The sequence below is a fragment of the Haliotis rufescens genome, unplaced genomic scaffold (genome assembly GCF_023055435.1).
Source record: "Haliotis rufescens isolate VD_foot unplaced genomic scaffold, xgHalRufe1.0.p SCAF_175, whole genome shotgun sequence".
Classification (NCBI taxonomy): domain Eukaryota; kingdom Metazoa; phylum Mollusca; class Gastropoda; order Lepetellida; family Haliotidae; genus Haliotis; species Haliotis rufescens.
Genome location: NW_025963863.1, coordinates 16,736 through 160,914, shown reverse-complemented (window position 1 = coordinate 160,914; position 144,179 = coordinate 16,736). Strand labels below are relative to the sequence as shown.

Here is a 144,179-nt window from a genome sequence, read left to right as displayed (position 1 = left end):
CTTGGATATTTCCTCCACGTAGAACAGGGCACGGGTTTTACTCTCGATATCACGTTTGTTTCAAGAAAAGTATGTTTCTGTCAAACATGTAGAGCATTGTTTATCTCTTCAAAGATGTGAAATCGTTTAATCGACACTTTTTGTCATGTATAACTCACCATATATAAATTCAGGCCCAAAAGGCAACAGGTCTCGTGCCCGGAAACTAAATATGTTATATTTTTGGAACGATCAGATAAAACTTCCAATTATATACCAGTATGATATCTTTCTCGTAAGAAATGTCAACTTTTAAATTTATCAGTCTCATTCACTAGCATGTTACGAAGAGAACGTTGAGTTGTACCATAATCTGACACCGACGATGTCTCCCATGATTCCTACATGTATGTGTGTTGGCACTGCACCACTCTCGACGGCTCCACACCATTACCGTCAACGACCTGCGTCATATTTGGGTTGCTCCCACTGACTGCTGTTATAATTATTCGGCTGAAATAAGTTCGGTTTTGAACATCAATTACCTTTTTCACAACAAACATGATTTTGCAAAACCAGTTGCTAAGGTAAAGGTATTTTGAAGCAGCATGAATTATATACAGCCACCAACACATTCACGTTAAGTGTATAAAAAGGTTTAATAAATATAAGACAGACGCGAACAAAAACAAACAGGAATATTGGATTTAACTTTGTATGATCGGTAGGCAAAACCAAAAGTGCAGACTGCGGGAGAAGAAACATCGTGAACATGTTGACTGTTGTGAAGAAGTTTAGTTAGTTTTCAGTTTACAAGGCATAACGGTTTTGTTTCGTTTACGAGAGCTGTTGAGGTCTGGTGAAAACGACACACGTGGAAACACTGACATAACTTTGAAAACAGATGGGAACCATCTCGCACTCCTTCATTCAATGACCATATGGTAAGAGTTAATATCAGAGACAAAAATCACAATAAAAAGGGCCAGCATTACGAGTCAGTGGCTCGAATCAACGGGGCAAAACGATAATCATACTTCATCTTAAAAGGTCTGAGATATTTTTTAAACTGCTTATTTCTCACAGTGTGCACATGGATATAAAACAGCTTATTGGGAAACAACACTCCAACTTTGAAAGTATTAAAATATGTATGGACTTTTTCTTTTGCGGATTCAAAATTTGGTTACTGTTGATTATAGTTTCGGCCTGTTTTGACTACGGCGCTATTGTCACTGCGCTGCGCGAAGAACACATTCCAAATCTGACGCATTAGTGAAGAAAAATGATGCCCGATGCAAGTTTCCTATTTTGACTTTACCATGTGTTCATGTGTGTTTTTAGTACATCTGTTTTAGCGGATCTGTTCGTGAACACCCGGTATCATCACTTTTGATAGTGATTCATAAATTCATGCTCATGATAAAGTCGGAATCGATAATCGACTCCGTTTTGGCAGAGATTTCTGATGAATATGGAAAGGTTTTGTGACTTTTATTTTTAACGTGTTATCGGCTGACCCTTTGAAAAAAGTATGTTGTTTTCACATAGACATTTAGCGCCCAGATACGTGTGTATTCCGCCTGCTTTTGTAAAATCTACATACATAAACATTTTCGTTTGACAAATCCGTTGTGCAAGATAACAGTTATAATTAATCAACGTATCATCTGTCAATCCTGTGATCAATGGTAGTTTAAACTCAACTGAATATTCCCTTCTCCGCAGCCCCGTGCACATGACATAATATGTTATACATTCTCCACATCGGACCTGGATTTTTTTACCCAATTTTAGATTAATATTTTCCCCAGACACGAGCAATGCCAAATGCGAACCATTGATTGCTATATATCCTTTTCACCCTTAGAGGTAGGGATTAACGTTATTCAGTTATTTTGCATAGTCTTCGTTTGGTAATGTTAGCATCAAGTGATACACGGCTATACACAGATGTAGGGTTATACAATGTGTTACATTGCGTTATATGTAAGTTGCCTGAAAAACAGTTGCTGCTGTTTCGATCTAAATACGTACACGGAATGGGTTCAGTTAAGTACATAAGTTTACATACACATTTGCTTAATGGTTTGTTTGTCCCGCCCCAACGAAAGGAGGATGTAGAAAGGTGGCCCGTTCTTCACATTTCGCTTTCTGAGATTGAAATCATGAACCATTCAATATTTCACATCAGGCATACACTGAACTGGCGTCATTTGATATTCAGACAAAAATAATTACACCTTCATGTCTACAAGTTGGATTTTAAATGAGGGTAGAGATCGTCTCTAGAGCATAACTCCTAAAACGATTCTCATTTCTTTGTATCTGGCAAGAACTGAAATGGTTGGTTTTGCTGTTGGTTTATATTCTAGATTTTGAATCAACAATTTGAACTCGGGTGCAAAAAAGGGTTTCAAGTTTTTTTATAATTAAATCGTCGTCGTGTTCATTGTAATTCCTGCATTCTGATTAGCTGAATTGGTCAGATGTTATTGCATTCATTTTCCAATGAATGTAAAAAGATTAGGCCACGCCCACCGAAGCGGACTACTTTTATTACTACGGAAAAATCGGGGAATCCCATTATTACAGCCGAAACAATATCCTTACTGCTCACGTGTATCGCGTCATACACAGGGTATTTAACGAAATTCACGCATATTCATTGTCCAAACTACTCTTTGAGACCGAAGGACGATCGAGAAGGAATGAAACAACAAACGTGCGGGCTCGTTCCCCTGGGTGCCACAACCTTCATGTGGAAATTTCTCAGGGAACTAATGTTTGAATCTGGTGGTAACTGACCATGTCAATTGAAACAAGTGCCTCATACCGGACATATTTGTTCAGAATCGTTAGATTCTGACTGTTGCAGGTCTTCTCGCCTCTTCCCTTAATGAACGGGTCCTATGAACTTTGTTTTTTTCCTACTCTCCGTTTATTGGCTACTTACTTGACTCCGTTGATTCGCGTGTCAAGTTATGTGCATAAGCTAAACAATCACCTGATTCATGTTACGCCACGGTATGTATTCGTGCACCTGGAATATGTTGATCAATCTCGTCATTCATGTCTGCTTTACTATATACAACTGTTTGGAGTTAAACCGTAGTAGATAACACATGTTTTTGTTGTCGAATTTCATTATAAGGATAGACTGCGAATTCCCCCAAATCCACAATCAGGTCTTAAATAATCATCTGTCTTAATGTCAGTTTTACCCACAAACTTTTTTCAGTATAATGATGTATATGACATATGCAATGTTTGATTCATATTTAAAAGGGAGGGGGATATTGATGGCGTTAGTTTACATCCGATAGTCGGAAGTATAGTATAACCATGCAATTGTAAAATGAGGTTTATTCATGGCCTGAAATAAATCAAAAGCACAAATTCAATATTATAGGTCTGTTGATGTGACATTATTACATGACATGATTCATTATCAAGCCATGAAACACGGAATGGAATTCAAATCAATCTTAACATCCACTCATTCAGAAATCCGAACAAGCTTTCACTGCGGGCATACTTTTTTCATCAAAGTATAATCATCAGGGGTATTTCCAAATACCGGCATCCGACGAGCTGCTACGGTTCTATTTGTCTGTTTGTTTAGGTCGAAGAAATTAATTTACATGCCCCTTTGTAATGTAAAAAACTTCATAGATCACGGGAAGCAAATCACTAGTGTCCAACCAATCACACTGTTTATTGAGCCGAAAAAACAAAACGTCTTTCAAACAGAACCCTTTCTGTTTCTTAATGTGTCCTACATTAAATTTTCAAACACTTTTATCAAACTACACAACGCATTAATTGACATCTTTAACAAATCATCCATGCACTAAGCCGACTTGAATAACATGCTTTTTTGAGAAAGTGTAAAATTGTGTCAGTCAAGAAGGTCCATTTCATGACAATGTCTCCAGTTGAGGAACACACAACGTTCATTCCTAACAAATGTTCTTATTCGAACATTCAATTTTTGTATTAAAAAGAGTTGAGGTGTTCACGATGCAGGCAGTATTGGTACTGTACATCACGTCTGTTACTGATCTAGCTTATCAAACACGTATGCTGTGTCCTAAACAGCGATGCACGCCGTCGGGTGGAAGATGTCATGTCTTGTAATGCAGGACATTTGGTACGAATCGAAAATGTGCCGAATCCACTTACGAATCGCGTGTACCAATCACATATACACAAAATATACCAATCAGACCGGCATTTCAATCGATGTTGTGAAACCAAACTAATAACATAATTCTGAGACCTCTGATCACAGAGCCCGGATGCACTGGATGCATCCGATAAGACTTTTTCTGATGCGACTTTGTGATAATGCACCACCCCACCGGGGAACCTTGTGGTCGTCGGCATCTTCAGCATCTCTTTCCCCATGAGACATCATATCAAAACATGTGTTACATAGTTATCTCTTATCTCGTTTATCATTAAACTCTTGCACAGGTTACACAAGAACGTTCCTCACCGTCTGTGGCTTACACCATGTAACGCAAAACTATTATCACTGCTTTTAAATGTTTAAAATTAATGTGTATTTATCCCATTTAATAGATACACATTGATTCAGGAAATGGCACTGTGTCACGCCAGCTTTTTTATGAAGACACAATCACTGCAGGTAGTGATGAGTTCATTGTCAATGTGATCTGGCATTTGTAGTGATACCAAATTCCAAGTACACGTCGCAGAATATAGATCTCTGGTAAAAATAAAGCAATCCCCCCTTCCCCCCCCCCCCCCCCCCCCCCCCCCCCCCCTGTTAATAGCACTGTGAATTCCTTTACCCAATGCCTGGTTGCGGCTATACAAATTGAATAGAGTGCTACCGAAGAGCTTATGGCATAAACGAAAGTCGTCGACCTCATGACTGCACCTGGTATCCTCACTAATTGATGACGACTCATTAGCATATGCTTTAATATGGTATAGTTTGAGTCGCACAATGGACCTTGCTTTCAGACGAGATTGCTTATAAGTGTGAAAAGAGTTCTAACGTATTTATTGAAAGGCTAATATCCCTTCAAACTCTCATGCCTTACATTGCTTTCGTTAAGTTATTCACAGTGAGACATACGTGTATCTTCAAATAGGCATCTCTTCATCTTCTTGATTAACATTGTGTAACTTTCAATGCATTTGTTTGTCACATAATTTATTACATATTTATAGTTTCATCGGGTAAATAAATAGAAGTTACCATGGCACGTACACATGAACACATGTGCGTTGAACCAGGTTCATATTACTGATGCAAGTCTACGAGGTAACGTATTAATAACTTCATGAACATAGTCCTTATCTAACCAGCATTAAAGTATATGGTGTCGACACATATTTTGCGACAGATACAACAAAACACACACTCATGAAACAGTATACCTTTGTTATAGCGTTATTGCAGTACTCTGGTCATCAAGGCCTGGCAGGGTATGAATTACATTCAGGTACATACGGAGTAAACGGTTGTAAACAAAGCATGGTTTGTCCGGAGAAAGTTATCGAATTCGACTGTTGTGTACAGCAATGCCATATGGATGTAAAGACAAAAGAAATGACGTTGTCAGTCTCTCTAACCAACGAACTACGTATGTCAATGTATTGAGTTGTTTCCCGCATGCCAAAGACGTTGACACAGCCACTGTCAGAAGAAAGGCGAAGACCAAATGATGCCATTCATTTTGAAGATTTGTTGCCCCTCCTGCAGGATCCACTGGGGCTGCACGAAGTAAGAACAAGTCTATAGTCTGTGTCATTGAAAGAAATTAAACGACTCCAGCAACTTTTGCTGATGGATTGGTCTACAAACAGTAATAGCCCACAGTATCGACTAGAGAGTATATAGTTCTTGATATCGCTTTGAAAGTTTAATGTTTGACCAAACAGACTCCACTAAACCGAACAAAGACCGGAATTTCTTGATTTTGAAGTTTGCAAAACAAGGAAATTGATGCCTTAAATTTAAGTAACATTCTCAGACAAAGATCAGGAATCACCAACAATGTTATTTCCCTTTACGACACAATTTCATCCAGGTTGTTCAATTATAGGAACGCATTGCAGAACGTGGACTTAGCAGCTCATGATGTAAAGTCCACTACTTATAGCTGCCGAGACTCATCATACTGCTACCAACCTGCAGGTCTTATAATCACAGGGGACTTTGTCTATTGTTTAACAATAAGACCCTTCGTCAGTTATTCAAATATGGGCCCAAAAACCGTGAGCAACCTCCTACCAATTGGGATCAGACCATTATAATCATTATGGATGCTGTCGAAGAATATGCCAATAAATGGGCTAAAAGAGGAAAGGAACATGTTGAATGTCTTTCAGCGTGGGTTAAGTCAGTTCATGATATTGTCTGTGGTAGAATGCACAAACTTAAACAGAGGAAATTGAATTGGAATAAACCCATTCCGTCCCATCCAGCTGTGATCCAATGTCTGACTGCCCTTCATGAAAGGTTTGTGGTTGTTCCCACTGACAAGGCCTCAATTACATAGCCCTTATATGTAAGCATCACTACATTAACTGTTTGATCAAAGAACTTGGTATAAATGCCATATCAAATATTGCCACATATAAGGCCAGTATGTTAACTGAGCAAGAAATCTGCACAAACCATAAATCAGCACTGTCAACTTTTGACTTGACTCTAAAATCGGAAGACATGTCCATTCCTTTTTTACCGGATTCCAAAGCTCCATAAAGATCCATACAAAGAGAGATATATTGATGGGTCCAGCAAATGTACTACCAAACCCTGTCTCAAAGACCAACCATAAACCTTAATACAATCCAGGAAGGACTTCCTTTATGTTCACAGAAAGTATTTGAGACACGTGGCATGAATACCATGTGGATTCACAAAAATTCATAGGATTTGCTTGCATTTTTGCAATCTCAGAAAAGAACCAAGTTCCATTCTGTGAAAACATTTGATTTTTCAACTTTGTACACCACTATCATACATGACAAACTAAAGGAAAAACTTCATTCCTTGATCCATGGGGCTTTTGTTACAAAACGTGGTGACCACAGATACCGTTACGTATCCATATTCAGAGGTTTAGGACAATTTGTGAAAAATGAAAGCAATTGCCATCGGATGTTTAAATCGGATGAGAAAACAATATGTGAAATGTGGGACTTCCTCATTGATAACATCTATGTAAAATTTGGGGTCAGACATTTAGGCAAGAAGTAGGCATCCCAAAGGGCACCAATTGTGCTCCCCTTCTTGTGGATCTGTTTCTTTATGCATATATGAATCGGAATTTCTGTTCAGATTGTCAAAGTCAAAATAGGGTCCTTTGGGCTAGATGTTTAACTTAAGCTTCAGGTGTATCGATGATTTGATATCGTTCAATAAAATCAAATAACCAGATTCCTTCCAGTGATTTACCCACCTGAACTTTAAATAAAGGAGATCGGTGAGATTTCCTCGCGTGTTTCATATTCAGATCTGTGAAAAAAGATTCAGAGCGACCCTCAAGACTCCTCACCCCACCTTCATCCCAAAGAAATTACCAAATATGTACAACAAATGCTGACGTATGGCATCACAACCGGTGATCACCTTTTATGAAATGGTATGTCCATTGACATCAGTATGCGGGATTGTACGTGGGGATTGATGGGGCCATACATAAATGTGCCATATAAGTAGTCAGGAACACTATGGTAATCTGCGTATTGTTACTTTTCTTTATGTTGTCCATTGCAATCAAGAGAAAGCGTTGTCGTTGTGCGAGATTTTGCGTTATCCATGCCGTCACATAGGACGGAAACTTTGACAATTTCTGCTGAATTTACCACATCATGGTAATGTATCTTTTTCTAATTACCTAATTCTTCCTACGATACTCTTCCCGTGCATTATCTAAATACAGAGCCATTGTATAACTTAAAGTAGGAGAAAATGCTACACAATGAAATACCCGAATTTTGCTTTGTTTACCTTTCAAACAAGAAACGTTTTCCGAACACAGCAGTGCGTTTTCACACCTAATTCATTTCGTTTGAGTTCACCTGGACAGTATGATTCTAAAATGAGGAATTCAGGGATTTATGTAGCGTTGCTGAGTTTGAAAAATACAAGATGTAATAGCCGTCTCGTAACCGGCATGCGTGAACGTGATATCGTAATCACTGTCCAATATGGCCGAAAGTTACACCGGCGTTAGTGTTTGCGTAGTTTCTTAAACATTCTAAACGATTGTTGGTTATCGGCGCCGTTTCACATTGATCAGTGGTGAATTGATAAAAAAACACATATATCCGAGATCAACAATATGTTATTTTTTAAATTCATCTCTCTGAGTAAATTTCCAAGTTTTTCATTTGAAAACAAACTGAATAACGCTGAGGATACTCATTTAGCAATGTTTCAAGGATGGTGAGATTTCAGATGTTCCTATTTTTCAGAGGTCACTTTGAGTAATTTCCCTTTGCCTAAAATGTGATTGCATGAAATCACAGAAAAGGGAATTTCCCACGGAATTGAAAATCTTGAAGAGTATTTGTGTGCGGTATGTATTTTGCATTTATTTGACTTCGACGTAAGGGTTGAAGATGAGTACATACATGTAGGTCTGTATGTCACTCTTGCATCCATGGGTTAATGCGAATATGTAAATAAGTGTTTTAATGAAATATTGTGTAAAAAGGAATGTTAATATATTGTCCAATATTGCCTATCTTCCAAATGGTGGTAAGCAGGGGAAGAGACAGCAGCGAAATGTTCAACTGGTGGATCCCCCAGTTCCGGTCAAAAAAGGAGATAAAGTTTATGCTTTATAAAAGTCACTTTTTTAAAGTTTTGATAACGGGTCATGTGATGAGCAGGTAAACCAATAAAACCATCGGAAATCCGAAAATCCGGAAAAAAATTAAAATACAAACTTGTAATATGTAATTTAATAGGCCTGACCTCGTCGAAATGATGCATATTACAGTATACAGTATTATGCTGAATGAATTTGCTTTTTAGACATTATTGCTGAGACTAACGGTGTCAATGGATGAAGTCCATTCGTGTGACACATGTCTGATAGCCGCTCAGAGTCGCGTCATATAAAACGAATTTAATACTTGAAATTCTTTACTGTGAAAGAAGTCGAATGTTCCTGCCTCATGGCATCGTTTGGGGAAGAATAGATCTTCAGCAATCCCTGCTTGCCGTAAAAGGCGACTATGCTTGGCGTAAGAGGCGACTAACAGGATCGGGTGGTCGGACTCGGTTAATGCTTGTCATCGATCCCAATTGCGTGGATCGATGCTCATGATATTAATCACTGGATTGTCTGGTCTAGATTCGATTATTTACAGACCGCCGTCATATAGCTGGAATATTGCTGATAGCAGCGTTAAACAACAAACAAACATGGCATCGTTTAAAACGTCGGGTTCAAAAACGTGTTGATAGAAAGCATTCATATTATGGAAAAAGTTGTACTTGCGTCTGTATATTTTTCTTCGAAACACTATTGCACGAAGAACCAAATTGCAGTTGAATCGTTGCCCATTCGTCAAAAAGTCCTGATTCACCCACGTATGTCACGCTCATATCGTTCAGTGAAACCTGTAAGAGGCAACAACACGTGTGAGAATATTATTACAAAACTTATTTTAGGGAAAATATCAACTTTGCTATCCGTGCCATCAGTTGTACACATGTATGATTTTAGACATAACGGTAATGCATTTGGCATAAATGAAAACAAGGTAGTACAATTGTAAGCTACATATGTGTCTTGGCATAAGGTGAGAAGATTATTCCACACCAACGAAACTACGTCATTCATATTGTTTTTGCTCTCCGGAAGATTTCTTTTTTATACGCAATCTGGCGATTACGGATAATGTATGTGTCTGTATTTATTACCTACTGCCTGTCACGTGTAATGTGATAACGTTTCCTTTGGGGAATATGACAGAAGCAAACTGCTAAAATGTGATGTATCAAATGATCTATGTATTTAAACCCGCGTTTGTGTAAACAATACCCAAAGAATTCACTCGTGTTTAGGAGATATCCTATGTAATGAAATGTTAGGGTGCAATGACGTAATCATCCTGCTCATTTCACACGTACCGGAAATAATGCGATAATGCAGTAATAAAAACATATTAAAACATTCGAAATATCAATTACAATAAAACAAACAAGTATGTAAGATTCATATGATCGCGACTCTAAAAGAAGGCATTCTGAAGTAAACTGTGCATGTGTTCTGTGAAACCTCTGTAGATCACACACACCCAACAATTTTTATGAAAGACACGTTTCCCAGCAAGGTCACGTTTTATGATTTTGATCAAATGCACACATTGAAAATGAAATGAACCGTATCATATTCAGACGCCTACCAATTTTTCCTTCTTTGCGACTTAAGGAACTTCGTTTACAACTTGACATTACGACATCATTGAAACAAAACATTGTGTACTTTTGCCTGAAAGGACTCTCTGATTTACCAACACACAGGTCCCGTGATCGTGAGTTCGAATCTCAGATTCGCCCTGAAAATGATTCTTGATTTGTCCAAGCTCGTCGGTAGTAGTAGACTTCTGGGATTCGCATCATTTTTGAATAACCGCCGTGATATAGCTGGAATATTGGTGAGTGCGGCGTTAAACAACAAAAAAATAATTAGGAATTCATTCCACATTTACCTGACACTTCTGGATATAACCGAAATACTGTTTAAAGCGGCGTTAACCCCAATTGTTCCATGCAAAGTAGCTGTTGATTTGATGGTTGCCCTGATTACATGCAGTCGTCAAGTCCAAGGATTCACGTTAGGTTCACTTTGGAGAGTAATTCTACGCAGCTCGTATGCTCTCGTTGACGAAATTATAATGGATTTCGTATTTCATCTGTTTCCGTTTTTACAATAATCACAAAAATATGAGGTTCATAACAGTCACAGGAATGATTTGTTTCATCATATCTTTTCAGCTCCGATATACAGACTGTGATGACTACCATTTGATACAAGGACTAATAAATGTAGATATGAATAAAATTTTATTGTGACAAATGAGTGAGTGAGTGAGTGAGTTGGGTTTAACGCCGCTTTTAACAGTATACCAGTTATATCACGGCTGTCAGCTTAACGTGGGAGGAAAGCCCGAAGTGATGCAGGTCTCAGACGTTTACCACATAGGTGAAAACCACGAGCACGGGTATGGTGCTGACAAACCTACGCGTGCCCAAGGGACGCAACTCTGCACAGCGAATCGCTTGTGACAAACGAACACTTGTAAAGCGTTATAAAGACATCCAATATAATATCGACGCTGAAGGTAATATACTTACACACTTGGATTTGCAACTTACCCAATGATGCTGTGAGTGATCTTACATACGATCCAAGCTAGGCATTAAACCAATAACAGAATGGTTGGTAGGTTGGTTTGTTGTTTAACGCCGCACTCAGCAATATTACAGCTATATGACGGCGGTCTGTAAATAATCGAATCTAGACCAGACAATCCAGTGATTAATATCATGAGCATCGATCCACGCAATTGGGATTGATGACATGCATCAACCAAATCAGCGAGCCTGACCACCCGATCCTGTTAGTCGCTTTTTACGACAAGCATAGTCACCTTTTACGGCAAGTATGGGTTGCTGAAGACCCTATGGCTTCTGTTCAAGTCTAGAAACCTTGCTTATATGTGGTTTTGGGGTGCAAGGACGACGTCGCATTAAAAGTAATAATGTCTCATCCAAACGTCAACTTCGTAAAAGATCAAAAGGGGCCCACGTGTACCCGCTGACGAGTTTAAACAATGAATGAATAAAAAGAGCTCTGAAATTAGCATCGTGTATCAAGAGTAAGCGGTGGAAAGTGCTGATGATTACAGATTTTATCTCTCGCGATCAAAGGAAGTAGCAGTGTCGATCAAGAGTCATCAATGAAGCTTTCTGATAATGAGAGAAACTGGCAGCGTGGATCTGGAGTCAGCGATGGAGCGCTCTGAAGACTGAAGACGATAGCAGCGTGGATCTTGAGTACATGATTATTTGCTCAGATGATGAGGGAATTTAGCAGCTTGGTGCTGATGTAATCGATTTGAGAGCTCTGGCGGTTAAAGGCATTAGCACGGAGATTAGGGTGATGAGAATAGGTAACAGTGTGGACTTGGAGGTAAGAGATGAAAAGGGATGATTAAGTACATGAGCAGGGGTGGATCTAGAATAAGCAAATATGAATTCGGACGATGAGGGAAATTAGCAACATGGAGCTGGTGAAAGCGATATGAGAGCTCTGATGATTAAAGACATTAGCAGAGTGGATCGAGAATATGGAAAGACGAGTTCAGATGATGAACGTAGCTTACACTGTAGACAGGGCGATTAGAGGTGAATAAGCAAATACGAATTAGATGGAAGATAGTGGTTAGCAGCATGGAGCTAGAGTAAGCGATTTAAGAGCTCTGATGATTAACTATGCTAGCAACATTGATGCACAATGCTAGCAAACACAGTGCACAAGGAAACGTTCATGTGACGTGATACACTAACACAGTACACAAGGAAACGTTCATGTGACGTGAGACATTAACACAGTGCACAAGGAAGCGTTTATGTGACGCTGAGACACTAACACAGTGAACAGGGAAACGTTCATGTGACGCTGAGACACTAACACAGTGCACAAGGAAACGTTTATGTGACGTTGAGACACTAACACAGTGAAAAGGGAAACGTTCATGTGACGTGAGACACTAACACAGTGCACAAGGAAGAGTTATAATGGTTGGAAATCTATTGGCGAGAGACACGATCACAGTGGACAAGGAAATGTTTATGTGACGCTGGGACACCAACACAGTGAACAGGGAAACGTTTATGTGACGCTGAGACACTAACACAGTGAACAAGTAAACGTTCATGTGACGTGAGACACTAACACAGTGAACAGGGAAACGTTTATTTGACGTGAGACTCTAACACAGTGAACAGGGAAACGTTCATGTGACGTGAGACACTAACACAGTGAACAAGGAAACGTTCATGTGACATGAAACACTAACACAGTGCACAAGGAAACGTTCATGTGACGTTGACGTAACACAGTGGACAAGGAAGAGCTCATATAATTTGGGACACTACCACAGTGAAAAAAAAGAGCTCTTACGATGTGAGACACTAACAAGAACTTATCATAATGAACTTAATTATGAAAGACACTAACACTCGTAAGACTTAGTGATATGAATATCAATCGGTGAATATCAATCGAGGAATAAATATTTGTTTCTTTGATATTACCCAATGTAACTGGGTGCACACGCCTTTGCACCACATTCGCCTTGCATGACTATTTACTTCCTATTTTGAATAAACTCATAGCGTGAAAGAGAGCGTATTGGGTATTTCCTGTTTAACGCCGTATTGTAAAAAATGCATTTCAACCCTACAATTACAACAGCAGTCAGTGCAAGAAAAAGACTTACAGGACGCAGGGCGTTGACGGAAACCAGTTTATGTGAAACCGACGAGCGTAGTGTGAGTGAGTGAGTTGGGTTTCACGCCGCTTTTAACAGTATTCCAGTTATATCACGGCGTGTCAGCTTAATGTGGGAGGAAAGCCCGAAATGATGCAGGTCCCAGACGTTTACCACTTCGGTGAAACCCACGAGCACGGGTATGGTGCTGACAAACCTAGAAACATAATCGGGGCGAACCTGGATTCGAACCCACAATCATAAGATTCTGGCGTACCCAAGTGACGCAACTCTGCACAGCGAATCACGGCGCCTTAGACTACTGGGCCACCCGTGCCCCCGACGAGCGTAGTGTGGCGCTGACATGCATATGTGGAATGGGAGACAGATCGGTGTTAGATTTGTGTTCTTAAATGATATGATAAAACTCAATGTTCAGTTCGTAACATGCTGTCTGATGAGAGTCGTGAATGATAACTTAAAGGTTGACATTTTTCACAAGAAAGAAACATACCGGTATACGAGTATACGTTATATCTGATCGTTCAAAAATATATATTATGTTTAGTTTACGAGCTCAGGTCTGGTAAGAGTGATCGATTCAGCCTGCATCTAGATAAGATGCATGAAAAACAGTGATGATTAAACGATTTTACATCTTGAGGAGACACACCTGCCATGCATCTTTAATGGACATATACGTTGTTGAAGATAAATATAAAACATATAATAAATATTCTTATCAGGTTTTTCAGGTACAAAAATGGTATTCGACTGGAGTCATACTTTTGAAACATATCAAAGGGTCCCCACAATAATTACAACTAGGCACACACCAAATACATTAGGGCGATAGCGTAGTAATTATGTAAGAGAGAATATATTAACATTCGGCAATACAACAATTTTATGACGGCTATCTGTAAAATGTTACAATTGGTATTGACAAACCAGCCGATAACATAAGCAACTGCCAACGCCTGGTCACCCAATGTACATAGCCATCCGATCCCCCGTGTATTTGCTCCTTACCACAGCAGAGGGAGCCTACATCACGACTTGAAGTAAATAACATACACTGAGTAACCAACGACTATAAAACCAGTGCTCTGCTCTACACGTATGTTGGTGTAATTGTTAATCTCACCCCGTAATGCTGATGTTACAACTTACGCCTCGTTAAATCAGAATAACAAACACGATTTTGCAAAACAAATTGCTCAGGTAAAGATATTATGAAGCAGCAAGTACCAAAAACGCTGCCACATGTACATTCACGTTAATTTTAACTAAAGTTTCCAAACAGCCAAAACATATGTGAGAACAAAACGTGTTCACTGTTGCTAAAAAGTCGTCGTCAGTTTAACATCCACAATGCTGATGAAGCTTCTCACACGGCGAAACACTGACATGAGCTTGAAAAAAGATGAGAACCATCTCGCACCCCAGTGGTGAATGCAAGTAAATATTACAACACCATTTAACGACCCCATGTTAATGGTTAATATCAGAGAAAAGGTTCACTAGGAAAAGCAACATCTTGAAGAATCAGTAGTTCTAATGGGGCAAGAAGAGGACTATGCTTGATCTTAACATATTTTATTTATATTCACTCACTTCTCACAGTTTGCACACGGGTATAAAACAACTTAAAACATTAAATTTGGCCAATTAACTGTTTCATAGTGGGTTACCTCCATATTTTCATTGATTCTGCGAACTCCCACGTCAACGTTACCAGAATGAACAAAACATAAAACACGACTTGGATCCAACCAATCACACTGTTTATAGAGCCGAAATTACAAAACAGTATTGAAATAGAACATTTTTTATTTCGTTATGTATTTATCAAACTACAAATACATTAACTGACATCTTTAACAAAACATCCATGCATTAAACCAACTTGAATAACATGATTTTTACCGAAGCGTAAAATTGTGTCAGCGTTCCTTCCTTACATACAATCTTATTGAAGCACCCAACATTGTGTCTTTGTAAGACTTAGGGTGTTTACGATGCAGGCAGCAATGCTTCCGTTTATCACGTCTGTTTGTTCCTAATGTAGATGAAATGCGTCCATCCTTAAAATATATATCTACTTGTGTCGCCATGGCTCGGGACGTACAAAATGAATTCACTCGGTTTACATACTCTGTAACTACTCATAACTCGTACTATCTTCTCTCAGTAGATATTTGATCTTGGTAATACAGGTTGGAAAACGCTGTCAGGTAATTTAGGACATAGGTATGAATCGAAAATATATTAAGTGGCAGCACTTTCAAATCCACTAACGAATCGCGTGTACTAACCATAAATTGTACAACAAAGGCCGGTATTTCAGCCAATATTGCACTGTGAAACCAACCGACAAAAAACATATTCTGTGCCCGGATGTAGGTTAGATAGTTGAATAAGTCTTTTTGTGATGTGACGTAGTGATAATCCACCGCCGTCGCCGGGGAACCTTGTGTTTATCTAAATCGGCAGAATCTCTTGCCCCATAAGGCATCCTATCAACGCATGTGGTACATTGTTATCTCTTTTATAATGTGATGCATGAAAATTCCTCATCATCTGGGGCTAACAAATTATAACACACCACACACCAGGAACATTCAACCCTAAGACTATGTCTGTCTCCATCACCTTCTCCGACCGCCTCCGTGGTCTAATGGTAGAGCGTCCGCCCGGAGAGCGGAAGGTCCGGGGTTCGATCCCCAGCCGCGTCATACCAAAAGACGTTAAAAGAGTGCACTTGTTGTTACCCTGTCTGGCGCTCGGCATTAAGGGGCCAAACAAGGACTGGTCGGCTCGGAGTCAGTATACTGTGTCTGAGTGGGATATTCATGTTAAACTGCTGCATGGTATCTCCGTGTGCTGGCACTATAAATCGGCATCAGTCCGGACTAGTACAAGCAGCAACACACACATACACGTGCATGCACGCTATATAAGTGCAATAATTTTGGACGCGACGTTAAACCCCATTTCACCTCACCTATCCGATGAAGATGGAAAGTGGGCAGTATGATTTCCCTGGCAAACAGTTATAAACGTTAACATTTCGGTTTCTCTCTTGTCTCACTCAGAAGGTACACATTGTTTTAGGAAATGCCACAGTGTCACCTCAACTGTTTCATGAAGACACTTTCCCTCCAGGTCGTACTCACCGTCAATGTAATATATTCATTTGAAGTGATACAAGGTTCAACAAGTCGCACAGACTACATGGATAATTACCTCTCTTAATAGCACTGTGAATTACTTTACCCAATGCCTCGACTCGGAAGTATAAGACATGCGATGTAAACGCCATCTTGAACGACTTATAATATGAAGCAAGTACAGTTTATAGCATTGCTACTTTGATGTCCGGAAGTATGGTAGACAGCCATCGTGTTAGATGTTTACCACCGTGCTAGACTGTGTCTGAACCCGATCACTGATTTCCGTTATGAATCACTACCATATAGTCGTCACGTACTGAAGTAACCTCAAACACAGATTAAGTTTTGAAAGATTATATTCCTTCCCTTGAGATATATTTAAACCCCAGTAACAATAGTTAGTTCCAATTAATTTCGAATTAACTAACTAAACTAACTAAACTAACTTAACCTACACTCCTTGCCTACTTCTTCAATTACTAATGTCCTACTACTAACAATACTACTACTACTACTACTACTACTACTACTACCATCTGACACTTCCACTATCACGATACTGTTACACGAATACTGATAGTTACTTCGGACAACATCATGCCTATTCAAAAGGGGAAGGGACCCGTGAAGATCCGGGGTAGAATAGGTCTTCAGCAACCCGTGTTTGCCGTAAAAGGTGACTATGCTTGTTGTAAGAGGCGACTAATGGTTTTGGGAGGTCAGGCTCGCTGACTTGGTTGATGCATGCCATCGATCCCAATTGCGTGGATCGATGCTCATGATATTAATCACTGGATTTTCTTGTCCAGACTCGATTATTTACAGACCGGCGTCATATAGCTGTAAAATTGCTGAGTGCGGCGTAAAACAACAAACAAACCAACAAACCAATCACCAACATATTTAGTCATCTTTACGACTCGAACACGACATGTTTCGTATGCCAAAAGTGAACATGAACAAGGATGTCATATGTGTCCAGTCATGTGTTTTAGCGAATATCAATCCAAGCCAATTTAAAAAGTCGTGGAGCTTTCCGTCTGCACGTATTCCCTTTCCCCGAATGTAGAGCAGTTGTGTAATAGCCCCACACCATAAAGTTGGACATGAGAAGACGCAAGAATGTAAATTAACTGTCGGGATGTTTTGCTTTTGATGTTAGATAGCAAGGAAAAACTATGTGTTGTATGCTTGGTTGTAATACAAACTCCCGTGGGGCAAGGAAAAACTATGTGTTGTATGCTTGGTTGTAATACAAACTCCCGTGGGGCAAGGAAAAACTATGTGTTGTATGCTTGGTTGTAATACAAACTCCCGTGGGGCAAGGAAAAACTGTGTGTTGTATGCTTGGTTGTAATACAAACTCCCGTGGGGCAAGGAAAAACTATGTGTTGTATGCTTGGTTGTAATACAAACTCCCGTGGGGCAAGGAAAAACTATGTGTTGTATGCTTGGTTGTAATACAAACTCCCGTGGGGCAAGGAAAAACTATGTGTTGTATGCTTGGTTGTAATACAAACTCCCGTGGGGCAAGGAAAAACTATGTGTTGTATGCTTGGTTGTAATACAAACTCCCGTGGGGCAAGGAAAAACTATGTGTTGTATGCTTGGTTTTAATACAAACTCCCGTGGGGCAAGGAAAAACTGTGTGCTGTATGCTTGGTTGTAATACAAACTCCCGTGGGGCAAGGAAAAACTATGTGCTGTATGCTTGGTTGTAATACAAACTCCCGTGGGGCAATGAGTCATACTCCGATGTCCAAGACACGTGATTTGGTCACGACTCTTTACTCGTGTAACTAAACTGAAGTCTTCATGTGCTTGTATTAGAGTTTTATACCGTAGGCGTGCGGGTGATTCATCTGCACATTCACACACATATCATCGTTGATGATGGCGCTGAAAACCCAGCATTATAGTTCAAGTAAATATATCAGGGGCACATGAATGACAAATCTCCTGTTGGTTCTTCACGAAGATACTGAGTAAGGCGGCAAAGCTGACTACTACGTTTTAAGTGGGATGTCCATCTGAATTACGGACACATCCACCATATTCGTTAAATAAAGTATACAATGTACATGTTTTCTCTTTTTACGAACACCTGGTGTCATCACTGATTTTTAGTGATCCAGTCATATGATTTTCAACTTTACGCCTAATGGGGTCTGGTTTGTCGGATAATCGAGACTTTGACGTTAACGTTTTATATTTTAAACTTAGATCTACATCGCCAGTCTCCATCATGGCTTGAGACCCCTTAAATGTGTGGCATCACCGTCGGCTATAGAACGTTTTAGTGCCAAATTTTCAGTCGTGTTTTCTGCCGCAAATTTATATATCAATGGTATTTTCTATTTTAGGGTAGAATTAGCTGTAGTCATGCTATTTCATGGGTCAAACAAGAATAGAGAGGACCATTACATTATTCAAACAAGAATTGACTTTTACTTTGTTTGAGTTCAATGGAGTAAGAACCTTCACAGAGCGCGGGCTTGCGACGGCGTTCATACAATGTTTGGCCCTACTCTATCAACACGCTGGAGGTTCATACTCATTGAACTCACACAAAATGAAAGACACGTCCCATTTTAATTCTGGAAACCCAAAAGTCCAGAAACTCTACGGTCTTTCCCCAGTCTCGGTCATGCTGTTTTCATGGGAACATACCAAGGAAGAAAAAATGAGAAAAAAAAATGTTCAAAAACTTAATATTTACACTATGTCGCCCATGGGTCTGCCCATGGATGAGAATATGTTCCTTTACTTAAAACTCATGTTTTTGTTTCGCAAATACATAAGTGTGTTTCTTTCAAGTATGATGACACAGAATTTAACTCATTTTAACTTCAATCAACGATTTTATAGCGATATTGAAATATTTCTCCCATGGGCGAGAAAAAGGTTTGGCCCATTGGCAGGCCCATGGGCGAGAATATGTTCCTTTACTTAAAACTCATGTTTTTGTTTCGCAAATACATAAATTTATTTATTTCAAGTATCATGACACAAAACTTAACTCATTTTAACTTAATTCAACTATTTTAAAGCGATATTGAAATATTTCGCCCATTGGCCAAAAAAAGCCTACATGTATACTGAAATCGGTGTCCACTGTTAAAAGGGTATTAGTGCAGTCAGCCATGGTAAATGGAGAGACAATAATAAGGTGATTAATTATTGTCTGTTGCAGAATATGCGGTAAAAGTGTAGTCATTTATACATATACACATTACACATATACAGATGAAATACACGATATGATACAGTGCAAGAACAAACTAAGGTACGGTTTCTATTAAAAATAATTATACGATTATGGATTTAATTAGCGTGTTTAATTTTTCAGGCCAACGCGGTAGAGAAACAGCATCGGCATACTCAACTGGAGTTGTTTTCTGCCGATCGTAAGTTCATTGTTTGACTGAGCACACTTGTGTCGAGGTTGCGATATTTTCTTCTCGTTGTTGGCAGCCTGCCACCGGCCTGAATTTTGAGAAAGGTCTCAGCATTGGACTGTTAATTTCTTCTTAATGATGTCAACAAGCTTACAAACTTGTAGATGTTGGGGCGGTAAGGACCAAACTTTTCCAGTGCAACTCTTCCCAGTGTTAGTGGTCCTGGAACCAATAGTGTCAAACAGGTTCTGCACAATACGTCCATCAGATTCAACTGTTCAGCAACATTGTCACTGAATTTCAGAACTCTGTCATGATCAAGGATTTCGAAGGTGAACGAGGGGAAAGGCAGACGCACGTGGATTTACTCTTAGGTTATTATCGTCTGGAGTTCACATTTTGGGGCATTTCACATACTAATTGAACAGAGTTCACCTGCACATGTCCACTTTAGTGAGACAGACTGTAACCAACAATGCAATGAGCTGTAGCTCTCAATCCCTTATAACAACGACAACAACAACCAGGGTGAGGGAACAGTAAGGTTAAACCGTGTCCACCAGACAATCTTGCACATATCAATTTACGGACTTACAGACAAGCACTATCAAGATTTAGATGCGGATGCCACAATTTAATGATTGGACTTGGACGAAGAATGGGATTGGATGAAAAATCAGATTATGTTCAGACTGTACCCGTTATCGAATAGATGTAATTGAAAATGAATATCATTTTTTACTTGTCTGCAAAGCCTTCTCTCAACTCAGGGAATCTTATATTCAACCAATTTAATATAAACATCCTTCTGTTACAACATTTGTAAAGCTAATTAATTCCAAATGACCTCAAACACTATTAAATTTAAGTAAATACATATGTTTCGCTTTTAAACTGTATCCTACACTTCATCAATAATTGCTTGTTGTTATGTATATATATTGTTTCAATCCTCTCGTGTATATTGTAACTATCTATTTCGTTTTAATATTGACAATGTATGTCCTGTGGGCCAGTGGCCTTTTTAACTTGAACAAACACACATAGCAAGGCAACTGCTGTGATGACACAATCTCAGGTGGCTAACGCCATATCTCCCATCAAGTCAGCTCTATTTTTCAGCGCATAATCATTTTTTGACATTTTGAATAAAAGGAATTTAAAAAATCAAATTCAACAAACCTACACATTACCAAATACAAAACTTTATAACCCTTTCTAGACTTCGTTCCAATTAACCTGGATCATTGAACTCGATCGCGAAGGTCGTATACGACTTTAAAGTGAATACATCTACAGTGTACAAGTAACTTTTAACTGTATCATATAATACTCATGATAAGCAATTATTTTCGTTCCCAAAAGGACATACAAAATATTTCTTTGTACAATGCAAACGATACAAACGTAGCGGCTGATAATAATCTGCAATATATCATTTGTTCTCGTTCAATCTATTGTACATATTGAAGTGATTGTAAAGTTTCAAGGAGTACTAAAATGTTGTGGTATTATGAATGAATTTAGAATATGAATAGCGAAAAACAGTCACCATATGGGATGTACATGTATAACTTGTCTTCCAGCACCACGCTTGTGCCGAGGCCCGTGATCATAAAGTAATTGGTCCCATACAAGGGGCAACAATCCAGCTTTACTTGCTATGGTTCACTCCCAATTGTCAGACGACCTAAACATCGGACAGACCAGTCAAGTGTGACCAGTGTACCTGCCTGGTCTTACCTCCTAATTACTGAGCTGCCCAATACTGTCATACTGTGGACAGAGTAAGCTACTCCAACTCGTTGAGTGATACAGATTAACCAGATTATGATTGTGTTTGTAAGTGGCGTTGGATCTGTGTCGGGTTGCAGTTGTTTTATTAGGCAAGACCAGTGGTAGTTTTTTCAATGAAATCTTTTAACCGTTGAGTTTGTTTTGCATTCATTTCATTAAATACATTGTTAGGTAGAATAATAACACGTTATATAGATTAAACATCTCCCTAACCTGAGTATAATCTCACATGTACTCTAAGCACCGTACTATATTACTTTGAGGAGACATTGAGTAGGCATTGTATGCTGTCGGAATGACTTTACACAAATCCCTGCGTCAATGGACCCGTGAAGATCCGGGATAGAACAGATCTTCAACAACCCATTCTTGGCATAAAAGGGCGACAGCGCTTGTCGTAAGAGGCGACTACCGGGATCGGGTGGTCAGGCTCGTTGACTTGGTTGAAGTATGTCACCGTATCTTAATTGCGTGGATCGATGCACATGATGTCAATCATAGCATTGTCTGGTCCAGACTCGATTATTTACAGACCGCCGTCATATAGCGGAAATATTGCTTAGTGCGGCGTTAAACAACTAACAAACAAACAAAACTTTGAGGAATTCACAACAATCACTATGACGAGGTATGCATATCTTGCAATCAACCTGAATCCAGTTACTGGAATGTCAAACCCGGGCTTGGTTAAAACAAGAAATGCAGTTAGATCCATGTTGTAGATCTCCTGTAGTCAAGAGATGCAACAGCGAGGCAGCAATGTCAATTTATGAGGGACAGACAACCACTCGAACATATATAAACAGAGCAGCCAAAGATAAAAAATGAAATCATATCATGTACGGAAAGTGAAATCATATCAACACAAAAAGAGAAAGTGTATGAGTACTAAAACTTGCAACAGATATGTGTACCCTACGTACACACATGAGTCCCATTCGACAGTCTACAACACACGAATACCTGTCAAACAATTTTGGGTACTCCTTGTGTTTAGGCAAGTTATATTCCATGCATGTTCATGTTGCTACATCTTATTGCTCATGTTCCCAAGTATTATGCAACACTTTAATGCTTCTCCTTCCTAATCTAACGTTAAAACATTTCAGGTCATTACCATCACCTAATACACAAGAGATGATACCAAGACATATTTAATTCGGTTTTATGGTCTATGCGGTCTTACAATTGATTTTATTAGTCTTTCAATCTTATGTCTAGTACATATTTTCACAAACAGGGATGTTTGCTGATATAAGGAAGGTAACATCCAGTTGAATTCCCAGTTGACGTATTTACTTCTTTTTTTATCAAATATGAGGACTGTATACGACATACGTTAGTCTCTTAACGACGTTTCTACATTTAATATTTTGAATAAGCCGTTAATATGCCAGTTGTGACAGGCCTAGGGATGGTATGGTAGCTGTAGCAGACAGATTGACAGTCGTTGTTACGTGCGTCACTAGGTAATTAGTACGGCATTGACCTTGTTGATTGTTACTATACTTTGAGGATTTCTGTGGCCAGTGGCGGACGTAATTCAAACTCCTTCCACACTGACACCGCATCAAATATATTTGTGTACCGATTACATAACTCTTACGGACAGGGTGGGGTGGTAGTTCACCGGACGACACTGTGGCTCCTTTGATATCTTCTCCAAACATACTTTTATTGAATGATCCATTAAACGATGATACACATCTCGTTGAATATATCAAGGCATTAAATTCATCTTTCATAAACTTTTTTTTGTTTTTGTGCTTAATATATCCACATATCAACGAAAATTTGTAATACATGTATCCACAACAAAATATACATATACAGGCTAGGTATATGCCCACAGCAACACCTGCATAACTGTTTATTCACGCGTGGTGTGGTAGATCGTAATTGACCGAGAGAAGGTACATGTATTGTGGAATCACCTGTAAATAATACCGACACTGTAATTAGATACAACGTACTAATGAGAATATGAGAATTATCATAAGAAGGCTGTTGTTTTTCTGAACTGTCACAATTTTCATATCAAAAGTGAAAATCCATTTAAAAGTTGCTTTAGTGTCATAATATTCACTCAAGTTTTCCTCAATCGCCTGTAAACATCGCACCGCATATAATGAAATAATTATTTCGAGATTTCGCAAGAATGTGAGATATTCAGCTAGACGTTATGCAATGAAAGACGAATCGGGTTTTGTCCCCATTGAAATACGCGCACGTGTACCTGTATATTGCATATCTAGTGTCACATAATTTCCCAGTGTGATGTATCAACGAGACATAAAATGGGAAATGAAAAAGAAACAAACTAAACTTTGGAAAATAACGCCAATGAATTGGTGTGTACGCGCATGAATTCGTATGATAAACTGTCAAAACGTTTTGAGAGATAAGGCCGGGTTCATTAAAGATCGTTCATTAAAGATACTGTTGAGCAAAGGAAAATATTCTTTTTCTCGCCCATGCGCGAAATATTTCAATATCTGAATTAAGTTAAAATGAGTTACGTTTCGTATCATGATACTTGAAAGATATACATATCTGTATTTGCGAAACAAAAACATGAGTTTTGAGTAAAGGAAAATTTGTCGCCCATGGGCCAAACTTTTTTCTCGCCCATGGGCGAAATATTTGAATATCGCTATAAAATCGTTGAATTAAGTTAAAATGAGTTAAATTTTGTGTCATGACACTTGAAAGATATACACTTAAGTATTTGCGAAACAAAAACATGAGTTTTAAGTAAAGGAACATATTCTCGCCCATGGGCCTGCCAATTGGCCAAACCTTTTTCTCGCCCATGGGCGAAATATTTCAATATCGCTATAAAATCGTTGAATTAAGTTAAAACGAGTTAAATTTTGTCTCATGATACGTGAAAGAAAGATATTTATGTATTTGCGAAACAAAAACATGAGTTTTTAAGTAAAGGAACATATTCTCCAGGCCCATGGGCCAAACCTTTTTCTCGCCCATGGGCGAAATATTTCAATTTCGCTATAAAATCGTTGAATTAAGTTAAAATGAGTTAAATTTTGTGTCATGATACTTGAAAGAAATACACTTATGTATTTGCGAAACAAAAACATGAGTTTAAAGTAAAGGAACATATTCTCGCCCATGGGCCTACCCATGGGCCAATCTTCGCTCATGGGCCACACAATTTTTTGTTCATTTTTTCTTCATTGGTATGTTCCCATGAAAACAGCATGTTTAATTTATAAATACCTTTGACCGAGACTGGGCAAAGACCGTCGAGTTTCTGGACTTTTGGGTTTCCAGAATTAAAATGTGACGTGTCAATTCTTATATCTTTATATCACTTTTATATACTTCGAGGGATGGATTACACAATTTCATTTAGTACATGTGACCTCATGTTCACAATGATGGCCATACAGCAACCAACTGTAACGTGGAATAATCAAGGTTACTGAACAGGAGAGGTGGCATGAGCGTGTGTATGCTCAACTTGCTCTACAGTGTAATTTTATGCTGTTTGGATACAAGAAATAGATCCAAATAATATCCTAATAAGATGAAATTAAGAACAACCTCAGTAAGCCAGTCACAGTGGCCGTGCCTCGTAATATATTTACATCACATACGATGCAAAATTAAATGTAACGCAATGACTATATGACGTAATGACTTTACTTAACGCAATGACATATATTGTAATGACTTTATGAAACGTGATGACTACCTAACGCAATGACTGTGTAACGTGATGACTATATGTAACGTCTTGACGTAGTGTAACGCAATGACATATATGTAATTTATGTAACGTAATGACATAAGTTATTATTTTAAAAACGTATTTCACTTTGTGTGAGTTCATTGGAGTATGGACCTTCATAGGGTGAGGGTCAAACTGTATGACCGTCGGAGCTTGCGACGTTATTGAGGAAAACACTTTTGATTCTGATTTGTAAATCAGAGGTTTCAAATCAAGGTTTTGACGAAAACAGGTGATTTAACTTGTTGCATCACCACCAAAGCTAATATTTAAATAAAAAAGAAAAAATCCTTTTCAATCATCGTCGGTAGCTATGTTGACTAAGGGATGTGAAAATATTATGGTCACATGCTTCGCATTCGGTTCCAAATCCAGTAAAGCGCTATTAATTCTACAGGTTACCTAGCACCACATTGAAAACACAGTACGTTTATGATTTGGTTTGTTGTTCAACGCCGCACACAGAGATATTCCAGCTATATTACGTCGATATGTAGTTCATCGAATCTGAACAGACAGTCGAGTGATTGACGCCTTGGGTATCACTCCCCACAACTTGAACACGAAGTCCTGGAATGGATCAAGTCACCGAGCCTGACCACCAATGTAGCCGCCCCTTACGACAAGCATAGGTTGCTGGGGACCTATAATCTTACCAGGAATCCAAACGAATCGGTGCTAGAAAAACGATTAAAACTCCTAAGACCGTCAATAACGTCAGCCATTTCGCCAATATGTACTATTACATATTCCTTGTAAGAGAATCTCTTAGCGTAGAAAATAGCTTCAAATCACAGGTTCACACAGAACAAAAGACTAATTAAATAAAAGCGGGAAAACCATTTCCATTACCATGATGTATATAAATTGTCAGTGCAAGAGAATATCCAGTCTAGATTATCCCCCGAAATCGATATCACTGTCTGCTCTACGTCGTGTGTGTGTGTGTGTGTGTGTGTGTGTGTGTGTGTGTGTGTGTGCGCAATATGGGTAGCTTCAGTCTACAACATATTTCAGTCACAGTTTCGCCAATCCACCCCCATATATTAAGACCCACAGAAAAGGGTTTTACACAGCACCCTCATTTGTAAGTGACAATTAGCAATTCAGCATAAGAGACACCTGATATGCATTCCGTTTATCAAACTGGCCACAGCGCCTGATTAAGTATCCATTGTTACACGATCTCCCTTGTCTGCATGACCAGGTTCAAAACCTGACCATTGTTCCAACTTGTTTCCTGTTTTGTGTACTTTGTGTCAGACGGCATCTACATTACATTGAATTAGCCATTCCTCGGAATGTATGTCTGTCATGAACAGTTAATAACAAATGCGTAACCCCCCGTAATTAATGACTGATATCTCATGAACTTAACTCTAGAAACTGTAATATCTAGATGTAGTTTGATCAAGGTTACAACATTCAAGGCCTCAGTATAGCTTTCAAAAAGCTTTATGGTAGACATGTGGAGGACATTTCCAAATTTGACGCAACAGTGACAAAAAGCATGTCCGATGCAATAACCTATTCTGACTTGTACCATATGTTCCCATGTTTATTTTCAGGTGAACAATTGACTTGCCTTTGCATGTGTTTATGACGGTGCCATCGGTGGGGCAGGATACCCTCACCTTTTAGCGAACACCTGGTATCATGACAATAGGATAGTGATTGATTAACACATGCTCATGGTGTTGTCGGAAATGTAAAATCGACTCTGCTTTAGGCGGGGATTTCTGTTGGATATGGAAAGGGTTTTGTCGCTGTATTTACACACTGAAGAAACTTTTAAAACAGTTTAGATTCTATAGTTTCATGTATGTGAATCAACGAGCTGTGAACTGACGTAAAGGTTGAGAACTACATCTTCCAAAAACTCGAATCCACAACAATACTCTTCCTCATCATGTTGGCTTGATGTGCTGATGTGAGTGGATGCATACCGGCAAACACAAGAACAGAACCAGTTGTTTCAAATCTCAGCACATCCTTCTTTGATTTGTTCTCACAAAGAGGTGAGGTGAAATGGGGTTTAACGTCGCGTCCAAGATTATTGCACTTATATAGCGACGTGCATGCACGTGTATGTGTGTGTGTGGCTGCTTGTACTAGTCCGGACTCATGCCGATTTATAGTGCTTGCACACTGAGATACCATGCCGCAGTTTAACATGAATACCCCACTCAGACACAGTATACTGACTCCGAGCCGACCAGTCCTTGTTTTAGCCCCTTAATGCCGGGCGCCAGACAGGGTAACAACAAGTACCATCTTTTGGTATGACGCGGCCGGGGATCGAACCCCGGACCTTCCGCTCTCCGGGCGGACGCGCTACCGTTAGACCACGGAGGCGGTCGTTCTCCCACAGAAGATGGGACAAGACTTCCAACTCCCCGCAGTGTCCCACGTTTTTCATTAATATATAAACGTCGAGACAGTTTACAATACATCAACTTACGGTGCTTCATTGAAACGTTGACTATTGTTCTAACAACATATGGGTCTCCATAGTAACCATATGCTATTTTAAGCATTAATAATCAACTAACAGACGCTTTAATTAAACCTATGCCTTGATCGTTATATTCTATGAGCTCCGACGATGCACGGCACTGGCACGCCTTTAATTGAGACCATAATTGGCAAGTATTTTGATCGTAGTTGTTACAAGACAGAATCCTGGTAACGAATGATCCCCAACGGCGAAATCGGTCACCATAACCACAAAGATATTGGTGTGTAGTGTGGACGTGACAACTGAAGATAATTACTGTCATATCACGGCTGTCAGGGCACAATATTCAAGCAATGATCTATGATTCGAAACCTACACCTGATGGATTCTGATAACTAGGCGACGCAGCCCTACACAGAGGTTTGCAGAATCGCCACCTAGAAATAGAAGACATATCATGAAGTTGATGAGTACCCATTACAAAAGCGCGGTAGGGGTATCCATACTACGAATAAAACGCTGAAATGTATATAAACTGTCGGGCAAAAGAACTATACACCCTTGTTTTAAGGTGGCTTCGAAGGAAACAAACAAGAAAGGATTTTTCGATGGTGATGTATGTGTTACGGGTGTCATAGCAACTGTTTTCAGCCAAGTGACGTTTTTTATAATGTTTGTATTTTTTTGGTCAAATACAATCTTCAAGTGTATAGTTTTTTGTTCAAGTCTTGCTTGACAACAGTATAATGATCTATACCGAAACCTCGCTTTTTACAGTATTAAAGAAGTTGTTATCCATAAAATTGTGTCTACCTTGCGACATGCTTGTCGTAAGAGGCGATGAACGGGATCGGGTGGTCAGGCTCGTTGACTTATTTGATGTATGTAATCGTATCCTAATTGCGTAGATTGATGCTCATGATGTCAATCACTGTCTTGTCTTTACAGACCGCCGCCATATAGCTAGCATGTTGCTGAGTGCGGCGTTAAACAACAAACATTTCGGTAAACAGATGGAATAAATGTCATGGTCATATGTAAGACTATTATTGGGTAAACGTGTTCCTGAGAAAAATAAAAAATAGAAGAGGTGTAGCGCGGCGAGGGGATGCTAGTCAGCGTTTATACCAGTTAAGGGGTAGATCGGTATGAGTTTGGAATTCATTTCAGAAACGAGTGTTCTAGCCTCCACACTGACCACCATAAATCAACGCACCATTAGTCCACGAATACGACGTATGATAGATACTGTTTCAACTTAGCCATTTATCATCAACAACATTGGTATAATAATTGACCAATTAAGTTTCTCTGGGCTGTTTCAAAACATAATCCTTCTCCTACCATGACACCTCTCCGAACCATACCCTGGTGATGGAATAATGGCAATAACACGATATAACTCACGGTGAATACTATGAAAATAAGACATCAGCAACCAACTTTGGCCACCTTTTCTACCAGGAGAAGTCAGCCACAACTCGCAGCTGATATATTAGTGAGTGAGTTATGTTTAACTTGGAACAGTATTCAAGTTGGATCACGGCGTATCAGCTTAATGTGGGAGAAAAGCCCGTAGTGATGCGGGTTTCAGACTTTTACCACACTGGTGACATCCACCAGCACAGGTATACCTAGAAAGATAATAGGTGCGAATCGGGATTCGAACAAATACATCAACTCATATGCACCCCAAAACGTCAAACGCGTATGTATGTTCACGCGCGTACAACTGCGACTTGCTATGTCAAGACAAATCGAAAGTAAACTTGAAAGAAACCTACACTCACGATTGATAGCAAATGTGAAATGATGACGCCGAGTATTTGGAAAGCAGGTCAGCCTGTCCGTAGAGACTATCAGCACCGGGCTTGAAGGTCGAGATGAAAAGGGTTTTAACAACGTTTTACGACTGTCTGGAAAGTAATGTGCGCCTTAGTTCTTGTTACACATACCAGACCGGAAGGCTGCAACGAACAAGGAACAATAGCCCCCGAAGGAACAATAAGGTCATCTGCGTCTGAAGACCTACAGAACATATCTGTCAGCCACAGACTTTCATTTTGTTCCTGATGGTATACCACTTAACACAGCACATAATGACACACGCCCACCATATAAACGTCATCTAGGACGTCTGTCCTACTTTGTTGGTGCTATAAGCAGGGACAGAAATAAATTGTGTATGGAATGATTAGGAGCTTAAGGAACTGAAGCACGGCTTTCACTTCAAACAGAAGCTTACCTTCTTACAACATCTCCAGGATCCTGTCTCTGTAGTTGTGACTTATCCTTGTAACTTACTTATATACTTGGAAATCGATATAACAGCTATATGCATAACTGGAAAATTCAGTCGGCGTTGATCAAAAGTTGAGATCAACACTGCATAAACAGATTGTTTTCAAATTCAAATTCAAATGGATTGCATTCAATGTATGGTTTAATGGAGGACATGTGGAGGACATGTTCAAATGTGAAGCATTAGTGACCAAAATGATGCCCGAAGCCATTCCCCTACTCTGACTTGTACCATATGTCCTCGCGTGTTTTTCACTTGGACAATCAACTTGCCTTTGCATGTGTTTGTGACGGTTGTCGCCGGTGTGGCAGGGTAGGCTCACCTTTTGACACTTGACTCGCCTTTGAAGAAGTTACTATTAACTTTACAAGGGAAAGGATGCAGTGGTAGCACTTGGATTAGTGGCGAGCCTGGGTCAAAAGGAAACGATGCATTAATGTTCATGTACGTCACGCCTCGGATGTAGAAAAGTGGACAATAGTTGTCGCGTACCGCGATATTTAGAATTGTGTGTGGTGTCTTGTTTGAAAGATCTGATTGTTTCAAATGTTACAACAAATAATATTTGAATGTTGACAATATATTTAATTTGTGTACTAATTGGTGGTCGTGGTTTATTGCATTGCGTTACAGGAATTGTATTTTCATGAAAGAATGCTGTGGAACTCATTGTTACCAGGTGATTTCAAATTGAAACGCAAATGTTATCCCAGAAAAGAACTAATCTGTGAAATCAGTAAATGACCACAAAGGATCAATGATAAATTTATCAACCAAAAAACCACGTTTCACTCTGAAATGACGGAAAAATAATTTGACGTGACTATTCAAAGCTTGATAAGCTGCTTCTGTCTCACTGGTGAATCAAGCTGACGTCATCGTTGTGTTGATTGGGCGCGCCAGTTTGAAATATAACAAGGCGCAAAGAGACATCTTGGTATTATTGAGTGAGTGAACTGGGTTTAACGCCGCTTTAAACAGTATTCCTGTTATATCACGGCGTGTCAGCTTAATGTGGGAGGAATGCCCGAAGTCATGCAGGTCTCAGACGTTTACCACTTCGGTGAAACCCACGAGCACGATTATAGTGCTGATAACCCGAGAAACATAATCGGGGCGAACCGGGATTCGAACCCATAATCACAGGTTTCTGGTGTGCAAAAGGGACGCAGCTCTGCACCGCGAATCGTGGCGCCTTAGAAGACTGGGCCACACGTGCCCCCTCTTAGCATTACGGCTTTCAAAGGCACTGAGAAGTGAAACACGTAACGACAGGTAAAGGAGTAAGCGTATACTCCGTAACATTGTGTTTCTCATAATAAAGAAGTTGACATCCATATATTCTCTTCCTCATCTTAGTAGTGTTACGATTTTAAAAAATCGGTAAATGACCACACAATATGAATGAATATGTACATTGAAACACACAGTTGTGGGGTTACGATCATCATAAAAGGCACAATAAGTAACAGGCAGCATAACATAAGTCACTGCCCTCACAAATGTCTATAATGTCTTGATCTGTTTGAATCCGGAATGGTGTCAGAAGCTGGCATAATCCCGTGTTTCCAGATAGGCATCCAGTCCGCACCGAGCAGTAGATCAGACGCAAGTCAGGTCGTAAATAGCCTCGTCACCCTCGTGTCACTTATATATTGTTGGTACAGATATCATTCTATAAGCTGACCAATCCCGAAACATCTCACGCTGTCGAGCCTACCCTGTTTGTTTACAACCAGGGGCGATAACTCTGATCATACTTTCTGTTAATATTGGCCACAACAGCACCCGACATTTTACCAGCATTTCAGTCATTAGGTGCCTCTGACAATTACCAAAAATAATTCCTCGACAATCTCCTCTGTCATATAACAGTAACCAACAAAGAATAAAAACAAATTAATACTGATTAAAGAAACAAAATCATCTTAAACAAACACCAATCACGGAACAAGCTTAAGTTTACTTATTTCGAGAAAATTCAATGAGAACGTGACAACGGGGAAACCGGAGCGAACACAGACTTTTTAAAGCGTACTAAACTTGTAAACGTATAAAAGCCATCAATGTCACTGTGGCAACACGTTTTAGCAATGACCACCACGTCATGTGTTGCATGAACTAGAGATTAATCATTTCATTTCTCAGTTATGTTTCTCCAGCATAAACAGGTGCTCAATTATTTACAATTAAAATATAACGAATGTATTCTTTAAACACTTTCTTGTTTTGGGCACATTGATTGTTTTCCTACAAGTGCGAGGCATATGAATTAATTTTCTTTTTCAGTAAAACAGGGGCTTTTCTTTCTTCTTTCTAAACACGAGCTCCCAGCCCACCCCACCCGAAAACCAAACGGCTGCTTCCTTCTTTCAGGATGTTCTCACTTTGCCGGCAGGTATACTACAATACAATACAATATAGTTTATTAAAGTCTCACCATTTGTACAGCAGGGGTTTAAATAAAGCATTTTAAATAACAAAAACTTAAAAGTACAAATGCCAACCAGGGGGGTTACGAGAGACTATATCTTACACAAATATAAGTGCTTTATAAAATAATGTAAAATGAGATAAAGTTATACATAATATTATAATCATAGTCATAATTTAGGAATATAAATATTAAGAATGTAAATGATAAGGTAAACAGTTAAATATATTGTTAAATTATACATAAAATAATTTTCTACGCATAAACATTTTGAAGCACATACTTCCTAAAAGTGGTAAGTTACAATGGTTATTTAAAATGGTGATTTCTACAGGTGTAGGATAGAACATATTCTTAAGATAAGATGTACGAATATCGTCATAAAAGGGACGGTGTACATGTAAAAGAAAGTGGGTTTCGTCTTCAACTTGGTCTGTACAATATTTACACAAACGTTGTGTAGCCGGGATAGGAGGGGAGCAGTATCGGCCCGTTTCAATCTCCAGTTTTAGGGAACCACATCTCAGGGAAGCAAGTATCCATCGCTGGTATCTTGGGAGTCGAGTGTAACTCTCAGTGAACAACTCAGTCTTAAAAAGTTTAAAAGTTCTTAACTTTGGTGTTGACTGGACGCTGTCTTTCCATCGCTGTTTGTCAATGGAGACAAGTTGGATAAAATGTTATTTAAAACCCATGGAGATGACTTATCAGGGGTATTTAGCAAATCTGTCAACTCCAGATCATTGTAGATACGTTGTAGCTTTTTCTCCCAGGACTTTCCTCTTGTAAGTGACCACTGGTGGATCCTGTAGGTCAGTCTTGTCGTGGGCATTCGTTGTAACCTACACCACAGTCGGGCAGCCTCCATATACAGTTTAGACTAACAGTCCAACCACCCCATATCTCCTCGAACGGCGGTGTTACATGTATCTCTTGAAACTCCGAGGAAGACACGGCATGCTCTGTTCTGTATAGTGTGCACTTCTTTATACTTGTTAACTCCCCACAGACCAGACCAATAGGTTAAAACAGGTTGAACGATGCTTTCATAAAGTCGGGAAAAATATCAAAGTGCATATCACAGCAGGTGTAAAACTTGTGACAAAGATATCCAAGAGCACGTGAAGCAGATTTGACCAGTTCTTTAACAGCATAGCGCAAGTCACAATGCACGTGTAGCCACAAATCTAGATAACGGTAGCTGTCTGCGTAATCGAGTGTCACATGGCCACAGTGGAAAGTCCCGTTATGTTGAGGCACGCTTTTCCTCCTGAAATGTACAACGCTCGTCTTGCTTGCGTTTATGCTGACTCGCCACTTCTTTGTCCACAGATAAAGTATGTTCAATAAAATCTGAAGACCTTCAGGATCAGGGCTGAGTAAAACAATGTCGTCTGCATATAATAAAACGGAAACATTAAAATTGTCAATCTGTATACCGCAGTTGCTCTCTTTCAACACCTCAGCAAGATCGTTAATGCATATAGCGAACAGCGTGGGTGATAAAACACATCCTTGCTTCACACCAGATTCAACAGGGAAGATGTCCGTCTCATAGTTGTTTACTTGCACAGAACATAGAACGTTGTCATACAGCAATCTGATAGCTTGGAGAATATTGCCTCATATGCCATAGTCCATGAGCTTAAACCACAACAAGTCTCTATTTACAGAATCAAATGCCTTCTTAAAATCGATGAAACAAGTATAAGTAGTTTTTTTGCTGTTTTTTCTGTTATTTAAAATACTATATAAGCTATATACATGATCAAGGCAGGACCGTCCTCTTCTAAAACCGTTTTGCTCGTCGACCAATATGTCCCGGGACTCGAGATATTTACACAATCTGTGATTGATGACGTCAGCGTATATCTTGGAGGGTATAGATAAAATGGTTAGTGGTCTGTAGCTTAGAGGGTCACGTTGGTCGGCGTCTTTACTCTTCTTGGGAATGGGCTTTATTTTACCATGGTTCCAGATGCTCGGCACATTACCTGTACTAAAACTGTGGGAGAAGAGTTGATACATTAACTCAGCACAAACATCATGTTTTAGTACAACGCTCGGAATGTTATCAAGTCCCACCGCCTTTCCAGCCTTAGCTCGATTAATAGCACTCACTACTTCTTCCCTAGAGATCGGGTCATTCAGGACAGGAATAGTCTCTGATTCTACTTGAATGTTGCTCAACTTCTGTTGCACATTAATTAGATGTTCGTCGTTAAAATCCCCAGAATCACTTGTAGGGTTGTACAAAGATCTATAATCGTCCTCCCACCTCTGCAGAACGGAGGGTGCGTCAGAACTCACAGATCCGTCTTCGTTCACAACTTCAAGGGGAATAAAACTTTTTCTGTCATTACCAGTCCCTATTTTCCCTAAATCTCTCCGAAAGTCTTTATTCCCATCATTAAGTAACTGAGAAAGTTCATCTTTTTTCTTCTGTTGGTAATCTCGCTTAGCTCTCTTCACACTTTTATCGAACAGTCGGCGAACGGCACAGAAATCCTCTTTCCTTTTAGATTGTAATTGTTTATTTCCTTTACACTTTAACCAAAGTTTCTCTTTCATACAGACGTCATGGTAGAGTTGTTGTAGTTGTTCATTCCAGAACGGTTTCCTCATACTTCGTCCACCCCTCCGGTCATAGGGACCAACATAAACCACTTTACGAGGGAGTTTATCACACATTTCAGATTCCACCAAATTAGTAAAAATATCGTAGGCGAGATTAACATCATCCTCGTTCAGGGCCTGTTCCATTTTCTCGAGCTATATTTGTGTTTTACTGTAAGCATGTTCGTCATTAAAAAAGTCGTTTGGGATATTAGATGTGTGAGACCGTGTTTCTTTCTGGCATTGTTCCCTGTTAATAGTAGGAGTTGTATCCATCTGCACACATATCGTCCATATCGTCTGGAGTTTTATCACACGCCTGAATATCTAGTTCCTTAATAAGCTCGGATATGCGATGAACCTGAAAGTCTACACACTGTTTTAATTGTTCATATGGCACCGCAACATAATCGACCCCCGACTTCCCTCTGTAAGACACATGAATGTGTATAGTCTTGATTGCCAATTCTACCGTTTAACATACACATGTTATTGTTGGTAAGAAAGTCTATGAACAAATCACCATGACCATTCTCAGTCTCATCAAGTACATTGCGGGGAACAATGTGATCAACATCTGCAATAAAATCAGGGTCATTGCCGCAGCGAGCATTAAAGTCATCACACATGTACAGACGACCCGTATTTTCAAATTGACATACTTGCCCGTGCAAAGTGCGGAAAAAAAATTCCGCGTCACAGGGTCGAGTTGACCCAGCAGGGGGCAAGTAACACACATATACGCAAAATACCAACGGGGAAGATTTAGAAATAAATTTTAACCAGAGTATATCGTCAACAGAATCATCTAAAACAATCACATGGAACAAATCTAAAAAGTCATTCTTGATAAACATGCCAACTCCACCCGATCCACGTCGGGCAGAATGGTGACGAGCAGAACGGTTTCTTCCAAACCATGCATAATTGTCCGATTTCAAAACATTTTTATCAGTTAAAAAAGTTTCACATATAGCTAAAATATCATACTTTAGTGAAGTCCATTTAAAACAGCTTCTCTGAATTCTGAATTGTCACATTGATTAAGGGACCACCCACCAACGTTCCAAAAGCCGAGTCGGGCACGCCCCTAATATTTACGTTGTGTGTTGTCTCTATTTTTAACTATTCTACCGCCTTTCAAAGAAAAGGCGTTCTCTTTGCCCATTTCGCGTAAAAGAGTTCTCATGTTGGCGTCATTTCTCCTCAAATCAATGGGCTGGTCGTTCTCGATGTAGATGTTCTTGTAGGTTTTGTGATCGCGGAGTTTAGCCTTGGCCTTCATGACTTGACTCTTCTGATCTGTTGTTTGTATCGTTGCTATGACGACACCCGGGTACTTGGATCTTGTCTCCTTCCGTGTCGCCGAAGTCACTGTGACATCTTTCAGACGAAGTCCAGCTCGGATCATTCCAATCACCTTACACTTAGTGATCGAATTGTCCTGTTTTTCTTTAGAATCTTCTGGCAAGTTCTTAATGACAATGTTACACTTACGTGTTACTGCATCCGGGCTACTGCATGCTGTTTCGACGTGCCTAATCTGATCATTAAGTTTTTTAATTTCAGAATGAAATTCAGTCCGCACTTTACCCAGTTCATTTTCTAACGTAAGTTTTAACCTCTCGTCGATCACTTCTTCCATAGTTTTCTTCAGTTTTACTTCGAGACTCGCTTCAAGACTGGCGATCTTCTGATTTACATCACTGAACATCACACGCATATCTGTCGAGAATTTGTTAAATAGTGTCATTACATCTTGCATTGTACTCACATTGTTCATATCACAGGGATTACTTACGATTGCAGACAGACAGACAATAGTTTATTAACGTCTCACTCCTGTACATACATAAAACAGCTTTATACAACTTGACATAGATAAAATGTACAGAACCATTCAATAGAATTATGAGAGACGAATTATCACAGAATTTATACATAAATGATATAAAGATGATTGCATGATTGTTGCCTTCTTTATTAACAATGTCCGTGCGCGGCGAGCGCTCCTCGTGAATCCCTGAATTATCACACGAATGAACTTCTCATACATAAATCACCAGACGGAGATAATCCCTCGAATATTGGGGATTAAGAATATAGTTACTACCAGACCCTCGTGTGAACTGGGGTACTCACACATGTAGCGAGTGTAAGTGTTTAGACATATTGTAACTGTAGAATAAATAAAGGATAGTTTATTATTCACTTTGCTCATTTCACAACTTGTAATGATAATAATAATAACAACACCAACAACAACAACAATAATAATAATAATACTCGTAAGTGCATTTTGATGCGCCAGATTCCATTCACCAAGTGGATGCTCATAACGCTACACTATTATTACCCCGGTCAATGAATCAGTGAGTACTCGATTTTCATTCTCAGCTCCCTGGGGAGTATACTTGTGCCCATTTTACACTAAAGGAATTAGGAACAGACCAAGAGCTGACCTGTGCATTTGCAATGTGCGCACTGGGGAAGACATTATACATATAAAACTGAAATTTATATTAAACATTCATTTCAATTTATGCTGGAACAGTTGACGCCGTTCACCTTCGCGTTATTGACTGGGCTTGGTCGGAGGATCAGGCGGTTCGCCCTGAGTTAAGCTCACCAATCAAGAGTGGAACAGACCACAGCTTTGAAGTCACCGAACCGTTAGTTTCAATCCCTCAAGCCTGCCGGCAAAGTGGAAAATATCCCTTCTTTCACGGAAAAACTTCAGTGTTATTTCCAATATTGAAACAGTCGGATTATTCGCATTTCTGCCAGGATTAAGAGGGATTTGAAGGATCCTTGATCTGGAGAATTAGTTCCGTTCTCAACACCCTTACCCTGTTTCAGATTCTGCTCTTATCGATTAAGAATTATAGCTCTTCGATTCTTCGTGAAGACGAGAGGCCGCGTACGCTTGAGGAACGTTTATTCACATGCGCTACCAAAAGCTGTGTGTAAGTGACATTTCTGTCACAAAGTAATCGTCAACCTCATAGTCATACTGTTGAAGTACCACTGGCAAAAGATATCTCGGAATAGATAACTGAAAATGGATAATATTGATTTTTTAGGTATTTGGGGAAAACGGAAACTGATTTACATCGCTGATGGGAAATTAGTGTGTGTGCGTGTACGTGCGTCTGTGTGCGAGCGTGTGTGTGCGAGCGTGTGCGTGTGTGTGCGTGCGTGTGTGTGTGCGTGTGTGTGCGTGCGTGCGTGCGTGCGTGCGTGCGTGTGTGTGTGTGTGTGTGTTGTGTGTGCGTGTGTGTGTGTGTGGATGTACATGTACATCAAATATATCAGGCGAAAAGTAAATTATATTTGAATCGGCGCTACAATTACAATCGAAAAAAAAAATCATCTCAACCATAAAAAATATCTGCTTAATGCAGAATACGATTACGGTCATTTCGACGCAAGAATATTGTGGACATAAAATATATGATGTGGCCATATGAAGTACGTACTATTAAAAAATTCACGAACACGTGTATAGCCAGTCGTCTGGTAAGCTGCACCCGCCTATTCATACAAATCTATGGCTTCTGGAGTACTCAGGGTTTATAGCAATACATCCTTCCGCAAGTGACGACCTTCATCAATTTTCTTGACACGCCAACAACTGACGTGTCCAGTGACCTCTGTGACAGAGCCTGGATGCAGGTCACCATCCTTGAGCCACGATGTACGTCACAGATTGATGATGACCCCCAGAATTCATCCCATCCTGTCACTCACCGAGGCGCCAAATGTTCAGCTATCTGTGTGAGCCGTATCTGCCTTTTGATGAAGCGTCGACTGACAGTTTTCCAATAATATAACGTAATTGTATTAGAAGCAGCAAGGCCGGACTTTACACACTGACCTTTTATAGGAAGACGGTGAAGCTTTAACCAGTCACCTGCTTATACATGACATCCTTTGTACCTATACATTACTTAAATTAGTACAGGACTACTTGGGATTAAATATATACAATGCACGTACACGTGTGCCATGTCGACAAAGACTCGCAATATATCTAATAGTTCTTCGTATAGCGCTCTTGACTAGTCACCTTTATACTGAAGCCATTGAAAGCACGGATTTGGGAACAATGCGTTTCCCGAGAAACATGTACAGTTTTAGGATCGCAAGACGAGACATAGTTTCACATGGAGTGATACATATACAAATTGTGGGAAATTAATTTGGGAAAAGGTCTTCTGAAAGTAGCTTTTTATGGAATGACAGCTTTCAGGAAATTGTTTCACGATATGCTAGTGTTGTCATGTGTGATGTTTATGACATCTACAGATTCTTGTATAACATATTACGAGGTATAACGATTGCATAAACCTGATATTTACCTAAACCAAGAAGGGTGTGGATTAATGCACTCTTTACATGGCATGATAGATTAACAACAGTGAAATGAAAGGAGGTGTGCTTTAACTTCCTTTGAGTAGTAAGCAGTTACAATTAAGCACCAGATATGTGCTTGAACAATCAAAACACGAGGTAAATGAGAATCACTGTTGCCTTTATGTCTGTCAAGATGGGGATGAGGCCACGTAATGTAGTTTGTCAGTTAGTCGACTCCGAGTTGGACATTGCGTGATCCACGCTGACTAGCCTGTCAGGATCTAATTGCATTTGTCCGGAGTGATTGGCATTACCACCTTGGACTTTATTAACATTGATCAAGAGGAAAAGAAACATATTGTTGTGTTGGGATTTGATTAACGATTCAATTGGATAATCAAATGTGAGATGGCTACGCGATATCGCAAAAAAAATAATGAAGAATGAAGCGTGGTTTATTTCACGATAAAATAGTGTTCTATCATGACGTCATTTCTGGATATTCGTAAATGGACTCGCAACTTGATGACGTGTTAAATTGGAAGGCATTTGATTTCATAAGGATGTGTCCGGTGAGTTGTTCCCCATAGATGTAGCTGGGAAAGCAGATAAGCGCAAGAGTTTAACGATCGTATCCAAAAGTGGAAGAGATAGGACAATCGGTATTGGGAGAAAAGGTTCAGATAATTGACATGATCTTTGAGAAATTTCCGGAAATTTCTCAAAGATCATGTCAATTATCTGAACCTTTTCTCCCAATACCGATTGTCCTATCTCTTCCACTTTTGGATACGATCGTTAAATGGTCAACTTTCCCTTTATGTCGAACAGTATTCTAGCACCTCCAACCTTTGGTGTCTACATTTCACAGCATTATGAGGTATGTTCTTTCCTTAAAGACTCTTAAAGCTCTTCAACATTCAAGGTGAAGCTTTCAAAATTGTTTACGACACACACCTGGAGGACATTTCCTGATTTGACGCACCAATTACAAACGTTATGTCCAATGCAATTCCTTCTTTTCACTTGTTCCATTATATTCCCAAGTTGTTGTTTTCAAATGAACAATTGACTTGCCTTTTCACGTGTTTGTGACGGATGCCATCGGTTAGGGAGGATACGCTCACCTTTTCGCGAACACATGGTATTATCACTATTTAATGGTGATTCAAAAAACACACATAGTTGGAATAGTACAATGGAAACGTCATGATTATCTAATGATCTTTGTCATTTAGAAATTAGAAATTGAAAGAAGCTGAACCTTAAATCCACCTCCCTCTACACACTTTATCTAGAGAATATTAAAACAGTATGCATATTCCGCGACATGTCAAATGGTGTTATGTTCTGTTGCGTCAAAAACACAGTAACACGTTTTTAACCTACCTTCTTCTTAGTCAAGTCTCATATCATTTGACGTATCCTGGTTCTGAGTCATGCAGGCTGTATCGGGGGCACGGGGGGCCTAGTCGTCTAAGGCGCCGTGATTCGCTGTGCAGAGTTGCGTCCCTTGGGCACGCCAGAAACCTATGATTGTGGGTTCAAATCCCGGTTCGCCCCGATTATGTTTCTCGGGTTGTCAGCACCATACCCGTGCTCGTGGGTTTCACCAAAGTGGTAAACGTCTAAAACCTGCATCACTTCTGGCTTTCCTCCCACATTAAGCTGACACGCCGTGATATAACTGGAATACTGTTAAAAGCGGCGTTAAACCAAACTCACTCACTCACTCACTCAGGCTGTATTACCCTCCAAGTTTGTACATGTATATAGAGTTCATACATGAACGGATATAGTATTTAATATATTAGGGAAAGTTCGTAAGGTTGAGGGATTCCACCGACACGACATGATAAAACAGTTACATGAAAACAAATTAAAATGATACAAAGTTAAGGGAATAAAACTGAAAGAGAGGAAGGCAATTTTAATTCTCATTTATGGTGTCAATTTACATATTTTTTAAGTCTTCACCTAAGTATTGAGACGTGGTGAATATATTTGGTGTTTGGAATCCTTACAATCAGCTTGGACATTATGATATGGAATTCAAAGTTCAGGAAAATGTATATGTTTATCACATAACATATGCATAAATGTTATGTTTTATATAATTGGTACTAAACTCAATGTTAATTAACACATGGCACAACATTCATGAAGATTAATCTGAAAATAACACTTTTAAAATGTGAAATCGATATTTCAAATATTCCGCAATATATCACGGATTTATTCATTCTTTTTGGAATACAGCTGATGCAAACATCGTTTCCATGCTGTACCGCAAATAGGAATGAATGTCGTAAAAAGTAACCATATTTGATTAACGAGGCATTTGAAAAGATCTTCTTTTTTTTTGCATATCAGCATTTTACAAGTCCCAGATTAAAGCGCTGAATTACTAGAGCGAGATTTTTACCTTTCAAAACAAGATAAAAAAGCCGAACTTCGAAAGAATGAGCCTGCGAGCTTTTGCACGTCTTTATATTACATGATAGATACGGAGCTCAAGTGTCAAACGACGAAGAAGGTGTAATTTGAAGAGCTTCACACAACAACCCACAAAGGCATTTAACGCTGTCAGTGTCGTTCAGGGAACTCTCGGTCTCGCAGACACTAGCAGCGCTATGGGAAACGCCGCCCTAGTGTTTGTGTGATATTCCATGTATATATATGTTCAAAATTAATCGCAGTCGCAAAACCTGTACCACGTGACTGTAAGTAGGTAAATATGTGAGATAAACGTAAATACCAGCACGATGATAACAGTATAGTCCCACACAGGTCACATGTGTGGCGAGCGCTAGACAGTAAATAGAAACGCAATTGACTCACTTAAAGGGATCCCATTACGACAATCGATGCATGAGATGCAGGCGCATGGTTGTTGGCTGTGGACAGGGTGCCACACTCGACACTGTGATAAGGCCACACTTCCATACAGCTCAGGGAGGTCGTAAATTGCATTAAAACGTTAATGAGATGTTTCAGCATTCACGAGAGTCACAGTCGATGACACCAGTTGGAATTGCCTACGTGACGGTGACCAGCGTCCGTGTAGTCTGCATGTCTCGTATGATATACTGTCTCATTCGGTGGTTTTGTAAGACAAACCACGACATAGCGGTCAAGCACTTATATCTTACCTTTGTCAACATGAATTGTGCTGCAAGTGATACACGCGTAGACAAAACGCGCACAACATACATGAACACACAAATTAACGCACACAATGACACACATTCACTCAGTCAGTGAGTGAGTATGGTTTTACGCCGGTTTTAGCAATATTCCAGCAATATCATGGCGGGGGACACCAGAAATGGGCTTCATACATTGTACCCATGTCGGGAATCGAACCCGGAACTTCGGAGTGACGTGCGAACGCTTTAACCACTAGGCTACCCGACCGTGCCTCAGACAGACACAAACACGTACAAATACTCTCACACTCACACACACACACACACACACACACACACACACACACACACACACACACACACACACACACACACACACACACACACACACACCAACTGGTAACCTAGTTACAAGGACCTCTCATGTGTGATGGATAACTTCGCTGAAAACCATAGCTTACCTTCAACCAACTGTTACATATATAATGTGTCAGACAATACGTCACACTGACCCTGTGGGTTTGTAACTATTTGTAAATCACCGTGTTAACACCAAAGCAGTCGTTGCGCATGTATACAAAGACAACACAAACCAGATAGGTAAATACTTTCAGAGTACTTAATTATTTATCTCCAAGAACAAGAATCGTTTGAGCAGAAATTCCGGATAACTAGATACATAAACGGGGTCCCCTGAGACACTTAACAACGGCAAGTGATCGTTTAACTTGGCATGCGCATGTAGCACTAGCCGTCGCCGGTGGTACAGTGCCCAGCTGATAAGCTTGCATTACCAGGAGCCATATGAATGCGAATGGAAACATTGTGGAATCACAACACCTCTTCGTGCCTCATTCCAACGACGTGGATCAATTAGAACTGATTTTCACGCTTGACACAGTGAAGCGTACGGAATGAATAATCTGTAGATATGAAGGTTGTTTGGACACGTTGCGATTTTGTCAGTAGATTAGTACTTCTTGTCAATATGGGAATGTGTTCCGCAATCCGATGGTTGAAAATCGTTGCTAAATGAGATTTGAATATAAAACGTCAACGAAAGAGAATCAGCTTCTATTATCGGACACAACAAAATGCATTAGGCGTACAAGGTAGTGAAAGTTTGCTGCATGGATTACCGGACAAAAATTGGAGTGTCGAAATCAGTCGGATTTTAAACTGCAACATAAATACTTTTCTCGATAAATATTTTTTTCTTTTTAATACAAACATGCCTTTCGACATTTCAAAAATTGAAACCAAATTTATTAAATATTAGGCGAGATTTTTATCATGGTAGAATGTGGTACAGAATGCCAGAGTTCCATCATGTCTCACAACTGTGACAGTTCACGAAGAGAGTGCCACGGAAACAGAATTGATAACGTTTGTATTTTACAATGTCGATAAACATCTGTTTTCAGATTTGCGTTTTTTTAGAAGTTAGATGTCGTTATATACTAAACTTTAAAACATTCGGCCGTCGGTTCGAAATAACTATGCCTTACCAAAGTCCTGTGTTCGAACCTCGTGGAGGAAACTATATGCTGTATGTAAGGAAACAGTGTATCAGATGTTAACAGACGTAAAAGACCTGCTGTTTTCTGTTGGTTATGGCTATGTATGGTGTGAACAAAATATACAATGTCATTCCTATTTCATTAACGCATTGACACAAAGACTAAAAGATATATATTTACAAAATTGGTCTCAATCTGTATCTGAATCAAACATTTGTATTTCTTACAAAATGGTAAAAAATGATTTATATCCCGAACAGTATTTATCTTGTTTAAATGTAAAAACATTCCGAGCAAGATTTCGATGTTGGTCACACGATTTATTTATTGAAAACTGGACTTTACACGGGTATTAAAAGAGGAGAACGCATTTGTCACTTGTGCGCCCTATAATACATTGACGATGAATACCACTTCCTTCTTATATGCCCATTTTATGCAACATTAAGGGCTAAGGATATACCTGAATATTACCATGCCAATCACAATTTCTTTAAATTCACATCTCTGTTAAACAACACTAAGTACTTACTTTTACCAAAATGTATCTATGTACATTTATCATGCAATGAGACATAGAAAAAAATATTATGTTCTAGACTCTACTACTCTGAATGTACAACTCATAAATGTACTGTGGCCTCCATCAGTACGGAAATAAAGAAAAATTGAAACAGTGTAAGTATGCTGCTGCTCGGTCAACAAGGTATATACCTCAGACTGTCCACTGTCCATAGCTCAGGGGACACCTGTGAATTGTTACGTCCATGGTTGTAGTTATATTCACCCATAACCCTGGACAATATGTAAATATGACACAGTGATTCTCTAAATAGATGCTGGCCACTCCACTACTTTCTATGTACTACTAACAGCGGCGTAAAACCATACTGACTCACTCACTCCATCCTATACTAAATAGTGTTATACAAGGCCCATTTCCCCTTTTTAGGAATTTCTACAGACGATGCATATTTTACGCATAATATACTTTGATCGTCCAGATAATTTTCACATTTAAACATTGCACCAAAACTGTGACACACTGAGTAATTCAAGGAATGACTTAGCTGAAGAGTTTCCAAGCAACATACTTCAAACATTGTACTCATTTCCTGATTTCAAGAAAATGTTATCGCCTTGATATTTTCATCATGATAGTAAGGTAACTGAGTAAGGTGATCACTTGAAGCCGAGCATGATGTATTTAGTTCTACTATGCCGGCAAGATTATATCATGTACGATCGCCAGCCTTCCTCCACGCAAACTACTGAGAAGTTTCTTACCAGTCGTCACAATCCACTGACAACTGGATAAATATTATTGAAACAGCAGCAATAAAGCTATGTGTCATTTGATTTCAGGAATTTTGTTCTCATTAAAATGTCACGAATTTACATACATTGCAGGTTGAATATACATACGCGACAGTTGTGAGCCTAAGAAATGAATGTACAAAAAGTTTGTTTTTATGTATGTATGTATGTGAGGTGAAATTGGGTTTAACGTCGCGTCCAAGATTATTGCACTTATATAGCGACGTGATGTATGTATGTATGTATGTATGTATGTATGTATGTATGTATGTATGTATGTATGTATGTATGTATGTATGTATGTATGCGTGTATGCGTGTATGCGTGTATGCCTATGCCTGTGTGCATGTATGCATGTTTGCATGTATGTATGTATGTATGTATGTATGTATGTATGTATGTATGCGTGTATGCGTGCGTGCATGCGTGCGTGCATGTGTGCGATTCCCCAATTCAAACAATATGTTAACCAAGAATATTGTACGTATAGAACCTAGTGTGAAACCAACAAACAACCAACAAGTGGTATACAATCAACAAATGTATTACAAAACTCCCCACGTTTACAAATCAATATACATTACTACACAGTTGTTACAATGGCAGTAAACAATAGAGTGGTAGTACAATATTCAATGGCAGTATAAAAATGATCTCAGTAGTCAGTATCAACTACAAAAACACAGTGAGTGAGTGAGTGAGTGTGGTTTTACGTCGCTTTTAACAATATTCCAGCAATATCACGACGGGGAACACCAGAAATGGGCTTCACACATTGTACCCATGTTGGGAATCAAAACCAGGTCTTCGGCGAGACGAGTTAACGCTTTCACCACTAGGCTACCCGACCGCCCCCAAAAACACAGCGGTGATAGCAAATGTCAGTGATAATAATATATATTGAACCAGGGGCGAAAGAGGTCACGCTTCCGAGACGGTCTAGGCAGGAAATCAGGGATGATGGGCGATCCTCACATGAAAGCTGGTTCTGAAGAGATGAAAATGAGTGAGAGATCCCAAACACGTCCTTGTCCTTGTCCAACCATATATACTATAAACAGCCCAACAAGACACTGGAAATGTCTACAGTGCTCTCACCAGTCAACCATAAATAATATAACAAAGTTACAATCATTGTTCAACAATAAAATACACTGCCATATAACAATATGCATTGACTATCTATTTCAAGGGATCATTTATGTCTGTATCACTGTTGTCGCTAACTTGGAGAGTTCACGCGCATGTCAGTCCCGAGAATAAATACTGATCCTTGATAGCGAGAATGATCCTTCATATTCTTATCTTTGTTACCTTGAGACTTTCTTTCCATCCAATGAGGGGGACACGGGTGGCCCAGTCGTCTGAGGCGCCGTGATTCGCTGTGCAGAGTTGCGTCCCTTGGGCACGCCAGAAATCTATGATTGAGGGTTCGAATCCCGGTTCGCCCCGATTATGTTTCTAGGTTTGTCAGCACCATACCCGTGCTGGTGGGTTTCACCGAAGTGGTAAACGTCTGAGACCTGTATTACTTCGAGCTTTCCTCCCACATTAAGCTGACACGCCGTGATATAACTGGAATACTGTTAAAAGCGGCGTTAAACCCAACTCACTCACTCCATCCAATGACCATAAGCATCTTTGCTACCATGTCAGTCTGCCCGTGTCTCAACCCGCGAACAAATACTGATCCTTGATAACTAGATCCTTGATGGCATTCGTGTGTATAAGTCACATGTCATAGTCAGAGAAATATTAAAATTATTATAACTCAGGAAATAAGTTCATGGATATTAACAACTTCTGGTTTATTGCATATAGCGAAGTTTCGGTGTCGATTCGTTCTCCGTCATGAAGCTGGAGTGACTACAACTAGATGAAGTGGTGGGGATGCATGACATGTTGTGATAAGCAGCAGATTAACATCAACAACAAAAGGTGAAGATAGCAAGTAGCACACAGATAATAAGCTGAAGTCAGACTGTAGTCTGTGTATGCTTTCCTTCCCACTAACTATATGTTTCCAGTCATAGAATACTTTTGGTTAGACCTTGGCCACGTGTGTACATGGGTACACTAATGCTCCCAAAAGACACATGCGACATGACACAGTGATAGTCTAAATATATGTCTGATAATGTGTTCTATGATGTATATGCCAACCATCACTACAGCATGGCACTAGTCCACCTGACATGAAGTGTGTTACTGTATTTGTTACGTATTTGTTTCCAGCATTATCTCAAGCCGCATGTCCACGAGTAGGCGTGAGGGTGAATCATCTTGAAACATCTACCATCGAGGGGGGAGAGGGGGATTGAAATTTAAGGCCGTACTTTTGAGGGTTGGATTTTCACTGTATTATTCTAGGATAAACCAGATCACATTTGTTATAAGTTTCCTTACATTATGTCGCTGCAAGACACAGTTACAAGACAAGCCAAGAGCATTGACCTCAAAATCCAAAAAAACACAATTTAACTATATCAGTGCACGCGACCATACGTCAATCGTAGACTTCCAACCCATGATGTGAATTTCGTAAGGTAGTTGCCAGTTTATATCCGGGCACAGTAAACATTGTGAGTATTGATCAAAGCAAAGATGGCTGACTTGCTAGATTCGTAGAAACCATATGACTGCTACCTAATTACGTCTGGTCTTTCATGTGACGGTGTCACTGACCGTGGATGGAATCCTTGCTGAAATAGTTTATATCAGATTTTAAATGACCTGTCATTTGACTCTTATTATAACACGACGCTGGCCTTGGTTATAAATATATACACGATGTAGTGGCACTTGATAATATTGAACTTGAACATGTTGATGCAGGAACAACAAAATCCTCGTTGTCTGACCTACTGTTGTAATGAATGTTGTGATGGACTTTCAGTGACCATTCTTATCATTTTCATCACATATTTCCCATTGCGCCCTATGGAAGCAGTTTCGGCAGATATTCGAAATTGATTATTCTCTGTCGTTTTGAAACTGAGTTAATCGGCTTAGCAGTCGCGCGTTACGCCGAATACACAGGTGTGATGTTTCACGTGGATGATGGGTACACAATTGCTGATCGTGGCCAACTGGTAGCGCACTCACTCACGAATACCCGGAAAGCATGTTGCTTTGCATACGTGTTATCATCTCAAGGTTGTACAGGTAATATTTCGTTCATTGTCATTAAAGAACAATAGTGACAATTTGAAAAGGCATTAGGAATAAGTGAATATAGGACAGGGTTCTAATGGGCAACTACACTGCCTGGAAGGGTCGATGATAGCCGTAGTAGGAATACATCGAGGGGGTGAAAAGCATTTTCTCGTCGATGAATGCAATGAAATGGGAAGTTCGTCTCAAACAATTTATTTTCTGATCATTTTTAGTAGTTCAGATGATGATGTGAGGAATCAGTTTTCCATTTGAACTGAAGAAATTACCATGGTCTTACCAATCACTGTCAATGAAAGACTAGAACTGTAATTAGTTATTTAGTGTCAGATATTTCAATTTAACAACTGCTTTATGGAATTTCGCTCACTCACTCACTCACTTTATGGAATTAAAAGATTAGGACAAGAACAAGGAGAAGCAAGCGCTACTTTGAAAGGGGATTTCACCTGTCTTGTTTTGTTGTTTGCACTGATTATCTTGTAATCCGGACATGGAGGTCAAACGTGGTGAAAGATGAGGAGGCGGGGTTTAGGTTAATAATGACTTTAAATTCATATGCGTGCGTTTTTTTTGTCGCTACAAAAGTGTTTTAAAAATTCATGATTTGATAATAAATTCTAAATAATGTGCAAAACCGTTTTTTTTCTAAATAAATTAATCCCATAAAAGCATCACCAGATTCTGGAAGTAACATACACATGGGAACATGTGACCACTTGATCAGCGATGATTTTATCAAAAAGGGCAAGTGTCCAACCTGAAGATATTACGGGGAAAGTAAAAATGTCAAGGACATAAATTCTCAATATGTCTTGGTGAGAGAGTACGGATCACACTTCGGGGATTGCAAGCTCGTGGCCATGCACCTACTTGTGTACTGCATCTGCAGACTGCTGTAGCATCTGTGCATAAGGATGACCACATCGCACGCGTCATTCCAACTCGCCATAGCTGTTGGATCGGCTTGAAATCCAGCGATTGAGGGGATCACGTTAAGTTGCCAACAGATTTGTTCTACCACTGTGGGAGGTTCCCGCCCGCTTCATTACGCTTCCACCTCCAAATCTGTCGATTTCCGAAATGCAGTTGGTGGCAAAACGTGCATGGCGACGTGGTTACACACGGGCGCGTCCATCAGCTTCATGCAGCATTAATCTCCACTCACCATTCCTCCATCGCTGGCTGACATTATATATTTACTACCAGTGACATATATTCATGCATTTCATGTCGTTTAAGAGTCAAGTCAAGTCAAAGTCAAGTCAAAGACGTTTATTGTCTCAAAGGTCATCGGCCCATATACAAGTTCAGATAAATACAGTGGGTGATAATTTACAGATTGGGTGATACAACAAAAATTATAAAAATATAACATTCATTTAACAATCGGTGTGATAATGAGGACTTTCTAGGGTAAGGTAATTAAAATTCTGAATTTCCACTCAACATGTTATTTCGTAATTCCATCCAAAGTTTTACAAATCAAGACAGTTTAAACATTACGTCGGCATCATTCGATGACAAAATAGAAACAAACGCTATTCTACTCGTCTTAGATAAGAAACATTCTGCTATATATTTAGTACGAAGTTCTGCATAATAAGGACATTTAAAGGTAAAATGTATTTCGTCTTCTATAGCAGAGTTACAGAATGGACAAATTCCTTGTATTCTTTCAAGTGATATATTCCGTCCATAATTAATCATAAGTTTTGACAAGCCAAGTCTGTATTTAATATATACATTTCTTAGGTGACTATTTGTTAAAACTGATAGATATTTTTCTGGCTCTAATAAAGTCTTAAATGTTCTGTACAAATCATAACGTGAACTGTTTTCGAAGTTGCATTGCCACCCTTGATAGAACATATTTCTTGCTATTTTTCGAAAATCATTTAGAAATAAATGTTGATCACCAACAGATTGGTTAAGCCATATATACCCATATCCATGTGAGAATAAAAGTGTCCTAATATGCGATACCCGTGTAACCTTACCGATACTATCTAAATGAAAGAGCATGTTATAAGCTTTTTTCGGAAGCCGATGTTCTGGCATACGGATGATATTAAACCAATATTTTAATGTAAAGTGGGTATCTTCCACATTCTCCATATATCATATTATTTGGTGTTGCTATTCCAACGCGAAGAAACTTTTTACATGCCAGTAGGTAAATTCTTTCTCAACATTCATTTCTTCGGTAACCCCACACTTCAGATCCATACAATAGAATTGGCTGTATTTGAGTATCAAATAAATTGTAAAATACTTTTGGTGTAATAACTCCAAGTTTATGTGAAACAGACATTATATTAAGTAAAGCTCGTTTCCCTCGCAGTGATAAGTCAGATACACATTTGTCCATATTCAGTGTTGAATTAAACATTATGCCGAGAAACTAATAACCATTAACTACATTAATTTGTTGTCCATTTAAGTACCATCATTCCTTAAAATTTACAGGACCCCCTTTTCTGAATACTATAATTTCTGTCTTATCTAAATTTACAGATAAATTCCATTCCTTAGTATATTTATCTAATACATTCAACTGATTATGTAGACAAATAACAGTGTCAGATAGTAAAATAACATCATCGGCAAAAAGGAGCATAAGAAGTTCAAGGATGTCAGGATACATCTGTATACCATGCTTACCGTTACTTGAGATTTCATGATATGATTCGCTTATGAAAAACGAAAATACCAGAGGACTCAATATACATCCCTGACGTAGACCAGACGGGCAATCGATAAAATCAGTAACACCACAATCACTACGTACACATGACTTGATATTTGAATACATTGATTGTAGTATATCAAATATCTTCCCTTGTAGTCCAGCTTTTCTTAAACAACACAATAATTTATAACGATCAACTGTATCAAATGCCTTTTTAAAATCAAAAAGTAACGTAAACCTTGTGTTTACGACGTGTTAGACATTTTTGAATTGCAGCATATAATGTAAAAATATGATCTATGGTTGAATAATTTTTTCTAAAACCAGCTTGAACTTCCGGTATCTTATCTCTCATATTCGCCCAGGGTAAAAATTTTCCCCAGAACACTCATTAATGAGATCCCCCTGTAGTTGTCAGGGTTACTCGGATCGCCTTTTTTATGTAGAGGGACTATTTCTGAACACGACCAACTGCTTGGAAATATTTGATTATCAAAGAGTTTGTTGAAACATTTATGGAGAAATGGTATTATATCCAATTGGGAACATTTCAGCATTTCTATCAGCACTTGATCGGGCCCGGCAGATTTTCTTTTTTTAACTTTTTTATTGATGATGTAATTTCATGTTCAGTTATCGTAGAATTTAGTATGAATTCATCAATATCTGTAAACTGAACAGAACTGAGTTCATTTTCATCATCTAAGTGAGGAGAAAAAACATTGTCATTTGCAAAAACTCTCTAAAATGGCAAAGCCTTTCTGCTTTCGTTATATGATTCTTCTGTCTGGGTTTGTTTTGTAATGATCTTATCTGTTTCCAAAAGCTTGATTGACTATTTATGCTTCTATACAATCTTTCAACTGATTTCTTACGTGAAATGGAGCTAACGTCGTCTATATGCATGTATGTAAATGAAAGCATCCATTCTGTTCCTTATTTTAGGAGTTTTAATTGAGTTGTTGTCCGCAAGCAAATTTGAACATCATGTCAACGTTCCTCGAATACAATACTCTGTGACCTTCACAATCAAGGCTTAAAAAGTAAATTATTCAAAGGGCACAGATACAAGGACTCAGTAAAGCTTTCAAGAAGTTGTATGGTAGACATGTTTAGGACATATCCAAATTTGTCGCATCAGTGACAAAACTTATGTCCGATGCAATTCCCTATGTTGACTTGTACCATTTGTTCCCGTTTTTTTTCAGGTGAACAATTGACTTAACTTAGCATTGTTTGTGACGGGTGCCATCGGTGGGGCAGGATGCGCTCAGCTTCTCAAGAACACCTGGTCTCATCACTGTTTAATAGTGATTCCTAAACACATGCTCATGATGCAGTCGGAATCGTATTATCGACTCCATATTACTATTGGATATGTAAAGGGTTTCGTCGCTGTATTTACAGCCATACGTATCGGGTATTGAGATGGACAAGCACATTCATTAACCTTATTAAACTACAATGTCAATATCGTGAGTACCATTAAGCTTTACGAAAAAGTAATGCAACCTGTATAATGTACTCAATGAAGTAATAGTCAGCTTTTAGATAGAGATCACGTATACAATCGTTAATTCTCCCTGTATCAGGAATAGAAGCGTCCAGAGTTCACGTCTGTGAGAGTGTTGTGTTAAAGTCTTCATTACGGTTGTACCTTATCAGCCAGTGCTCTTCAGGTCACCTGCGAGCAAGTCGATAAAGCGTCACTGTGGGAACTGGATAAAAATCTTTGTTCACGTCTGCAGGCGAAATGGAGTCTTCATCAAATCACTTACAGTAGCTGCAGGGCTTCGGGTATTGGAAACATCACTGTCCAGAAATCACACTTGATTCCAATTGTTTGATCACAGCATTTATATCTACAACTTTATATCCGCGAGGTGTTAGATGGTATCTACCTTGTATCCATGGCATGACCAGAATAGCAAAGGTGACATGTGTCTGTGGATGTCAAATGATGAGTAGATATGTCACCTCCCTGGATCCTCGAAGGTCGTGCTGTTTTTAGAACTGTGTCCCCATTTCCAGATGATATATATATATATTATGTTTATCAGCTTGGAGCTATATATAACTAGAGAGTGAGCTGTGTTTTATCGACTTTGCTTTATGCAGAGATTTCTGTTGGCAACGGAAAGGGTTTTGTCGCTTTATTTAATGTCGCTTTGGGCAATATTACAGTTATATCACGGCACATCAGTTTTATGTGGGAAGGAAGTTCTAAATGATTCAGGTCACAGACGCAGACCACTTTGGTGAAACCCACGAGCAAGGGTGAGGTGCTGACAAGCATAGAAACATACTCGGAGCATAAGTTTCTGGCGTGCCCAAGGGTCGCGGCCTCCAGGTAACTAGTGAATAATTGTCATTCATTATTGAACACCTGTAGACCTTATGCAGCAAGTAATTGTCAGTCATTATCAATATAAGTGAACGTCCAGGGAAAAATAAATCTCGATTGTCTGACAAAATAGTTTCCAGTTGTCATTAAAAGCAAAAGAGAAGTGACAATTATATAAATGACTCACTGAGAAACATCCTCTCCGTAATAGCCAATAATGCTTGATCCTAGTTTCAATGTATTACTTGTATTACAAAATATATGTCGTTTTTAGAAACAAAACAAAAACCCATCAAGGCACTGTTGATCAAGGCACATTCTGAGGAAGCTGGCAGTATTAAAACACACAGTGCCTTCACATGAGGACAGTACGGCAAGTAGGAGGAATGTATATCGTTTAGATATTAGTTGCACTTGTAATGTAGTCTGATGGGAGGGGATAACGTCCTCGATTCAATGTGTTTGAAACTTCAAAAAGAACAATGGCATAGTGCCAAGCACTCAAGAAAAATATCATCACATGTACAACTATATTTGCTATATCGTCAATAATGACAAAAGATTGAGATTAGATGATGATTGCAAATAATATTCACCTGTATCCTAACACAGCGTTACCTCTCTTTCCCAGCCAAGTGTGTGCAATAGCGCTAAAACAAATATATCTTCAAGTATCGAGGCTTCGCAATTTTCCATTTGACTATTTATTCCTGATCACATTTATTTATGTTTTATGTCGTCACAAGTATGGTTTTCTTCTGCCAATTACTATCGAAAATAGTAACTACAATCATATCCGTTTCTTCGTGGTTCTACAAGATCCAATGACGTAGATTCCCTTCGCTGCCGTGTCGGTGATTGTTGAGGTGAGACACGATTCTTCTACAGGCTGTCGTCGTATGGCAGGAATATTGCCGAGTGCGGCGTTAGGCACCAAACAGATACTTACTTTTTGTTCCGATTGTGTGAGGAGTGGGTTTTACCGGTAGAGCAGGACATGCTTAGCGTCTTCACGAACATCTGGCTTCATTCATGCTTTTCAGTGATCAATTTACATAATTTTCACCACTATTTAGTCTTTACACCCAATGGAATGTGTTGCGGCAGATAATCGAGACTTGTTATTCTCTGGCGATAACGTTTAATGTATAGATCAACATTTACAACACAAGTCTTAAACAATGTGATCTGTTTAGCCATCGCTTAATGTCAGGACAAGAAGAAATCTGAATCCCATTGTAGAGCCATTGATCCTAAGACTACATTACCCCTCTGGAATTAAAAAAGAAGAACCTGAAAGATATTCAAAATGTTTTCACAAACGTTTGCTGTTTAGATTATTTAATCCTTATCGTGCGAGACGACTTAATATACGACGTGTTCATGTCGGTGACTTGGTCATGGTTCGGTGTTCGCGAACACTTGGTGTTATCACAGATATGCAGTGATTCATTCACACAGTTTTCATCACAATGTTACACAATATAGAATCTGTCTGCAGAAAATCAAGACTCATTATTCTCTGGAGATTTGAATAAGTTTTGAATTATCGCGAAAACAAGTTCGCGCTAAAGGACATATTTATCTATACTTTTTATTTCTACTCTTGAGAAGAAGTCTCTAACGAAAAGAAGATAGAACGTTGGTTTCAAATAGTTAGGTTCTAAAGACTAGGCTCGAAACCCACACATCCTTGGTGTTTTCAATATATAGAGTAAACATTTTTTTTAAATGTATATCAGAGAACATAAAACCATATCGACACATATTGACAATGTAAATTTATTTTAAAACTGTTCATAAGCAACTGATAAGTCTTGTCTAAGCACAGAGAGTGAACTAACACTTCGCTTCTATTGCTTTCGTTTCTGGACGTTCCTCTTAATATGGTGTTGTAAATTCAGACATTACATTTAATAAGATGATAAAAAGTTTATTTCTGTTTCTATTTCTAAACTCGTAAACTGAAATGTATTTGTGGTTGTGCGTTACCTTCGTCACACAAAGCAGTGTTCATTTACGAAGTGAGTATGGTATTACGTAGCAATATCACGTCGGGGGACACCAGAAATGGGTTTCATGCATTCTACTAATGAGGGGTATCGAACCCGGGTTTTCGGCGTGACGAGCGAACGCTTTACCAATTAAGCCTCTCAACACCCCATGGTCATCTAGGCTGATTGATAGACACATATACTCTCATATACACTTATACTCTATCTCAAACATGAGGATCCAGGGAGCCTAGATATTGCTAAAAGACGCCATTGCTAATACCTCCTAACGAATCTGTGAAAGTGGTTTTAATTGAAAAGCTGATCATTGATAACAAATAAATTAAAGCCCGATTAAAATTGATAATTTACTTTTTTTCTGAATGTCCCTATTTTAAAACCTTCTTCTCACTGACAGGATTTGTAATTTTTACATGACGTCATTTTGACTCACTCACTCACTCATTCACACACTTACGCACTCACTCATTCACTCACGCACTCACTCATTCACTCACTTACGCACTCACTCAAACAATTTGTGCTCTTAATTTCCTCGATAGGTTACCATTAACTTGTAAATACCAGGATAAATCAAACAAACAAGGTTTTCAAGCAATATAACTTCCCATTCGTGAACTATAATCTCTGAGGAGAGTTCCCCCTCTTCCAACGATCAAAGCAAAACTATCAGCAACAGAAGCCCAGCAGTCGATAACTAATGTGGTTGGCTGTGATGTGGACGCCGCACCAAGCTCCGTACACTCGTGTGTGGAGGAGTTCCCTCTAATCAGAACTCAGTCGTCCACTCAACACCAGCCGTACAGAGCTTGCTGCTCCACCAGTCTCCTCAGCTCACACCGGTGTTACGGTATATGGATTGATCTGAGAGGCCAGCTAATGAAGAGACTCTTTAATTCTGGCCGTGGCGTTGAACAAACTGACCGAGCCTTGCTGTCGTTTTGACGCATTGTACTTTCACAAAGTCTGGATACGAGGGCTGTGTGGTGGGACGGGCAGATTCCGGAGTGAACTGCAAGTTTGCACTAACTTTAACCGTGTCCCGCCTCAAACTGTGAGTCAACTTGGACCTCTCAACTTGTAAGGTATGGTTATATCGGCTCGAGGTTGTAAACGCGAACAGCTTGGCTAAGTTGCCTGTTGTTTATCCAGATACTTTAATGTTTTTTTGATGTTCTATAATCTAAAATAGTATAATTTATCAAATGTCAAATTTAATTAAAAATCGATAAGAATACCACTGTCAGATACCACTGTCACGCTTGCTGTATAATTGTGTGGAAAGAAGAACATTTCATGAAGTTCATAACGGCTTCAATGGACTTCTTAAATGAGGTTTGATTCTGCAGTGTTGAATATGTATAACATATATACCAAGTTTGTATCTGTGTTTATATGTCGGGGTTTGAAAAACTCCACCCCAATACACCAATGTGAAATATTTCATATTCAAGAAAACGTATCCTCTTCTCACAATACCATTGACGAGTTTCACATAATATAAGGTCGCTGCTGTAACTCGTGCATCAACCAGAAGTTTAGTTAGAACCCTTTGTATTAAGTGGACACGTTTATTATATCTTGTATTTTTGTCGTTTTTATCATGGAAAACACGATCTTAAATAACCCCGGTTTCGTGTTAAATCTCTGTGTGTATTTCGACAATAGATAACAAGGTAATATGTTAGCAGTACAGCTGACACAGTAACAGCGTGAGATAGGTCTGTTACCTTCAGACATATGCGTCTCGACACGAGAGCTGCCCGTTAGAGCAGCAAGGTGTCCGTCTCTGTTGTTAATAACACGAAACTTTAACATGCATGTACTTCTACAGGCGTGGGCGGGAGACTGCCTTGGGTCACGACGTATCTGCATGTACATGTAGTTGTTTTAACAGTGACAATGACAATATTTATTGTTCTTAAGCCAACAGACCCATATTACCCATGCATTTACTTATATACTGTAATGTAGAAATATGCGCTGGTTATAACTTAATGATCTACATTTCCATCAATCACGAACACATGAACACAAATTTAGCAAGCATGAATAATGTGTTTTTTTATTATTGGATAAACAAGCGGATGGTATATCATGATAATTATATTTGAGTGAGTGAGTTAAGAATTAACGTCACATCGGCAATATGTCAGCCATATAGTGACGTAATTATATTTGAGGACTGACACATTAACAGTGGGAGGTAGGTCCGTCACCTTCAGACACGAGAGCTGCCCATGAGAGCACCAAGGTGCCCGTCTCTGTAATGATAACACTAAACGTCTCAGTTGATAAACCCGTAATATAACTGAAATAATGTAAAAGCGGCGTTAAACCCAACTCACTCACTCACTCTCTAAGTTGATAATAAAACGAAACTTTAACTTACATGTCTTCACTTCTGCGGACGTAGGCGTGACCCTGACTTTGGTGCACGATCCATCTACATTTACTTGAAGTTGTTTTGATCGCTTTGTAAAAGTAACTTGTAACAACACGCAATACATATATACATATCAGTCACAGCGATATTACACATCGAAAAAAGGAGCGCCAGCGTGCTCATGTTTTGCTAATTTAATTGATGTTCGCATAAATGTGCAATAAAATAACACGATACTTTCTAACTGCCATTCGGTGCAAATATGACGTGTATATTATGCACGGGCCATAATTTCCGTCTCATAGATCTGTCACATGGTTTCATTAACTCGCTATTACTCTGCTACTGTAGTTGCGTCGAGATACATATTCATGTAGGGTTGAGCTGACAAGGTACAGCGTACGTTATTTTTCAGCAATTTGTGACGCAGCGTTGCCATGGAGTTTTGACGTAATTCTATTATTTGTACACTGTGGATTGTTGTTGAATATGCAGCAACCCGCATCTTTTTTCTGCCGTGATCTATCTCCATCGAAACTGAATACTAACTCGTTACATGTATCGATATATCATAAAGATTGTGATGAATATTTCGCTGAAAACAAGGTTTTCATGTCTGTATGAAAGGTCTGTAACGCTTCAAACAATTCTTTATATATATTTCAATTATGATCCATCAATATTCTAGTCGTTCTCAAATCAAATTTCAAAATGCATTCATTGCCTTTCATGATTGACTGATTAACTATTCCGACAAGAATAAGGGGTGTATACAACCTAGGGACCCCTTCGTGCCCTTCACTTTACTGCCCATAACACATACGTGTGGCCAAGACATTCCATTTCACATTCCGCTTATAGACGACCCGAAATTGTAAACAGCAAATTCACCAAATGTAAGAACACCTAAAGGATGACAAGAGATGGACAAATTATCACGCGATATATACGTTCAAGGGCATGAGACACTAGGGTGTCAGAACTAGATCATAATAAGCTGTGGAAACGCCATACTAAGTCGAGAAATCAAACAGTCGAGGGAACGAGATGTTTTGGATAATATGTTGATATGAATGCACAACATCCCAGGCGCCCGTTGACGTGGGCATAATTTGTTCATGGTGAAATGTTATTCATAAGAAGTATTTGGACCTTGATCTGAGAAGCACTGATGCCATGGAACTACCACACACAATAAACGTTAATTGAATTTCAACCTACATCTCAGAATGTGCAGCTATGCTACCGCATCAAACAGTAGCATTTTAAACTGCATTATAAAGATCGGCACAGGCAAACGTTACTGGATACTGGAGTAAGGTGAGACCTGTTTGTTTGTTGTTTATCCGAACACTCAGCAATATTCCAGCTGTGTGACGGCGGTCTGTAAATAATCGAGTCTGGGCCAGACAATCCCATGATAGGCATCATGAGCATCGATCCACGCAATCGGGATACGATGACATGCATCAACCAAGTCAGCGAGCCTGACCACCCTATACCGTTAGTCGCCTCTTACCACATGCATAGTCGCCTCTCACGGCAAGCATGGGTTGCTGAAGACCTATTCTAACCCGGATCTTCACGGGTCTGTAGTGCCACACTGTTATAAACAGCACGGATTTTATGACTGTTGAAACAACAATTGTCATTTCCATTGTATGACTGTGAAGAACAAATACATACATGAATATGGTTACGAAGGCACGGGTGGCTACGGGTGGCCAAGTCGTCTAAGATGTTCCATGTCACTGTGCAGAGTTGCGTCCCTTGGGCACCCCAGAAACCTATGGTTGTGGGTTCGAATCCCGTTACGCCCCGATTATGTTTCTAGGTTTGTCAGCGCCATATCCGTGATACCCACTACATTGCATGAAACTGGAATATTGTTCAAAACGGATTTAAACCTCACTCACTCACTGTGATAACATTTTATTTTCACTTCACAGATTTCCAATTCTATTTGCATTGACTGGGTTTGTAGTCGAATATTTTCAAGATGACAACCAGCATTGAAAGTGTGTTCAATGTCAGCACTGAAAACAAGTATGTAATCAAACTTCAAACTTCCTAGCTGGTGAATCACACTGAGTATACTTAAGTCACATTGTATTATTGTCATAACTTCAATGAAAACACGAATTCCCTGTACTAAATGTAAATCTACAAATCTATACTATAAAATCATTCGTGTGTGACAAAAGTTATGATTTGTTTACCTCAAATTAACCAAACATACCAGATATGAATGTGTTTATAGACAACATGTTGTCAATGTATGGAAAGGAATACTGATAAATGTAGCATATTGGCCAATGTTCTTTGGAGTAAGTGAGGTGGGTCGTAACCCCGTTTTCAAAGGTATTCCAGTTATATCATGCCGCGTCAACTTAACGTTGGTGTGAGTGAGTGAGTGAGTGAGTATGGTTTTACGCCACTTTTAGCTATATTCCAGCAATATCACGGCGGGGAACACCAGCAATGGGGTTCACACATTGTACCCATGTCGGGAATTGAACTCGAGTCTTCGGCGTGACGAGCGAACGCTTTAACCACTAGCCTACCCGACCGCCCCACTTAACGTTGGAGGAAAGCCCGCAGTGATGTCAGTTTCAGACGTTCACTTCTTTGGTGAAACTCACAAGTACGGGTATGTTGCTGACAAACCCAGAAACATAATAGGGGCGAACAGGGTTTTGTGGAACAAAATACCATATATGCATACTGTTAGTAAAATTGAGACTATTTATACTTGTGGATAGTTGGCCTTAATTGTGGGTATGGGTATGAATACCTTGAATAATAATCTATCCAGACACTTTGAGGTATATCTAGAATAGTATGATACTCGTGTTCTAAATCACTGACAGACAATACCACTTCTGTGAAACATTAGCTTACCAATTGCGCGGATCGATGTTCATGATATCAATCACTGGATTGTCTGGTCCAGACTCGATTATTTACAGACCGCCGTCAAATAGCTGAGTGCGGCGTTAAACATCAAACCAACCAACCATAGTACGACGGTCTGTAAACAATCGGCGCTTGACCAGACAATCAAGTGATCATGTGGGCCAGAAAATCTCATGACACGACAGCGCATTAACTGATTTTGTTGAAACTAAAAACTTCTTCTGTGCAGAGTCTGCTGCCGTTAAATGAACTTTAAATACAAGGCTCACACACTTCTTATATATATGACTCAGCGCTTACTGTACCATTCCGATTCCGACTGCATCAATACAAGCATGTGCATGTGAACCACTATCAAACAGTGATGACACCAGGTGTTCGCCAAACGGTGAGCGTAGCCTGCCCCCAATGTCAGCCGTCACAAACAAATTAAGGATAATGGCTAATCCTTGGTATAGAGTTTCCGTGGTGCAATTGCTGAACCCAGCAATAGATCTCCTTGTCAAGGTGGACACAATTTTATGGATAACAACTCTTTTGTAAAAAGCAACGTTTCGGTATAGATCATTATACCGTTTTCAAGCAGGACTCTAAGTAATGCCTATCAAACAAATATATCTCCTTGTACGGATTGTTCTGGAGCTTTTGGAATCCAGAACAGCAGAGGAATGGACATATCTTCAGCTTTTAGAGTCAAGTCAAAAGTTGATGCGTGGATTTGACAGACTTCTTCCCCAGTTAGCATACTGACCTCACATTAATATGTGGCGATATTTTATATGTCACGCAAACCAAGTTCTTTGATAATGACAGTATTCAGATAATTCATTCATGGACACGAGACACAAGGTCATGGTAAAAGGATTTTACCTCATTATTAGACATGTAGAGTGAATTTTCTCCGTTCCAGGAAAACATTTAACATTTTGACTTTCAAAATAATCCAGCCATTGCACTTTGCAATTTCACTCAGAAAGCTGGCTTCATCCCAGAGATAAACATAGGTAGCGTGCATCCCCGCCTTCATCAATTGTTTCCAACAACATTCCAGGAAACATTCTTCTTTCTCTAAACCAAGAGCAAATGATACAACTGTCGGTTTAAACCCACGCTTCCTATTTCGTGGGACATGTCGTCATCATCCCATTCCGATAAAGACGACAGTGCAATGGTTTCTTCGGTCAGCTCTTTTGTCACATTGACCTTCTCCCACGGCACATCCACGTGGATTATTGAATTTTTTGACACCACTTCGTTGGAAACCCTTTCTTCTTGTATTTATTTTATTTTTGACATATACCCATACGATTATGATGATGATTTTACTATTTTTATTGATCAAATAATGGATAGTGTTATCGACGAACCAATTCGATAAACTTTGGACCCGTGCAGATGCGGGTTAGAATAGGTCTTCCGCAACCCAGGCGACTCTGCTTGTTGTAAGAAGTGACTAACGGGATAGGGTGGTCAGGCTCGGTGACGTGGTTGATGCATGTCATCGTATCCCAATTGCGTAGATCAATGCTCATGATGTCAATCACTGGCTTGTCTGGTTACAGCTGGGCTTTTGCCCAGTATGGTGTTAAACAACAAACAACAACAACAACGATAAACTTTGTGTCACGAGTAGATAGATAATAATTATGCAAATGAAGGCCTAACTACTTTCAGAAAGTTGTAAAGATCGATGTGGTTCCTATTTGTATAACCTTAACACAAACTTCCCACAATGTCCAGATGGAGGGTTCTTGTAGTGCTTATGTCGACACACGTAATGAGAACTGCGAGAACTGCAAACCTTTTTGGAAGACATAATTCCTGGGGCGGTTCACTCAGGCAGTGTATATGATTCCTAAAGCTACTTGTGTGAATAAGGGTGTCTTTACATCGATTCTTTTAAAAGTGATTTTTTTGTGATAAAAAAAAGATGACAACCAAGGCATCTTTATCCCTAATACATATTTAGGAATAGGTAACCAAACTCGACCAATAATCTCTATTTCCACAATCTGCCCAAATGTGTGAGCGGAATCGAACCCCGGTCTCCAGCAAATACGTTCATGACTAGTGACCGCGGTAACCAGTGTAGAGTGTCTGCCACAATATATTCCATTGAGCGAATCGGGCAATGAAACGCTGCAAACCATATGGATGGATCACTGAAAATATGTGAGACACCAGGTGTTCGCGAAATGAACTAAATACGACAGTATCAAATACACAGTGTATAACATTCCCAATATTTTAGTTAGACAACAGGACTGTCAACTTTGTAACTTTAACTCACTGAAATTGGATTCATCAATTATGTGTTTATTGCTTTACAGTTAATTTACTTCTCACATTGAATTAAAAGTAGAATTCTTAGATGGTTTAGGGAATACAATAATAGCCCGACCAATGAGCAGGCAACTTTTAAAAACTGACCGTCCGTCAGCAAAATAGACCGTCTCGGACCGTCGGGCAGGCGGGTATTTTAAACCTGTGCCATTAACATTGTATCATTTGGTCTACAAGTGGACTGACGATAACCCTAAAAGGAGTATTTGATAAATAGGTTTCACAAGCAGCAGTAGAGGACACAGTTTCCTCATCAACCATCTGCAGCTGCACGGAGGTTACTTCATCAATGTGTTCTCAGACTTCGGTTACGTCAGGCGAGGGGGCCCGCTGACAGCTTGTCCGTCTTAATGATATGAACAAACGAGCTATACGCGAACATCCGGAGTTGGGGATGAAAACATCAAATGAACACGTTTAACGTCTCTCCATATATTTCCAAAGGATTCGTCATGTTGTCACCTGATTAGAACCATCATCTCTGGTATCCTATAACAACATGACAGTTTGGATCGGAATACTTCGATAATGTGTTTTTCAAACAGAGATCTGTTTTACGTTTCGATTTTATAAACTGCGACTTCCGTCAAAATGGAACCAGCACGTAACGATATTACAATAAGGTTCTCAGTCATGTCTGTAAATTCTAGAGTGGTTGTTGCATCGACTGTTCATGCGTGTGTCTGTGTTTGTTTCCATGTTCTAAAACTGGCGTTTGTTTGTTAGACTTCCTGCTACTTGTAGCAGTCTTTGTAAAGAAATGCTGTTATACGTTTTCCACGATGCACCAAGGTACCCCACTTACATGGAACTGTTACGCCATGTTACGCTGACTTCATGGCTGCATCTTGCATTACTTTCATCGTTAATCTTTTGTGAAATGGTCTGGGGCTTTTCGTATTAAAACATGCCTTCATCGGGATATATTGATCTATGTTGTATTAATTTTTCAGTTCATGTGCGTGCCTTGGATCAATAAGTTACTGACGCGATCAGTGGAATACTTGGCCCGTTCACAACAGATTGAATAAAACAAATATTGCTTGTAGGTAATTTTGGAATGAATAGGTTGTGTAAACTTGCTGACTTGCTTGGATATATGTTTTTTGTTTGGTTATCAATAAGATAAACAGGTTGAAAATAACACATGAAAGAATATCATGCTGTTAAAAAAAATCCCTTGAAATACAACATGACTCCCGGTCGGTCGGTTTCTTCAGCACGGAATTCACTGATTGTATGTTCTCTCAAAGACCAGTCAATATATGAATTGGTTGGTTTTAAGGTTATATGTTTAGCAATTCTGAAAGAACAGTTTGAAGTTGGATATAATTTCGGCCAACCCTTGGGTACATATATACCCGTACTCTGTGACTCATTATTTTCAAAGTGAGGACACTCACGAATATATAATTACAATGATGGCACCATAATGGCTACCTATAATGGGTTAGTGTGTCCTGCTTGCAGCACAGATGTACATTAAGGTCAAGGTCACTCGCATTGTCCTGGTGCCCGTGCAGAACATATAGGAATTATTAGTGGGTTAGTGAGTATGGTTTTACGCCGCTTTTAGCAATATTCCCGCAATATCACGGCGGGGGATACCAGAAATGGGCTTCACATATTGTACCCATGTCGGGAATCGAGCCCGGGTCTTCGGCGCGACGAGCGAACGCTTTAACCAATAGGCTACCTCACCGCCCCCAGGATTGTCAAAAATAACACAAACGTATGTTGCAATGCATGTCTGTCATGTGTGGATTTATATCTTACGAAATCCAGCAGATCGACATGAATGCAAGACAACTTATATGGCATAACTCTCATCCTACCACACATCAAGAAACACCAAGAACCCTGAACAAATAAAGAACTCCAGTGTATTGTGGTGCTGCCGTCATCGCAATCACTCCAATACTCTCCGAGTTAGCTTCTAGTGCCAAGCGTCACTAGAAGACTCCTGCGTGCCATTCAATTTCGTATTAGCTGATTTAATGTTCAGGTCTCTCCTGTAATCATCCGTTACATTTTAGTCACCATAAAGAGTCAATGTGTCGTGTGAGGCAGTTAGTCAGTCGCCACTTGTTGGAAGTCACAAGGAGCCGATAAGGCAAGGCGTCATATTCTGTGTGATTCTGGAATTCGAGCCCACGACCAGCGGATCCATACCGAACAAGGGACGGAACTCTATACAGCATATTGCTGAGTTTTAGACCGATTGGTCACCCGCGTCCCTTCCTATCAGATATTTACCTTAAAGAAACACAATCGAACGCATGCAAGGGCGAAGACAACCGGTGAGGTTGAAGTCCACATGGATCAAAGTTAAAGGTTGAAACAAGCAGGGGGCGGAGTAGGAGCCAAGTGGTTAAAGTGTTCGCTCGTCACGCCGCAAACGCGGGTTCGATTCTCTATATGGGTACAATGTTTGATACTCATTTCTGGTGCCAGCCGCCGTGATATTGCTGGAATATTGCGAAAAGTTGTGAAAACCTTACTCACTCATTCGCTATCTCAAACGTGTAATCTTAGGAAAACCAAATGAAGACGAAAACGGCCCTAACTCTTTATTAAGCAATTAATCTAACAAACAAGTTTCATTTCACTAGAAACTTCCATCATTGTAAATGTCACACCCTCTGCCGTAACAGGCAGATACACGCAAGATCGGCTACATAGTTCATTTACTTCTCACCCAGTGTCTCGCCATAACGTCAGACAGTGACTACCGTGCACACATACAGCTTCCTTCACTTTCCTCTAGAGTTGTGATCTTGGTAACGCCCTTGTTTGTTTTCACTGTCGACATTGATGAGGCAAAGTGATTGTGTTGTCGACGGACATACATATGGTGTTTCTGCCTCCTGGCTGTCTTTGGGTCACACACAAGACAGGAATAGGATGGTAGCAGTATTGATAACATACATGTAGGCGTTGGAGAAACAAAATGACAAAGTATTTTTCTATTCTCAAGAGAAAAAAGAGAAACTTATTTGGCAATGTGATTATTATTCCATCCCATGTTGATAAAGGTAGAGGAAGGATATATACTCTTAAAAAAAGAAACGCAATATTTTTGGCAATCAAAGCAAAGTTAGCGAACCAAGTCGTGCAAATGAAGAGGTTCAATGTGTTATAGTGTCAATGACAAATTTCCCGAATCAAAATTATCAAAACAAGGTCTTGCAAACCATTAGTCGGGAAACAAGTACATGTACGATTCGGAAAAACGCACCCAGTGCATTAACAAAAGTGTCATGGAGCTGCAGGTACGTGCAACAGCACTAAAAACGATATTAAAGTGCACGGACTTTGATTGTCTGGCATCTGCGTCAATCGCAGTAACAGTTCAACAACATTACAAGAGCCGATTTACACAACAACAACGTTGATGTTCTCCCCTGGTTCTCCAGCTCCCCGGATTTGAACCCGATAGAGCACATGTGGGATGAATTGGATAGACGGCTACGCCGACGTCAACCACAACCCCAGACGTTGCAGCAGCTGGCTTTTGCGTTGCAGTCACTCCCTAGGATGTGATTCGCATACACGTCTCTTCCATGGACAGATGTCAGGCCGCTATCGATTTAAGCGGGGGACAAACGCGTTATTGATGGTAGCTGATTGTAGCTTCACCATGGACTTTTCCTATGTACCGATAACTGAGATGACAACAATCAACAAGAGTTCTCTACACAACATTTTGGTTCAATACCTTGTACCATTCCTCGTATATATTTATTTTCCTACCTCACACAAACCTGGCTTTGCGCTTCTTTTTCTGAACAGTATACTTAGGGGCAAAAGCAAGTTTACCCAGTTTGTTTTATGTAATTGAAAATTGAAAAATCTGTTGTTCATGTTGTTTATGTCTCGGAAAAAATCATATTTTCAAATGTACATTTACTAAAGAAACCCTGGTTACGTGTGTTATGTTTCTATCACGAAACTAATGAAGCATGGTACATTTGCTATTTCTCATAACAACCACGGTATTTCAATAATACACTTTATATGCAATGTTGATTTATAATACGCAATTACAATGTCACTAATGGAATATATTAGACATGTTTTTGCAGCACTATCTCTAGTTATGCTAATATTAAAATGATCATGAAATTAGAATAATAAATAGTGTTCTACAACCATGTATCACGTAAAACTCTTGTAAAATAATCCATAATTAATTAAAGTCCGCTGCAAAAAAATATTTTCACAAATGAAATGATGCATTTCGGTTTTTTTACAAACTCGGATCTCACAAATCTCTGATTGGTTTAGATACACTGTACAAATTTAGTTCTGAAACTGACACTACGTTAAATTTCATGTTAATATTGAAATGTGGAGTGGTAGGAAACGAAGGACAACACGCGACGTCACGAGCCGGTTAGAACTGATGTCAAGCAACCCATACTTGTCGTAAGAGGCGACTAACGAGATCGGGTGGTCAGATTCGTATGTGAATGAGCCTTTTTGCAGTTAATGAGGTACAATCACGTAAATCATTGCAACTGCTGTAGCATCGTTGCTCTTGACGTTCCGTAGCAGTAACTTAATAAACACATGTTCCTACATTAGAATTATCTTGTCTTACATGTGATCAGTATGTAACAGAGAAGCAAGTACAAGACAGGTGTTTGTGTACCAGCTGACGATACAGTGAACACTCCCAAGAGATACGCCTCCGATGACCCTTCATAATTACTAGTTAACTGATATGTGAACATTAAGATGCTAAGATTATATCAGATAAGGTTCTAATCTTGGCGTCGGGGACTGTACTTAATATAGAATATCTAGAACAGGGTATCAAACTTCCTCCAAACTCTCTTCTCCCAGTATGAAATCCTTTTCGCGAAAGCCTTGCTTCATCGTTGACTTTTAGTGATCCATTCATATAATGTTCACCGCTAGCTTGCCTTATACGCCCAATCGAAGCCTTTTCGGCGTATAATCAAGAAACTGGTTATTTTCCGGTTTATAATTCCAGTTACAGAATGGGTACGTTACATCACTTCCATCGTCTAAAGAAAACATCACACTGTGTTTATGCTAACGTTTAATTTGTGTATATAGGATTATCGAGTTGTTCTCAATTCTAAAGCTCTCGAGTTTAATCAACTGTAAAAAATAAGTCAGCATGGTTATTCAACGTCGCTTAAGCTAACGTCGATAAAATGAAAATCGTTCTGTTTGTGTTTGAGAAATATCGAGTTTTTTGTGAGGCGAGTAAGAATTTCAAAGAAGCCAGTTTAATCGAGCTTATAAACGAACCCAGGTGGGATTTCTGGAGCACTAAATTGCTTGAGTGGAGTAACTCTATCTGTTCTTACAAGATGTAAATGATGGCATGACACCTGTGCTCACTAAGTCCTTTACGAACACATTCGAACATGCCAACTTCCACAGTGGGCACCTATCACGTTGCTACCCATGCATGTATATCAATCTACAGCCCGTAGGAAACCAGCAAAGTTGTTCAAGAAGCTACAGTGATGTACAATTAAGCATGGCATCCGTATACTGTGAGTTTCTCGAGACTCCACAAACAAACCCTGTTTGTGCATTTTCACTTATAAACATTATCAGTAAACATGTCTTATGTACGGATGTCAGCGGTATTAAGGGTTCATAGGTAGAAAATATTCAGTTTTAATGAACATACACTACTGGAGATTTTAACCAGATCTCGAAGACACTAAACTAGTTATGTCATAATAATCTTGTTTCCAATTTAAACGTATGTTACCGACACCAAGAAGTATTCTGTCCGATGAAGGGAATTTATTACACACACCACAATGAACGACAACAACACCGACTCATGCTATAACGACGAAGAAATTACCAATTTACGAGACAAGGAAGCGGTGTGATTCCACTGGAGAATTAAGAGCGTATTGTTTCTTTAACTAAATCCTGTACTCAGGTCGTTTTAACAACGATACATGAACACTTCATGTTCCTCCATATCCACAGGTATTTTCCTCACGATGATGAGACAGGGGGAAAAAGTTAAACGAATGTGTTACTGGCATGCATGTGCCACAATGCGTCAGGTCTAATTTGATAAGCAGCGCTGATAGAACAGCTCGGTTGTATAGACACCTATGAAGACACCTATAGGTGGACTATAACATGGGTTTATTTTGAACTATAACAGGGGTTTATCTTTGATTATAACCGGGGGTCATTTATGACTATGACAGGGTTATCTTGGACTATAACAGGTGTTTTTTTACTTTAACCGGGGTTTATCTTGGACTATAACATGGGTTTACTTTGGACTACAACAGGGGCTTATCATGCACTATAACATGGGTTTACATTGGACTATAATCGGGGTTTATCTTAAACTCTACCAGGGGTTTATTTTGAACTATAACAAGGGTTTATTTGGACGATAACAGTGTGTCATCTGACACTATAACTTAGTTTATCTTAGACTATAACATGGGTTTGTTTTGGACTATAACCGGTTTTTTTCTTGAACTCTAACAGGGGTATATTTTCGACTATTACCAGGGGTTTTATCTTTGGGTATAACAGGGGTTTATCTTGGACTGTAACATAGGTTTACTTTGGACTATAACCGGGTTTTATCTTGTACCATAACAGGGGATTATTTGGAACTATAACAAGGGTTTATCTTTGAGCATAACAGGGGTTAATCTTGGACTATAACCGGGTGTTATCTTGAACTATAACAGGTGTTTATTTGTTTACAACAGGGTTATCTTGGGCATTAACAGGGGTTTATTATCGACTATAACAGGGTTTCATCTTGGACTATAGCAAGGGTTTCTTATGGACTATAACATGGGTTTATTTTGAACTATAACAGGGGTTAAATCTTGTATACGAGCCCACTTCCTGCAAATCCTCGCAGCTAGGGGACACAGCTACACGCAACGAGGGAAGGCGCTGATTGTACATTATGTATATCAGACACATATTTTTTAAACAGAAAGTTTGTTCTCTTCCCATTGTCTTGCCATACATTTACCACAGGGAACCTCGTTCACAATGGTAAAATAACAAGAACGGCGTCATGCGTGTTGATGTCTACTATCTCCGACTGCCACAGTGGAAGTACATATCTGGCTGAGCACTAAGTCATGTTTCCGGATGCTCTCATCACTCCAGTGGAAGTCTCTGATGCACATTTTGATCAATACAATCACGGCGAAATGTAGTGGACAAAATATCCACTCTCGCTCGAACGCGTTGCCTCACAAGGATTTGGTTGTAAAAATGATCTCCCTTTATTAGCATTCTTCGTCCAAACCGGAAATGAAGGGATCATACAATAAGCATGTTTGTATGGAGAATAATCTCGATGGTTGCTGTCAGGATATCCTTCGGCTTCGGGGCTAGTCAATATTTGAATCTCAGGCTTGCACCTGTGTCGGGGAGTCAATTGTAAAATAGGATTGTATACCAGGCTTAATCTACGAATTGCGTTTTACCCACATGTTTATTAGTAGTACCGGGTGCACCTGTGAACTGTGCGATTGTTCAAGACAATATAGTGGCACATACATCCATAGGTAGCTGAAAACAGTACAATAGAAAAGGTTACTCATCGATGCCATCTATCAATGTTATTGACTTGGGATACATTATTTAGATAAGCTTGTTCAGTAAAACTAGTTTATAATTATTACAAAACAGAGAATACGAGTGCATGCATTAACAACATTGCCAATTTTTCTGGTCGTCCCGTATGTCAATATCCACGTACCAATCAGGAGACATGGAGCTAATGATGAGCCTACGACGTGAAACCAGTGCCATTGATCCAGTTTGGTGGAAAATAAATGTTGAACAAGTATAGAATGTCATCCTGCACTGAAGCTAACAAATCAACATATACAATCTTTTTTAGTTTCTTACGTGGAGTTATGAATAGTGGATGATGTCATTATGTTGTCTCGAAATAGGACGTTATTTGCGTCCCTTGGAGACAACAGAAACCTATGATTGTGGGTTCGAATCCCATTTCGCCCCGATTATGTTTCTAGGTTTGTCGGCACCATATACACCCGTGCTCGTGGGTTTCACCAAAGTGGTAAATCTGAGACCTGCATCAAATCGGGCTTTCCTCCTACATCAAGATGGCACGCGGTTATACAACTGGGATACTGGTCAACGCGGAGTTTCATGTATTCCGCGTGGGTTAACAGTTAACCTACTTCATGTATGCTTCTAGGATTTGACATGGCAGTTTCTGGCAGTGCTTCCATATGGTGGACGCACTACCACTTATTGCAGTGGGAAAACATATGTATAAAACGTTTCTTTCCCTGTCTCAAACCACATGTTGGTACTTAGATATCTCTTTATGCATGGCCTTTAACGCTGCCTCAGTCAAGCACTAAACGGTCATGTATTCCATTGACGTTTGTGGTAATACCGGATGACTGGGACGGTCAGATTGGTGCCTGTATGTATCTATCTCGGCTAAACAGTAATCCATATGTAGTCTGTTAGTTATAATGTACATAACGTATAAATCAAGATACTGATGATCATGCAGTTTCGTTTGTAATATACTGAGGGGCAAAAGAAACTAAACTCCTCAGTTGATTTTATCATCCGTTTGACTTTCAATTGATATCTCAAGTTAGCGATGTTAGATCCAAGAACTCGAGGAATACTTCTGTATGGTGTTATTTGTTTTAAATATAGTTTGATTAAATCGCATAATACACAACGGCTAATATGTACCTTAGACATCTTATCTTTGAAAAATAATAAATTGTGTCGGCACATATTTTCATTTCAAACACGGTAGGGGTCATGTGATTCCAAATTTGTTTTTAACTCAGTCTTCATTGAACCAATATTTATTGTCATATAATTAACCAGCCACATATTACGTTTGAGTAACTGCTGCAGGAATCGGTTGTGGTTAAATAGATCTAATCGAATTTACCAACAGCTCTTGCAATTTCCAATTACCTAAAGACACACTCTATATACTTCCCTTTGGCCCTTAGTGTATATGAATTTTAAGGACAGCTTGAAATCTTAGCGAATTACGCATGTTCTAAATCGAAAGACCTTTTCAGTGTTGTTAATGTCAAACTCGGTGCTGTTACACAGCATGTGTGTATATTTGAAAACTCCTGGTTGAAAGTTCTGGCCTACTGACGCAGAATTTCAAACAAACAATCTCATAGATTAGTGCGGCCCAGCCATCCATCATGTATGGACGCATGCGCCGTGAGGGGAACGATCCTGTTCGTTGTTACCCGGTTTCAACGTCAACCAGTAGCTCTTCTTTACGTTATCCTTATGTCGCTGAACGTTGCGATGTTACGTGTCTTGCTGACCCCCAGATGCTCCTAGTGTGTAATGTCCACTTAGAGATGACCTGGAGTGGTTAAGTAGTTAACGTCTTTGGTTGAGGGTCAGACAGAAATAGAAGATTCGTACAACCCAATCACATGACAATGATGGTTTTGTCTACGCCAGAAAGTACATAGCTTTAGTATTTCTAAAGTGTACTTAACATTCCTGACGAAATCCGGGAATCTATATTGGTACCAAAGGTTCACCTCCACGTGCCAGTAGGCATATGTGAGCGAACACTGGTCATCGCGGTGCCCTATGAAATGATTTACAGTTCTTATTTGACACTTGCGAATATTGTGAGTTCTCGTTTCAGTTTTCCAATAATTACAATGTCAACCTCTAACAATTCTTGAACTGCCATGTTTAGTGTCCTGTCATGCTCAGATGTGACGTGATGGATGAGATGGGATGGAATGGGATTGTGACGTGACGTGACGTGACGTGACGTGACGTGAAGTGACGTGAAGTGACGTGAAGGGAACATGATGCGGACGCCATGCAATGTTATTCGTCATCTGGAGCTATATGGTCCTCTGTTGCAGCAAAACACATGTTTTTATTTTCTCGACATGGCAGCTGTTCCACTCCATAAGATAAACATCTACAGCATGCGTCTCCTATTCCACCTGTGGTTGCTGTGATTGGCATACACTGTGTGTCGATGGTGTATCCGATCATTTCCTTCTGTCGCCTCATACCCAGGTGCACTTCTATCATTTCAAGCTCGTGTTGCCCGTGTGACGTAGGCGGGGTTACACCTGACGTCACACACTCAGTTACAGCCATTAAATGGCACAAGCCATTACACATGTTGATGTCATACTTTGCGAAGTAATAAATCATAAACAACAACCATCCTAATGACACACAGGTCATTGAGTTTCGCAATAAGAGAATCGATGACGATGACAAACTTGGATCAAAAATGAATTATAGGAAAAGTTTCAATTTCGAAATATTAATTTAGCTTATCCGTGTTTCTTTGAAAGGTTATATTCACTTGTTATTCGTACATCATCACTTCGGACAAATGTGACTCCTAACTGACTTCATATGAGGTATGCTGTGTTGGTAATAGATATTCTCTTTGTTTGAGGAGCTATAGCAACAGGGTCAGCCTCGTTTGAGGTAGCACTGTTTAACCAAGGAGATAAAATATTTTTAATATAGAGTTACATTTAGAGCTGAACGCGCTGAATTGATTTTTGAACAAGACGCTTTACCTGGAAAGGACTGATGAGTAGGGTAACCCAGTGGTTAACGCTATAATTCGTCACGGCTAATGCGAGGGTTCGAATCCAGTTTAGTACATGTGTAAAAATACTTCCCAGTGACTCCTACCTTTTTTCCTACTTTTGCAAAATGTCAAGCGTAAAAAGATTAATCTGTCTCGATTGTCTGTCTAGAAATTTCATAGGGCGTAAAAGAAAAACTTGTATGGTATGAAACATTATATGAATGGATCACTGAAATTCACTAAAGGCACCAAGATTTGCGAAAAGAGTAAGTATGCCTGGCTCTACCAGCATTACCCGACACTCACATAATTTCTATCAAAACCCTTTTTTAGTTTGTGGCCTAATGTTGCACTCAGCGGCGGAAAACCCTATTCTCTCAAGTACGCACTTTCCTTATCATATACTTCCTATGACATCAAGGAGGACGGGCTATCAACGACATGCTCTCAAACATCACTCAGCTCATTGAGTGGGATGTGGTTATCTGTAAGAACATATATGACATTGGCTTGCAAATATGCACTTCTGACAGTGGCTGACCTAGGATAGCTTGTCTGAATGGATCGGATCACAGGAGATGAAGTCTTGTCTAGACGCTAGTAAGCTGTACGCGATAACGGTTATGGCTACATCAAAGAAGGACGAGGTCTTCACCCTGTCATTTACCAGGCCCTCGTGGAGCTGTTGCTCGGACGTGTATCACTATGATACATCTACGACAGGACTTTACAGTGGCAGGTTCACCAATGGTGGGCGCATGAGTACATCAACGTGAAGACACTCCTTGTCAACGTGAACATGTCACAGTGACATTAACGGTACACTGGTGTAAACTGAACCTGATTCTATGAGACCTGTGTGAACATTTCTGATTGAAATGTTTGACCTTAGTCGAAGTTGGTCTATCTTCATCTCATCAGTGCATACGTACCGGAAACGTTTATTTTCCTTTGAAAAAAAGGCAAAATACCCCAAAGATTAAAGTTGAAAACGTTAGAAATTTATTTCAATTGTAAGTTTATTGAGATAAATATCACCTCACTAAACGATGAGAGAGTGAGAGAGAGAGAGAGAGAGAGAGAGAGAGAGAGAGAGATGTGTGTGTGTGTGTTAGTCTGTGTTAGTGTTAGTGTTAGTGTTTGTGTGTGTGTGTGTGTGTGTGTGTGTGTGTGTGTGTGTGTGTGTGTGTGTGTGTGTGTGTGTGTGTGTGTGTGCTCGTACTAGTCCGGACTAATGCCGGTGTTACAGTGCAGGGTTTTGTTTGTTTGTCAAACAAGGGAGATAAGTCCACTTTTTCATGTATACGCCATGTGGTCAGAAGTTTATTTAGTATAACAAATATACCGTATTCGACGTAATAAGCGACCAGGGCGCTCTCAAAATTAGAATATTATTTTGGTGGAAAAAAAGTTGAGTTGAAAGATAAATTTCGTGGTTTATCCCGACAGCCTAAAATGTTTATGTACGACAGATATATTTTTCACGAATTTAATTGCCCACGATTAAGTGTGCATATAACGAGTGCGTATTTTACGCGAATAAATAAATTTTGTGTACATTAATCAATCGGAAGGGGTGCTAATTGGGATTGTTCACTAGCCAATATAAATTTATTAGCAAATATCGCCGTGGGCGTTTATTAGAGCGGGGCGCTTATTACATCGAATGCGGTAACGTGTTTTAGGCCTAGGAGGATGTAAACAGAGTGCATGCAGAATCGCCTGCTGTCTGATCAAATGGGGAAATTGGCGGACAAAGGGAATGAGTCAGGTCATTGAAAAGCCATGTATACAACTGAACATGGACGGATGTTCACCTACTGTACTTTGTATGGTTTAGGTACAATAGTTAGCAGATGTGTGGAGATTTAACAGTGAAGGGTCACGAATGTGACAATAAACTGACTTTAAGCGTGTCGTTGCTTTCCCCTTGAAAACCTAAAGTATTTGTAAACATGCGTTTAAGGTGAAGGTAACTTACCGATGCTAATTTTTATGACGAGGTTGTGATGCCAACTGAACATTTCGGCCCTCATGTAAGAATAATCCAGTGCCCATTGGTGGGATGACATCCCCAACTCAGGATGCTTAATCTCATATTAGGGCGTGTCAGGCATCCCCGCTGTACCTACATGAGGACATCCGGCCTGTGGTGATGACTGACGCCCTGCGAGGATCATCCACCACCATAACTCTTCTTGATTTTTCCTGACTTGACGCATCAGTGGCAAAAATAATATCCTGTCCTACCCTATTTTGACTTGTACCGTTGTGTTCCTGTGTTTTTGTACATGTGATGCGTTCATGGGCGTCAGTTCACACAACGTAACAGTATGTTCGTTTGATCATCGAACCAACCTAAAATCTCTTGAACATGAGTAATTCTTCATATATTATGTATGGTATTCGCGTTTCTTTTGCCTGTGAGGTTAATACGTGTATTTACTTGTTATATAATGTTTGCTGGTATGATGTGCTGGTAGCCAAGCCCATGTATTGTATTGCTGCAATATTGATAAAAACGGCGTAAAAATATCCTGACTCACTTACTGAAGTAGCGGCAGGGGCGGTACACTTCGAGGTGCTGGGCTACTGCCAGGACACAGTATGTTTCCAGTGCTGTCATGTTGGTTCTGTCACCTCCCATCCTATCTGGGTTTCCCAAATTGGTAAATGTTTACGACCCGCATCACTTTGCACATGCATCCTATTAAGCTAGGGTTGGTTGGTTGGTTTGTTGTTTAACGCCGCACTCAGCAATATTCCAGCTTTATGACGGCGGTCTGTAAATAATCGAGTCTGGACCAGACAATCCAGTGATTAATATCATGAGCATCGATCCACGCAATTGGGATCGATGACATGCATCAACCAAGTCAGCGAGCCTGACCACCCGATACCGTTAGTCGCCTTTTACGACAAGCATAGTCACCTTATTCAGCTAGGGGGCACCAGGGGTCCAGTTGTCTAAGGCGCCGCGATTCGCTGTGTAGAGTTGGGTCCCTTGTGCACGCCAGGTGCCTTTGGTTGTGGGTTCGAATCCCGGTTCGCCCGGATAATGTTTCTAGGTTTGTCGGCACCATACCCGTGCTCGTGGGTTTCACCGAAGTGGTAAACGTCTGAGACCTGCATGGCTTCGGGCTTTCCCCCCACATTAAGCTGACACGCTGCAATATAACTGGAGTACTGTTAAAAGCGGCGTTAAACCCAACTCACTCACTCACCTATTAAGCTAACACGCCGTGATATAACTGAACGAGTCCAGACTTTAAATCTCTTTATCATAAATGTAGAATCGCTTCCCCTTCACCGAGGACATTCCCACGATTTGGTAAACCGCCACCATGCTGTTTATTTTGGTTCACGAGTGTGTCATCAGGCTCCGTGTTACATGCAATGTTGTGGGGTTTTTCATGGTGTTAACACACAAGTTCCGTACTCCCTTTGAATAGCATTCACATCACTCACAATGTCGTCTCCCGGTCGAACTAAATGAATGATGTGTTGTTCTATTTCGGTTTCTAATGCTGTATATAACATGATCGATGCCCATCCTTGACGTCCACCCACCATTCCGCGGATTGTGAGGAAATGACAATGATTATTTGGTATGTGTTTAGTGTGTTGATATTGATCTTGAGCGTCTATCAGTATCGGCCGCTTCCGTGGTCTAGTGGTAGAGCGTCCACCCGGAGAGCGGAAGATCCGGGGTTCGATCCCCGGCCACGTCATATCAACAGACGTTAAAAGATGGTACTTGTTTTTACCCTGGATGGCACACGACATTAAGGGGCTAAAACAAGGACTGGTCGGCTCGGAGTCAGTGTACTGTGTCCGAGTGGGGTATTCATGTTAAATTGCGGCATGGTATCTCAGTGAGCTAGCACTATAAATCGGCATCAGTCCGGACTAGTACAAGCAGCAACACACACATGCATGCACGTCGCTATATAAGTGCAATAATCTTTGACGCGATGTTAAACCTCACCTCACCTCACCTCACCTCACCTCACCTCACCTCACCTCACCTCACCTCACCTCACCTCACCTCACCTCACCTCACCTCACCTCACCTCACCTCACCCCACCCCACCCCACCCCACCCCACCCCACCCCAACCCACCCCACCCCAACCCACCTCACCGATCAATATCGATGCATATTATCTCTCGGATTCCCCGTGAGGGACCTGGTTATACATTCATTTATTGACGCATTAAGAGATCCATTAGCTTTGTTAGTCCACATTGAAATTAATCTGGTGCTTCGTCCTGTTTTAGCTTTTCCTTAGAGGTTCAAGCAGAGAAGAATATACCACCTATACATGTGTAAGGAAGACGGGCGTGGTAACCATTGTCCGTTAAGCACAACAGGAAGCCGGGTCGTCGGAGGGAAAGATTCAATCAAGCAATTTTAGTGTGGATATGCAAACCGTCTGGATATGACAATAATGCATCTCCGTTCCATAGTCCTTACCACATCAATTAGCGACGGGGATAATCGATGGCATACTCTCAGCTGTCTATAATTGGTGTTTCTGCAGTGGAGTTGCTATTTCCAGCCTTCAGGGTATGGTTACACTGTGGTAATGACGGCGCACTAAAGTCAGCCCCAGGGAGAGAGTGCTCAGTTCCTGTCCGAAATAATAATAATATTAATAATACTAATGATAATATGACAAGATTCAGGAAAAAACATAGCAAATATGCGGACCTCGCTTTCGAACTGTCACGCATGCATCCCAAGTACCAAGTTGTCCGACTACCCATCGTTCTGGGTGCCGTAGGTTTGGTACCTCCCAACGTGTTGACTGACATTGGATTAGTACCCGGGTTTGCTACCAGGAATACAGCCCTTCTGACAATCTGGGTAATGTGGAGTTTGGGGAGTCTTCAGTTTCTCAGAAACGTTCTGGGTGGGTTCGACTAGGCAGCGCCTCCTGTGAGAAGTCCAATTCGCTTTAGTACGCTGCGTGCTACAAGACATGCATAAACTCTCCAGGACATTGAACAAGTCCGTCGTCTGATGACGTCACAAGGGATGCGTCGCCATTCTTCTTGGAGGGCCAGGATTAGTTCATGTCAGTTAACTGATGGACACGACGATCCTGGACATCCCAGATATGTTCTATGGGGGACATGTCTTGGGAACGTGCAGGCCACGGAAACACGTTGACGTTTTTTGACTGCTAGGAAGTTCTGTACGATCCGGGCTGAATGGGTTCTGACGTTGTAAGGCCGTGCTATAACTGGAGTTCTGTTAAAAGCGGCGTTAAACATAACTCACTCACTCACTCTGACGATGTCGTGCTGGTTATGGACACCACATGGCAGCTGTTGTAGAAATGGTGGGACAAGCGGACGAAAGCTGAGCTGTCACATGTCGATGACCAGTGGCTATCTCCGTCCCCCGGATTCTCACAACATAACACCCCTTCAACCACACGGCACGACCTCCTAAACGCAAAACACGCTGTTTCCATCAGCTCTGAACATACAGAACCGGCTTTTTGCAGAGCAGACGACCCTCTGCCAGTGACGTCGCTGCCAACGACATACAGTCTGGGTTCATCTCAACCTCTGACGATGATGTTGCGCTTTCTTCGGGGAGGTCTGTAAGCCCTAATTCCTTGAGCACTGAGCCTGAAGCCACTTTCTGTCGTTTGTCCAGATACTCAAAGGTCTTCGCTGATAACGTCTCTGTCAGGCGTGGCATTTCTGTGTTTTGTTTTGTTTTACAGTGTGAGTGTCTGACATGTCGTCCGTATAATTAATATACCCTTATTGCACGTGTAGTTCCGGCTGCCCAAGCGGCACGTGTTTTTCAATTTTTCGCAAAAAAAGAAACGTGCCGTGTATCACTTTCTGCATAGAGCATTGTTGTGTTTGAACGATGTGTTTTGCATTGATTAAGTTTGGACTTGTGTTTTTATTTTTTTGCAGTTTTATTTTAAAAGTGGTAAAGTTTCTATTGGTCGTCAGTTTACAACGTGTTGACGTCTTTCAGTGTGGGGCCGGACCGAAGCCCTATATCCCCCTCCAGTCAAACTATCGAACACGATCACTCATCCAAGATGGACTAAGGTTATCTATTTTCAGTTTTAGGGACAGATCTGATATTGATATTCGTGAATACATTGTAGCAGAGTCAGGAAACATTTCTTTCTATAACCTGAGGCAAAAAGCTTTTTCAGTATTTCCTGGACCAAATTTTAATTTTTATATTTTTAACTTTTCTTAAATTCTGGGCATCTGCCAGAAAATCAAGTGTACGGCTTCTTTTTGTGATAGTCGTTGCAAACACCTGCACAAATGCTGATCCAGCGTAATCCATCTACTTGAGCATTGGATGCAAGCTTATGCACACCTGGTACATATACGATGATGCTCGGGGTAAAAAAAGTTAACGTTCGATGATTATTCCACATGTAACGTCGACATCTGGAGGCGTGAAATACTTGAATCACGTTTGAAGTTCTCGTAATTGAGCTGAGGATAATGCGGCTTTAAAAAGGACTATTCCATTGTGTATTTGTAACAGGGAGAAGAGTCATTACACATGTGACGTATTTACTTGTGTGCTTGCTTTAGGGAACGTGGACAAGGAGTCCGACCTTGCAATTGCATCAGAACATCCATGGTTCGAATCCCATCTCAATGCACGGAAATTGTATGGCAGGTATATATGTGTCTTTATTGTGCCTCAAGGGGGGCACGGGTGGCTCAGTCGTCTGAGGCGCCGCGATTTGCTGTGCAGAGTTGCGTCCCTTGGGCACGCAAGAAACCTATGATTGTGGGTTCGAATCCCGGTTCGCCCCAATTATGTTTCTAGGATTGTCAGCACCATACCAGTGCTCGGTGGTTTCAACGAAGTGGTAAACGTCCGAGACCTGCATCACTTTGGGCTTTCCTCACACATTAAGCTGACACGCCGTGATATAACTGGAATGATGTTAAAAGCGGCGTTAAACCCAACTCACTCACTCACTATTGTGCCTCAAGGTGAGTTTGACCAATCAGAGAGCAGATGAGCCCAAATGAGCCCGTATACTGTCAGTAAAATTCCAAGATGGTTGTTGCTGACCTAATATGAGACAGTCATTAACAGCCATTTTGTATTTTCCAAGACCCACCTCATATATTTCACATGAAACTTCTGGTAAAGAAATTCGTTATTCGACACTGTTTTGTGTTTAAAATTAATTTTCATGTACAAGGACGTTAATGTTTTTTTGGATCACGTTCGTGACTTTGATAAAGATTATATAAATATAAAATTATCAACAAGGTGTGGCCTCTCAGGTTTGAAATGTAGTCTCCCTTTGACCATTAACGTCTTAGGTTGTAAGTGTTAAGTTTTGAGTTTGAAGTTTTGACATAACATGTTCGACAAAGATACCAAATAGTGTAAACTTTTCGGCATAATAAATTCGGTATTGTGTCTTTAGTTGGCGTATACGGTGTCATAAGCAGAAAAAAATATTGTGCTCGGCTGACGCCCAGACCAATATTTTTCTGCTCATCTGATATGAGTGAGTGAGTTGGGTTTAACGCCGCTTTTAACAATATTCCAGTTATATCACGGCGTGTCAGCTTAATGTGGGAGGAAAGCCCGAAGTGATGCAGGTCTCAGACGTTTACCACTTCGGTGAAACCCACGAGCACGGGTGTGGTGCTGACAAACCTAGAAACAAAATCGGGGCGAACCAGGATTCGAACCCACAATCATAGGTTTCTGGCATGTTCAAGGGACGCAACTCTGCACAGCGAATGGCGGCGCTTAGACGACTGGGCCACCCGTGCCCCCTCACCTGATATGACACCGTATGCGGCAACTAAAGACACCATAACTAATGGCATCGACTGCTCGTGTACAGCGACTAGAAATACTGGGTGACACACCATCACCATTCGTTAGTTGACATGCTGGATTATAAAAACGCGTTTACGTGCCCCGTCGTAAAGCGTCAATAGAAATTTGGACCCCACGCAGTGTCTTCCATCCAAATAGCGTGAAAATAACAATGACACCATACAGAAATAAGCTCAATAACTGTGGAGTGGATAAACATGTTTCAATATGGATCTCCGGCTGTAGCCTTAGTAGACGGAACTAACATCAAGCTACACATGGAGGTGTTTAAGACGACCAGTCACCACGTATCCCGTAAGACGTTGCTTGTGTACAGGGGTTCACGAGTTTCTAGTCGTTAGTTGGAACCCAATTTCCTCTGGTATATGTTATCAGTCCCAAGTATGTCTTGTGCAGTCCCAAGTATGTCTTGTGCAGTCCCAAGTATGTGTCATCAGTCCCAAGTATGTCTTGTGCAGTCCCAAGTATGTGCTATCAGTCCCAAGTATGTCTTGTGCAGTCCCAAGTATGTCTTGTGCAGTCCCAAGTATGTGTTATCAGTCCCAAGTATGTCTTGTGCAGTCCCAAGTATGTGCTATCAGTCCCAAGTATGTCTTGTGCAGTCCCAAGTATGTCTTGTGCAGTCCCAAGTATGTTTTGTGCAGTCCCAAGTATGTTTTGTACAGTGACAAGTATGTTTTGTGCAGTCCCAAGTATGTTTTGTACAGTCCCAAGTATGTTTTGTACAGTCACAAGTATGTTTGGTGCAGTCCCAAGTATGTCTTGTGCAGTCCCAAGTATGTGTTATCAGTCCCAAGTATGTCTTGTGCAGTCCCAAGTATGTGCTATCAGTCCCAAGTATGTCTTGTGCAGTCCCAAGTATGTCTTGTGCAGTCCCAAGTATGTTTTGTGCAGTCCCAAGTATGTTTTGTACAGTGACAAGTATGTTTTGTGCAGTCCCAAGTATGTTTTGTACAGTGACAAGTATGTTTTGTGCAGTCACAAGTATGTTTGGTGCAGTCCCAAGTATGTTTTGTACAGTGACAAGTATGTTTTGTGCAGTCCCAAGTATGTTTTGTACAGTGACAAGTATGTTTTGTGCAGTCACAAGTATGTTTGGTGCAGTCACAAGTATGTCTTGTGCAGTCACAACTATGTGTTATCAGTCCCAAGTATGTCTTGTGCAGTCCAAAGTATGTGTTATCAGTCCCAAGTATGTCTTGTGCAGTCCCAAGTATGTTTTGTACAGTGACAAGTATGTTTTGTGCAGTCCCAAGTATGTTTTGTGCAGTCCCAAGTATGTTTTGCGCAGTCCCAAGTATGTTTTCTACAGTGACAAGTATGTTTTGTGCAGTCACAAGTATGTTTGGTGCAGTCCCAAGTATGTTTTGTACAGTGACAAGTATGTTTTGTGCAGTCCCAAGTATGTTTTGTACAGTGACAAGTATGTTTTGTGCAGTCACAAGTATGTTTGGTGCAGTCACAAGTATGTCTTGTGCAGTCACAACTATGTGTTATCAGTCCCAAGTATGTCTTGTGCAGTCCCAAGTATGTTTTGTGCAGTCCCAAGTATGTTTTGTACAGTGACTAGTATGTTTTGTACAGTCACAAGTATGTTTGGTGCAGTCACAAGTATGTGTTGTACAGTCCCAAGTATGTTTTGTACAGTCACAAGTATGTTTGGTGCAGTCACAAGTATGTGTTGTACAGTCCCAAGTATGTTTTGTACAGTCACAAGTATGTTTGGTGCAGTCACAAGTATGTTTGGTGCAGTCACAAGTATGTTTTGTGCAGTCACAAGTATGTTTTGTGCAGTCCCAAGTATGTCTTGTGCAGTCACAAGTATGTTTGGTGCAGTCACAAGTATGTTTTGTACAGTCCCAAGTATGTTTTGTACAGTCACAAGTATGTTTGGTGCAGTCACAAGTATGTCTTGTGCAGTCCAAAGTATGTGTTATCAGTCCCAAGTATGTCTTGTGCAGTCCAAAGTATGTGTTATCAGTCCCAAGTATGTCTTGTGCAGTCACAAGTATGTCTTGTGCAGTCCCAAGTATGTGTTATCAGTCCCAAGTATGTCTTGTGCAGTCCAAAGTATGTGTTATCAGTCCCAAGTATGTCTTGTGCAGTCACAACTATGTGTTATCAGTCCCAAGTATGTCTTGTGCAGTCCAAAGTATGTGTTATCAGTCCCAAGTATGTCTTGTGCAGTCACAAGTATGTCTTGTGCAGTCCCAAGTATGTCTTGTGCAGTCCCAAGTATGTTTTGTGCAGTCCCAAGTATGTTTTGTACAGTGACAAGTATGTTTTGTACAGTCACAAGTATGTTTTGTGCAGTCACAAGTATGTTTTGTGCAGTCACAAGTATGTTTTGTGCAGTCCCAAGTATGTCTTGTGCAGTCACAAGTATGTTTTGTGCAGTCCAAAGTACGTGTTATAAGTCATAAGGATGTGTAAGAAATCACCATTTCGTGTTATCAAACACTTAGTTGCGTTATGAGTTTCTAGTTTGTGTTATCAATCATTTTTGAGAGCGTTATCAGTCGGTTACCGCCCGTGAACGCCACACCTACTAATTAGGATACATCATTCTGTCGCTCCTGGGACCAGTAGAGGCATAGAGACGGTTCATTGACACGGGGCTGTGGTTCCCCTGGTACCAGGCAAATACAACGAGAACAAAGGAGTACCCGTCATCGATTACATTAACGTAGCAAACCAAGAATAAATATACAGTAATCTACGTTTATAGCCAACACGCTTATAACGAACTGACGGATATAACGAACTGTTTTTTGGCCCCTTCCGCCTGCTGTCAATATGCTGTATATGTGCTTATAGCGAACTACAATTACTACGAACTAAATTTAGTGGTCCCTTTAAGTTCGTAATAACCGTAGCTTACTGTAATGGAAATTACATGTATGATGATGTGGTAACACACTGTACATGATCATTTGTAAACACAAATATTAACTTATCAATGCAAATGTACATATCAATGCATATTTGCCCATACCAGTCTTCAGTCGGTTCAGCCAGGGTGAAGAAGCTCGAACACATGGTCGATGCAGTCTATGTCAGACAGATGGTGGATGAGGTCGTCTTTCATTGATCTAAGAAGGACGTCGATCTGACAGTGTCGCCGATTACAGGGAGTTGCAAAGAATGGCCGTACAATCTTCGGATGTTGGACTGCTCTCTGGATCAGCTGCACCACCTTGCATATGTCGGCGTGGCTCTCTTCAATACTCTACTTAGTCCATTGAAACGTCTCCAAAGAGACGTTTCGGCGTAGTGGAAGGACAATCCTTTGGCGATGGTTCTGGGCAGAAACAAGCTACGGGCGCCATTGTGGACAGATAAGTTGAACAACCCTTGGGGGATGTTGATGGCATGTGCTTCCTCACGAAAATCGCCAAATACCAGGACAGAAGCAGCTTATTTGGTCCTTGGAACCCCGCATGACGACTTGGATCTGCTCAAACGGGCTTGGAGTAGTGGATAATGTCCACTCACAGTTTACAACATCGGCCTCGCACAGGTGTTCTTTGCGATGGTCTTGCAATTCAGTATATCAACACTTTCAAGTGGTGTCGATCTTCTGAAACCATTTAGCTATGGACACATTTTTCAACCCGTCAGTAGTTTTAATCTTCTTAAGCGCTTTATCTGTAAACACATCGAGCCTTGGGTAGTCTAAGGGCTAGTTAGCTGTAAATTAATTTCCCTTTGATCTGTTTGATTCATTGTATGTTTTGTATGCTTTTGTGAGTTATCATTATGTATATTTGTATGTCTCGTGTACATCATAATTAAAACGGTGATCATTCACTGTTCACCGCTTGTACGGCCACTCCTATACATGTGATGCTCGGGGTACCAACACCAAAATCCCTAACATGTGTTCTGCGTTCCCGAGTCGGTCTCACCCCATTTGTCACATACCTGAAGATCACAAATGCTATGGTTGCGTTAGTTCTCCCACTACCCAATGCTTGTTTCCCATGTGGTAAAATGGATTAGTTCCGAGGATACCTCATTCGCCATATACATGTAAACACCACACAATTTTGTCGCAGAAATATAGTTTTAAAGTTTGAATTTAAATTATCAATTTAACTAAAATCTTTTTGTGAAAATCCTTCGAGTCCATCTCAAGCCATGTTAAATAGACTTTAAATCTTGAAAGACAAATAAAGTAGTTTTCAGTTACATGTCAGTACAGAAACACATCCTTGCACGTACGGTCACAGGTGCTGGTCAGCTGGAGTAAGGTGATTATTACATGCGTTAAGCAACCTACTGATTGTACGAAACACGTGTCCCCGTGAAGATCCGGGTTAGAATTGGTCAGGTCAGGCTCGCTAATTGGTTGATGCATGTCATCGTATCCCAAATGCGTGGACTGGCACTCATGATGTCAATCACTGGATTGTCTGGCCAAGACTCGATTATATACAAACCACCGCCATGTAGCTAGATTATTGTTGAGTGCGTCGTCAAACATGAAAAAACCCAATTGAACCACTTGTCAAAATGCATTAACTTCCCACGTTCGTCCTCTGTAAATACAAATGTTCTAGCACACGTGTCGTGAAATCCGTACGACTCGAACGCTCTATATGATATGTACGTAGCTTTCCTGATTTACAGCACGATGTTAGCCCCTGTGTGGTGCCATTGTCACTGTTAATAATGGCGACAAAACCCTTTCCACTTCCGTAACCATCTCTGTTAAAAGCAGAGTCCAGTTTACAATTCCGACCGTATCATGAGCATGCGTCCATGAATCAACATCAAATAGTGATGATACCAGGTGTTCGCGAAAAGTAGGCGTCCATATTTCTTTGCAAAAGATAATATTTACAAGGATTCATTTTACGAGTTACAAGCACAAACTAACGATTGGAATAGCATGCTCCAAGTTCATTATAGGTACACATTAATCAATCTTGTCGTGTACGTGTAGATGTATCTGCAAACAAACAACGCTAATGGAACCAGCATGTACAAGCGTGAACTCTGTCAGGCGTACTTCTCTACATATGCACAAACGGGAGTGGTTTTCTTTTCTATGGGAGCTAGTCACACATGTTACATGTTTCCGTTTTAAAGAGCTTATGTGTACCTATGTGTTTGGAAAGCAAATGTTTCTGAGTCACTTTTTTTTCAACAGGTGTCAGAATTTTAATATCACAGTACAAACATCTACCGCTATGTGAAAACATGATCCTAGATGTATACCTTGGGTGGTGTAGCAAGCAGTGGGATAACTGTTAAAAATATACAGGAATAAACAACATGCAAAATAAAAATTTGGTCCCAACTTCAATAATAAATGCAAACACTTACATATGCTTCAGACGAATAAAACGAATAGCAGCGTGTATCTTGATCGTGGAAGTGGGCGTGGATCTGAGCGTTGTGAGGACGACATAATTACCATCTAACTTCACTGACTCAGTCTGAGGTTGCACTTGCCTGACTATTGCCATTAACTGATTCACCCCCTCTTTATGGGTATCATATCATATAATCAATCGTCACGATAATCCCTTAAGAGTGCTGTGCATGCCCTATCGGTTAAGGCTTGCTATAGTTTCACACGCCTGGCACTACATGTAGTGACGCTATGCTAATGAACGTTATCCTTCTAGCTATCTGTTATTTTCCCCAAAGAAAATAATTTGGCGGACTTCCTATTACCTGTCTCTGCAATCACGATAATCGCAGCGTCAATATTGCGATATTCATTTTCACCTATTGTAGCCACAAAATATAACTATTAATTCAATGATGGTGTTTTGTTCCGAAACGAATTTGAACTGAGCACATGAACCAGTCTTTTTCAAAACAATCGTTTTGTCAGAATTCTTTTTATGTACAGCGTAAATGAGGTGTTAACTTTGGGCAGCGTGAAATAAATACTCTTTTTAGATGGTCGTAGAATCAATGTCTGTGACAGTAATAACATTTATGACAGTTGGTTCCGTTCTGGTGGGAATATAGTTGGCAGTGGAAATTGCAAAGGAAAAAGAAACAGATTAATTAGTTTAGCTTTACATGTGCACATCTTCTGTGTCAGTGTAATAATGAAACAGACTCAAGAACAGCATGTAATAAAAGAGTCGTGTAATTTAATATTACAAAGAAATAGCCTACAACGATTAACAATATCATCACGATCATTCTCTTGTTTTGTCAACTTTCACAAAAGTCAATTTCCCTTCATGTCGAACATGACCGCCTCCGTGGTCTTGTGGTAGAGCGTCCGCCCGGAAAGCGGAAGGTCCGGGGTTCGATCCCCGGCCGCGTCATACCAAAATACGCTAAAAGATGGTACTTGGTGTTACCCTGTCTGGCGCTCTGCATTAATTGGCTAAAACAGGGACTGGTCGGCTCGGAGTCAGTATACTGTGTCTGAGTGGGGTATCCATGTTAAACTGCGGCATGGTATCTCAGTGGGCTAGCACTATAAATCGGCATGAGTCCGGACTAGTACAAGCAGCCACACACACGTGCATGCACGTCGCTATATAAGTGCAATAATTTTGGACGCGACGTTAAACCCCATTTCACCTCACCTCATGTCGAACAATCTTTCAGAAGCTCCATCGTTTCGTGTCTACATTCCACACAGACTGAGATGCAATCGAACATGCCCTATCTTTGAAGATTTCATACGAAATTCATTTCAAAGCTTCAAGTAAAGCTTTCAAGAAAGACATGTGGAGAATAGATCCAGATTTGATGCATCAGTGACAAAAATTATGTCTGATGCAATTTCCCTGTTTTGACTTGTATCATATTTTACCGTGTTACTTCAGGTGAACAATTGACTTGCCTTTTCATGTGTTTGTAACGTTCTCGTGAACACATAATGATCATGATGTGGTCGGAATCGTACAATCGACTATGCTTTTGGAAGAGATTTCTCATAAATATGGAAAGGGTTTTGTCGTTTTTATTTAACCAATTAAGTGCGCAACATCAAAATAAACGTTTTAGGGTGTAGATTAATAGCAACGGATTGAATACGTTCACTAATCAGTTTAGTGAACACAAACGCGTAAAATTGTACCAGAGTCACCCCTTTCACATCATCAAATCTCTGTTTAAATGTTTCACCTGCACCAAAACTCAGCGAACAGTTACAGACACGTCTCACTACCTTCTCAAAGCGGCCCGCTCTCACGCGAACTACTCGTAATTCATTTTGGTTGATTTAAATATAAATAATTCAAATATGGTTGCGTAAATGGAATCATTGAAAGAAACTTAAAGAACTTAAGGATTTACTTCTATCGACATGCTTCAAATGTACCTTTAGTTTGTCTTTGGATAGTATTATAGATTATAGCTGGAATGCTGCTTATAGCGACGTAAAACAAACGACAGTATCGTCTTGTTTAGTCTGCAGACACACTCCAACTGTGATATTAACATGTATAATAACTTAACTATTTGATGTATATAAACTGGTTCAGGACTGTCTAATCTGTCTGTATGGAACATGCCGTTGTCGTGTTGTCATGGTCGAAGACGGTGGTTCACTATGCTCTTACACATACACATTTATAACTATTGATATACCGTACATATATTCAATTAAAGGAATAGAAGGGACCAGCTAGATCATTACCCTGGTGCACTACATGTTGTGAGTAGTTGTGTCATAAACTCGATGTATCTTTTAGAGGTTTGTGGTATGTTCGAATCTCAGATTCCTCGAAATCCCGAGCAGATTCCTCGTCTGTCAGCACCACAGTCTCGCATGTTACTTCTGAACAAGACTTACAGATGACACTCATTCGAGTATGACGGGGCCATCACGGCTCTGTATAGCTGGTCATGCAGATCATACACTACAAATTAACAGAGTGGACTGTTTTCGGAGGACATCATTTTAATTTGCTGGAACAAGCCCACCATTAGTTCCGTCGTAAAATGTATTAAATAATTAACGTCAATGCACGAGAATAACCAGTCTTCATTATCCGTCTGAACAGGCAAGCCCCCATACCGCCTGTTATTTTAGCGAGACGGCTAAAAGGGCTGCTAGAATACCTAGAAACTATTACTAAGGAAGGGTCTCGTGCACATTCGTGTCGGTTATTCCGGTATTCTGTGTTCTAATAACCTTTTAATCGAGATAGTCAGGTAGTTTCGGCACATATAACAGAAACACTAACTAAACATTTAGAATAGCTGAATGTCTGCTGTCACGAAATGTTTTCGTTTACTCGAGGATGGTCTGTTTTTATTCACGATTCACCGGCTTTTAATTACAAAGCTTGAAATCCTATTTGGCGGATGAATACGTGAAAATGACTACGCAATAAGGTTTCAATAATATCTATCGGAGAGACATCAGAAGCCCCTAAACAAAGTGTGTAACGTTGACTGTCATTGCTGATATCCATAACAATCATTAAAGACTGCGAGTAACAGTCTGTATTCTATTCTGTACACATTGGAACAGTTCTTGTTGCTATATCTGTCTGGAGATCAGTATGCACTTACATGAGTTAACTATAGGGCTCCCGTGCGCGAATTCGCGCGATGTAGGAACGGTCGCCATCATGGCGCGTCAGTTCTCTTGCATCAGCATCTTCTGGCATCGTGCATCTATGTTTTTACACTTGTATATATAGAAATCTACGATGGAAATGACTTGTCATTCATCAGTCTACGATAACCGTCACTGTACAGTCGATGTGTCGATGTATCAAGTTAAATACATTCTCATTTGGTCAACGTCAGCTGATAAAACCTGCACGCCATGCTTACTGTCTCACTGGTTGTTCTGTCCCTTTTCTTTCTGCACTTACACTTTACATACCTCAATGGTTCATGGCAGTAACTGGTGTGACACTGTGACAACTGCACGTTCTATGGCCATTTCCAGGAACTTGTCAACATACGTTGTTTCAAAATCCTTGCACTGTCAAAGGTACGAGACAGAGTAATTTCTCAGAAACAAGAATAGCACACGTTAACTGGCATTAGGCGCAATGGTACAGCAGGTTAACGACTGGAACGTAGTATTTATATTTAGGTTTTCCGATTTGGTCGTCGGGTGTGCCAGAGAACATCAGGAGATACCTCAGCGACTAAAGTAGTTCGAGCTAGGGCAGGAACCACACGTTCTGATTCGTCGAGTTGTGAACGCGGAGAAGTTCCCCGACAGCCAATCAAATTGCTGGAAGTGATATAGAATGGGCATCCACCAGATCCAGAGTACTTGTCGATTTCCGACACAGAAAAGAAGCAAATACTAGAATATAACGTCAAGGTCAGAGAATAACCGGGATTGCATTGATTATTTGCCGAAACCTTTCCCAAACTTAAATGGCAAAATAGTTGAGTAAATTATATGAATAGATCACTGAAAATCAGTGATGACACAGGTGTTCGTGACAATGGTACGCATGTGCTACCCTCCTACCAGCACCCGTGAATTTCATTGCCATTTTCATTGCATGTTGGAATTACCTAATACCGGTTTAAACTGTTTAAAGTATTTAAAGTAGTGGGATTTTTGCTTCAAGGCATATTTTATGACTGCTAAATATAACAAAAATGACAAAAAAGAGATTTAGAATAATTGACAGGAAGTGAACAAGAAACAGGAGTAGTTGTCGGACGGATAGTGTGTAAATGATGATGGTTTTTTCCACTCTTGTCAGAAACAGCAACATTACGGTAGTTGCCAGAGGGAATGTTTGCACAAACGCCCAGATGGTTATTTTGCGAGAGGCTGTCAGATACCATTTTTCCTACAACGAGTTGTTTCAAAACGTGTCAAAACCAGCGAAAGCGAGTCAGATACGTTTTCAAACAACGAGTTGTATGATAAATTGTATCTGATAACCGCTCGCATGTAGTAAATCTGTTTCTTACACGCCCTTACTTCCCACCATTTTTGCTTTGAATCGATTCCGCCATATCCGTTGATTGTCAAGGCGATGATGCTTATGCAAACTACATAAGTTAAAAGTAAATTCGTAACACCAATTAACTTCAAGTGGTCAATGAACTACAATCCCGAAATTAGATCATCATTATCTAACCTTAGGTCATCACCATGGAGTAGCCAATCAAGGACCTGGAATTCGGTCTTCCACACACACATGAATGAAATGGGCTTCTTACCCTCAGCTGTGTGAGATATGCCACGTAACGTGCTTAATTCGCATATGGAAAAAAGAAACATGATATCTTACATGATACAAAAATGAGATACATGTGCTGAATGCACAATGAATTATGCTTTATACAGAATTGGTATAAAAGATCATCCGAACTGCACATGTTCAAATCTATGTGCTAAAGCATATCATAATATTAGTCTCGTGGAATGTACATTGTTTAGTCATCAACGTGAAATATGTTTAACAGCTTTTAAAATATTGTTCATACTTGTAACGTCCCTGTTTATGTAAACCTACTGGTATACGTCAATGCAGATCACGTTGTCACAGATAAAGAATTAATTTTTCTTACGGCAGTGCAACGTTGATATATATATATATATATATATATATATATATATATATATATATATATATATATATATATGTCCCAATAATATATATATATATATATACGTTGGACTGCCGTTAAGAAAAATTATATGTTGATTCAACACAGAACAGAACAGAACAGAACTGAATTTATTTCGTATTGTCTAGCCATGAGGCCAATAGTACAGATGGTTGGATAATATTTGACATATTGTGACAGAGCGCTTCAGGTAATATTGGCTTTAGAATTTCTAAGTTTAAACATATTAACTAAATAAAGAGCTACCTGAAATAAAATGTTGTCGTCATTTGTTGTGAGTAACAATACAAACTTGTGCAGGGTAGGATTTTGATAGTAATACGAGGGCAAATATCTTATCTTTAAGCTAGTATAAGCTGGACATATCAATAACTGTTAGTCCCCCATTTATAGCAGTCTCTTTCTAAACTAGTTCTTTTGTTTTGCAGATTTATAATAGAATCAGCAAGTATGGACACATCATCCGCAAATAAGAGCAAACATATTTCATCAATATCACAATCAATGAAGATACCACGAGTGTCATCACTCTTCATAACATTTACTAGTTCGTCTATGTACATCAAAAACAGTAGCGGTGAAAGCATACATCCTTGTCTAACAGCGCGTGAGGTGTCAAATAAATCAGTACAATGTGAAGAACTTAGCTTCACAGCAGCTTTAACGTTGCTATACATACATTTAAGTACATTAAATACATTTCCATGGATGCACTGTGTCAAACTTAAATACAGTAATTTTGTCCTATCAACCATATCAAAAGCTTTCTAAAAATCAATGAACAAAGAGTAAAATTTACCTCCTATTTTTCTTAAATATTTATGATTCAACACCTGTATCACACGACTCATAAACACAAGCTCATAATATGGTCGAAATCGTACAATGGTTTCAGCTTTTAGAAGCGACAAATGTGACGTATTAATTTCTGAATAGAAATTCTTTAAATGCATGGATGGAAGCAGCCCTCGCCAGTCTCTGCAAGTGTGGGGATTCGGTGCAGTAGGAAGTCTGCGAGCTGCACTGCTCACGACTAACAAGGCAATTGACGAAGACAAGTGCCACTTCACGAGTTACTTGTTACAAGAACTACTTCCGTTAGTTCGAAACATACAGCGTGGCTTGCTTACTGGAAGTGGATGTGCCAGTATCAAAACGACAATGGCAATATCTGTAAATGTTGAACTATTGAAGTATATTTACTCAATCAATTCAATCTATCCACCAGAAAGTAATTGTACCAGTTCTATAATCAAATAATTCCTTACTGATTCGTTGCATTTATACCTAAAATATGACCTGTTTATTGTGGTGTAGATACCATGATATTGGAACTATTTCGCATTTTACACATGCATACCAGTTATGTAAGCTTTGTGTGTTTGTTGTTAACGCCACACTCAGCAATATTCCAGCTGTATGACGGCTATGTGTAAGTAAATAAATAAATAAAAAATAATCAAGTCTGGACCAGACAATCCAGTGATTGACTTCATGAGCATCGATCCACGCAATTGGGATACGAAGACATGCATCAATCAAGTCAGCGAGCCTGACCACCCAATCCCGTTAGTCGCCTCTTACGACAAGCATAGTCGCCTTTTATAACAAGCATAGTCGCCTTTTAACACGTTACAGAAGCAGGGTGTGAATCTGGTGTAAGCGCACGTGTCAAGTCGATGTGGACTTCTCCAGCTTGGATTTCTTTGAGAAATTGATATTTACCCTTGCTGAAAACATGTTACGAAAGAGTTTCAATTCAGTCATCCTTTTCCATTAAAGACTGACACTATTGAATAATGACTTTTCAATAATTGCCCACAGCTGTAAGCGATTTCTTTCCTCCAAATTGTAAACGCTTGCAAGTTTGGGCGGTAAGTAAGCATTACATATTAGGGCCAGACAGGATGATAAAATATGTAAATTTACACTTTTGGCAGTAAGTATCACAACTTCAGGCCCAGATAAAATGGCAATGTAGCTTGTTAGAACATTCACATCAAATTGATCCCTCGCTGTCTGTTAATAATTACAACACAGTCTCTCTTCTGTCAGCCGGTTCATTACCTGATTCGACACGACTAGGAACCACGCTACATCCCATATTGGCAAGTGCTCGTCTTTGATATCTTGGAGGACGTGTGGTAAAGTGGCCCGTGATTCTCACTGCTGACTGTTGTATTATACGTATCGACTGTGCTGCCAGATTACGTATTCAATGATCTGGGCCGATATATCAATGTCACTTAGTGTCAAAAGCAGACTAGTTTATTCAAACTTTCCTGAGCAAATGGGTACAGCGAAGATTCATTAATTCAGCTTACTGCTCATTATCGATATAACATGATACATGTGAATGTATTACCGGGGATAATAGTTGCCCGTTTGTAACCATGACGTCAATGGAGAAACTGCATCCTCACTTATTCGTTTATCTTTCAGAATAAAATAGTTTTCTAAAATGAGATACGCTTTAGGCGGAAATATTACACTTTACACGGGAAGGTAATATTTAAACCATGCACGCCATGATGTCCTCTGCAGGAGATGAGCACTATAATTGGTGCACCATTGTGATATTGGGTGCCATGCAATTTGCATCTGTTTGTTATACGCGACGTGATTATACAGTGAAACGGCCCAGATTGAAAATAACGTCACATTGAACTGAAACAGCATGTCTATAATCGAACATGGAACACTCAAGCCAGTGACACGCCGTCGGGTAAGGGTTACATACCATCAGGGCACGGTCACATGCCATCGGGTGAGGGTCACACGCCATCGTGTCAGGGTGACATGCCATCGGGGCACGGTCACACGCCATCGGGTGAGGGTCACACACCATCGGGTCACGGTCACACGCCATCGGGTCAAGGTCACATGCCATTGGGGCACGGTCACATGCCATCAGGGCACGGTCACACACCATCGGGTCACGGTCACACGCCATCGGGTCAGGCTGACATGCCATCGGGTCACGGTCACACGCCATTGGGCACGGTCATACGCCATCAGGGCACGGTCACACGCCATCGGGTCAAGGTCACACAACATCGGGTCACGGTCACACGCCATCAGGGCACGGTCACACGCCATCGGGTCATAGTCACACATCATCGGGTCACGGTCATACGCTATCGGGTCACGGTCACACACCATCGGGTCACGATCACACACCAATGGGGCACGGTCACACGCCATCGGGGCACGGTCACACACTGTTGGGTCACGGTCACACGCCACCGGGGCTCGATCCATGCAGCCAGCCAAGTCACAGCGCCCGATTACCAGATCCGCATTAATCTCCTCTGACGAGCAGTGTTGGGGTGTTACTCATACTTTAATGCCTAAAGCAGTGAGATGTACAGGATGTGTACAGCCCAATAATGCTCCGTTGTCAGAGTGGGCGATACGTACATGTGTTGAGGGACGAGCTCCATCACCTTGTCTGACTTCAAGAAACTAGATAAACTGATTGCGTGCTGCAGACAATACGCCGCTGTTGCTATACAAAACACTGCGACGGATAATTGAGAAAAAGAGGAGTGATCAATGTTATATGTCTTGTGTGAAGGCTTTATGGGTGATTTAGGCCTTTATTACATAGTTACAGTTTCTTTATTGATGCAGGTTTCAGAGATCAAGTGATAAGCAGTTGCAGGTGCTGGAACATGGATGGGACCGGGCAAAGATGAGGATGGGTGGACTAATCAGAGATCTCCATCTTAGCCAATGAACGCCTTGCACAATGCCACGCCACAGGCACATTCGACAGGCAGACCTAATTTGAATACGCTGTGGTTTATTCGCTTGTTTTGATGGTACTATAGATTCAGGTAGATACGACGTTACTCTCTTTCGTTGATATAACGTTTGCTAATTCTCTCAAGGCATAATGTCATTTGATTGTTTGGACTAAGTATTGCTTTCAATACGTCTCAAACCATTGTGTCCAACATCTCTTTGCATGAAGTACACTTATTTATGTCATTACTTTAGTGTGTAGAATACATTATTGCCCTTCGACATAATATGGAAATACAAGCGACAAAATTCTTTCCAGAGCGGAGTAAATTGTACGATTACCACTATATTATGAGTATGTGTTTATGAATCACTATCAAAGAGTGATGACACAAGGTGTTCGCGTGAAGGTGTGCACTCTGGTGGCACTCTTCACAAACACGTGCAAAGGCTGGTCAATTGTTTATCTGAAGAAAAACGGGAACAGATGGTACAAATTAAAATAGTGAATTGCATCTGACATCTTTACTTTACAGAATTGTATTCCTGTATGCATAGTCCTAATGGGGATGTTTTAGTGGCATGCTGCCGACAGTCAGGGATAGCTGTTTGGGTGAGGATGCTATTTTTGCCACCTTTCTAATGATACTAAAAAGGGATATTGACTTTGTTTATCACATAAACATCACCATCATTCTACAGTTACAGTGGTTTGTCATTTCGACTGGCCCTTCTTCATTTCAGTTATCAAATTATGCTGTTCACATGTTTGATTGCATGGCCGAGAATCGGCAAAGACAGAGGTGCAGGGTATTGATTAAGCATGGTAGAGACGGAGGAACTGATCATAACATGATCACCCGTCATTGTGAGATGATGAAAGACGTCAGTTACGTACATATACATGACTCCATGTCTACTCAAGCACAAGCATTCTATGAATTATATCAGCGACGGTATTTATATGTGTCTGTGGTATATCCAGTTCCTGTAATAGCGTCGGCGAGTGTAATGAAACCATTGACAGCATAATCTGGCAATGACAGACGCGTTTTACAATATTCATGTTAATTTCCTGTATGCCAACAACATAATTTTATGGTACTAGCTTTTTCGCGAACACCTGGTGTCACCCCTATTTGAAAGGTTTTCATAAACGCATACGGAATCGGAGGTTTTTTTATGATCTTGAAAAAGAGTGCTGTAGCAATGCCTGCGTTCATAAGAGAAATCCTATGCACATGGTCAACGTATTCAATACGTGTGAGTTTTGCTAAAAGCAATTTAAACAGTTATTCGAAAAGAATTAAGTTACAGCTTTGTGAAACGCTTCTATGGTCACGCATTTCAACATGACGTGACGTAAGAGCCGGTCGATTTTTAGAGTGAATGAGGAAGTAATTTTGGTTTGATGCTTCTGTGAACAATACTGCAGTAACATCAGAGCGTGTCAGCTTCGTGTGAGGGGGACACAGTCTTAGACGCTTACCAAGTTGTCGAAACTCACCAGCATGGGTATGGCACTAACGAGACTTGAATAATAATTGGGGTGAATCCGGGATTCGACCTCGCAGTTTTAGGATCCTGGCACATCAATTGGACGCAACTCTGCACAATAGCTACAGTACGTACCAGCTCTACCTTCACATAAATTCGGCTAATGAATCACAAGAAGTGTCTGGACATCGAGAGTTGTTGCAGGACCGTCTGGGGAGGAGGTGAGTGTGGTGTAAGCCGACGGATCAATGTCTAGCACCTCTTACAGCTACTCGTCATCCCTCTTATCTACCATACACCTTGTATAAGTGTCGATCCTGGATCTCCCGCTGGACATTTACGTGTGGTGTCAGACACCAAAACCATTGTCTTCCTTTAACATGACAGGTGGAGGTCATCGTGCAAACAATATCCACCGACAGATAGACCAAGTCAGCGTCACTAACTCTAGATTCAATCCTAAACCCCCAAAACCACCCTTCATGGCCCTAGACATCTACTTAATTAAAACCAAATTAATCGACCGCATCTAAACACTTAAAACACCCAAAACCCCAACCATATAAAACAACACCATAAAACTCCATACATTCCCTTAGGACTACCACCTCCACCCCTGGCATTTTCCGAATCTCCAAATTTCCAAAACAATATATGAGCAGCAAATAAGGCCCCATCCCGGCAGCAACCACCTTCCTTCCCCCCTTTTGGGGAACTACACTAAATGGCCTGGCCGGCCCGTGTGCGAAATACGCTGAAATCGGAAAGCGCACGTTAAATCTCCAATGTAAGGAAGTAAGTCAGCGTTTGAACACAAATCTGCAAGTTAAAGATGACGTGTCTGCTGCATATGACTACTTTGTTTTAAATATTGACTATGATAACTTTGTTGATGGCGGGTGCTACTGGTAGGGCAGGACATGCTTACCCTTTCGCGAACACTTGGTGTCAGCACTGTTTTTAAGTGGCACATTTATATATTTTCCACCGCTTCTTTGCCCTTCACGACAAATGGAATCTAGGATGGGATAATCTAGATTGGTTATTCTCTTGCATTGACAATATATCTTGACATGTATCTCGCGTTTTTAAAGACCAAACTGAAATCTATAAAGAGTGTGCCAATGCTTATTATAGAATGACAGTTTGTGATATAGAATATATAAGTCACTACTTGTGCGAAATATAAAACACAGATCCATGTTGACATTGAAAACAGACGGGATGGAACGACTTTGGGAAGAGATACCAGTATTTATTACTATTTCTAAAAAGAAATAGCCCTCAGAAATTAGTTTCATGACCCATCAACGCTCAATTGCAAAATTAGTCTTCTCGAGCAAATCTTTTCTTTATAGGGTTATTATATGTCTCTTGTTAAATATGCGTACGTCACTCTGTAGTCTGTGATGTGTTAGTGATCGTCCGTTCTTTACTCGGGAGATACTAACTGAACTAGAAGGATACGTTTGTCTTGAATAATTTTAGGCACATCTTCATGAATAGCAATGGAAATAATTTCCGCTTAGACAGTGTTCCGGATAGAAATCTTTGTGTTCCGAATCCCATCGAGTCACGAAGCGCGTCGACACACCGGAGATCTTTGTCCAGCATCATTCAGGATTATATATGTATGACGCATTTGTACCTTACAGAACAGACACAGTCAGGTGTGAATACTCATAAATATAAGTTTTACAATCCCATGTTAGAGTGAGACTCATGGCTGTGTTGCACGCTTTACATTGTTTGTTTGTTTGTTGTTTAACATGCATCAGCCAAGTCAGCGAGCCTGACCACCCGATCCCGTTAGTCGACAAGCATAGTCGCCGTTTTGTGGCAAGCATGGGTTGCTGAAGACCTATTCTACCCCGGTTGCTTTACACATGAGTTCATTCAGGTCACACCGTGTCAGGCGAATGGGGAGACAAGCCCACATAGAGTAAGTGAGTAAGTACGAATGGTTTTACGCCGCTTTTAACGCTATTCAAGCAAAATCATGGCTTCACACATTATATCTATGTGGGGCGTGACGAGCGAACGCTTTTACCATTCGGCTACCCCACCGCCCTAGCCCACAGTGACACAGGGCCTAGATATTTACCACTTATGTGAAACCCCGAGCACAGGAATGGTGCTGGTGAACCAAGAATCAGAATTTGGGTTTCAAACCCACGATCACCGGATCCTGGCTCGACTACTAGACGCACGGCGAACTGTGGCGCCTTGGACGAAAGAACCAGTAAAACATTATGGACGAAAGGGATTAAAACATTATGATTAAAATTGCGTTGATTATCATGATAATTGTTCTGGTGTCAGAATGTAACATTTCCACTATCTAGTCTGCAGAACATAAGCTTGTCATTCTTTCAGTGTCATAATGTAGTAATAGATTCTGTGTGGTTTGCAACTGGTGATCTGAAGCATGACGCTGACATCTTATGTCATACATGTGATTGCTGATGAAGGCAGACATCCGTTTGATATAGGATAAATGGTTTGTGATTAGCTGAACACGATATATCGTTGTCTGGCGACGTCTTAAGGTGTATACACCGAATCCATGGTACATCCTCTCGTGTTCCTGTCCACTTGTAAATACTGCAGATCAGTGGTGAACACAACACACTCGTAGTACTCGTCTACCACAATGGTTGCCTAATGGTCTCCTAACATCGGCAGGGAACGAGGAGGAAGTGGTTCTCCCTGAAGGCGTTTAATCCCGCCGACCAAAGTTTTCTTAGGACAACGGAAGTAGGTGCTGTAAGCTGGAACTATAGCGTTGTAAACAAGAGCGTTAAAGCCAACCAGACAACTGATTCCTTTATTTAGTGCCAAATGACGCTGTGGCTTTAAGCATTTTTTAAAAACCAGCCGCAATACCGAATCATGAGATGGGGGTTTATGGAACTTAAGTCCGCCGAATTTAAATATGATGCAATTACTTTCAATATACGCCTTAGCTGGAGGTTTGACTTGAATTATGAGACATTTTTCCGCAAACTAACACGAGTTTATTAGCCAGGAAATGTCTCATTAACCATAAAATGAACGTCGAAGACTTCAACTGTATCTGGCATATTAATCTGAGCTTCCAGCGTGGCAAATGTTTCCATGGCAACAACGAATCAATCGCTAAAATAGCTCACCTGATCTTCACGAACTTTATTTTCATCAAACGTTTCTTTTTACTTTGTATACTTTCCTTTCTGGTTCCTTTTTCGAAAATACCTGGTACCAACACTATTCGATAGTGCTTTATCAATAGATGCTTATGATATCGCTGGATTTGTATGACGGATTCTGCTTTTAGCGCATAGTGCTTATGATAATGGAATCGTTTTTTGTCACTTCTAGTAACAAATATTAACTATAATAAAGACAATTTTACTAGGCACGTCTTTGTGAAAATATTACCAAGATAATAACATAATATTTGCAAACGAATATTATTTTGAATTCAGCCATGCTGTCCTCGTGTATATTCATGTATGCCTTTGGTGATCAGTGACAAAAATTATGTCTGATGCAATTCCCTGTTTTGACTTGTATAATATGTTCCCGTGTTTTTTTCAGGTGAACAATTGACTTGCCTTTGTATGTGTTTGACGTGTACCACAGGTGGGGCAGGATACGCTCACCTTTTTGCGAACCGCTGGTATCATTAATAATCGATAGTGATTCATAAACACATGCTCATGATATAGTCCAACAATCAACTCTGCTTTATGCAGAGATTTCCATTGGATATGGAAGAGGTTTTGTCGCTTTAATTATCAGTTATATTAACACACAGCGAATACATTGAGGTGAGGTGAAATAGGGTTTAACGTCGCGTCCAAGATTATGGGATTTATATAGCGACGTACTTGCACGTGTACAAATTTAATGCACGTGTGTGTGGCTGCTTGTACTAGTTCGGACTAAAGCTGATTTTATACTGCTAGACCACTGAGATACGATGCCGCAGTTTAACATGAATACCCAACTCAGACACAGTATACTGACTCCGAGCCGACCAGTCCTTGTTTATGCACCTTAAAGCCGAGCGCAAGTCAGGGTAACAACACGTACCATCTTTTTACTTCTTTTACGTGTGACCCGGCCGGGGATCGAACACCGGGAACTCCGCCCTCCGGACAGGCGCTCTGCCACTACACCACGGAGGCGGTCGAATGCACTGAGAAAACATCCGTTCCCGTGAACATTATATATACAGAGTGTCGGCTAGTTAAACATGCGCCTGTATGTCGACAGTTATGTTAATCATCTCCATCGGCAAAGTGTATAGACATTTCAATAAAATCATTCATTTAGTTATACAATATATATCATTTACTGGTTACGTTAAATTAATTTAGTGCATTAGATACTAAAGACGATTCATATTCAAATATGTGAAATCCTTCCAGTTTTTCAATAAATTAAATATATAATCAATTTTCTTCGAGAGGAAGGTTTCAATGATCGGTAAAGTATAATATGTTCCCCACTGATTGAATACCTAACACAGTGACCGCAATCATATCGTTTGTGAAAGCCCGGATTCCGGTATTTCATGAAATGTAAAATCATAATCTGTATTTTGGCAGCTGGAGCTTTATCGTGCTCTTGTCCCCTTGTAACTGGATTATTTTCCACTAAGCCGCATCCCTTTGTCTGATATGGAGGAAAGTACGATTGGTTATCCAGTAGATTGTATGGGTGTTTCACAAAGACTCCACGTATAAATTGCCCAGTCAATGCTATCGAGGCGATCTTGGTCTATTGAATAAATTATTTTCAACCTTCCAAAGATAAGATGACGAATGCATTATTGCAAATTCTTTTTGTTACCTATCACCTCAGCAAATGGAAGGTATTATATATATCAGATCAGAGGATTTGTTAGTATGTTACACGTTCAGTTGTTGCCTTGCATATCTTAATATATATACAATAGTATTGACATCAGAGCAGCTGTTTCGGTCGCGGTGTTTATGATACGTTCACTAAAGTCGACCATACCTTGATTAGTGGGCTTGCCTTCGTTGTACGCTACACCTGTCATTTTGGCAAGTCTTCGCAATGAGAAACGTAACCGATTTAGTACATGTACTAATTAATAACTAACAGTCTAAATCAATATCACAGAAAAGTTTAATCTGTTTGTCCTAAACTCACAATATTTCTTAATCCTGAAAGACATGTGATTGTCGTAAACAGCGACAAGCGGGATCAGGTGGTCAGGCTCGCTGACTCGGTTCATGCATGTCATGGTATCCCAAATGTGTAGATCGATGCTCATGATGTCAATCACTGATTGTCTGGTCCAGACTCGACTATTTATAGACGCCCTTCATACAGCTGGAATATTGCGGCGTTAAACAAGAACCAAATAAACAACCAGAGTGTGATTAACACACCAGGAACAAAGAACACGTCTAAATCGCCCAAGGTCATAAATATCCCTCCAGACTTAAGTAAATTTACAGACTAATAAATCCCTGTGTCCGTAAGAATTTTCATAATTGCACTGAAAATACGCCAGATGATTTTGTTATACTGCCGAGAGCCCCGCCAAACGAAACAAACACCAACTGGTTCATTTCCAAGACCATTATCAGCACGGCATCATCGATAGAAGGCGGACAATTGCAAACCTGATAAGCCGGCCGGACATTTATCTCAGACAAAGTTTCTACATCACTGGCAGGACGCTGCTGTAACTTTACAAATAACACTGAGACTAATTTCCGTATGGCATATTGTTATGGCAAATATTGCCAGTGGTCACGCGAGGTAGAATTGGATGATAATCTTACCCTCGTATGTCAAAGAAACTCCAATTGAGCACGTCTCAATTTCTCCTTTAGGAATTTGGGGATACTGCTTTTATACCAGTGCCGTGATTCACTGCGGCATACCCCACTGTTCTATGTCCCTTCTTGTAAATGATACATTGAGACAATACTAGCACTGTAAAACATTAATGGAAATGTCCGGCGATAATGTGACAGAAAATATGCATCCTCAAATTCCAACTAATACCCCAAAAGATATATTTTTTGAAACACGGGTCAGCTGTAAATTATACATGAATGTATAAACAGATGTTATCTGATATATATATTATCTATTAAACTGTCCCTCGATGATCCAAAAACGGTTGTGCAATGGCATGCAATGTGGGTTAAAGCGATAATCAAAGCTTTCATTTGTCGACTTCACATACATTCGAGTGGGAGGGGTTATCAGTCACTCTTCTCTGGCCAAGTCAGAAAGTGAAACTCTCACTGGTGTTCATGTGCTCTTGTCCAAACAGATACCAATAGTGTCGCACATTCAAGAACCTCACTTACATAAAAGCGTCAAAACCCTCTCCCTTATCATAAGCAATCTCTGCTCACTGTCCATTGTACGATTCCGACTACTCATGTTTGTTTGTTTGTTTGTTTATTTGTTGTTTAACGCCGCACTCAATATTCCAGCTATATAACGGCGGTCTGTAAATAATCGAGTTTGGACCAGACAATCCCGTGACTGGCATCATGAGCATCGATTGTGATACGTTGACATGCATCAACCAAGTCAGCGAACCTGACCACCCGATCCCGTTAGTCGCCTCTTACGACAAGCATTGTCACCTTTTACGGCAAGCATGGTTTGCAGAAGACCTATTCTACCCCGGATCTTCACGGCTCCGACTATTCATGAGCATGTGTTTGTGAATCAATATCAATGGTGATGGGACATGTACCAGGTGACCGAAAGGTGACCGTATCCTGCCCCAGTGGTGGCGCCCGTCACAAACACTCCAAGAACAAGTCAACTGTTCTCCCGGACAAACACGAGAACCATAATATGCACTATATCATCACACAGGTGGAAAACAGGTGAGCATCGTTCGTCATCTGAGAAGACGATCACGGTACAGATGTCCCGGAAATTGTTCTCTCGCAAGACATTTGATAATGCACTTAAATCTTTTAAAATCTTAAAAAACTAATCTTAATCTTAATCTTAAAATCTTTTAAAACTAATCTTGCTGGTCATGGTCTTCACTGTGTACTCTTTCAGACAAAATCCTATTCGCTCTATATATACTGTATTTTTCCTGTTCCGTAATATCCCCGTGTACGTCACAATGTGAGGACGTATATATAAGTGTAGTTTGCGCATGTCCAGCATATGACATGAAGGGAAGATTGACCGGTGGAGGCACTTCACACATGAGGTGGCAGTATGTGAGTTATGTAACTCTGTGCTGATCAGCTTGTTGTGGGAAGTACTCCCGAAGTAATGCTGGTCTTAGTGAGTGAGTGAGTTGGGTTTAACGCCGCTTTTAACAGTATTCCAGTTATATCACGGCGTGTCAGCTTAATGTGGGGGGAAAGTCTGAAGTGATGCAGGTCTAAGACGTTTACCACTTCGGTGAAACCCATGACCACGGGTATGGTGCTGACAAACCTAGAAACACAATCGGGGCGAACCGGGATTCGAACCCAAAATTATATGTTTCTGGCGTGCTCAGGGGGCGCAACTCTGCACAGCGAATTGCGGAGACTCAGACGACAGAGCCATCCCATTTCTTGAAGTATATTTGTATTTTCTATGACAGCGTGAAAGCATTTGTGAATTAAATAAATATAAATAGAGAAACAGGTGGAATTGTTACAGTGATTCATAGGGTCATACAAAAACTTATATTCTCTTCAAAACAATTGGACAAATTAGCCTGTACTTGATAGAAGTATGCTCACGTTAATAGCAAATGCTATCGTGAAACATTTTAGCCTACATACATCAAGGGAGCTCGGATCGGTGACTCCAAGCTGGAATATGGACAGTTTAACTAAAGCAAGTTGGTCTGTTTAATGCAGGATCATTTAGATCCGTGTCCTGGCGGCCGAATGTCCTCCTCAGGCGACAGTGAAAGAGCAACGCCAGCCATTTATAGAAGTATCAGAGTAACGAAGAACGTTCATTGGTAATTAGTTTCAGAAGTAAAAGCGAAGTCACTACCTAGTGTCATTTATAGTCGGCCTGGAGCCGCTTTAAGTACTGTACGGTGCGATCTCTTGTGTTTGTAATTACCAGAATGCGTGCTGGTTGATATAGGCAGTTATGCTATGCTGGCAATATTGCATTGACCTCATATGAAGATACAGCATTTTACACTCTCGTGAACCAACATATCCTGCAAGCCATCATGTGTAATATAGCGGCGAGAGGACTATTATATCGATATCGCTTTGTTTCAATTCTATAGATGACTGAAAATGACAAATAGGCTTCGCTGATGCGAGCAATCCCATTGTCTGATTCGCGCATGGTTGCGTTTATTTGCTATCGTAACATCGCTTGTTGATGGACATTGTATGAATTACAACTTGAAAACGTAAATGAGTTGGATGTGCGTTGATATGCATATGTTACGTGCGCCTATCTGTCTGCTGTTCTGTGTTAAAATGTACCTATTGTTTATATATCAACCCTCATCCAACCGAGGTGAAATTAACAATGTTCCACTTTGATCACGAACTGATTAATGAACAAAGCTGCTATATCATTATTCGCTTAATATCAAAATTTCTTTACAGGACAATTGTCCTTCAAATCGAACTTAACAAATTAATAACACTAGTGCCAGGTCCATGCTATACATGAATGTTTAAGCACGACTCTCATACCAAAAGACGTAAAAATATGGTACTTGTTGTTATCCTGCCTGGCGCTCGGTATTAAGGGGCTAAAACAAGGACTGGTCGGCTCGGAGTCAGTATACTGTTTCTGAGTGGGGTATTCATGTTAAACTGCGGCATGGTATCTCTGTGTGCTGGCACTATAAGTCGGCATCGGTCCGGACTAGTACAAGGAGACACACAAACGCACACACACACACACACACACACACACACACACACACACACACACACACACACACACACACACACACACACACACACACACACACACACACACACACACACACACACACATGCACACACACACACACACACACACACATGCACACACACACACACATGCACGTCGCTATGTAAGAAATAATCTTGGACGCGACGTTAAAATCCCATTTCACTTCACCTTGAGCACGGCCCAGATATCATCTGGTATATAGATGGTTTCATCACTATTTGATTATGATTCATAACACAGTCATGCCTAGGACATGTCGTCGGAATCGTCTCTGATAATCAATGTCTTGTGATTATGGAAATGGTTTTGATTGGCTTTTATCATACGCAAGAGTACCCGAAATGATGCCGGATGTCATTCCCAACTTTGACCTGCGTCGTAGGTTCATGTGATGTTTCAGGGGAACCTTTGACTTGCCATTGCATGTGTTTGTGACGGGTGAAACCGGTGTGGCAGGATACGCTCACCGCCTCGCGAACACCGAACAATATTTGATAGCGATTCATTAACACATGCGTATGTAGTTGGAGTGAGTGAGTGAGTATGGTTTTACGCCGCTTTTTGCAATATTCCAGCAATATCACGGCGGGGGACACCAGAAATGGGCTTCACACATTGTACCCATGTCGGGAATCGAACCCGGGTCTTCGGCGTGACGAGCGAACGCTTTAACCACTAGGCTACCCGACCGCCCCGTATGTAGTTGGAACCGTACAATGTTTATTATAGAGATTTCGTATTACTATAGTATGTACTTTGAGTACTGACAGTATTATCTGCACTGTATGATAATACCATGCAAATAATAGCTGAATGCAAAAGGTATGCATGGTAATTGGTGTGATCAAGGAGATGGCAGCTACTATTGTGATAGGTGGTGCGATGGTACAGAAGGCAACGGTTGAAGGTATTATGACAGATGACAGGTTCTGGACTACGCTCTAGTAGGAACACCAGCGCTAGGCACAGGGACACTGATCTGGAAGATAACAACAGGCACAGGGACACTGATCTGGAAGATAACAACAGGCACAGGGACACTGATCTGGAAGATAACAACAGGCACAGGGACACTGATCTGGAAGATAACAACAGGCACAGGGACACTGGTCTGGAAGATAACAACAGGCACAGGGACACTGGTCTGGAAGATAACAACAGGCACAGGGACACTGATCTGGAAGATAACAACAGGTACAGGGACACTGGTCTGGAAGATAACAACAGGCACAGGGACACTGGTCTGGAAGATAACAACAGGCACAGGGACACTGATCTGGAAGATAACAACAGGCACAGGGACACTGATCTGGAAGATAACAACAGGCACAGGGACACTGATCTGGAAGATAATAACAGGCACAGGGACACTGGTCTGGAAGATAACAACCGGCACAGGGACACTGATCTGGAAGATAACAACAGGCACAGGGACACTGGTCTGGAAGATAACAACAGGCACAGGGACACTGATCTGGAGGATAACAACAGGCACAGGGACACTGGTCTGGAAGATAACAACAGGCACAGGGACACTGGTCTGGAAGATAACAACAGGCACAGGGACACTGGTCTGGAAGATAACAACAGGCACAGGGACACTGATCTGGAAGATAACAACAGTGAGTGAGTTAGTGAGTGAGTGAGCGGGTGAGTTTTATCGCAGCTTCGAACAGTATTCCGGTCATATCATGTCGTGTCAGTTTTTGTGTGTGAGGAAAGCCAAAAGTACAGGTGTTAGATGTCTACCACTCTGATGAAACCAACGAGACGAGGACGGGTATGGTGCTGACAAACCTAGAAACGTAATCGGGGCGAACCGGGATTCGAATCCACGAACATAGCTTTCTGTCGCGCCTAAGAGACACAACTCTGAACAACGAATTGCGGCGCCTTATAATTAGACGTGTGATCATCATGATCTTCAAGCAAACGCTCGCATCGGTACTATGTAAGTAACGGACCTAAGGAGTTTGTATTGCTCTCTAATGCCATCAATGTGGCGGATATGCACTCTTGTCGTCAGGGACAACGAAGGACACATCCGCCACTGAGTTAATTACTGCATCGAATGGCTCTTTAAAGCCAGTACTTTGACAGCTTTTTGAAAGCTGACATTTACATCTTTTTAAGTTGACATGGGAGGGATAAAGTGGCATGAATTTTGAAAGGAAAACGTTTTTACCGTGTGAAATTAAAAAGACATTCATCTCTTGCAACACGTATTTTCTGGTTTAAATTAATGTGATTTTTTGAAATGTAAAAGAATTTTAAGCATTTAAGATGGCCCTGTGGTCTCCCTTGCTGACTTGGTTAAGAAATGTCTTGGCACTTTGATGAAGAAAAGCACATTACATTCTATTTTGAATTTATAACTGACGTAAACAAAGATAAACCCATAACGCTTATACATTTAGTTGGGTTGTTGATTTTTGTGATCTCAAATGACTCTCATCAAGGTTTGTGATTTGAATAATTCGAGACGTGCACATTAGTTTTAACCATTCAAGATATATGATGTAGGTACTTACGTTTTAATTGGATGTCATATGATTCTCGGCCGTGAGCAATGTCTTGATCTGTGTGTACGGACGTACATGTAGGAGGAACACTTGTAGTTTGGAGGTATTATGGAACCTACGAAGCAACGTTTATCCTGAAAAACTAGGATGAATATCCATTACCAAAGTTTCATTTACGTTTGGTGCAATAGGTTTAAGTGTGTTGCCTTTACGCTTCCCTTATCATTATTCCAGGGGCGGTCGGGTAGCCTAGTGGTTAAAGCGTTAGCTTGTCACGCCGAAGACCCGGGTTCGATCCCCGACATGGGTACAATGTGTGAAAACCCATTTCTGGTGTCCCCCGCCGTGATATTGCTGGAAGATTGCTAAAAGCGGCGTAAAACCATACTCACTCACTCACTCACTCACAATCATTCTTACACCAATGACAACGGTTCTATTATCATATACCTTATAATAGGCTTGTTATTCAAATGTAAGATTAGAACTCGGTTCTTTCGTGTGCAAAGGCTATGCTTTATTCACTAGGGTACCGCACTGCCTCATCCGCAGAAATGAAATTGTAATAATTTCCTAACAGTCACCGCTGTCTACAAAACTAAAGATACCAGTGGTATAACTGTGGTGAATTGATATGACGAAGCTAAATCAACATGCGTTTTTAATAAAAATGTTTACTATATTTTAGCAGACACAGCACATAATCTATCATCTAAATTGCATTGAAATTATTTTCCATGCACTCACCTGTCTGTATAAATTGAATCAATACACAGTGTTTATGGAGCCTTGCCAGGCAAATATGTCATATATGTTATAGCTTCTACAGTCAATGACCTAAATACAGTATTATAATGAATATTTAAACCAAACAGCTGTAAGCTAATTTAGAATGTCCTGAAGAGAAATGACTACGAATCAATATATGTACAGTGTTTGGGCTGGACGGTTTGATACCCGAGTGGTTAAAGCGTTCGCTTGTCGCGCAGAAGGTTTACTGATTGCAATATGTAGATGCCGCAAAGAGGGTGTGGGTGACCAGACTGGTTAGGCTCATCATCAGCTCAGGGGCCTCTGCATTTCCCAGATTGTCAGCAGGGCTGTATCCCTGGCAGCAAACCCGGGTACTCTCCCAATGTCAGTCAACAGATTGGGAGGTACCAACACCTAAGGCACTGAGAATAATGGGGAGTCGGACAACTTGGTACTTAGGATGCAAGACTGGCATTTCGAAAGCGAGGTCCGCATATTTGCCATGTCTTTCCTGTATCTTGTCAATCACATTAATGTCAAAAGGGGCAGAATTTTCAATAACATAAATGATTTCCTTGGATTTATCAAAAAGGACAAGATCAGGTTTGTAGACCTGGACACGTCTGAGGCTGTATATGGACCTATTCTGAAGAATGTTATGATGATCATGTTCCATGACGCCCTCTTCATATTCTGGGGTCGACCATGAATTGACCTCTGAGTTAAACTCACAGTAGGTTATCCGCACGTGTCATGGAAGATAATGTAGACATAATTAGTGATGAATAAGACCGACATCACCATCGATAGCACAACCCGGCAACAAAGGTATTCAATGAAAGAGAAGCGGTGTCATGCTGCGTGACAGATATATAATCATATATAAAGTATCTTGTGATGTCGCTTTACCATTAGTCTCTAGATTACATGAGAAGAAATTTGAACTGATTGTAATCTTCGTGGAACTGAGGGTAAAGATGTACCCAACCCTTGCAATGTGTCACGGCGGGTGTAAAGGAACGGGCTTCACACATTGAACCCATTTGAGAAATCGGCATCGGGAGTGATCGCCTTATCACCTGGTTACCCTTCAGTCACCCCGTCGTGTAACCTATATATCTAAGTGTATTGAACGTCCAGATAGTTGTCAGATAGAAGACCCAAAGGTTTGTGTAATCATCCTAAGTGCTGGCTCACACTGGATATTTCATTGATCAAATTAATCCTACATCTAACGTATCATTACTCTCAGTATATAGAGCCACTCTGACTCTTCGCTGAAAAGTTATGAAAATGGACAATGCAAGTGGTAAGATCATTAAGTTTACCCACATAGAGTCGGTGGGTTAAGAGAACTGGTTATAACAAATGTTATATTTGGGATAACACTTTCCTTGTAAAGTACATATTCTAGTACTTTTACTTTTTTTTTTGGGGGGGGGGGGGGGGGGGGGGTGTTAAATCCCATCCGGGATTCGAACCCACACTGCCAGCTAGAGTGGTGAGGCACCTAATCGCCAGCACACAAAGTCAGCGATCTAACCCACTCAGCCATCGAGGCTTCAACAAATCTGAAAGTTCAACAACTGGTAGTCTAGATCACGCACTTTGTGTACCCCTCTGACAAGTGTAAATTGGCACGGCTCCCATGGCCGAAAGCTATGAATACACAAGGTCATTAGAAAGTGGTCAAATGTAACAAATGTCATATTTAGAGTCTGTTCTTTACTTCGAAAGTGTTTTCCCAAATACAACATGTGTTACATTTGACCACTTTGTAAATGACATTGTGTATTCACAGCTTTCGGCCATGGGAGCCGTGCCAGAATTGGTTGGTTCTTGGAGTGTATTTCCCATTGACAGCGTCAACAGGAGGACGACTCCGTGATACTGCTGGACGAATCCTTAGTGTTTCTCTGTCAAAATCATGTAAGTTCCCACTCACGGTACCATCAATGTATTCGATCGAGCGACAGACAGACATACAGAGGCTACGAAGAGACGACGAATATGTTCATGTAAAAGTAAGCACAAGAATATCCAGGGTATTGGACCGGGTGATGTGGATGTTGTATGTAATATAGTCCTTGATTACTTGGCTTTACAGTCTAAGGGTCTACAGTAGTATTCAGAATGTGGCTTTTGTGCTGATTATGTCCAATACTCCATCGATTTCCCAGAGCGTTGGAGATTCATCCTATGGGCTAACACTTCGCCAACCGCCTGTGTTTACGCGCTTATTCCGATTAAACATCCATATGTATGGTCTATGTATTCTATTACATCCACATAAATTTGGTTTGGGAGACATGATGTCCAGTGTAATCCGGACCTTAACATTTTACTTCCGGGGATCAAATATGCTGATTGAACAAGCGATCCGTCAAATGCGAGGGTATTTGAAGGCTTGAATGACACTTCGTAAGCTGCCGAAGAACGTGTCAAGGCACGAGCTACAGCACATTCGGGGATCTCTAAAGCTGATTGAAGTTGTGATCCTGCACAGTGTATGGCACCAGATAGACAGTGAGGTTTGGTTGCTGACTGTAAGCAGGCATCTGTCTAGACTGTTTCAGCTCCCGCTATCATCTGTATACATGTACAGCGCCCCCTAGCGCTCCCTATTAGCTGCTGCCAGATACAAGTCAATTGCCTTCAGTCAGGTCTGGACCAGTGTGGTTTATCGGTGTAAGATAGAGGTATTTCACTGACGTCTATAAAGAACACGATGTTTATTTTCTTTGGGAAGCCTATTTCCTTTTGTGTTTGTTTCCTGCGTGTCTTTATTACATTGCGTTTTTTTCAGTGTGGGGTACGCATCATAATTCCAGATTCTATTATGATTTCATTTAACAAATGGACCTGGGAGTTATAACTTTGTAAACTTGCACGAAAGTAGACCAAAGAAAAGAATAATTTTGACGATAAACAGAGGACGAAATGAAACTATTCCTCTCTGTTCATTTTATCATATGTTTTACTTTCAATTGAAAGTTTATCTCCCAACTGAACAGTGCTGGTGCTCAGTCGGCACTCAAAGAATACCTCATCCTGGTTTTAATTTATAAATATAAAAATACCGTTTTTTCAAAACGTGTCTTACTACCCAGCTGCTGTTGGGTATCTTAGACACCTTATCTTTTAATATCAATACATTTGTTCATTTCGGGACACATTTACAACATTTCAAACGTGATAGGGGTTATGTGGTTGCAAATTCATTTCTTACCCAAGCCTTCATTGAAGCAATCTATTTTACACAAGATTACCCTGCCACAGTGTACTTTTTGCAAATTGTTGCAAGAATGAGTGATGATTTAAAAGACATAAACAAAATAAAAAAGACAATTCTTTTAATTTTCAATTACATAAAAGACTTTCTTTTTCCCCGTAGTATGTATAAAATCTGTGATGGTCATTTCACTGTAATGTTAAATTACACGGCTATTTTATTACATGCTGTTCGTGAGTCTGTTTCATTATTACACAGACACAGAAGATGCGCACATGTAAAGCTAAACTAATTAGTTTGTTTCTTTTTCCTTTGCAATTTGCTCTGTCAACTATTCCCACCAGAACGGCACCAACTGTCACAACTGATATCACTACGACAGACATTGATTCTACGGCCATCTACAAAGAACGTTAGTTGCCCGAAAAGAACATATTATTTATGCTGTACATCATTCTGAAAGAGTTTTTTTGTTTTCTTCGGGTGCTTGTGTGGTAAACTCGTAGTTAACGGGTTTACTCGTGACGCTTAAGCCACAGGATCGATACCCCACATGGGTAAAATCTGTTTATCCCATTTTCTAGTGTTCCCTGTCGTAATATTTGTGGACTATTGTTAATAGCGGCATAAAACTATACTCACTCGTTCACTCTCTTTACAAACACATGGTTTTCAGGGATGACGCTATACAGATACCTCGGTCTTGACAAACCTTAATGTTTAACATTGTTTTGGGAAGTGTACCTGAATAAATCTGAGGTAGACGTATTAGAGAAGATTTTAAAGGATTAATTATTTTATGACACTGTGAACTTTACTGGAGAACACTAACATAAAACATCCGCTACGTTGTGCTAACTTTGGAAACACAGTGAATGTTTAGCAAACAAATGAGCCATGAATCGTGGCCATTACAGCTCTCCTCAGACAGTCTACATCCGCCTTCTTCCTCACGACAAACGCTGATTTATGACATCAAACTTATGAATCAACTCAAATGTATGACATCAAAGTTAAAAGATTGGTTCTCTTGCTCAGGTAATGCGGAGCGGCTAGGACATGCTATTACGGTGTTATCGGCTTTTGTTATGTCCGGAGTCATCAATCATTGTTCACAATAGTCCGCGTATAAGTGTCATTAAGATGTCTGATGCTGCATTGTCTAGGCTTGAAGGAACCGAGCCTGCATTGACCATCTAAAGTCTTGAGTTAAGTCTCTTTACAATAGATAAATAGACAGTCATTATTTTTCTCACTTTGTGTTGTCGTTCAAAGCTGCATTCTGCAATATCCAGTCTATATGATGGCGGTAAATAATGCAGTCTGGACTAGACCAGACCAGTGATTGTTGTAATGAAGACCAATCCACGCAGTCGGGTTACTGTCATCGGACATGATCACCCGATTCATTAAATCGCATTTTACGATCAGGATTTGTTGCAAGAATCTCCAAGGGAATGTCATGCGTTGGTTACATTAGCAATAGATATACGCTATCATATTACATCACAGTTTGAAAATTCTATATACATGTATTAAGCGATATTAAACACTTCTTCCGTGTAGTATGACTTTATCTGACATGGTTGTATGACACAGACTCTATAAAGAATTATACATGTGTTGCAGACCATGATACGTCCTATAGAGGGAAGGAAGTTAACTGACTGTAAAAGTTCAGTTTCCACCCTTGCGGACCTGGGGTTGTATTCCGGAATTGCATTTTGGCTGGACCAACGAGTCTATGCACAATCAAAATCGCGTAACGAACCAAATGGATTACAACCTACAGATTTCGGTCGACTGCAGGATGAGCAAAACATGTGTACCGCGTCGACAGATATTTTGAAAATCAAGGTTTTTAATCAAGGTGCTCAAGTGATTTGATGCACCTCGCGGCGTTTTATTACAACATAGATCTTGATTTTCGATCAGATCGTTTTGACTGGGCGCCGCCATTTTGTCTGAAGCAAATGCAAGTGACATGAGTGAATATGATTGGCCAATATGAGGGACATAGAAGGGGCATAACTCGTAATAGCCACTGGTGATGCTATGATCGAGCCTGGAATGTCCAGCCTCACTTGCCTCGGGAAGATGACCGTAATATAACGCGCTCAACGGGGTTTCTTATATCTACACAGGTATGTTACTGGTGTCAGATATGTCCGGAATGTTATAAGCATATAGAATACGCAATACTATCTTAACCTCAGGTTCACCACGAGTCATAGGAACATGTAACTGAAATTCGTACATAAAAAAGTATAAAATGTCAATGCAAGAGAATAAACAGCTTAGATTTACTGCCGAAACAGATTCCACTTGGCGTAAAGAGCAAATAGCTCTGGACATTATTTGAAAGTATCACTGAAAGTCAGTGATGACATCAGGTGCTCGCGACAAAGGGTAAGAATGACCTGCCCTACCGGTAGCACCCGCCATTCATACAATTTACATAGAAAGTAAGTAACAAATGCTTCCGTAATCAAACTGTAGTTTCTCCAACATGTATTTGACACGAATGAAAGTATCAACATGAGTAAGCACGGACTGCCTCTATAAGATGCCGATGCTGGTACTCGTGTCTAGTCCAGACGGTGTGATCCGTGCCCTATGTAAAACCGTCATCTCTGTTACCTGCTTCTGTCTATTTGTAGACCAGGAGACGCTCAGTAATACTTTAGAGGGGTCCAAGGAATGAAGATTGATACATATTATAAGAGTTGCAGGTACCGACACTCACAATGAGGTTTGGATGCCTTGAATAACACCAGTATTGACTGTCTCTTAGTATGAGCCTCCCAGATGCATTATATGGACATTTTGTACACAAATTAATTGATTACATGAACAACAGGTGTCATAGAAATTATTGTCATGGTTTGATCTCACTAGGGAATGTTTATCTTCTAATTTGTAAATATCGACCTTTAATGGTGGATGTGAAGGTTTATCTAAACACCAACAAGAATCGTTAACATGTCGCTTCATCATAAGGTGGTCTCAGACATAAGGTCACATCTCTAGTTTGGTACGACCGCCTCCATGGTCTAGTGGTAGAGCGTCCGCCCGGAGAGCGGAAGGTCCAGGGTTCGATCCCAGACCGCGTCATACCAAAAGACGTTAAAAGATGGTACTTGTTGTTACCCTGTCTGCCGCTCGGCATTAAAGGGTTAAAACAAGGACTGGTCGGCTCGGAGTCAGTATACTGTGTCTGAGTGGGGTATTCATGTTAAACTGCGGCATGGTATCTCAGTGAGCTAGCACTATAAATCGACATCAGTCCGGACTAGTACAAGCAGCCACACAAACACACACACGTACATGCACGTCGCTATATAAGTGCAATAATCTTGGACGCGACGTTAAACCCCATTTCACCTCACCTTACCTCTAGTGTGGTACAATGTAAATTATTTCAAAATGGCATGTCTACAGAACGTTTCCCCCTGGGCATCTTCCCCTCAGTGCAGTTTCAGTCAGTTCTGCTGTCTGGCTCTCCCAGGTGACCGTGCTTGTTGGAGTTCCTGTAACATCTCTGCCACAAAGGATGTGTGAGAGAAACAGAGAATCTCACCCTCGTGTCTTTTGATATCAAATATATATATCAAAAGACACGAGGGTGTGATTTTATTTATTATCCAACATCCTTCTTCCAACTTTTTCAGTTTGTAGACAGTAATAAGCAGTGTCTTAAGTGTAAAAATGTACTACTAACAGCTTCAGTAGCAGAGCCATTAGTGATGTCATTTAATTGTGACGTCATGGTAACAATGACACCACAATGGTCTGCAAAGCATTGTGATGCAATTTCATTGAAGCGATATCTATGTAGATTTCACTTGATCTTTCCCACGCGATATCTCCTGTGGGAGCCAGTTTTAGATGATAAATATAATGTAACCAGTTCCTTAGTAAACAAATATTTGAAGACTTACCAATACGATAAGTGCAACATGTACTTTTAGAAATGTTTGAAATAATACCTCTGTCGCGTAAATAATATTTATAACATAACTTATACAACAGACACGAACAACTTATACGGCAATGGTGAGGACGGAAGTTCACGAAATTGCGGTACGGAAATTGACGAAATGGTGGTACGGAAGTTGACGAAATGGGCGAGGATGTCTGGCATTGGCCACATCATCCGTCGTATATAAAGCGATGCAGTTACATATATGTTTCGTACAAGTGAAATCCTAAACGAGTAGAAAGGAGGAAGTGATGCGATAGTTGGCGCCGCTTTTTGACAAGTATATCCTGGCGTGTTAGATGATGCTGGGTGCAGGATATCAAGATGATACTGAATTTAGCAAGACGTGCTTGTTTGCGTAAATGAGAACGGAAGTGTTAATCTTTTTTCCATCAACTAGGTGATAGTTGTTTTTTACATGAAATTGTGTTAGTATCTGGTTGGTTGAGGGCGAAATCGGGTTTAACGTCGCGTTCACGATGTATTTTATTAGTTTGCGCTGCACTTGCTTTAATTACTCGTATAAACACAAGCATTTAAACAAATGGAGTAAACCAACTTGAAAGTCAGACAGACGGAATCAGCTGGGGGGCAACATGGCGAGGAGGAGCACACATGTCCTTTTGTGCCTCTTTTCAGCAGTGCGTGTATCTTGAACTTGGCTCCTTTATTCAGCAGTGCGTGTATCTTGAACTTGGCGCCTCTTTTCAGCAGTGCGTATGTCTTGAACTTGGCGCCTCTATTCAGCAGTGCATGTATCTTGAACTTGGCGCCTCTATTCAGCAGTGCATGTATCTTGAATTTGGCGCCTCTTTTCAGCAGTGCGTGTATCTTGAACTTGGCGCCTCTTTTCAGCAGTGCGTGTATCTTGAACTTGGCGCCTTTATTCAGCAGTGCATGTATCTTGAACTTGGCGCCTTTATTCGGCAGTACGTGTATCTTGAACTTGGCGCCTCTATTCAGCAGTGCGTGTATCTTGAACTTGGCGCCTTTATTGGGCAGTGCGTGTATCTTGAACTTGGCGCCTCTATTCAGCAGTGCGTGTATCTTGAACTTGGCGCCTTTATTGGGCAGTGCGTGTATCTTGAACTTGGCGCCTTTATTCAGCAGTGCGTGTATCTTGAACTTGGCGCCTTTTTTGGGCAGTGCGGGTATCTTGAACTTGGCGCCTTTATTCAGCAGTGCGAGTATCTTGAACTTACCGCCTCTTTTCAGCAGTGCGTGTATCTTGAACTTGGCGCCTCTTTTTAGCAGTGCGTGTATCTTGAACTCGGCGCCTCTATTCAGCAGTGCGTGTACCTTGAACTTGGCGCCTCTATTCAGCAGTGCGTGTATCTTGAATTTGGCGCCTCTATTCAGCAGTGCGCGTATCTTGAACTTGGCGCCTCTATTCAGCAGTGCGTGTATCTTGAACTTGGCGCCTTTGTTCAGCAGTGCGTGTATCTTGAACTTGGCGCCTCTATTCAGCAGTGCGTGTATCTTGAATTTGGCGCCTCTATTCAGCAGTGCGTGTATCTTGAACTTGGCGCCTCTATTCAGCAGTGCGTGTATCTTGAACTTGGCGCCTTTATTCAGCAGTGCGTGCATCTTGAACTTGGCGCCTTTATTCAGCAATGCGTGTATCTTGAACTTGTCAATAGCAGTGTAAATACCACATCTGCACTTCTTTTCAGTTCCAGCTGGTAATATACGTACATTGAACACGATGCTAAAAATAACAGCTCGCAAGCATCTGACTGCCGATACTAACCCGGATTGTAACGTGACAACGCGACAACGTGATCAGAACTCAATGTTTATCGCTAGCAAAATGGGTGTTTCTTGAAAAAAGCACTTTGCAATTTTTGTAATCACTGTCAATCACATTCTTAATGGCCGGCCTGTCTTCTTTTCAGTTTAGATGCATCAGCAAGTATGCAGCTATCTTCGTTGATTAATAATGGTGATAATTTATTATTCGGTTTCTCATGGCGAGGAAGATATACTGAACAACAAAAGTTCCTGTGACATTGAATAAGATTTAATGCAAAGTTATGTTTTTCACTAAATCTGAAACAATTTCGGTTTGCAACAGATAAAAGACTCCTGTAAGTGTTCAAATGGTTTAATTTGCCATACTGACTTCAGAAAATTCGTGATTTCATGAAACATGAACATGCCAAAATGTCAATTCACAAATCAATAGCGTGTGTGTCCATCTCTGGATGCGATGCAAGCAACACATCTTCGTCTCATGGAATGGACCAGGCGTCGCACAAAGTCCTGTGGGATATCCGTCCATATCTGCTGGAGCATGTTTCGAAGTTCCTGGTGTGTCCGTGGAACACGTGGTTGGCATCGAAAGCGCCGATCCATCTCATCCAACACATGTGCTCGATTGCTCGATTGGTGAGAGATCAGGGGAGCGAGCCGTCCAGGGGATGATATTCACGTTGTTTTGTTGAAGAGATTCCTGAACAAGTCGAGCAATAAGAGGCCGGGCGTTGTCATGTTGAAAGGTAATGCCTGGGCCATGACGACGCAAACACGGGAGAAGAACAGGGCCGAGGATCTCGTCGCGGTACCGTGGTCCATTGAGATGTCCCTCTACAACCCACAAACGGGTGCTCTGTCTTGCTGTAATCCCACCCCATACCATAAGGCTGCCGCCCCCGAACCGATCTTCTTCCATGACACAATGATTAACGTAACGTTCACCTCGACGTCGGAACACTCGAAACCGTCCATCGCTGTGGCTGATCAGGTGAAAACGAGACTCGTCAGTGAATAGAACTTGTCCCCACTGCATGGCCGTCCAACGTAGACGCTGTCTGCACCCCTGTAGACGTGCTTGACGGTGGTTTCCTGTCAAATTGGGACGTCTTGTGGGTCTTCTGGCGACAATCCCTGCACATCTAAGGCGACGACGTACGGTTTGTGAAGATATTCGTCGAAGGCCAGGGATGCTTCTTGCAGTCACTGTTGCTGGCTGGAATCGATTTCGTAGGTGTGTTGTTCGAATCCAGTCGTCTTGTCGATTATTGGTTACGCGTGGCCTGCCACTCCGAGGATTGTCTCTGACTGCACTCGTTTGTTGCCAACTTTGACATAAACACCAAATGTTGTTTCTGTCGACGTTAAATTGTCTTGAAACAATTTTCGGACAGGCGTGGCATTTCGTAATGTTGAATAATTGCGTAATTTTGTTGTTTTTCTGAATGGTTGTTGTCAGCACGATGCTAAACAATTAATATGGAATCCATGTTACCGTACATGTTTCTATACCCATTTTTGGGTAGTAATTTATGGGGTTTGCACAAAAGTCAACTTTTGCATGGAATGCATGCTTTTCTGCAGCAGTTGCGTATTTATGACTTGATTCCATACATGTACTACAATATGGAAAACCAAACTTTACTTGTTTGAAAAACACACTAAAATATTGGTGTCACAGGAGCTTTTGTTGTTGAGTATAGTCCGGAATGATGACGGTTCCATAGTGCTTGGCCATTTGATACCATGCAGCAGTTCAACTACTCAGATTCAGTTTATGGAATCAAAACTCGAGCTGACCAGTCATTGTTATATTCTCTTAATGCTGATCGTCAGACAGGGTAACACGAGGTACCATCTTTTAGCGTCTGTTGCCTTCACGCAGCCCGGGATCGAACCACGACCTACGGCGTTCATCTAGTCACTGGTCCACCAAGGTGTTTGTTTTTGTGTCTGGTCGTGCTATCATTCCGCTTGATTAAAATGGTAGATGAAAAAACATGCATTTATCTTTGCACTTCACATTTCTCGTACTTCGTGTCGTAATCAAAATACAATTCCAATTGTCCAGTATTTATAAGAAAACTGACCATCACACAGGAATAACTGTTTCTGGGCGTACTATTTGCCCAGTGGATAAATAAAGTAGATGACAAAACTATACATTAGTGTATTTGCTTCCTAAATGTATCTCTCATTTTAGGCCATTATGATAACATACGAAGCATGACTACATACAAAGCATGACTACATACAAAGCAACAACTTACAAGTCTAACAGTAAATAACTCAAACATAACTGCACTGACTGTTCGGGGAATGAGCGATCATTAATGGATATGTCACGTCTTTTTTATGTATAAAAACTACAGTCGTTATTCGGTATCTTCAGTGAAATCTATGTTGCCAGACATACTCTGTAGGTACGAGAACATCGTTAAGTTATATATTCGATGATATGTTCTGTAAGAGTTGTTCCCCTTTATTTTGGCCTGTTCCGCTTGCACGGCAGGCATTTTAGGTGTATGCATGTACGGATGTATCCATATCCTTGACATATATAAAAGATACAGTTACATGTACTTACTACAGAACATCAATGGACCTCAACGCTCTAGCATGTGGAAGTGGTAAAACATGCAAAGCTCTATTTAACGGCATTCATGGCGTGAGATGTAAACAAGAGAGCCAAACTTAGCCTTGAGGCTGGAGGGGTAATCTTAAAGAAATAGCCGACTGAAAATAATAAAATTTAGTTTAGTTGGCTTTGGGAAAAAACAGTCAAAACTGAAGGATGAAAGCGTAGATGCTTGAGGCATGGATGATGTGGACTTTAGACTCAGATAATCTGAGCCTCTGCAACCAGGCTGACAGAGCTTGGTGAAGAAACTTTACACACACGTGCACGCAAAGTATTACCCTGCTAACCTACCCTCATAATGATCGTGTTGAACACAACCAACTCCCCATGCTGCGTAGAAGCATGTTATCACGGACATCGTTGACAGTGCATGTATTCCAAAGCCTCCTTGAAGACTCACGTCTCGGCTGTGACCTGTACATCACTTGTCAATCAAGTTTACGGACATTGTCCTGGGTATGTCTGAAGGTGCACGGGAGGGCAGGCAATAAAAGGAGATAACAGGACAAGCTGGTATCATGGAATTGAACCCTAGCGCTTCGGTAGCACTGGCATTGAAGTAGTTAATTGTGTTGGGCTGGCATAAGTACGTTTAATGGTGGCGTCCGACCGAGAGCGCCACATTTGATATTTAGGAGGTAAAGCCTTACCGGGGCCAGTAAGGGCTTAGACACGGTTTATTGACACGAGATGTGGCGCCCCGGGTACAAGGAAAAAACGACTACAAAAGAGTACCGCTCATTAATTTCACCACAGCAGTTGCATGCATGTTGAGGTAAAATGTAAATATTCGTATAAATGTTCATTGGGCTAGTCTGACAGAATAGGTTCTGTTTTCTTTGCTTCAATAGTTCGGACTAGGGTGCAAATACGAGTATAACACAAGTAGTCCTCTTATCTTTGCGAAAGCCCGCATGGTCAATGTCTTCCGTTTCAGGATTTTCCTTAATATGTTTAAAATGCTCATACAAGTCATCAATGTTGTTGTCTCTATAAAAAGTCACACTCATTGCTCATTTGCCTTTTGGGTGGTATTATTGTGGAAGATTTAAATATCATGCATTTTTACTTAGTGTCATATCGATATTTTTAACAAATCAGCATTTGAAAACTTTTCGGTACTTTTTTTCTTGTGAAACAAGCGTTTTATCTGTAAACACATCCACATCATAAGTTGACTCACTGCAACTGTGAACACAGTCTAGAACTCTTCAGTAGTTGTAATCTTCTTAATCGCGTTCTGTATGCCTCGTTTGTGTGATAAAACTGTACGCATTCATGGCTAATCAATCGATGCGGCGCTCGCGGTACCAACAGCAGAATTCCTCGTATCATGTTTTCGGCGTTCTCAGGACTATCTGTTATTGAAATGTAGCATTCCCGACCCATAATGGTAAAAATGGTGAAGGTAGCTCATAGTGTCGGTCACTGTCACGTTCTAATATCACATGGTTCCATGCCAAGTGTGGGACGTTCATGATTTTGGACGAATGCCTTTGACCTGTTTAACACCAATAGCAACCCGTATTTTTTTATATGTAATGTTGATATTATGACATGTTTTAAACATATCAAATACGTCTTCATCTTACCTTAACAGTACAATGTAATAACGAAACCAAATACACACTGGCGAAGTACATACATGTTTAAAGTCGCATGTGTTCACTCCAGGTATATTTGATTTATGAGAATGAACTAATTTATTTTGAAGTTGATTTTGTTGTTGTGGAAGGTCACAGATAATTCAGAGAGCACATTGCTCTTCTTGTTGAGCTATCCATAACGTCCCGAGCGTGATGCAATGAGTATAGATATTCAGCGTAGCGTGATGTGATTTAAGTTTCGGGATAACAGTAGATCGTTGTAATGAATTAGGCCGTATTTGAAGGTGTAGGTGGTTTGTGAACTCTGGAATACTTGTTATTAGTTTTAAAGATAACGGTTTGCGTTTCAGTACTTATGTAATGCGATCATCGATTGACTGTGCTCAATATAGATGACTCCGTGTTATGAGTAATGCTTTGATATATGATCATTTTACATACATATAAGGATGCCTTAGTCTAATGGTGTTAGCTACAGCAGATCTATTTTGATTCCACCTCAGAAGTTTTGAAAACGGATGGTATTCATCTCTTCTTCACATACGTAACATTTGACTTGCCTTTGCATGTGTTTGTGACGGGAGCACCCGGTGGGCAGGATGCGGTCACATTTTCGCGAACACCTGGAATCTCATTGTTTGGTAGTTATTCATAAACACATGCTCATGATATTGTCGGAATGGTCCATTCGACTCTGCCTTAAGCACAGATTTCTATTGAATATGACAATGTTTTTGTCGCCTTTATTTACCATGGAGCAGGACATATCTTTTCATCAGTAAGAGCATGAAGAGTTAAGGGGTAGCCAAGTAAATAAAACGTTTGCTGATCACACAGAAGACCCGGGTTCGATTTCCGAAGTGGGTTCAATAATATGTGGAAATCACTTGATGCCAGGTCTGGCGATTATGGAGGGTAAGGAAACTCTTCGAACGCACATTGTCGCACAGCAGCCTTTGCAAGTTGAGAGGTGTGAGAAGATGGGCATTGTCATGTCGCCGCTTTTCTCTGATAGAAGGGGCGGTCGGGTAGCCTGATGGTTAAAGCGTTCGCTCGTCACGCCGAAGACCCGGGTTCGATTCCCGACATGGGTACATTGTGTGAAGCCCATTTCTGGTGTCCCCCGCCGTGATGTTGCTGGAATATTGCTAAAAACGGCGTAAAACCATACTCACTCACTCACTCTTTGATAGAATCTCTCAGGCACAGTAGGCACCGGTAATCGTCTTTTCTCTTTCTAAGTAATCAACATGGATCACACTCATGTCATCCCTAATACACAGTGGCAATAACTTACTTCACTGATCTTGAAGACTTGAATTTCTCTGGTGCCGGGAAAGAGGAATGGTGCCATTCCATGGGTTGACGTTTTGACTCGGGATCATAGTGGTAAACCCACGTTTCAATACCGGTTACTAATCTCTTTTTGAATTTGACGAAATCCTTCTCAATTAGTTCTAAATTTCCTCTGGCAATGTAAGTTTTTTTCCATTAAGATCAGAATTTAGAAACGTTGGCACTCAACGAGCAGATATCATAGTCATCAGTAAATGTTCATGAAGAATAGTTGGAATGGATCCATGGCTTAGACCTGTGTCTTCCTCAAGTTCAGCAATGGTAATACGTCTATCTGAGTGTATTTATTTTTTTCTATTTCCTTGATTGAATCTTCATGGATGGAAGTTGAGGGACGTCCAGACCTAGGGTCATCACCAAGGCTTGTTCGCCAAGCCTTAAAGATAGCTGTCTAACGTTTAACAGTGGAATAGCTAGGGAACGTATCCCCATATACTAGTGACGTGCGGTCATGAATTTCTTGGGGAGTATTTTTCTCTAAAGAAAAAAACTTGATGGTTCCTCGGTACTCGTTCTGTTCCATTTCTGCGTCCATTTTGATACCTATCACATTCAACTGACTGTCACTAATATACAAACGGCCTCAACAGACCAAAACACACTTGCAATAAACTACTCAAACTTACAGTTGTGTAGAACATGTTGTCATTATATACTTGCACTTGTATGGTGAAAGTGTAACTGTGTAGAACGTGTAGTTGTGTAGAACGTGTAGCTGTGTAGAACGTCCATTTGTGTAGAACGTGTAGCTGTGTAGAACGTGTAGGTGTGTAGTACGTGAAGCTGTGTGGACGTGTAGGTGTGTAGTACGTGTAGTTGTGTAGTACGTGTAACTGCAGAACGTGTAGATGTGTAGAACGTGTAGCTGTGTATAACGTCCATTTGTGTAGAACGTGTAACTGTGTAGACCGTGTAGTTGTGTAAAACGTGTAGCTGTGTAGAAGGTGTAGTTGTGTAGGACGTGTAATTGTGTAGAACGTGTAGCTGTGTATAACGTCCATTTGTGTAGAACGTGTAACTGTGTAGACCGTGTAGCTGTGTAGAACGTGTAGTTGTGTAGGACGTGTTACTGTGTAGAACGTGTAGGTGTGTAGTACGTGTAACTGTGTAGAACGTGTAGCTGTGTAGAACGTGTAGCTGTGTAGAACGTGTAGCTGTGTAGAACGTGTAGGTGTTAGTACGTGTAACTGTAGAACGTGTAGTTGTGTAGAACGTGTATCTGTGTAGAATGTGTAGCTGTGTAGAACGTGTAACTGTGTAGAACGTGTAACTCTGTAGAACGTGTAGCTGTGTTGAACGTGTAGTCGTACATTTACATGTGTAGAAGTAGGTGTGTAGAAAATACACAGAACATGCTGTCGTGTCTTTCCCTCTGGTCTCCTTTATAAGGCCAAATCTATCTAAGTAATATTGATCAGTAGTGTTACGAATGCAGACAAAATCTCTTTTCACAGTCAATCTAATGTGTACTGAAGTGTCCATTGACAGGACACGCACGTCGATGTGGACGGATATGTTCAGTCTCGTCGACCACATGATGCATTCACGAAAGGAAGAAAACACATTTATGTCCAATTAAATGTCCTGTCGAACATCTTGAGGTTCACAGATACATAATGTAACTTTAGAGGTTGGTAGAACTGCATTCATCGCAGGTAGACATTAGCATTCCCAACTGGTTGAATTATGTAAGCGTCTGAACAACCTTAGGGTTTGTGACAGGCTAGATAAGACTATCATAAAAGCAGATCATTTGAGAATACTTTTTAAGTGGTTGCTCTTGCATATGTGTCATAGGCTAAATTCCCTGTCCCGAAATAATCGGTTGAGTTCTGTAAAGTCTTGTACTTCATTGTCCCAGAGATTGGAATAAAAATACTGTTGTAATGTAACACTTCCTCTGACCATATGGCGATGGATTGTATTAGCACGGCTTCGGAAATCTGGAGATAGAAATTGAAGGTTTCGTTTACGTATTATGACGTAGTAGGACATTCCAAACAGGGCTATCTTACAAGATAATAGAAAACAAAATAGGATTATGATAAAACGACACAAGCATTTCCATAATCATAAGAAATATTTACTCGTCCTTTGGTCGTTTCAGACTAGATCACAAGCATGTGTTGAAGAATCACTATCAAATAGTGATGATTCCGGTAATTGCAGAACGGTGTCTGTACCCTGCGTATCGATAGCACTCGTCACAAAACTCATCTCCTCAAAATAAACTCAACTTCGCAACAACAAGAACGTCTTTTTTTGGAAAATGAGAAAAAATATAGATCTTCATAACATAACATATAACCTATTTAAGATATGTGAAACACACTTCGAGCACTAGTTGTGATCATATTAGCCAAGAACTTATCAAGACACACCACATGGACAAATTAAATATAAGGCCTACACCTCTTGTAGCAACTCATAGTTTATAAATGTTTGGTCTCTGTGCTACCTATTGTTTCAACAGTGTTAATCACTATTCCTGTCTATTGTCAGTGTCTGTTTATTTGATATCAGGTGGATTAAAATGGGCCATGAATCATGCTGACGTCAGTGTAACATTGTGTGAATCCCATGCTTCATGCTAAATGTAATAAAGATATTACAGGTCAACAGTGTGAATGCAAACCGAGATGCAGTCTTGTCAAACACATACATACATTTACATGTTTGTTAGATTATTTAGAGTTATTTTTTGTTAAAATTGTTGTTTTCACTAAATTCAAGTAAATGTTCATGATTAATTTTCCCTTTGTTTGAAATGTTATATTCCGTCTCCGATATCATCATAACAAGTATCGTATTACGACAGCGTAAAAGAGCTTTGATCTATATCTATTACAACCTTTAGAATAAAAACTGACAAAATATTTTTGGTATATATCGAAAAAATATCGAAAGCATGACATTGTGTATATGAGTCACTTTGAAATATAATGATGAGACCAGTTGTTTGCGAAATGCCACAAACACATTCAAAGTCAAATCAAGTGTTCACTTTAAAAATGGGAACATACATTTACGGTACAAGTGAAACTAAGGTTTGCATCGAGCATCATTTTGGTCACGATGCGACAAATTTTGAAACGTCCTCCACATGTCTGCCATAAAACGACTAAAAGCCTTACTAAGACCTTGAATGCTGTAACCCTGGCCAACGAATCAAAACGAAATAGGAAAAGACACGTTGATAACGTAATTTCAATCGAAATATACAGTTTAGATATTCACGTTTCCTTGATGATTGTCCTTAGTTATTTAGCGAAATTTAGTGACTGTACTGCATGTCAAAGACTCCTATTTGCTGTTCAAATACTTAAGAATAGGCGAGTAAGTCGTTATGAGTGATAAACATCAACTGAGATTGACTGTCATATAAAGTTTAAAATAGGACACAATGTGCATTTATTCAAAGCGACAAAACCCTTTCCAATCTCATAGAGAACTGTGCATAAAGCAGAGTCGATTGTACGATTCCGACTATATGATGATCACGTGTTTATGAATCACTATCAACATAAGTAATGGTACCAGGTCTATGTACAGTTACATGACGGTGTTGTGTCGAATTCAACCATGTAATCGATGATCATAGGATACATGGATCATCTTGGCCTCCATGCATCGCGATTCTTGTGTCGTTCATACAGTACGCGTTATCATAAGAACCGATGTGCACAAGAAGATATATCAGGATCGATTCTTACGATGTGCTTTCAGCAGTCGTTTTAATGGGAAATCAATATACTTTTGATACTACAATTACTCTCGTTTCTTACTTGACAAAAGGTGAATCAAATCACACACACACAAATTACAATTGTTCATGGTACAATGGAGTTAATATGTCCGAAATAGAGTAGATTATGTTGTATATGTGTTACTGGTGAATTAAAATCTACTTTAAAATACTCTAAATGCAAATCGCAGTAGTTTCTAATCCCATATAACAAATGTAACAATGTTTTGGTCACACAGGGTTGCTGTCACTTTTTTTGTGTCCATATACATTCAGATTTAGTTGCAAAAAGGTAAGCCTCCTTCACAATTTCATTTCCTTATATTCCCAATTATCCATTCACGTGAACAGTTTCACCAATGATCTCTGTTGCGGATTGCAATTGACTTCATTCCAGAAGATTAATGACTACATTAGCCGTTTTTATTGTATGTTGAGGATCACCCCCTGGTGAAGTGATACTCTTGTAGCATGTCCTATTACAGCTGCAGGACGGACATGCGTCAGAGAGGCAGAACAGGCAGGTGCGTGGGTAGAGGCAAGGCAGTTGCACCATCAGATCGATTGCCATGTCGGCACAAATGTATTAGCACCGACAGGAACTTTCCAGTAACTTCAGATGAATGCCTAATTACATTAGTGATTACACTTGTACCTCATAAATACCTTAATGTTCATCTATGGTTAGTTCTCAGCTTTATTCGTCTAACCTTCTTTGCTGACGTTGAGTAGGTTTGTCAATGATGGGGAATTAAAAACAGATATGATGTCAAGGATGGACAACCAGAAAGTCCAGTTATTGACATCATGAGCATCAATCCACGCAGTTGGGAAACGATGACATGCATCAACAAAGTCAGCGATCCTGACCAACCGATCCCGTTAGTCGCCTCTTACGAATGAGCTAATGGATGAGTGTGTATGAGGTTTAGTGCAAACATGCATGAAGATATAGGTATACGGTTGACGTTCCTTCCGGAATGTAAAAAAAATGACTAAATACTCATGTGCGCTTGGATGTTGCATACGTACTCACCACACCTATTACCCACACGGATACAGGATGCAATCAAATGCAAATTAATACCATAAATATATCATAAAATGTGTTGTACGTGGAGACCATGCACGATCACCTTATAAGGATTACAACAGAGGTAGAGATAATGATGAAATGTTTTTCTTTGGTGTCTTAGCAAAGCTTTATATAGTTCAAGTTATTTAGTTTATCTTTCACTATCTGTCCAGATATACCACGAACCTGCGTGTTGATAATAGCATGACCCGTGTGTGCGATCTGTACTTGAAATTGAATCTTCTTCCAGGCGCTATTTTTACTGTTTTCCTAGAAGTAGTCGTCGTAATCTTGAAGATGCCGTATGTGCTCACATTGGTGTGTCATATCTAATCTGCTGTCCGCGAAGACTATTTTTATAATTAGGATAGCTGTGATTAAACGCAAATACGAAATACATTTCAACAACAAGAAAACAAAATCCATCACGTTCTTGTTTCAAATACTATAAAACATATCACCATAATGTATTTCTTACTTCTCTTATGTAATGTCCGCATTCACGAAAACTCTAAATACATTAAAGAACTCTTACCAGTTAAGTTACCAGTATTTCAACTTTGTTGTTGCATTGTATTTGCTGAAGACAGGCGGAGACAATAAACAAATCAGTTGAGATAGGATAAAGCACACTTCTGGCTTGAACACAGACCGTTACTTGTTCCCGAGCACTACTTACTTTGTAATGTTGTTTACATTATCAATGATATCTCTGATGTAGTATTTGTAGTACATGTGAATTTATTTTGAATTGAGACGTTTTTTGTAGATAATCATATCTATATGTATCATACAGAATTGACGCGATACTTTTTGTAACTTTTGTTTATATTTTTTTATGATTTTGCAAACACGAAACACTTTTAATCGCAAATACAAGTGGTGACCCGTCCCTGTCTGTTAAGTAGGGAGAATTTACGTTTTAAGGTTTTACATTTGTAATGAAATAATTTAATTGTCCGGTGGTATATACACAAAAAGTATATAATAAATACTAGGATATTCCATGTGTAACGTGAAATAATATGTTTCTCTCATCTCGTGACGGGAAAAAAGGAGATATTTTCACTCTTAGTTTCGCCATTCGTGAAGATATCTCCCCTTATCCCCGTCACTCAATGAGCGAAACATGATGTTTCACACGACACATGAATTTTCCTCTTTATATTTGTTAATTTAAGCTATGAATCTATTTCTTTTCAAATACTTCTTTGCAATCTTGAAACAATATATTTCTTTGTCAGATAATTTTTATTTTTCAAATATCTGAAGCATCGATTGGTCAGTCCCTTAAATTTATAATATGTTCCGTAACAGGACACCACCATCCCTGACGCAGCAATTAAACTTGCGAACTGTTGCGGAGTGTCAGATAGAATAGTATGGAATAGCATACATGTACGTGCAACAATAGCATACTTACAAATAACACTAATGGGTAATGTACACAGAAACATAGAAAAACTCTTAACTTTATCAAGAAGATTGGAATGTATCAGAAATATAAACCTCCGCTCTATAACCGAATGCTTGGCCAACACCATGTTAGGATTACAGAGTGTTTAGCTTGATCGGATTGGGATTGACGTCCTTTCGTGTATTTAATTTGAATTCATCAGGAGAGTTAAGCTTCTGACAGCACGGTCTGAACACTGCTGGTGTTTTGTTATGCCTAAAGGCACAACAGTTTTATTTTTTAGGGATTATGGCGTAGTGAGATTTAACTCTGCACGAAGTCAATATAACTTGTAAATGTTATAAGATTTGTTTGGTTAGTTTGTTGTTTAACGCCGCACTCAGCAATATTCCAGCTATATGACGGCGGTCTGTAAATAATCGGGTCTGGACCAGACAATCCAGTGATTGATATCATGAGCATCGATCCTCGCAATGTGGGATCGATGACATGGATCAACCAAGTCAGCGAGCCTGACCACCCGATCCCGTTAGTCGCCTTTTACGACAAGCATAGTCGCGTTTTACCGCAAGCATGGGTTGCTGAAGATCTATTCTATCCCTGATCTTCACGGGTAAAATGTTATAAGAATTAGATCTGGCGTCCAGTAATACTTTGCAATGGTAAACACATATACGAAAGATCCTTGAACTGTCTTCTGCTTATTAATGCAAATCGGTAGCTGGAAATTCTTTGTTTTATTTCCTGATTGGATGATTTTGTGAAACATGTTGAATATATGTGTGTAAAATCTTTACCATTTGGATCTTTCAGATAGCTGTGCCTGAGGTGTACCGCTCTAGGAGGGACTTAGCATGTCAGAGAGTCCGTAGGTGAAGGGAATGCTCTGTACTTGTAGCAGAAGGGAAGATCAGCTATTACATGCTGCATTAGAGACCACGCTATCAGCCTCTGTGAACACATACAGCGTTTTGCTGTCCCACGATAGGGCTGTTAATAACCAAAGCCTTGATTACCATCCTAAGCACCCGCTGCTTAAGTGTGTCCACGCGAGGTGACACAGTATTAAACAAGGAGACCGATCAGCTTTCTAAGAGGATGGAGATTCATTTACTTCATACGGATTGTGCTGGATATCTACTGGATGTCAAATGTGAACGTGTTTAATATTGCCCAACCTGGAATTTAATGTGTCTAATTTTTGTGATAAAAAATGGAGGAAAATGATACCGACTACACCTTAACTAGTTCCAACAAAACGGAGCACGCGGACTATGCCGTTTTCTTCTTTGTTCTTACCCATGCCAGGTCGTTCAGAATTGGAGGTCTTTGTGTCGCGATTCTTGGATTCATTGGTAACACGTTAGCGATCATCGTCCTCCAGAGGAAGAGAATGTGGTGTAGTACAGCATACTTCCTCATCCTTCTAGCAATCTACGACAACATCATTCTCATAGTCGCCATATGGCAAAGCGTCTCCGACCTGCAGAGTAACAGCGACACAAGTATCGTTATACATAAGATAACCTACGTCTTGTTCATCCCTGTAAGCTACATTGCCCAAACCGGAACTATCTTTATGACCCTCATGGTGACCATTGAACGGTATGTAGCCGTCACTAAGCCGTTAAAAGCTCGTATTATATTCTCTCTATCATCAGCGAAGAAGATTTCGCTAGGAATATTTCTGTGGTGTTTGATATACAATATTCCGCATTATGTTGCTCTGGATTTATCCTATACTACTGCGACGAGCAAGGTACATCTGTCAGAGTTTGGAAAGCAGTATATTTACACAAAAGTATATAGCATCTATATACAACTCCTGGCTATGTATGTTTTACCGTGGCTGGCAATGACTGTGTTTAATATTCTATTACTTCGCTGTGTAAAAAAAATTACAATGATTCGCCATAACTGTCATTCCAAGAGTGCCGCGGACGATGGCCGTCGGCTGACGTTGCCGGTCATCGCCGTTACAACGGTATTTTTCCTGGCGTATCCATTCCCGGCATTCGAGGACACCTTCTGTAAACTATTCGACCCCTCAAAGGTCGGTTTAGATGGCACCTGTGGAGCCAAAATGAAGATCCTGTTTGAGCTGATTAGCGATATTGCCAAAGTGTTAAATTCTGCAGCAAATTTCATATTCTATTGTTTACTCGGCCGGAAGTTCAGAAGAACTTTCCTGCACCTTGCGAGCAGTTGGAGACGCCGTATGTCCACCGTTGTGGTTAAGTCGTCCATGGCGTTTGACAACCAAGGAACACTGTCGAAGGCAGCGGCATCAGTCTACTTGGACAGAGAGCTTAGTCTTCGTCACGACATAGACGACGTGTAAACAGAATCAACTCAATCGTGCCATGGAGGGGCACAGCAAGACTGTGCTGAGGGAGTAATTGGCGCAATCTATCTGAGAGGACACGGCTCAATATATCCCCATGATTATATAATATCAACAACGGCCCAGTGTACGTAAAAGGGAACGTGTGATGTTGTATGTGTGAGATGGTGTTGGAGTTATTATTCATTCCAGCGCTCATCAAAAGTGTGTCGTCATCATACGCATATTATCTGCAGTAAAATGTAGCAACTTCAACGTTAATCCTCATCCCAGTATTTGAGGCTGGGGCTTACATGTACACACAACGTCAGGATGGTAACTGCATGTGTATGGCGTTTTTCAGAGTATCAGATTGTGTGATATTTATATTATTTCCAAGACATATTAAGATGATGACACTTATATTTTCGGAACAGACTTTGTATTTTATGACTCTAACTGCAACCTAACAAGTCGAATCACGTTGATACTTGGCAGTCTGCTTCACGTACATCTTGAGGTGATGGAGTACCTGATGATCTATTGCTACGCTGACTCAGTGTCTTATGCTCCAATGTACGCTCGCGTTCAGTGTTATGCATCACGTGTATCATGCTTGTCTGTTATGCGTCATGCTGAGAATGAATATTATTAAAAGAAAGAAAGATATAATTTCTTCCCTTGGCTTTATATGTATAAACTGGCTCCCACAGGAGATATCGCTACAATGAAAGTCTCGGAGTTTTACCACTTTTTATCAACTCGTGTTGATATATTTCATATCAATAGACACTCAGGTGAGATTCTATACATACATAAATAAACAGTAAGCTACGTTTATAACGAACACGCTTATAACGAACAGTGTTTTGGTCCCGTCAATTGTATATATGTGGATCTTTTGAGTTATAACCGTGCGTGCGTGCAAGCGTGCGTGCGTGAGTGCGTGTGTATGTGTTCGAATGCATTTAATAAAGAAAAACGATCTCACAAATAGAGAATTTATTTTGACACCTTAGTTATTTGGCTTATGTATGTAGATATATAATAGATAGTGCTATCGATGCGTTTAACCAATAAGACATGCATGGTATCAGGATTCGGTAAATATGCAAATGAAGTCACCTCGAAGGAACTACTTGTTGTAGTGAGTGAGTTAGTGAGTGAGTATGGTTTCACTCCGCTTTAACCAATATTCAAGCAATGTCACGGCGGGGGACACCAGAAATGGGCTTCACACATTGTACACACTACTTTTAGTAAGCTCTACAGATGGATGTGGGGTTTACTCTCCCCAACACTGTTGCATGACGTTCCTTGAATGACGTTACTTGTTTCCCGATGTATGAGACCACATGCAAACGGCCATGGCTGCATCCATATGGCACTACGTCACAAATGGGGCGGTTGACTCAGACTTTATATTCCTACGCGGTATCTAAAGTTACTGTAGGGAATAGAAATATGTTTCAAAATTCGATTATATTAAGAATGACAGATGACAAAGAGATTAATTAATATATAAACAAAACGTCTGCTAGCCTTTTTTGGAGGTCTTAATACGCATATTATATACATAAACACATGCGGCTAATAATCTGTGTATATATGTAAGTTAGTGTTTCTATCCAGTCTTCGTGGTGCCAGCTTAATATAATGACAGGTGTGGGTGTTCCACAAGTAATGAGTATAGTATACAGCGCAATTCCGGAAGACCTTTTTTGAGATCTTAATACGCATAATTTGTTCCTGATATATTAATGTACGATACATAAACACATGCGGCTAATAGTATACAGCGCAATTCCGGAAGGCCTCGTCCAGAAGAATGTCCCATTCATGACTTTAATTATGTCCCAGAGTGGCTTATTCAGGACGCGTGAACAGGAAAGGTCATTCATTAATCCCGTCCCGTCTTTGCCGTCATGTCTAGCATGATCCAGAATGTAAATCAGCTTAATGTGGAAGCTTCTGTTAGACCACACAATCAGAAACCGATCATATACACCACACTTCTCTGGAAACTGCGACAAACTGTATTAAGCTGTCTATTTGTTTGAGAGCAGACTATTTCCGCCTTGAACAGTTCTTCTGACATAACATTTTATATTATCGGGACGGATATGAGTTTCGAAAAAATGACAAGCGAAGCATGGTGCGGCCAAATCACGGCGAATTAGAACACTGTCAAGACCCCTCTTCACACAGCAGGCACGTGAGCAGGGCATCCACACGTGCATGGCACCAGAAGGACCACGTCGTAGTGAGTGATTGGTATCGATATGCTTCACAAACCGGAGGATGTAATTCAAGAGTTGTAGAGCAGCAATACATGGTATGTCTGTATATAAAGGACTGGGTTTGGTATTATCTGCTTTTCTACACTGCTCCAACAGTTCATGATTGGACTGGCTTCACGTGACGCGAGGATGAATACTTCTGACCGATTGACGCTTTGAGATAAGGCTAACGTTATACAGCTAACGGAGAAATCGTATTTATTTATTATCACTAAATTAGCACAATTTGTTCAATATGTCTATAAAATGTTAAATATTTTCTTTCTTTGTAGTTTAATGCAGCACTCAGAAATATACCCGCTATATGAAAAAGGCCTGTAAATAATCGACCCTGGACCAGACAAACCACTGACTGACATTAGGATAAAAAACACATCGGGTGCATTAAATGGGCTATTACACAGGCATTAGTTGTTTGGGGTCTCCACTACCATGGGATTCCCATGGGATCTGTAGAACTTTCAAAGGTCCACGTAAGTGCTTACTCCAACTGGCACCTAAGAAGGACCGTACAGAAATAATTGACACCTACCCAACAGGATATAAGTGCCAAAATCTGGGCAGATGAGAAGTGAAGCTGGGTTTAACGTCGCCTACAATATTGTTGCACTTCCATAGCGACGTCCATGCGTCCGTGCTCGCGTGTGTGTATGTGTGTGTGTAACCGCTTGCACTAGTCCGGACTAATACCGGTTTTAATGTGCCAGCTCACTGAGATACAGTTTAAAGGGGCACTGATCTAACGCAATTCCCCGGGACTGGTTGTTGCCTTTGTTATTATTTTTTCCAAGTGAGTACCCGGATGTATAGCAGAAATCTAGACTAGTTCGCGACCTCTGCTGCGCCATTCGTAAGCGCATTAGTCACTTTTATGGGTAGTAATAAGGGCGTATGGTCACATTGATCAACAAAATTAAATACAGTTTTCGAGATAATAAGGAAATGTAGATATCTTTGTGGGTAGCATCGGTAATGGTGACGAAGTTTTGATAAGTGACTTGCTCGGTAATTTTGCGATTTTTGTTTACACTATATCGACTTGCAACACAAAGTAAATATTTCACCTGAGCATTGCTTTTTTTATAGTGTGTATATTTTTTTACTGTCAAAATGTGTAACAAATTTATTAAACGACTAAATATTCAGTTATTTTACAAAGTGACTGAAAAACATTTCCATCTGTATTATTATGATAACGAATTCCAAACATTTTGATACCAAGAGACTGAAAATGTTACTTGAAAAGTACTTTTCTATGTTGTTTGGCTTCTAATCCTACAGAATAATCTGTAATGTTTGTAGGCCCTTTTGATCGTCTTAATCAATCTGGACAGATATTTTAGTCAAAATGACTGAAATATTTACACATTTTATAAATTGCCTGAGAGAATCACATTTTACAAATTGACGGTAATATATACACGCTTACAAAGGAAAAGACCTGTGAAAATAACGTCTATCGCGCATTGAAGAATTTCCCAACCAAGACGTAGAGAAACAAGAACGAATCGGTTCAAATGAAGGAAAACAAAATGCAAATACCATAATTACAACCTACCAAATTTATGTGTATAAATTTTAAGCAGCTTCCTTGTTCGAGGAATGTATCCGTGAATATCCACACAAAGGAACAATATCCCACTCGTCTGCAGCTGTACAAAGAAACCTATTCGATGTCACGTGTCTCTGTAACGATCAAATATTTTAAAAGATATATATCGTTTCGGGATATTATAGCCCGTGTTCGTTTCTCAACTGGTCACTTGGATTGTTTCTGGTGTTTCACATAGGTGTCAAGTCTCAAAGGTCGGCTGAGAAAGCCCACGTGACAACTATTTTCATATTGTCCACGGTTCCTAAAAAGTCCATTGAGTGATTGATAACAATGATCAATCAATCAACGTATTATCAGTTAACCCTTTGAACAAAGTATGTTGTTTTTACATCGGCACTTTACGCCATGATATGAGTGTATTCACTTTGTTTTAGTAAACCTAGACATGTAAACACTCACTTTTGACATATCCACTGTGCAAGATAACAGTGATTAATCAATCAACGGTTTTTCTGTTAATCCTTTGATGACTAGGTACGATCCGTTGATTTACCAAAAAAAGTAAATCAACTGATCATTCATCTCTTGCTGGGCTGCCACGTGCATATTCATCTCACTTCAAACCTGGATTTAGATTTAATAATTACCCCAGACACAATAAATGCCAAATGGGAACCTTTGTCAGGTAATCTAAGTGGTGCTACCACTAATTGTACCTGTAATAAATTCATTAACTGAGCATCAAGTGAATGACGACAAATACACAAGTGCAGGGTTATACGAGAAAACGTGGATGACAACAAGTGGGTAGTAATCGTATTATCGACGCAATCGGAAATCCGAAAATGCTTTCACTGCATGTATACTTTTTTTGGTATTAAACTATAACCATCTGGGGTATTTCCAAATGACGACATCCGATGAACTCCGTCGTTCTTTTTGTCTGTTTGTTTGTCAAAATCTTTATAGATCACAGTTAACCAATCTGTGTATGCAAAAATGCGTAAAACAAAAATTGTCTTCAGCCTCCAAGTTTATTTAGCTGTCCTTGCAGACTGTAGCCCAGTCTCTGGTCACGCTCAGTTGCGTTGCGTATCATCCGGGGAAAAAAACAATAACAAAGGCAACAACCAGTCCGGGGAATTGCGTTAGATCAGTGCCCCTTTAACATGAATACCCCACACAAACACAGTTTTATTACTGCAAGCCGATTAGTCCTTGTTTTATCCCTTTGATTCCGAGCGCCAGCAGGGTAACAACAAGTATCATCTTTTAACGTATTTTAGTATGACGCGGCCGGAGACCTTCCACTCTCCAGGCAGACGCTCTATCCAGTTGATTATGGAGGCGGTCTTTGGGCAGTTGACAGTGTAAACTGACATATGGGTTTCATGGCACATAAGTTTTACATTGCCCGTCTAGTGCATTAGTTAATATCGACAGAAGACCTCGCCTGGATAAGCACTGCCAAGCTAACTGTAGTTCATTTCCGGATGACCATCAGTGTGTAAAGGGATTACGTTTACTTATTAATCTCGCGAAGAGATACAGAACTAATAATGTCAAATGGGGCGTTGAAGCCAGACAGATCATGACTATGTCGGGTCAACGACATGAAGCGTCCGCTCGAAATTATAACAGATAATGCTACACTGACCAAAATAAATCATCAGGAAATCCAACCACGGCGCCTCAAACGGTAAATTCCGTAAACTCATCTACCCTTAGTATGCACCTTAAGTTCACAGAACGTTCATATTTATCCATTTTCAGCAGCAACTGGTTCTAGATCTGTATTTCTTTCCAATTCCAACTTTACTGGGTGCTACTTATGTTTGAAGTGAATGATATTGCCGTAGTTGCTTTTTAAACCAAGGGACGTAACTCCAAGTGCATTTTGGGAATGATGACGTCCCGACAAAAGCAAGTCTCTGCGCTTTTATTGTTCGATTTAAATATGAAAGCTTGGTGTTTAAATGGATTGTTTTGTTACGATCGTCAGCTGATCTAACAAATTGCCTTTCTGTAAGACAAGGGCTATAATTGTACCAGAATGTGACTTATATGTTAAGGTTATTGCAACGTCACAATGGCGAAATAACGTTGACGCCTGGCTCTTACACTCCGACGGCTAATACGCCCTCCAAATGGAGTCATACAAACTAGTAGTTGGTACAACGAACAAATATCTACAAAATATATGCTGTACACCATCCGTCAGGTTACGGCAAGGAGACGGATGGGTGTTCAGCTGTACCAGTAACTAGTCATACCAAGCATTGTAGCCACCTGATCCAGTCAGTCGGATCCACCAACACGTATCGGTGACAGAGACTGATGTGCAGTGATTAGAACGTGTGTAAAGATGGGAAGACACATACATTGTAACACAGTGAGTGCGGTTTGGTTAACGTCGTTTGGTAATGAGTGTATGATTTTAGTGTTCTAAACAATTTTACGTTATTGCACTACGTGTCAGTTCGATTTTGAACGAAAGCCCGAAGTGATGCAGACCATATACGTTGATCATGTTTTGAGTTTGTCAGCACCAGACCCATGCTTTAGTGTTTCGTCAAAGTGGTAACAAGTCGATTCTTTATAACGCGTTTACATGCAAATATTTACATAGCATATCTTCCGCATTCTACTCTAACAAAATAATTTGGGGACGAGTGCTTCATACATAAAATATGCTTACACGCGAACATTTGTACAACGTCTATTTCTTGGTATTTATCAAAACCCCATACTTCAGAACCATACATTAATCAAATATTTTTGAAAACAGATCACGGAGTAGTGGTTGCACCATGTGTATCTATGTTATACTTCCAAGGAGAATCTGTTTTGCCTGAACGGATGCGTTATAGCCATGATTAACCATGACAAAGATCTAAAACATGATAATCCACGATATTATGAAATATTTATCAAGTGTTTGCTCATGAAAACATCATTTCGACTCTCGACTCGCTTTTTGAAGACACCAATCTTAGTCTTATCGAGATAAACTGACAAATGGTAGTTATCACAAAAATAATTCAAGACATCAATACCTTTTTGCAGCTCATAGACAGCATCGGTAACAGTGACAATGTCATCTGCAAAAAGGAACAAAAATACCTTCATAATATCAGCGTGTAGCTGTACACCTGCAACACCAGATGAGTCCATTTGTATTGCAAGTTCATTGATACACACATTGAGGAAATGACGTATCACACAGCCTTGTCTAAGGCAAAACAATATTATTAGCCAGAACACTTCCTTTAAGGGAGACACCCCTATACTTTAGAATAAACCATAGATCTGTCAACGACATCAACCGCCTTTTTAAAGTCTCAAAATAGTCAAGACCTTACCACGTTGTTCAGAGAGATAATGTTGAATAACAGTTTGAAGGATAAAGAATCTAGCTTCGTTAATTGTCGCTTAGCGCTTGCCCCAAAGTGCCCCACCTTGCATTGAGGATGGACGTATATAGCTTTCTGAAAGTGCTGTAATAGTGAAATATATACCTCTACAATTATTAGGATCTGGGTGTCCATCCTTTTTAGGCAAAGGAATTACCATGATTCAGGGAAATAATTTTTCAAACATAACATTAAACATGCATTCATTAAAGGGAAGTAATATATGATAAGTCGAACCTGAAACTGGAACCTACGATGCTAGGTATCTGATGCTCTGTATAGCGAAGTGCGGCGCCTTAGTGGACTCTGGACCCGTGCCCCATACATAAAGTAATAGGTTTAATGTCTGAAGAAGACAAGCCAGTTATCCACTGAGTCACCAGCGGTCTTCAACGTGGTGTTGCCAACAGATGTTCTCAGAAGGTACAGGAAGCCGTTTGACCCGCCACAATTCTGTGTCCAGAGTTGCACTTGTTGGACGTGTAGGATCGTACGACCCTGGCCTTGAAGGACAGTGGCACCATGTCACCGTGGGTTGTCAGCACCGATGGTCGTGTGATAAACATCTAAGACTTTGGGATTTCCCACCCAACGTGGCACAATGTGATAAAACTGAAAAAAATACGTACATGTTCAAAGCGGTGCTAACCCCAACTCACGCTCATGTAATGAACGAGATTGGGGGGAACTATGGTCCGTCCAGGGTTTAAACTGGGAATATTATTAGAATATCTTCTTTAAAAAAATGTTTGAAGGAAAAATATCATTTAGCCAATTTTGTGCGAGAAAACATCTAGGTTCCTAGGCTCCTGTTATTGGTAAAGCGCAAATGACGTCCTTGGGCAAATACAAGACATTCTTCATGATGCTATTGTTGAGTCAAGCGACTGTATTGTAAGATGTTCCTGCCTGATAATTAATGTTTCGTTCTCTAACAATTATCTATTCCCCGTTTCATCAGCGTCAACTCTCATACCCGGGTTCAGTTATAGCATGATAACCATCGCTAAAGTCAACACTTCCGCCTCATACTTTCGTAAAGCGCCGTCAATGCGTGTTTGCATTACCCCGACGAGTCTGATGACACGAGAACGTAATCTTCACGCCCTTCTATTCCCACACAGAAGGGTTGGAAGTAATTTAACACATGAATTGACGTATGCAATCCCATGCCAATGACCTGCATGCAAAGAGATGAAGGATTTTACTGCTTCTTAAAATTGAGCCCGACACTTATACTGCCTTGGTAACGCGAATAAGCAAAAATGTGAATATGCTCCCCTATTCCTATCTATATGTAGCATCAATACATTTCGTATATACCGCAAGTTGTAGAACGCTCAATGGCATTAAGGTGCAGTTCCATTGGTTTCATAAAATCAATCAGTTTCTATTTTCGAATTGTTATCACTGAAGTTTATTATCACTTACTTAGATTTGTTTATGATGATTATAACAGCTCACTTCCCTGTCTTTTAACTTTATTCTGTCAACCTAACTTTTGGGACACAGTTTTACTCAATTATCTTCAAATTAATCCAAATTCATGTGATAATATTTACACACATCGAAATGGTTGCCTGTGCCACAATATAAACCAATTTTTAAAACTGTCTTGAACACTTGTGATAAACGTTACCCATATAATTATAACTAAAATTCCGCTTTTGCTTTAATGAAAACATTCTGTGTGTCGTTGCAGCTGATGGAATATCATGGAACAGGTCATGTAAGCAAGTGACTCTTATGCATGACCTGAGATCACACTTGCAATGTGAGCCATGTTTATGTCGACATCTTAATGGAGCGTCTCAAAAGTAAAGAAACACTTTCTATACCTTAGTCATCTTCAGAAAACCCTTTCTGATTACAATTGGGTTCACACGTATTCTCTGCAGATCATCTTAAACCCAATTGTCTTCTTCTACTTTAACAACGTGATCTAAGCAATGCTGTCACAGGTCCATGCATGTTCAATAATCAATACTTGATCAAATAACCATGATAGCAAGACATTACATTATGCAACACACGCATACACATAACCTTAATGTCGGACCGCCTCCGTGGCCTAGTGGTAGAGCGTCCGGCCGCCTCATATAGAAAGACGTTAATGAAGGTAATTGTTGTTACCCGGTCTGGAGCTCGCCATTAAAACAAGGTCACAGACAGCATACTGTGTCTGAGTAGGGTATTCATGTTAAACTGCGGCATGGTATCTCAGTGGGCTAGCACTATAATATGTGCATTAGCCCTGACTAGTACAAGCAGCCACACACATACGTGCCCTTTTTAAGTGCAATAATCTTGGCCTCGACGTTAAACCCCATTTCTCTTCACCTCACCTCACCTACCATGAACAAGGTATGTAATCCGTTCTATCGTTTCCGTTTCCCAATCATGCATATTCATTATAAGGCCCGTAAGTAGGTCACGGAACTACGCGGGACATTACTACTTCCGGTGACAAACAAAGCATGACGGCAATGGCGATAGCAACGTTATGTATGACAGAACCTCTCAAATGAATCTCGATACACGCTGTTCCAGGCAAGAAAACCACTTAATTAATGTATCATTAATAGCACGGGTGTGCTTTTCAAAGCGGATATATATATATATATATATATATATATATATATATATATATATATATATATATACACTGAACAACAAAAGTTCCTGTACATGTGACATTGAATAAGATTTAGTGCAAAGTTATGATTTGTACCAAATCAGAAACAATTTCGGTTAGCAACGGATAAAAGACTCCTGTAAGTGTTCAAATGTTTTTTTTGCCATACTGGCCTCAGAAAATGCGTGATTTCATAAACAAAACATGGACATGCCAAAATGTCAATTTACAAATCAATAGCGTGTGTGTCCACCTCTGGTTGCGATGCAAGCAACACATCTTCGTTCTATGGAATGGACCTGGCGTCGTACAAAGTCCTGTGGGATATCTGTCCATATCTGCTGGTGCATGTTCCGAAGTTCCTTGAGTGTCTGTGGAACTCGAGGTTGGCGTCGAAGGCGCCGATTCATCTCATCCCACATGTGCTCGATTGGTGAGAGATCAGGGAAGCGTGCCGGCCAGGGGATGACATTCACGTTGTTTTGTTTAAGAGAATCCTGAGCAATATGAGGCAGGGCGTTGTCATGTTGAAAGGTAATGCCTGGGCCATGACGAAGCAAAAACGGTAGAACAACAGGGCCGCTGATCTCGTCGCGGTAGCGCTGTCTATTGAGGTTTCCCTCTACCACTATCAAACGGGTCCTCTGTCTTGCTGTAATACCACCCCATACCATAACGCAGCCGCCCCCCGAGCCGTTCTTCTTCCATGACACAATGATTGACGTAACGTTCACCTCGACGTCGGCACAGTAGAATCCGTCCATCGCTGTGGCTGAGGTGAAAACGAGACTTGTCAGTGAATAGAACTTGTCCCCACTGCATGGCCGTCCAGGCTAGACACTGTCTGCACCTCTGTAGACGTGCTTGACGGTTATTTCCTGTCAAAATGGGACGTCTGGCGGGACTTCTGGCGACAATCCCTGCACATCTGAGGCGACGACGTACGGTTTGTGAAGATCGTCGAAGGCAAGGGATGCTTCTTGCAGTCACTGTTGCTGGCTGGAATCGATTTCGTAGGTGTGTTGTGCGAATCCAGTTGTCTTGTCGATTATTGGT

The 144,179-nt window shown here is 40.3% G+C and overlaps 1 protein-coding gene across 1 annotated transcript; it reads left to right on the top strand.

Moving 5' to 3' along the window:
* Positions 1–56,694: 56,694 nt before the first annotated feature.
* LOC124147294 (FMRFamide receptor-like) lies at positions 56,695–133,889 on the top strand. Its single transcript, XM_046517972.2, has 2 exons — positions 56,695–57,066; positions 131,711–133,889. The coding sequence occupies exon 2, from the start codon at positions 132,111–132,113 to the stop codon at positions 133,236–133,238; it is 1,128 nt and encodes a 375-aa protein (XP_046373928.1). The 5' UTR covers positions 56,695–57,066; positions 131,711–132,110; the 3' UTR covers positions 133,239–133,889.
* The last annotated feature ends 10,290 nt before the right edge of the window (positions 133,890–144,179 follow it).

Bases quoted from the DNA above. Each gene is read 5' to 3' on its own strand.
- LOC124147294 (XM_046517972.2), top strand. From the start codon at position 132,111: ATGGAGGAAAATGATACCGACTACACCTTAACTAGTTCCAACAAAACG.